This window comes from Protopterus annectens, chromosome 17.part0 (genome assembly GCF_019279795.1).
Source record: "Protopterus annectens isolate FY-2018-M chromosome 17.part0, PAN1.0, whole genome shotgun sequence".
NCBI lineage: Eukaryota > Metazoa > Chordata > Ceratodontiformes > Protopteridae > Protopterus > Protopterus annectens.
Genome location: NC_056751.1, coordinates 285,037,822 through 285,182,000, shown reverse-complemented (window position 1 = coordinate 285,182,000; position 144,179 = coordinate 285,037,822). Strand labels below are relative to the sequence as shown.

General features: G+C 44.4%; 1 protein-coding gene across 1 annotated transcript; it reads right to left on the bottom strand.

Moving 5' to 3' along the window:
* Positions 1-41,619: 41,619 nt before the first annotated feature.
* LOC122791427 (60S acidic ribosomal protein P1-like) lies at positions 41,620-106,608 on the bottom strand. The gene is made up of 2 exons (XM_044059168.1): positions 106,451-106,608; positions 41,620-41,902 (listed from the first exon to the last, which is right to left on the bottom strand). Exons 1-2 carry the CDS (start codon positions 106,606-106,608, stop codon positions 41,620-41,622), a joined length of 441 nt encoding a protein of 146 aa, XP_043915103.1.
* Between the last annotated feature and the right edge of the window lie 37,571 nt (positions 106,609-144,179).

The following is a 144,179-nucleotide window of genomic DNA, read 5'->3' as shown; positions in this document are numbered from 1 at the left end:
CCATAGTATAGACAAGCATAGCAATTCTTAACTACTTAATACAATGGCTACTTACTCAGTACTGGGGCATTAGGCATTGTACGGGATTCCTGGATCCACTGGTCCAGTTGATCCACCCCACGTCACTTCAGGTCAGAATAATGGTGCCTGACCTGCTCACCAGTCCAAGGAACACCAGTGGCACTGGTGAGATCACGGGCAAGACTGTTCCAGGCCTCCATTTTATATTGGGTACCCTGATACTGGCCCCGCAGGAGTCTTTCCTCATGATTGTGGACGAGGAGCCAAACCATAATTTTGGACTCCTGGATGCCCCAGCATTGCGCTCTAAATCGAGTGCCTTCACCAACACCAGCCATGCTGACTGCAGAAGGAAGCTACAACCAGTTATAGCAAGTATTCCCACCTGTGGAGCTTAAATATGCCTCATTTCCCGCACTTATTTGTGATTGGCCAGTTTTGGAAAAACTCAGTTGTAGGCATGCCTGCTTAGCTGATGTTGGCAATATTTAAAATTCCTTTGATAGATATGTGTCTTTTGAAAGTGCATGTTTGTGAAATGCTGTCATGGCTTAGCGGTTAAGTACTGTGACTATAGTGCACAGTATCCTGAGTTCGAGCCCTGTCGCTGCTTTTTATTTTCCTGCTGGGCAGGCCAGACTGGTTAAGGAACAGTAAAGCAGGTGTGAGCGTGTTTACCCGACTTTGCTCAACTTTGCCCGATGTTGCGCTAGTTAGCGTGGTGCGCAGCTACGTGCAAATACGTTGCGGTTGCGCTGGTTAGCGCGGTGTGCAGCTACTCGCAATTGTATTTAAATATGCTCAATAATGGTAAAATGTGCTTAGCAGTGCTTTATATTGCTTAAAATAGGGTACTCATATCTCAGAATGCATAACCATTTCACCTTCATATATATATATATATATATATATATATATATATATATATATATATATATATATATAAAAAATTCGTTCACTACTACATTTAACATTTCAATGCTTTTACAAAACTTATACATAAAAAATGTCAGGAAATATTTTTGTATACAGATTTCCCACAGAAAATGGAACGTGCAGTAGTGGGACTCGAACCGAGAATGCCTCCTCTTTGTGCGAAGGCTCTAACCACTACGTTATCGCTATGTTGCTTAATTTGCATATATTTTTCTTATTATCCACTTCTGGTGTCTAAGCTGCTAACTGTAGCTAAGCAATGGGCAAACCCGTGCAACTACGGGCAGCTATATCGGAAGAAAAAAAAATTATTTTTATTTTTAATTTTGTAAGTTGTTTAACATATGGGGAGTGTAGTGTTACACTGTACACATGTTAGCGAACTCGCTCATGTAACTGGAAATTGCGGCATTTCTCCATTGCAGGGGCGTGGATTTTTGGACTGCTCGGCAGTCCGACACACCCCCTACACTCATCTATGCTCCGTGTAAGCTTTAGAGTTGAGGCAGCGTGCCCTCATTAATATGCATGGTGCACTGCCATCGTACTCTTACACTTTCGTGTAAGACTTATCTAGTCTGACATGGAAGATTAGTAAATCCGGGGGCTTGTCTCTTCTTTGAAGTTTACTGACCTCAGAGTTAGTTATAAATAAGTGTGGTGTAAGGTCTCTCTCCCCCTAAGATGTATGTTGGGAATATCTCCACAGAATATATTAAAGTCTGAAAGCTCCATTCATTGAGGTGGTGGCTACTGAATCGGCATTGATTAAACAATTTTTGTCTGTATTATGTTCCAAAAACAGTGCCTTTGTTGATGTGACAGAAAGCTATCACTAAGAGAACATCATTTTTTTAATTGTATTTTTGAATTGCTGAGCTGCTAATTGCACTAAAACAGATTAACAGAGAGAAACATAAATGCTGCATACCACACTGTGGTTGAAAAAGAACTTGTAAATGAGCTTCTAGGACAATGCAGAAAGGCATATCTCCCATTGCTGTCAGAAACTATGCTTGTTGTGATTGTTTGTTGAAAAAAATTCCATCAGGGATAAAGCTTTTTTCTTGAGTAGAAAAAAGCAAAACAAAACTCAGAAGTACTGAAACTGTGACTGCTCCTAAACGTGTCATTGATGATGTCTTGTGCAAGGGAGCCTGCAGGTTTTTTTGCAGGGGGGTGCAAACCCAGACCCCTCCCACTTAGCCCCACCCATGCCCCACACACACAGCCATTCCAATCTCCCATTTCTTGGCCATTTCTTCCCAGTTGCCATAAACACTGTTCAAAACTCAGTGTGCATACCGTTGTATGCTTTACTTCTAAAAGTATTACAGATATTTTGATTTAATTTACAACTTTTATTGCAAATTTTATAGCACAAACACTGACAGACATTTGGTAAACAAAGTGATAGTCTTACAATGAAAACAGACTTGGCATTAAACCTTCTCTACCTTTGAAACATTCAAAGAAAATGCATCTGACCAGTGGCAGGTTACGTTTACTGTTGGGCTGTTTTCAAATCATAGGCCCCTTGCAAACATTTTTAGGACCATGCAAAAGTTCTTTGATTCACTTTCCTGACTGTATTAATTATAATATATAATAATCAAATTATATCCCTTGTATAACATCGCACCACTTGTTAGTTTTAAATTTATAGTTTTGAACATTTTTCCAATAAGCAATGAAACAAAACACACATGAACCAAAAATGACAAACTGCCCAATTCAGAACTTTTCAACCATAAAAGGCTACTCAAAATTCTGTCATTGCAATCCACCAATATCAGTCAATATGCACAATCCCCTGCAGAAGTAAGTAATCTGAATAATTCCACCTTAAAGAGATCTGAAACTAATGACAAGGTTGCTGCTAGAAAACAACTTTATATTTCAGTGTTTCATCTACAAATTCAGTGTCTGCTGCACTTGAAGAATAAATTGCCTATGTTAAATTAAAAAAAATGGTAAGCTGGTGTACTGCAATAGGGAATGGGTGCAAGTTGAAAAACAGGTACTTAGTTACTAGGCATCTCATCCAAAGGAGGACATGCTCAGGACTGCAGCATCACACCCCCTTCAAATACAAATCTACATGCTGTGGGAGTAGAACTTACAGCTCTCTGCATCAAGATGCAAGTTTTCTACCTGCTACTAACACTGCTTTAAAATTCTATATCACAATAGTGATTACATTTGCTAAACAAAACAGTTGCACATTTTAAGCAGACGTAGTATGAGCAGAAGTAAACTTCTCTTCCCTTGAAGCTCACACTTCCTTGAAAATGCACTTGAAAAAGAAGTTATGTACTCACCATAACATTCCATCTGAGTAGGTAAACTTCATTTGTCAGCAACCTGTGGGTTACGTATCCGACACGGATCCGAGCCGGCAGCATACCAAGCAAAAAGATCTGAGATCCAAGCTCCTCCCCCTTACCCATACTACACTGCAACCTCCTTCCAATCCTCAGATCGCGTTTGCCACCTGTACATAATAACAAAACAAACTAACAACCTGAGACACCTGACTCAAGGACAAAGTAAAGCTCATAAGTCCGAACCTCGAGCTCAGCTAAATAACCATCAAGGTCAGGGGGAAGGAGGGAGGGACAGTTGCTGACAAATGAAATTTACCTACTCAGATGGAACATTATGGTGAGTACATAACTTCTTTATCTGACGTAGTTAACTACATTTGATCAGCAACCTGTGGGACAGAGTCACCAGCTACCCAAAATCGTGGGAGGCCCTTAAGGAAGGATATTCCGGAGCACTGCAGAGCCAAAGGCAGCCCTTCCTCTAGACACCAAATCCAGTTTATAATGAGAAATAAAGGTGTGAGAGGACGCCCAGGTAGCCGCTGAACAAATGTCATCCAGGGAAACTCTAGACTAGAATGCAGCAGACGTTGCCATAGAACGCGTAGAATGAGCATGAACTCCCATTGGTTCTGGTAAGCCAGACTCTCTGTATGCTTGTAGGATACAACTCGAAATCCACCTGGTGAGAGTTACCTTTGAAAGTGGTTTCCCTAGAAAAGGCTTAGCAAAGGAGACAAAAAGTTGATCAGATTTACGAAAGACAGCCGTCCTGTGCAAATAAAAACGTAACTGTCTGTGAACATCCAGCAAATGAAGTTTATATTCTCCTTTGTTCTGGAATTTAGGGAAAAAGGCAGGCAAATGAATGGACTGATTAATGTTCATCTCGGAAGCAATTTTAGGAAGAAAAGAGGGATTAGTCCTGAGAGATACCCTATCCTTACGAAACACAAGGTATGGAGGTTTGATACAGAGAGCCTGAAGCCCCAACACTCTCCTGGCTGAAGTAATGGCTACCAAAAAAGCCATCTTCCATGACAAGAACTTCAGATCAATGGAAGCTGTGGGTTCAAACAGAGGCGCAACTAACGCCTGAAGAACTAAGGTCAGATCCCACAGTGGGGATGAATTTCTAACAGGGGGTCTCAAAAGAAAAGTGCCTTTTAGAAAGGTCTTACAAATTCTGGCAGCAGTGAGAGAACCAAAGTTGTCCCCAATATGAAAATGGGAAATGGCAGCCAGGTGAACCTTCACAGTAGATGAGTTGGCCCCTTGCTGAAAAATATGAGACAAGAATTCCAGTACCGCTGGAATAGGAGCGGTGAAAGGATCCATGTTCTTTTATGAAGCCCAAATTGAAAAACGTTTCCATTTGCTACTGTAAATCTTCCTGGTAGAGAGTTTATGTGCTGCCACCAGGATAGACTTGACTCGGGAAGAGATGCTGGGAGTCCTGGCAACTAGGGGAACTGGATCAACCAAGCTGAGAGTTTGAGACTGTCCAGGTTCGGAGGAGCCATTCCTGAGGGATGTGAAATCAGATCCGGAATGGGATCCAAGATCTAGAGTGGAGCTATGAGATGAGACCACAGGCAGGGGAACCAGACTTGACGAGGCCAGAATGGGGCTATGAGGATAATCTTGCTCCCCAACTGGTGAGCTTTCTGCAGAAATTTTGTCATAAGCAGAAGTGGAGGATACGCATAAAGAAGATCGGGCGGCCAAGCATGGACTAGAGCGTCTCTGGGGACTTCCCCCAAAAGAGAAATTAGAGCATCGCGTTGGAAGGCTATGCGAAGAGATCGCAGCAAGGCTGACCCCATTTGAGGAAGATCTGTTCCGCTACACAAGGATTTAAAGACCACTCGTAAGGAGAGAGGATAGTTCTGCTCAATTTGTCTGCCAGTATGTTGGACCGACCCGGAATGTGCGTTGCTAACAGGAAGCGGTTGGTGGAGATCGCCCATTCCCAAACTCTCATGGATTCTCAGCAAAGGGGGGTAAGATCTGGTTCCCCCTGTTTGTTGATATACCAGATCACTGACATATTGTCGAAATGGATAGCAATAGTCCCCGGAGGAAGAGAGGCATGAAGGGCCTGCAACGCTAAAAGGACTGCCGTCATCTCCAGGACATTTATATGCAGTATGGTCTTGGTCTGAGTTCACGTGCCTTGGACAGTCCTGCCCACACAATGCCCCCCCACCCTAGGCGGGAGGCATCCGTGGTCACTGTGGCCTGGGGTGATGACATAACAAAGGGTTGTCCTTCCCGAAGGGCTCGGGATTGAAGCCACCACATGAGGGAGTTCCTGCAAACCCTGCTGAGGGGAATTGGGAAGTCTAGAGGGTGGTGTAGAATAGACCACTGGGCTTGCAACGTCCACTGTAGAACCCTCATGTGCAGACGAGTGTAAGGAATCAGATTGATCGCTGCTGCCATGGACCCCAAAGCTCTCAGGACTAATTCTGCTGGGGGAGCAGGGGACTGAAAGAGGGATAGCACATGCAGAGTCATGCTGTGAAGTCTGTCTGACGGTAGGAAGGCCCTGGGCTGGAGGGTATCTATCCTGGCCCCTATGAAGTCTAACACTTGAACAGGATGGAGGAAAGACTTCTTGACATTTATGGTTATCCCCAACCAAGGTGACATCCAGAGGAAGAAATCCCTGGCTAGAGAAAGTAGATGCCTAGTGGGGGCGGTGAGGAGCCAGTCGTCTAGGTACGGGAAGACCTGTATGCCCTGGAGCCTCAGGTGGACCGCTACAACTGCCATGACCTTGGTGAACACCATGGGGGCTGTGGTGAGACCGAAGGGTAGGACCCTGAACTGGTAATGACTGGCCCCTAGCCAAAAGCAGAGAAACCTCCTGGACCATCTGTCCATGAGAATATGGTAGTATGCATCCTTGAGGTCTATGGAGCACATCCAGTCCTCTTCCTGCAAGAGGGGCAGGATGGATTGGAGTGTGACCATCCGGAATTTCTCCTTGGCAACGAAAAGGTTCATTGTTGACAGGTTGAGAATCAGCCTTAAGTCCTCTGTCTTTTTTGGCACCAGAAAGAACCTGGAGTAGATGCCTGATCCGGACTGGTCTGGGGGCACATGCTGGATAGCTCTTTTTTCTAACAGCTTTTTTATTTCCAAAGCCGCAGCCTCCCTTTGAGTGGATGGTACATCTGGGAGGTGCCTTGAGTAAGGGGGCTTGTTTATGAAGGGGATTGAATAGCCTCTGGATATTATCTGAAGCACCCGGCGATCTGTCGTGATGGACTCCCATTGAGCCAGGTGCCTCGAAAAATGCCCCCGAACTGCCTCCAGAGAGGAGCAGTCGGGCAACCCCTTAGGGCTGCTGTGCAGGTCAGTTAGAAAAGGGTTCCCATGACCCAAAGTTCTTCGGTCACCCTCTGCCTGTGGGCCGGCGCCCACCTTGTCCCCCTCTGCCTCTGGGGGAGAAGGAGTCCTGAGCATTCCGGGCCTGCTGAGATTTCCGGAACCACATCTTCTTCTGCCCTCGCTGGTTCCTGGAGAAGGACCTTTGAGGGGTAGAGAAGCGGATTCTGACGGCTGACAGCGTTTTCCTGTCATTCTCGCTCTAGACCAGCATCTCGTGGATGGTCTTCCTGAATAGGGTCGACCCGTCAAAAGGGTGCATTCACGAAGGATGCCTTGAAGGGCTCTGAGAAATCGCAAAGTCGAAGCCAGTCATGACACCTTAAGGTGATACCAGACCCGCTAGCTCTAGCGGCTCCCTCCGTGGCATGGGAAAGTAGCTGCATAGAAGTATTAGACACTGACTTGAGAGTGGCCATAAGAGCCGAGAAAGTCCGTTTATCCTCGGCCGACATGGACTCTGGGGGAGACTCAGTGTACTCTTTGACCAGGTCCCACTGCAGTCTGATTACATGGGCCAAGTAATTCAGCGCCGTTATAGAGAAGGTAGCTGAAGCAAAAGTCTGCTTTCCAATACGGTCCATTGCCCGAGACTCCTTGTCGGGGGTGGAGGGGGTGGACCAAAGAACTTTCCTGGGAGAGTTCCTTTTCGGTGGCTGCCACCACCACCATGGCATCAACCAGGGAACCCTTGCTCCACAAAGCTCTGTCTGCAGGGGGACTAAGAACCTTATTGGGTCTTCTGGGTATCGGCTCTGCAGTGTCTGGCTCCTTCCACGCCCTGGTGGTAATCAGGTCGACCAGGGGGTCGGTTGGTGGGGACACCCAAGAGGGAAATGGGCCTGTGTCGAACACCTCCAGGAATACCGACTCGTCCGAGGAGGGGTTTTGGGCAGAACCCCCCCCTTTGACGTGGTATTTCCATAATGTCTCCAAAGGAGATGTCATCGGGGGGGGGTGATTTGGGGGAACCTTCCACTTCCTCCAAATCAGTATCCTCGGTGAGGGACTCAGGGGAGTCCAAGTGCCTCCTTTTGCACAGGCATTTGTGATGGACCTCCTCGTGGGGGCTGTCAGAGGGGGGCTCACCAATGGCTTCATGTTCCTCCAGGGAAACTGGCTGGGGAGTCAATGACACAGGCTGTCCCTGGGGGGACTGGATGATGGAAGACAAACTCAGCTGTGAGGGAGTGGGGGCGGACTCTGAGAAAAGAGTGAGGGGTCTCGATCCTCCAGAGAGAACCCTCTCCACCACGTTGAACGCCGAAGGGGAACCGGCCTCTCTAGGACAGGTGGCCGGGACCCTCATATCCAACTAGGGGATCGGTGCCGGAGCCAAAGCAGTCGGACCCGAGAGGATGGTGTGCTCCGACTGCAAAGGAGCCGAAGACACACTCACCCCCCAGGATCCGATGCCCAGCGCTCAGGTCCGACAGCTCAGATCCAAAAGCGGATCCAATAAGCTCGAGGGCATGGCTGGCGTCAAGGTAGTAATAACCATCGGCGCTGACCCCCTAACTCTGGGGCTCCTTGGAACCGAAGACTCCGAAATCTGGTGGTGGGTCGAAGAAGGAGCTATCGGGGCGAACAGTGGAGCTGAACTCCCCTCCAGAGGGGGGAGGCAGCAACACTCCCATCTGCAGCTGAGTTTGCAAGAATTGACGCATCATCCGGGTCATATCTGCCTCCGAGATGCTGCGGGTAGACCTGGAGGAAGCCGCCGAAGCTGGCCGGGAGGGCCGACATGATGACGACCTCGAGGCTGGTTGAGTCTCCTCCTCTGGCTCTGGGGAGAAACATGGCAAATGGAGCCATGGGGAGGAAGGCTTGGAAACTCTCAAGGGAGAAGAGACCACTTTAGCGGGAGGGGCCAAGGGGTCCATTTCGGCCTGCCGCTTGCGGCTTCTTTCTCTCTCTCTCTTTTTCTCTCTCTCTCTCTCCCTTCTCTCTTTTTTATCCTTCTTGGCCTCTCATTATCCCTGAGACAAGGTGGGAGGGTGAGTCCCAGACAGGGGAAGAGGGCCGGCTAGCTGGGCAGCCGCAGCCACAGCTGTCGCTACAGAGAGGAATGGAGAAGAAGCTGATTCTGCGGGTAGAAGACCCACCAGAATCAGCTTGTTCCTCCTATCCCGTAAGGCTCGGGGTTGAAGGCTGCACATATCTAGCAGCCTGAAGAAAGGTGCGGAACCCCCAAGCAAATCACGCACTGAGTGTGACCATCCACTGGCGACAGCTTATGGCCACACTCAGAGCACTTGGAAAAAGTCACTTTATGACTTTCAGCCATACTAGAGACACACACACGCACCTGAAGAGGGAAAAGGGGCCTACTAAGGGATGGACAACTACCAAAGGTGAAGGGGGAAATAAAGGCTAGGGAGAATGGACACCCAAAGAAAGGTACTAAACTACACACACAAACAAAAAACTAGACTACAAGCGAAAGTTTGTAGTAAAAGATGCTACACTTGCCTGGAGCTCGATGAATCCCGTGCTTGCAAAGCCGTGGCAAACGAGATCTAGGGATTGGAAGGAGGTTGCAGTGTAGTATGGGTAAGGGGGAGGAGCTTGGAGCTCAGATCTTTTTGCTTGATATGCTGCCAGCTCGGATCCGTGTTGGATCCGTAACCCACAGGTTGCTGATCAAATGAAGTTAACTACTTCAGATCATAAATTTCATCTGCTAACTGAGCATTTCACGCTCTCTCTCTCTCTCTCTCACACACACACACACACACACACACACACACACACACACACACACACACACACACACACACACACACACACACACACATACACACACACCATAGGTGCTGGAAGTTGTTAAAGACTGGGGGGCGGTGGGTGACAGGGGAATTTAGTGAACTAAAAAAGTATTTGCTACCACAACATAGGTTTGGAGGACATTTTAAGCTTAGCAATTCCCTTTTGGTGCTTGAATTAACATTTTCTGATTGGTCTTAGCTATCCCCATGGTGTATATTAGCCCTAGTGAGAACAACTGTGATCATACCATAGATAATTTGAGGGGGTCATGTAAGGGATGCAGCATTTAGGAACTGCCTCTCTCCATTAGTGGCATGAGGGGAAATCCTGGAGTACATTTTCTATTACCCATCCTTAGATCAAAGTTGCATTTGAATATGGATGGATGAGCTTTGCTTTATTTTTATAGCTAGTGCATTCCGGAACAGTGGTAGCCTTTGTAATATATATCCATCTCTCCACAACATTCAGTTTAGATACCTGGACTGAGAATTTCTGATGCCATTTGACTTGCTGATGTTCACTAGGTCCATCTGTATTATGTCGGAGGATGCTTTGTATGCCAGACATGTCACCTCTAAGCACTCTGTAGGATACTGAGTATAGTAATAAATCTCTGAGGTAGTCCATGCAAGACCTGTTGTTTAAGACTTGTATCCTTTTAGTAAGGTATCTCTGAAGATATTCCAATTGTTGCATGGGGCTGGACAGATACATGCCAAAGTGGGCATTATACAAAATGGTTGACATAATGAGAGCTTTGTAAAGGGGGACAACAACATCTCTAGATCTAGTCACAATCAATTTGTTTATAAGCTGTGCAATATAGAAATGCTTTCTTATGATGCTGGGCACATGTTGGTCAAAAGTTAGGTCATTGTACACACAAGTTCCCAAATGCCAAACAATTGGATCAGTTCTCAGAGGGCATTGTCATGATTTTGACACCAGTTATTATTTGGGACAAACCTTCAAGCATGATGGTTAAGTCATTTGGGGATTCAATAACTTCTCCTAGCTTGCAGTCATCTCAATCTTAGCTGGCCAAAGCTCTTTGGTATTTCCTTTTACTTTTGAGATGTATATGCCAAACAGAAAAAGTCTCAGCACCGAACCCTAGGGGACTCCATTGGTGACTGGTCTCTTCCCCTGTTTTGATCTCCTGCATCCTGTGAGCCAAGTTGGCAATGCAGCTGGTGATCTAAGTGTTTGCTCTTACATTATTCATCAATGCAGCTGGTGATCTAAGTGTTTGCTCCTACATTATTCATCTTTTGTACTACACCTGAGTAGGGGATTGTGTCAAAAGGCTTGGCCAGGTCAAGGTAATGTGGTGTGAACTGTTTTACCTTCATCCATTACTTTGGTAACAAGAGTAAAGCTTAAAGTTTGCCCATGATTTTGAGCCTTTCAAACTTTCCTCTGGGCTGTTTTCAAACACATTTTTAGGGCCATGCATACATGTATGCGTTTCTTGATTCACCTTCTTGATTGTATTAAATTATATTCCTTGTATAATACAGCACACGCTAGACTTAAGTTAGAGCCCATTTTAAATTTGTTTAAACATTTTTCCAGTAGGCAATGAAACAAAAATGCATTAACCAATAATGACAAAACTGCCCTATTCAGAACATTTCTATCATAAAGGTCTACTTACACACAACTGCATTTTAAATTTATTGTTTGAACATTTTTCCAGTAGGCAATGAAGCAAAATGCATGCACCAGTATAATGACAAAACTGCCCTATTCAGAACATTTCCATGATAACAGTCTACTTTCACGCAAAATTGCATTTTAAATTTATTGTTTGAACATTTTTCCAGTAGGCAATGAAGCAAAATGCATGCACCAATAATGACAACACTGCCCTATTCAGAACATTTCCATGCTAACAGTTTACTTCTACACACAATATATAAATACAGTAGTGTAAGCCATAGGCATGTTGGCTACAGTAACCTTTGTGAGATACTCTGCAGGTGTGGGTATGTCTGTCTAATAGCTTACAGCTTACTGTGAAAAAATCAGTACTTAAAATGACAAGAGCTCTGTATCATATACAGCAAAGCAGCAGTCACTCCCCTGCACCCTGACATAAAATAAGCTCTTATTAATCAAAAATATTTCAGTAAATTCTCAGCTCCTACCTGCATTATACACACAATGAAAAATTTTGCCAGTCTGGAAAAAGGCGGGGTCTACAACTTTGAATCTTGGGGGTACTATAAGTAATTATAGTCTGTTTTAAAAGGAACAGTCAAAAAATGTTCACCTTTTTTATTGAAGAAATCTGGGCAAAGCCAAAAATAATGGACAGAGTCCCAAAAAGGAAAACATTTGAAACATTATTTTTTATTTGTTAACCAGGTAAGCCTACTGAGAAAGGTAAAGAAAAAATACCTGCCCCAAAAATGAAACAAGCAGCTGCAACTGTCCCAATGCACATTGCTTTAGTGTGCTGTTTTCATGAGTGGTGTGCATGTTAAAAGAAAAAGCACTTGTTTAAAGGGGAAAAAAAGTTAAAAAAAGAAAACAGTTTGTGGAGCAAACAGCAGCAGGTATCCAGCTACACATTTACCTGAGAAGTCAGTAGCCCCTGGCAGCCATCCACATAATTTCTATTATAATCAACCACTCCCTCTGTTTCTGTTTTTGTTAAACTCTTCTGAATGAAAACAGAGCTCAGTGACTTCACTTCAGCAAGCTGGTCTTCAGTATGCTGAAGAAAACACCTTGTGTCTATATGTTTTTATATAAATGCATTTGAAGTTCTGTAATGCATGAACCTTATCACTGTATGTTGAAGCAGTACCAGTTTTTTTCTATAATTAATTTAAACTGTTAATAAAAATAGTATGTTTTGGAAATAATTGCTACTTGCTACACTTCTTTTAACATCTGGGTAATGCATCTTTTTTTTTTTTTTGTGGGGAGGGTAATATTTTCTGCTTTTTGCTTTACAACAGTTGCTCATTAAATCAGGTGAAACAACACTGCTCCAGATAGTGCATGCCTTAAGTATATAAAAGCTTGAGTGAAGGCAGCATTTCATTATAAATGTACAGCTGTTCTTAACATCTATCAAATCCATAAAGACAGAAAATCAGATGTCAGCTACGACTGTGAGCTTTACAACAAGAGTAAAGTTTGCATACTAAAAACACCCATCAACATTGCCAGCAGCCAGTAGCTGAAGTGATATAATTAGCTTGGAGTAGTTAAAAAAATCATGGAGATGTAACTGGTGCTCAGAGATATGAATTAGAAGTTATGTACTCACCATAACGTTCCATCTGAGTAGGTGTATTCATTTGTCTGCAACCTGTGGGTTATGGATCCGATATCGGATCCGAACCGGCATGGTTTACCAGCTATGGATCCAAGCTCTCAGCTCCTCCCCTCACTCATAATGCCCTGCTCTACCCTCATGACCTCAGATCGAGTTTGCCAAAAGCAAGAACACCCTGAAAAGGGTAACACAATATATGCAGGAAACTGAAAGGCCAGGGGGATAGGAGGGCGGGATGGTTGCAGACAAATGAATACACCTACTCAGATGGAACGTTATGGTGAGTACATAACTTCTAAATCTGAAGTAGGAGATTCATTTGTCTGCAACCTGTGGGACAGAGTCCCCAGCTACCTGAATCTTGGGCGGCCATCATGGAAGGATATTCCGAGCACCTGGAGCCAAAGGATGCTCTACCCCTAGATGCAAGATCCAACTTGTAGTGGGAAATAAAAGTATGAGATGAAGCCCACGTGGCTGCTGCACAAATATCATCTAGAGGAATCCTAGCCTTAAAGGCTGCCGAGGTAGAGACTGACCGGGTTGAATGGGCATGTACACCCTCGTGCAAGGGCCTTCCTGAAGCTTGATAAGCCAATAAGATACATTGTGAAATCCAGCGAGATAGTGAGACTTTAGAAATTGGTTTGCCCAAATTAAATTTAGCAAAGGAAATGAACAACTGGTCGGATTGCCTATGACCAGCCGTCCTGTTTAGATAAAATCTAAGTTGCCTGTGAACATCTAAGGAGTGAAGCTTGTATTCACCTTTGTTTTCATATTTAGGAAAGAAAACAGGGAGGTTAATGGATTGGTTAATGTTTGCTTCAGAAGTTACTTTAGGAAGAAAGGACGGGTTGGTCCTGAGGTAAACACGGTCCGGATGAAAGACCAAGTAAGGAGGTTTAGCTGATAATGCTTGGAGCTCTGAAACTCTCTTGGCCGAAGTAATGGCTACTAAGAAGGCAGTCTTGAACGACAAGAATTTCAGATCCACCGTAGCCGCCGGCTCGAAGGGGGAGGCGGTCAAGGCCTGGAGAACTAAGGAAAGGTCCCAAGGAGGAACCGCTTGTTTTACAGGGGGCCTGAGAAGAAAAGTACCTTTAAGGAAAATTTTACACAACTTGGCCGACATCAGAGGATTGGAGTCATGACCAATGTGATAATGTGAAATTGCCGCAAGTTGTACTTTGACCGTGGAACTGCTGGCACCATCGTTAAAAAGAGTGGTTAAGAAATCAAGCACCAAAGGGAGAGGAACTGTGAAGGGGTTTAGGCCTTGCCGCTCCGCCCACAAAGAAAACCGTTTCCACTTGCTACGGTAGACTTTCCTAGTGGATGGTTTATGAGCTGCCACCAGGATCGCCTTAACAGGGGACGAAATACTGGGAGTCCTGATCAAGAGTGGAACTGGAGCAGCCAAGCGGTCAGCTTCAGGTTGTCCAGGTTCGGAGGAGACAAGCGGGATGGATGAGATATCAGATCCGGAATGGGATCTAGAATCCAAGGAGGATTCACAGAGTGAGACCTTAGGAAGGGGAACCAGATCTGTCGAGGCCAAACGGAGCAATGAGAATCATTCTGCACCCCAACCGAGAGGCTTTCTGAAGAACTTGGAGCATCAGAGGCAAGGGGGGATAAGCATAAAGAAGACCGGGTGGCCAAGCATGCACCAGAGCGTCTCTTGGAGAACCTCCTGGAGGAGGTATCAGAGCGAAAAAACTGTCGCACTTGGTGTTTGAGGGAGAGGCAAAAAGATCGCAAGAAGGAGTTCCCCACCGTGCGAATATGCGTTCCGCTACTTGAGTATTGAGAGACCACTCGTAAGGGGTGAGAATGATGCGACTGAGCTTGTCCGCCAGGATGTTGGACCGACCCGGAATGTGCGTTGCTATGAGAAAGCGGTTGGTGGAGATTGCCCATTCCCAAACTCTCATGGCTTCTCGACAAAGAGGGTAAGACCTGGTTCCTCCTTGCTTGTTGATATACCAGACAACCGACATGTTGTCCGATTGAATCACAATTGTTCCCAAGGGAAGAAAGGCCTGAAGTGCTAGCAACGCTAAGAGCACTGCTCTCATCTCTAGAACGTTGATATGCAGTAAGGTCTCTGAATCGCTCCATGTGCCTTGGACCGTCCGCCTGCAAGATGCCCCCTGGACCCGAGGCGGGAGGCGTCCGTGGTCACCGTGGCGAGAGGGGGAGAAGCACAAAATGGGCGGCCTCCGTGGAGATCTGGAGAGTGAAGCCACCACAGGAGGGACCGCTTGCAAGCCTTGCTGATCGCAATGGGATGATGCATAGGAAGAGCAAGGTACGACCACTGTACTAGGAGTGTCCACTGGAGGATGCATATTGAACCTGGCGAGAGGAAGAAGTGCTATAGCAGACGCCATGGACCCTAGAGCCCTCAGGACCAACTCCGCCAGAACTGAGCTTGAGTGGAGAATGGCCCGCACCTGGAGCTGCAGATTTTGAACTCTGTCCGCAGTGAGGAAGGCTTTTAAACTCCTTGTGTCTAACCTGGCACCTATAAAATCTATGAACTGCGTGGGTGCTAGGTTGGATTTTTTTGTATTTATAGTGATGCCCAGACTGGGAGCAAGATGGAGAAAGGAGTCTCACGCCAATAGTAGTAGATGCCTTGTTGGGGCGGTAAGGAGCCAGTCGTCCAGGTAGGGAAAGACCTGCACCCCCTGAAGCCTCAGGTGGGCCGCTACCACTGCTAGTACTTTGGTGAACACCCTGGGGCTGTGGTGAGACCAAAGGGAAGGACCCGAACTGGTAGTGACTGGCTCCCAGCCGGAAGCGGAGAAACCTCCTGGAGCGCCTGTCCATTAGTATATGGTAGTACGCATCCTTGAGGTCTATGGAGCACATCCAGTGATTTTCTCCCAGAAGGGGGAGAATAGATTGCAGAGTGACCATCCGGAACTTCTCCTTGGGAACTGCCAGGTTCAAGAGAGAAAGGTCTAAAATTGGTCTTAGATCCCCCGTCTTTTTTGGCACTAAAAAGAACCTGGAGTAGAACCCTGATCCGATCTGGTCTGGGGGGATGAGCTGGATGGCTCTTTTCTTTAGCAGATGGCCAATTTCTGCCAAAGCGGCCTCCCGTTGACCGGGTGGAACATTGGGGAGGGACTTCAATTTTGGCAAGTGACGAAATGGGATACGGTATCCTCTGGATATGATCTGGAGAACCCAGCGGTCTGATGTTATGGACTCCCATGCCGCTAGGTGCTCCGAAAAACGTCCCCCGACTGCCTCCAGAGTGGAGCAGCCGGGCAACCCCTCAGGGTTGCTGCACGGGCCGTTCAGAAAAGGGTTCTCTGGACCCGAAGTTCCTGGGAGCCCCTCTGCCTCTAGGGCGGCGTCCTCCCTGTCCTCCTCTGCCACGGAAGGACTGGTTGTCCGGAGCAGGCTGGGATTGCTGCGACTTCTGGAACCACATCTTCTTCTGACCCTTTTGGTTCCTAGAATAGGGCCTCTGGGGTGCAGAGAAGCGGATTCCGACGGCAGACAGCGTCTTCCCGTCCTTCTCGTTCTGGGTCAAAGTGTCGCGAACAGATTTGCCAAAGAGGGCAGAACCATCGAAGGTGGCGTTCGCAAATTACGCTTTGAAGGGCTCTGAGAAATCGCAATGACTGAGCCAGGCCTGACGTCTAGTAACTAGACCTGCCCCTGCGGCTCTAGCGGCGCCTTCCGTAGCATGGGAGAGTAGCCGCATAGAGGTATTGGTAACGGACCTGAGAGTGGCCATGCGGGTGGAGTGCAGCACTTTGTCCTCCTCCGACATGGACTCTGGGGGAGATGCAGCGTATTCTTTAATAAGATCTCGCTGCATCCTAATCACATGTGCCAGGTAGTTCAGCGCCCTTACCGAGAAGGTCGCTGAACTAAACATCCGCTTCCCCAAGCGGTCCATCATCCGAGACTCCTTGCTCGGGGGATGGACTGAGGGACTCTCCTGAGCAAGTTCCCTCTTGGTGGCCGCTGTCAACATGGCATCTACCGGAGGCCCCTTACTCCAATGGGCACGGTCAGCCGGGGGACTGAGGATCCGGTCGGGCCTTTTAGGGATTGGCTCCATGGTGTCCGGTTCCTTCCACGCCCTGGTGGTAATGAGGTCCATCAGGGGGTCGGCAGGAGGGGACACCCAAGAGGTAGACGGGCCCGCTTCAAATGCCTCCAAGAACACGGACTCGTCCGAGGAAGACTTGGGGGCAGACCCCCCCCTTATGCGGAGCATTTCCATGATGTCTCCAAATGAGACATCCTCGGGGGATGACTGTGGGGAGCCTTCCCCTTCCTCCAAATCTGTGTCTTCCATGAGAGACTCGGGGGAGTCAATGTGCCTCCTTTTGCACGTATGCTTGCGAGGAACATCCTCTGGGGGGCTGTCAGAGGACTCCTCGCAAACAATAACCTGTTCCAGGGGAACAGCTTGGGGCACAGGAGCGGGCTGTCCCAAGGGCCGGATGGTGGAAGCCTGACCCAGTGCAGAGGGAGCACGGGACGGAGCCGAAACAAGTGCCGGGGGTCCGGAGACCCTCAACAGGGCCCTCTCCACTACATCAAAAGCCGAAAGGGAGCCGACCTCGACCAAAGGATCCGACAATCGGCTCCCCTCGGATCCGAGTGGATCGAGCCGGCGCGGCGCCGGATCCGGGACAGTGCGCCCGACACAGATGGCGCCGAAGGAGCACTGATCCCCGGATCCGGCTCGGATCCAGGCTCCGAGGTCGGATCCGATGCACTCGAGGGCAGGGTCGGATCCGGTACCAAGTACTATCGGCGCCGACCCACCCCCGGCTCCGAAGCTGCTTGGCTCCAACTGCTCCGAACCCGGGTAGCGGGTCGGAGAAGGAGCAATTGGCTTGAAAAAGGGGGTCAAGCTGGGGAGGCAAGAGCACTCCCATCTGCATCTGGGCCTGGATGAACCTTCTCATCATCCGGTCCAGATCAGCGTCCGACAGGCTATAAGTTGATCTCGACGAGGCTACCGAGGTAGGCCTTGAGTGCCTCCTCGATAGCCTCGACGGAGATCGGGTCTCCTCCTCCTCAGGTCCCGGTGAAAAACACGCTGGAGACCGGAGCCGAGGAGGGGGAGAGCCAGCAGACAAGGAGGCCGGGGGAGAAGCCCGCTTGGCTGGCGGGGCCGAAACAGAGGTCTCGGCCCGCCGCTTATGGTGCTTCTCCCTCCGGTCCTTCTTCCTAGCTTCCCTCTCCCAACCACTAAAGGGAGGTTGAGTCCCAGGAGGAGGAGGGGAGCCGAGAGGGACAACCGTGGTAACGGTTACCCGAGGAGCGGAGGCGGAGCCGAGTCCGGCAAGAGACCCGCCAAGACAAGCTTGGACCTCCGCTCCTTCAATGCCCTGGGGTTGAACCCTGCACAAATGGAACATCCAGATGTGAGGTGTTCAACCCCCAGGCATCTAACACACGAGTGTGGCCATCAGCTGGGGAAAGCTTATGGCCACACTCGAGCACTAGAAAATACAGCTTTGGGCTGCTCAGACATCCCAAAAGCAAACAAACAATGTTACTAGAACTAATAAAAGTAAAGTAACAAAACCACTCACAGGCCCAAACACACACCGCTACCAGCGAGGGGAGGGATATTAAAATTAAGTTTTAAACACTAAAAAAGTAATAATATAAGAGGGAAACCTACACTTTCACACAACTTTAACAAAAATTATCAAATTTAAGCACTTTAGATACTAGAAATATCACTTAGCTGGAGAGCTGGAAAAACACAATCTGGTCACCATGCGCGGCAAACGAGATCTGAGGTCATGAGGGTAGAGCAGGGCATTATGGGTGAGGGGAGGAGCTGAGAGCTTGGATCCATAGCTGGTAAACCATGCCGGTTCGGATCCGATATCGGATCCATAACCCACAGGTTGCAGACAAATGAATCTCCTACTTCAGATCCATAGTTCTACATCAAGAACTTTGTAACTGAAGTATCAATATGTAAAACAAAGCTCTCAACATTTTTTGAGGCAAGAGAATCACTCTTTTTGAAATATGCATTTTCAGAAAGTCTTCATACCATCCTATACTGAGAATACTTAGCAATACTGATGATGCACAAAGACACTAAGATCAAACACGAGTAATACAAGGGTCTACTACAACCATGTGAGCCCCATGCACTTGAAACTCACTGCCTCGAATCCTTGGACTCAAGCATCTTGTAGATCACATAGGCTGCTACTTGCACTGAGAATCGAATGTGGGTTCAGGCATGCAGCTGTCACAGCTTACATGGTCACATTATTCCAGTCCAAGCAAAATAAGTTCAGCAGGTGTGGTGAAGGAATGGGTGGATGGGAGTGTCGTTTAAGGCATCTGTTGGGAAGAGAGTTTTATAGTTAGGGAGTGGGAGGGAGGTCTTAGGGTTAAGGAGTAAGAGGGAGATTTTTGGTTAGAGAGCAGTAAGGGAGATTTAGGGTTAGAGTTAGGGTCCCAGTAGGGATAAACAGGTTTATTGGGTAGTGTTGAGAACTAAGTAGTTACAAGAGATTGAATTAGTGGGAGAGGAGTTTGACTACTTGCCTGTTCAAGTAAGTGGCAACAAGTGCGTTGCTAGCATGCAAACATAATGCTCAACTAACATGAAGGGAAAGGCATATATTAAACTATTTCTGATATTTAAAGATGCAAAATGTTAGAATATTAGAAATCTTTGAATTAGAGGAAAAGTGAATTAAAAACAAAAAATAGCATTTCCTGACTGCCTAATGCACAAACTAGTAGAGTACCTGAGAAAGTTAAACATAAGTGCAGATATGATGAGCAGAAAAATATGACATAACAGTTGCATTTCCATATACAGTAGAGGGAAGGTTTCCAACCAGAATCACTGTCCTACCAAAGTCAGTGTCTGTGTTGTTAGAAATAATTTTCTAAATAATACATGAGTATCTCACTAAAGAAAGTGCAGAAACACACAGACACACACATACACACACGCCAGCTTACTCGCTCTGAAAAGCGAAAAGCGTCCAGATTCCGCAGCACAACTGTTTCCACTCCATCTTCTGTCAGTCCTTGCAGCTAAAGTAAACCCATCAGCAGAAACTGTCCATTTCTCCTCCCAGAACATAAGCAATTCTGCAGCACAACTGTTTCCACTCCACTCCATCTTCAGTCACTCCTCGCAAAAGAAAACCCATCAGACCATCAGCAGCAACTTTTAGTTATGTACTCACCATAACTTCAGATGTTTGGGATCCATCTCGCCTACATTCTGACTGATGGGTTCGGAGCCGATCCCTCGGCTCCGACTCGGCATGCTTATGCCAAAGAGCGAAGTCTCTTATTGGCTGAGCTTACTATATCCCAGGATGCACCACTACCAGTCCCCCAGATCTAGTTTGTCCGCATACATGCACACATGCACGCACTGCTTATATAACATCGTCAGATGAAACAAGATAAAACAGTAGAACTCAAAACCGTTCAATCTCTTCTGATCTCCAAGGCAGGGGAAGGAGGGTGGGTATTAGGAATGTGAGATGGATCCCAAACATCTGAAGTTATGTTGAGTACATAACTAAAAGATGTTATGTGATCCTATCTCGCCTACATTCTGACTGATGGGACAGCGTCCCTAGCACCTGAATCCTGGGTGGCTCACTGGAAAACACTCCTGAGTACCGTGGAACCAAATGATGCTCGCCCTTTAGATGCCACATCCAATTTATAGTGGGAAATGAAAGTGTGCGGGTTGGACCAAGTAGCCGCAGCACAAATCTCAGAGATAGCGAGCTTGGAATGAAATGCAATAGAGGTAGCCATAGCTCTAGTAGAATGAGCTTTGACAGATATTGTAAGTTGCTTATTTGAAGAGGAATAAGCCTGAGTTATGCAATCTCTAATCCATTTGGCAATAGTCGCTTTAGTGATGGTTTTACCCAGTTTATTATCTGAAAAGGACACAAACAATTGGTCTGTCTTTCGAATCTGTTGAGTCCTGTCTAGATAGAAGCGCAATTGCCTGTGAACATCCAACTTATGCAAGGTGTATTCCGCTTTGTTTGAAAATTTTGGAAAGAAAACTGGTAGTTCTAGAGATTGTTGGAGACAGAGATTAGAACAAACTTTTGGGACAAAGGATGGGTTAGGCCTAAGTGATACTCTATCCTTGTGAAAAATCAAGTACGGTGGTTTGATAGATAGGGCTTGAAGCTCTGAAACTCTTCTTGCAGAGGTAATTGCAATTAAGAAGGCAGTTTTCCAAGACAGATATTTCAACTCACATGTAGCAGCCGGTTCAAAGGGAGGAGATGTTAAGGCACTGAGTACCAAATCAAGATCCCACGGAGGCGCAGGATGAAAAACTGGGGGCCTTAAAAGCACAGCACCTTTCATGAAAGTCTTACATAATCTGCTACTCATCAACGGTGGGTCTATGGATTCGTGAAATTTGGAGATAGCTGCTAGTTGGACTTTAATAGTAGAGACTGAAGATCCTTGATTAAACAAGGATGTTAAAAATTTCAAGACCTCTGGTATCGGGGCAGTAATAGGGTCTAAGCCTCTGAGTTGAGCCCAAATAGCAAACCTCTTCCACTTACTGAGATACAATTTCTTAGTGGTGGGTTTGTGGGCTGAAGATAAAATGTGAATAACTTCCGGGTCCAAGGTGTGATTTCTGACTAAGGTCGGAAGTGGAGGAGCCAAGCTGTTAATTTCAAAGTGTGAAGGGACTGGTGCTGTCGTCCCGACTGATGAATCAGCAGGTCCGGAGTTAGATCCAAAAACCAAGGACCGTTCAGAGCATATTTCTTTAGGTAGGGGAACCATACCTGACGAGGCCAGTACGGAGCAATTAGAATCATTGTGGACCCCAATTGGGAAGCTTTCTGGATGACTTTGGGGAGGAGTGGAACCGGAGGAAAGGCATAAAGTAGTCCTGTTGGCCAAGGTTGGACTAGAGCATCCGTAGCTGCCTCCCCCTGACGCGGGGTCAAGGAAAAGAACCTTTTGCACTTTGTGTTTTGTGGTGTTGCAAAAAGGTCGCAGCACGGGGTCCCCCATCTTTTGAAAACCTGAGCTGCTACTGTTTCGTTCAGGGACCACTCGTGAGGAGAGAGAATCGTCCTGCTTAATCTGTCTGCCAATACATTGATTTTCCTGGAATGTGGGTCGCTACCAGGAAGCGGTTGGTAGCTACTGCCCATTCCCACACCCTCATGGCCTCTCTGCAAAGGGGGTAAGATCTGGTCCCTCCTTGTTTGTTTAGATACCAGACCACCGACATGTTGTCTGTGTGGATAGCGATAATGCCTTGAGGGAGAAACTTGTGGAGGGCTTGTAGGGACAGAAGTACAGCCCTCATTTCCAATACATTGATATGGAGAAAAGTTTTGTCTGGAAGCCAAGAACCCTGAACTAACCTGCCCAGACAATGCCCCCCCCCCCCTGGGAGGCATCCGTTGTCAAGGTGGCCACCGGAGAGGGTATAACAAAAGGTCTTCCCTGATTCAGATTGGATGGCTGAAGCCACCAGCGGAGATCCCGTTTGCACGTTTCTGTAATCAGTATGAGATGATTGAGGGGGAGATCCTGAAAAGACCATTGTGTCGATAACAGCCACTGAAGAATCCTCATGTGCAATCTTGCCAGCGGAACTAGGAGAACCGTGGCAGACATTGAACCTAAAAGTTGCAGGACCAACCTGGCTGGGGCTTTGGATCTTGGAAGCAGGGCTCGGACTTGACCTTGTAATGTTTGAATCCTTTCGGTAGGAAGGAAGATGCGATCAATTTTGAGTCTATCTCTGCTCCTATGAATCTTATGCGCTGAGAGGGCAGCAAGACAGACTTTGACCAATTGAATGTAATTCCCAGGGAAGCACCCAGGAGATGGTGGCTTGTAGGTTGTCTAGTAGTAGATGCCTGGTGGTGGCAGTCAGGAGCCAGTCGTCCAGATAGGGAAACACTTGGAATCCGAGACTCCTCAGGTGAGCAGTCACTACTGCCAAACACTTGGTGAACACCCTGGGGCTGTGGTGAGACCAAAGGGCAGTGCACAAAATTGGAAATGACTGTCTCCCAGGCTGAAGCGCAGATACCTCCTGGACGCCTGATGTATCGGTATGTGATAATAGGCGTCCTTGAGATCTATGGAGCACATCCAAACATCCTTCTCCAACAATGGGAGAATGGATTGTAAAGTGACCATTCGGAATTTGGACTTCATGACGGACTGGTTTAGTTTGCTGAGATCCAAAATGGGTCTCAGGTCCCCTGTCTTTTGGCACTAAAAGAACCTTGAGTAATTTCGGATCCGATCTGGTCTGCGGGGACCGGTTGGATGACTCCTTTTCTAGCAGCTTTGAAGCTTCTGCGGCTGCAATTTCCCTTTGACTGGGTGGTGGGTCCGGGATTTTTGGACGGTGGGGGTGAGTGTGTGAAGGGAATGGTATAACCTCCGGCAATGATCCGAAGCACCCATCTGTCCTGAGTAATGGACTCCCAGGCTTTTAGGTGCTTGGCAACGGCACCCGACTGGCTCCGGAGCAGCACAGCCGGGCAATCCCTCATGAAGTGTGGGAGGCTGAAGAGCCACGAAAGGACTCGCGGTCTCCAGTGTTGCGGGGCCCTCTGCCGCCTCTGGGACGGCGTCTCCCAGAAAAATTTCCCCGTCCTCTGCCTCTGGAAGGGGAATCTTCCTGCTGTTGAGGAAAGAACTTCTGTGATTTGTGGAACCACATCTTCCCTCCTCTTTAGCCTTGGGATAAGGCCGAAGGGAGTGGAATAACGTGCTACGGCAGATAAAGTTTTTCCCTCTTGCTTACAGCGGGTAAGAGTGTCTTTTACCTTGGGTCCAAACAAAGAGGACCCATCAAAGGGAGCGTCGGCGAAGGAAGACTTGAAGGCCTCCGCGAAATGACACAAACGGAGCCAGGCTTGTCTCCGTAGAGCCACGCCTGTGCCTGCCGCTCTGCCCGCCCCTTCGGCCGCATATGAAATGAGCCTCATGGACGAGTTAGAAATCGAGGTAAGGATAGCCAACTGAGAGCTAACCGACTGGGCTAGCTGCTCAGGTAGGTTATCTGAGAGGGAGTCTGACAGCTCCTTGACCAGATCCCTCTGTAGTCTGGTGAAATGTGCCAAATAATTCAGGGACCTTAGAGTAAAGGCCGCTGAAGTCAGGGTGCGCTTCCTGCATCGGGTCCATGCTCCTAGACTCCTTATTAGGAGGATGGACGGACGTTGAAGCCTCTGCCACGTCCTGCTGTGTAGCAGATGCCACCACCATGGCATCTACAGCCACGCCTTTTGTCAAGAACTCCTTCTCGGGTGGGGCAGACAAAAATTTGTTAGGCGAGAAGGCACTGGTTCCACAGTATCTGGATGTTCCCACGCCTTCGACAAACCAAATCCAGGAGCTCGTCGAAGGGCGGAGACACCCAGGAGGCGGAGGGCTGAGCCCCAAAGGCCTTGAGAAGCACTGACTCATCAGCGGAGGGGGGTTTGGAAATCCAGCCGCCTCGTTGCTTAAGGATCTCTAGAATGTCTGCAAATGAGACATCATCCGAGGACGACTTTGGGGACCCCTCCGCATCATCAAGATCAGTGTCCGATGTAAGAGACTCGGGGGGGTCCACGTGCTTCCTCTTGCACGATCTCTTCCTTGAGGGCTCCTCCAAGACAACTCGAAGAACCCGCAGGAGGAGGGGAACCCCCAGTGGGGGTAACCTCAGGCCCCGGGGCCCCGCTGCCTAGAGACAGGGGAACTGCCAAAGACCCAGTCTCCATGCCCAGGGAAGGTGCCGGTAAAGCCGTAGAGATGGCCGAAGAAGACTTGGCCAAGGCACTCCTCATAGCTCTGAAAGCCGGACCCCCAGAATCCTGGGAGTGTCCGGTCCCGAGCCATGATAGCAGACAGAAGTCCCGGGCAAGCACCGAGAGGAGGCTCGGAACCGACAGCATTGTTCCCAAACGTCACCCCCGGGTCCGGCCGAAGAAGTCCGTGTGCTAAACTCGGACCCGAAGGCCGGGGTTGGAGTAAGGGTCGGAGCCGACCCTAGGATCTCCACCGGTTCCACCAGCACCTGCTCCGATGGAACCGAAGCGGTCGGAGGAGGAATGGCAATGGAGTGGGCTATCGGCTCCGAAGCCAATTGGGTTGGAGCCGAAACAAATTTTTCAAAGACTGGGGATTGGAACAGTCTTTGGAGCACCCTGTCTATGTCTGAATCTGACATCCTCGAAGACCTGGAGGAGACCGAACGGGTCCGAGTAGGTCTCTCCAACGGCCCCAAGGGACTAGGGGACCGGCTCCGAGGCGATTCGATAACTATCGGCGCCGAAGGAATGCACAAGCCAATTTCCATCGGTGCCGAAGAGGACTTCGGCGCCGAGGAGGAAGTGTCTGAGCAGACAACCTTCATCGGCTCCGAGATCAGTGGAGCCGATGAAGGTGACCCGCCTCTCGATGCCCCAGCCGTCGGCTCCGAACCCAGAGGAGTCGAGACTGGAGGCATCGAGGCAGACCGTTCCGCCCTCGGCTCCGAAGTCCGTGGAGCCGAAGGAGAAGCCTGCCTATGTCTTTTGGCGGTCGGGTCCGACGGACTGGTCGGAGCCGACGCCCTTTTCTTTTTAGCAGGAGAAGGAGAGGACGCTAAAGCTTCTTCAAAAGAGGGTTTTATAAGGCCTTTCAAAATAAGTTTATTTTTCCTCTCTTGGAGGACCCTCGAGGAAAACACGTGACACACGCTGCAGGACTCCTGCAAATGTTTGGCGCCCAAACAATATACACAGAGAGAGTGGTCATCTGTGATTGACATTTTAAAGCTGCACTTAGTGCACTTCTTAAAGCCCGAAGGCCTAGGGGCCTGAGACATTATAGCAACAAAATCAGAAACTCTATACAGAAAAACATACTGTTCTGTTTTTTTTTTTTTTTTTTTTTAAAGACTGTCACTACAAAGAATTAACTTATGGTTGCCGATTAAGATTGACAACTACAGAAACAAAAACTAAAGGGGATCCTAAAAAAACCCCTAAGGATTTGACAAGAAATAGACTGACAGGGAAAAGCCCTTCAGTTCAAGGGGGCCTCTAGTCAGAACAAACACACAATCACACACAAATTTCTTCACAAAAATATCAGTCACACTCAAAAAGTACGGAGTAGCTGTTAAAACAGCTTTTTGTTAAAGAAATAGGAAATTCCTGACAGAAAAAGTTAGTGAAAAACACTACTTAGCTCAGCCAGCTCGAGACCACGTCTTTGCTAGTTAGCGGCAAACGAGATCTGGGGGACTGGTAGTGGTGCATCCTGGGATATAGTAAGCTCAGCCAATAAGAGACTTCGCTCTTTGGCATAAGCGTGCCGAGTCGGAGCCGAGGGATCGGCTCCGAACCCATCAGTCAGAATGTAGGCGAGATAGGATCACATAACATCTGTCCATTTCTCAAACCATCCGTTTCAGTTCCCACTCATGCCATGCGATGATGTCAGCATACTCTTCACCCATAGTCCATTCTGGAATTCAAATTTCTGATGCAGAAACAGGTCGCAAACATCTGTTGCGTCTGTGCGACAGGATGGGACAGGATGCAAAGGGCGCTCTTAAAGAGGAACGCCAGCCCTTTAAAAAAAAACTTTTTAATGAAAATAAAACTAATCCCAGCTAGCCAATTCAAGGGGGGGGGTGCAAGTGCACCCCCTTGCACCTGCCTGCGGGCGCCCTTGGTCTTGTGTTTGTTTATTATGCAGTGGGACTGCAGCAGGACAGCTAACTGATTTATTTGCAGCAACAATTCCCTTGTTTTGTATAGTTATTAAATGGTTTAAATAGTTGAAATGGTTATGCTTTGCTTTCTAAGCTATGCAAACACTGAATCTCAAAATTTGGCAATTACTTAGGAAATAGATATCCAAAATGGCACAGATTTAAACTGAAAGTGGTGTTGAGCTATCTAAAATCTGTGGTGCTTTTTGTGAGATTGTTTAATGCAGAACTGGATGTCTAGTGCTGTCCTGTTAGGTACTAAAAATATTCTAGAGTAGAAACTGTGACATTTTTGACAGGCAGATACTATTATGTATTACCTTTTTCAGTATAAAAATGATCCTGTTCTGCCGGTTATTAACCCTGTCTGACATCTGCATCATCACTCTCTACATTCACTACCACAATCAGAGTATATTGCCCCCAGCTTGCACTTTTTTCTTCTTTTCACTTTACAAGAGTTGTAAATGTTAATATTGTGAATATCATAAAGTCTTTGTAGTAATTTCTAAATACAATATTTTTGCCTCCATACACTCGTGACAGTTATACTTTGCCTCACACCTCTAAAACATCAGCTTATATTATAAATAATATTGTGTTTATGTTCTGCCAATATATTTGCATTGACTGTTGTTGTGTACTGATATGTTTATAATTAATGTGCCACTATTTTTTATACTATATCACAGGCTGAGCCTGAGAATTGTCCAGCTGGATCACTGTTCTACCCCTAGTTCACAAAATGAAAATTAAATAAATTAACTCCTGCTCTGAAGAGAGAGATGACTCTGAAATCTGCCTCCTATTGGTACTTGGGAACAGAAAGGGGAGGAATGGAACTCATAGTCATTTAGAAAAAACACTAGCCACAACTGAACTGTTCTGCTTTACTTTACGCTACGCTTGCTCTTTGGGATGTTGGGGAGGAAGTTCATTTCCTGTAACTTTTTTTTTTGGTGTAAAACTTTATTTTTTAACTGAGGGTTAGGTTTGATATTTATTTCTTTGTGATACACTTTATTATAGGGCAACATGCTGAGAGCTGCTTATTCAAGTTTCTTCTCATTGAGTATCTGACTCATGTACTGCAGAAATTGTTAAGTCCTGTTTTGCTGAGTGCTATCATGAATAATGGGGAGCAGTTACCTATACAGAGATCAAAGTTCTCTATAGAAAGAAGGACTGAATGGTTTCTCTTTCTCCATGAGAGTGTGATCATGAAGTTAGTATATGTAATGAGATGGAAATGTGGAGGACACAATTCCCCAAAAGGGAATGCAGGGACTTCCTTCCTTGCAGAAAAACTTATTATTGGTTATTTCACTTACTAGTTGACTACTGGATAAGTTGAGAAGTATCTAGACTAATTGTCTTGTTGATCTATTGGCCCATTAGACAGGTTCAACTCAGTTAGCTGGTGTTTGATGGGATAGCTGTTTCAATCATGGACCAGATCCACTCCTTTAAATGAGCTAATTCTAATTTCTTTTCTAGGCCTAAGTAATATCTTCAGTTTGTTCATAAGTTCACAGGTGTCTACTAAGCTAATGACCACTAGAGGCCATTTTAAGTCTAGCAATGCATCCCAAATCTCTGAGAAGTTATGGTACCCTTGGTATGTGTAAACAAGGGCTTGAAAGATGAAACATTTACAAAAAGAAGCCTCAGAGATGAACCATTTACAAACTGCCTGTGTCCATTAGAAACATAGGTGCCAAACCATAGATGAATTTCCTGCTCCCTATCCAATTGTCCAAGATACACTTAAATTGGGTTAGGGAGGAACTCTACTTCACATGGCTAGGGAGTCTGTTCCAGAGAATGAGTAGTCTCTGTGACACATACCATTCTCTCCAGCTGGTCCTATTTATAGTACAAGCAAGGTTTAAGTCTTTAGAAAAAGAAGTTATGTACTTACCATAACGTTCCATGTTTGTAGTCCATCTCGCCTATATTCTTGCTGGATGAGTTCGGAGCTGATATTCGGCTCCGACTCCACCTATACTAAAGCTCGAGAGCTTTTTACTGGCTTGAGGCTAGCCCCTAATCCATGGTGCCTCATGGCAATTCCCCAGATCTAGTTTGAAGAAAGTAATAAATACCTATCAGGTAATAATAATAAGAAAGAAGTTGTAAAATACAGGAAGGGATTAGAAACATAATCCATTCCAGGTGGACAATAAAGAGCAAAGTCAGGCAGCCCCCAAAAAAGGTCCGCTAGATCCCCCAGAAATGGGAAGGGGGTTGGAGGGAGGGACGCAAGAATATAGGCGAGATGGACTACAAACATGGAATGTTATGGTAAGTACATAACGTCTTTATGTTATGTAGTCCTATCTCACTGTAATTCTTGCTGGATGGGACAGCGTCCCTAGCACCTTTATCCTGGGTGGCTCAAGCAAAGAGACTCTTCAGCACAGTGGACCCAAAGGATGACTGGTCCCGGGAGGCCAAATCTAATTTGTAATGAGGGACAAACATATGTGGTCTTGCCCAAGTAGCTGCTGCACAAATTGTATCAATTGGGAGCCTAGATCTAAAGGCACATGAAGTAGCAACAGCCCTAGTAGAGTGACCTTTAGCTTTTAACGGTAATTGTCTACCAGCTTGTTGATAAGCAAAAGATATGCAATCCGGAAGCCATTTTGAAAGAGTAATTTTTGAAATAGGTAAGCCTTTTCTTTTGTCAGAAAAGGAAACAAAAAGTTGATCAGGTTTTCTGAATTATTTGGTCCTGTGTATACAGAATCTGAGTATCCTGTGGACATCTAGCTGGTGAAGTCTATACTCTGATTTATTAGAGTGGTTTGGAAAAAACACAGGTAGCTCAATGGTAGTATTCAGGTTGTGTTCTGAGCATACCTTAGGGAGAAAGGAAGGATTTGTCCTAAGAGAGACTCTATCCTTGTGAAAGATAATGTAAGGAGATCGAATAGTTAGGGCTTGAAGTTCCGAGACTCTCCTAGCCAATGTTATAGCTACCAAGAACAGGGTTTTCCATGATAACAATTTTAAGTCTGATGACAAGGATGGTTCAAAGGGTGCAGACATCAAAGATGAGAGGACTAAATTTAAGTCCCAGGGTTCTAAAGGTTGTTTTATTGGGGGCCTAAGAAGAAGAACTCCTTTTAAGAAGGTTTCACAGAGGAAGTGTTGCATGATTGGATTTCCCATGAAACCAAAATGGAAATTGGAAATGGCAGCTAATTGAACTCTAACTGTAGCGGCTGCCGCACCTTCATGAAAAATTGTTGTTAGGAAGGATAAAGTGGATTCTAAAGGAGCTGTACATGAATCTAAGCCCCGGTTTGTAGCCCAAAGGGAAAACCTTTTCCATTTGCTAGAATATAGTTTCTGAGTGGAAGTTTATGGGATGAAATTAGGATGTGTTTGACCATTGGAGATAAGGGAATGCACCTGGCTATATGTGGAATTGCAGCAGCCATGCTGTCAATTTGAGGGTGTGGATGGAGGGGTGGAACTGTCCTGATTTATGAATCCGGAGATCTGGAGATGGATCCAGAATCCATAGTTTCTCCTAAAGGTAGGGCAACAGGAAAGGAAACCAAACTTGTCGAGGCCAGTAAGGAGCAATGAGGATCAAGGAACTCCTCAACTGTCTTGCTTTCTGTATTACTTTGGGTATGAGTGGAAAGGGAGGAAAGGCATAGAGAGGTCCCGGGGGCCAATCGTGAACTACAGCATCCCTGGGTGACATCCCCAGATGGGGAATGAGGGCAAAGTAGCTGCTGCATTTGGTGTTCAGGTGAGTGGCAAATAGATTGCAGAAAGACTGGCCCCATTTGTGAAAGATCTCTTTCACAACCATTGGATTCAGGGACCACTCGTGAGGCATCAGAATTGCTTGACTGAGTTTGTCCGCTATTATGTTGGATTTCCCCGGGATATGCATTGCTATCAGGAAGCGTTGAGTATCCATCGCCCATTTCCAAACTCTTAAGGCCTCTCTGAAAAGCAGGTAAAACTTGGTTCCTCCTTGTTTGTTTATGTACCACACAACAGACATGTTGTCTGACTGAATCACAATCGTTCCAGTGGGAAGGAAGCTGTGAAGTGCTTGCAATGCATATAGCACCGCTCTCATCTCCAGAACATTGATATTAAGTGGTTCTCGTGGTTTTGCCAAGTACCTTGGACTGTCTTTCCCAGATAATGCCCCCCCACCCTATCTGGGAAGCGTCAGTGGTCAAAACTGCTTTCTCATGGGAAGGAACAAGTGGCCGACCTATGACAAGTTGTTTCGTGTGTAACCACATCAGATCCCTTTTGCATGCGTTTGTTATTAATATCTGGTGAGATAATGGAAGGTCTTGCATTGACCATTGTGCAAACAGCATCTATTGGAGAATCCTCATATGTAAATGAGCAAGAGGAGCTAATAAGATGGCAGAAGCCATAGTCCCTAGGACTTGAAATTCTACTCTGGCCTGGACTCTTTGTTTAATAAGGATCTGATCTGACTGCATAGAGATTCCACTCTTTCCTGTGTTAGCATTACTGACATGGTGGTTGTGTCTATTTCTGGGCCTAAATATGCAATATGCTGCGAGGGAGATAAGACTGACTTTTGCAAGTTGACAGTGATGCCTTAGCTGGCGCACAAGGATAGAGTCTTGTTCTTGGTTCTTATGAGTTGATGCTTGGTGGTAGCAGTGAGGAGCCAGTCTTCTAGGTACGGAAACACCTAGAATCCTTGACGTCTCAGGTGAGCCATTACCACTGCCATGCATTTGGTGAACACTCTGGGGGCTGTTGTGAGGCCAAAGGGCGGTGTTCTGAACTGAAAATGGCTGGCTCCCAGCCGGAAGCGTGTCTCCTGGAGTGCCTGTCCATTTTGATGTGGTAGTACGCATCGTGGAGAACGATTGAGCACATCCAGTTGTCTTTCCCAATAAAGGGAAATATCGACTGCAGAGTGACCATTCGGAACTCTGATTTTCTTACATGCTTGTTGAGTCTGCTGAGATCTAGAATTGATCTCCAGTCCCCTGTCTTTTTTGGAACTAAAAAGAATCAAGAGTTAAGTTCTGGATCCTACTTGCTCTGCGGGAATTTCTTGGATGACTTTTTTTTGTAGCAACGAGATGACCTCTGATGTTGCATGATCTAGTTGGATGGGTGATACGTCTGGAAGAGACCGGTTTGTTGGGGGTTCAGAAATAAAGGGAATCAGATAACCTCTGGATATTACTGTGTGTACCCAATGATCTTGAGTGATAGCTAGCCAGGAGCTTGGGTACAGCGATATATGACCCCCGACTGCCTCCAGAGATGGACAGTCGGGCAACCCCTCAGGGTCGATGGAAGAGACGATCAGAGAAAGCTTCTCTGTCTCCCTGATGTTGAGGACCTCCTCTGCCGCGAGGGTGGCATCTCCCATTATATCCTCCCCCTCTGCCCCTGGGGGAGGGTTGACCTTGTGCCTGAGGAAAACCTTTTTGGGATTTGCAGAACCACATTTTCCCTCCTGTATTACCCTTGGGATAAGGACTGGATGGGAGAGAGAAATGGACTCCAATGGCAGATAAGGTTTTTCCTTCCTGCTCACACCTAGTCAAAGTCTCTTTCACTTGGGGTCCAAAAAGAGATGAACCATCAAAGGGAACGTTAGTGAAGGAAGACTTGAAGGATTCTGTAAAATTACAAAGCCGCATCCACGAATGTCTCCTGAGGGCTATTCCTGCTGCAGCTGCCCTGCTCGCTCCATCTGCCTCATAGAGGAGTTAGCTATGGAAGTAAGGGTGGAGAGCTGCACGGAAACCTTGTCCATGGAACCCGGAGCTACTGAACCCTGGAGGGTATCTCCTAACTCTTTCAGGAGATCCCTCTGCAGACGAGTGAAATGAGTCAGGTAATTCAGCGATCTTAGTGTAAATGCCGCTGAAGAAAAAGTACGCTTCCCATACCTATCCATCATCCTGGACTCCTTGTTAGGAGGATGGATATTAAAAGACATCTCAGATAATTCCTTCTTGGTGGCTGCTGCTACCACCATAGCATCAACTAGAACTCCCTTGCTAAAGAAAGACTTGTCCTCAGGTGCTGTCATAAATTTGTTTGGCCTACTCGGGACGGCTTCCACTAAATCTGGAGAGGTCCATGCTTTCCGCGAAATGACCCCCAAAAGTTGGTCATAAGGTGGTGTCACCCAAGAGGTGGAAGGTCAGGAGCCAAAGGCCTCAAGATACACTGACTTATCCTCAGTAGGGTTAGAGGTCTTCCAATCACCCCTCTGTCTAAGGATTTCTAGGATGTCAGAGAAGGAGACATCCTCAGAGGGAGATCTAGGGGACCCTTTTGATTCCTCTAAATCAGTGTTTGATGTGACAAACTCAGGGGAGTTGACATATTTCCTCTTACATAACCTCTTCTGAGGGAGCTCTCCAGCGGGATAATCTGGGGAGGTCTCGGAAGAGGGGGCGCCTCAAATGGGGACTACTTTGGCCTCTGGTTCCCTACGCTGTGGGGGTGGCAGGGGGGAAGAGGTTGCTGCCTGCTGCTGGTGGGACACAGGTTCCAAAGGAATGGCTTTGGCAGAGGATAAAGCCTTCTCTATAGCTTCAAAAGCCTTTCCCCCCGCTCCGAAGAAGACCTCCACTCTGAGGGGGCGGATGGTTGACTCTTAGCAAGAGGGAACGGCTCCGAAGCAGAAGTGGGAGCCAAACTGAGTCGAACCAAGGCTCTGAGAGGGAGGGTCGGTTCTGAAGAGAACCCAGGGTGACTGGCCCCCTCAGAGTCGACACGAGAGTGTCGGCTCCCAGAACCCTCGGCTCCAGACTGAGCCATCGAGGACAGAGTAATTGGCTCGGAGGAAACAGGCTGAATCCCCGGAGCCGAAGGGTCAAAGACAGAGGAACTTGATGTAATAGGCTCCGAGAGTGAAGCAGTTGGAGGAGGAACAGTGATCAGTACGGGGGACTTCTCTGAGACCTTTGGATCTGGAGGGGTCAATTTTCTAGCCAGAGCTGGAGCTGAAAACAACCTCTTCACCACCCTCTCAATGTCCTCATCTGATAGGGTCCTGGAGGATCTGGTGGAGACTGAAGGAGACCTCCTTCTCTCCAAAATAGGAGATCTCAAAATAGGAGATACAGTCTCGATGTCAGGCAAAACCTTCGGTACCAAAGACTGTCTCGGAACCGATGGAATAGACTGCACTGAAGATGAAGCAGAGTCAGAACTGGAACTCCTTGGTTCCGACGCTTTAGACTTTTTGGTTGGCTCCAAAGTCGGGGCCGATGATTTTTTTCTTTGAAGATTTTGGAGCAGTCTTACCAAGTTCTAGCTGTTCCTGGAAGGAACTGGTCATGAGACCCCTGTCAATAAGCTTTCTCTTCCTTTCATTTAACACTCTTGTACTAAAAGCGTGACAGAAGGTGCAAGGTTCCTGTAAATGGGCTTCGCCAGACAATATATGCAACTGGTGTGGCTGTCTATAAGAGACATTTTCTGCGCTCACCTGTCGTATTTTTTGAAGCCCGAAGGGCGGTGATCCTTATGATCCTTATCTTTAGACATAGTTAAAGACTAAAAAATAAAAGTGAAAGAGAAAAGTTTTTTTTTTTTTTATAACAGTCACACATACACAGGGAGGAAAGACCCCCTAACTTAAACGGGCACTACGGCCCTCTAATTTAAACGGGCCGTACAGTCCTAAGAGGGGATTAGGGGTTGAAACTTTTCAAAAAACAGAAGCACAATACAGAAGAAAACTATTAATATGTATATATGACAGAAAAAGGTGGTAGAAAAGGACTAAATAAGTAAAAAATTGTTCTGCTTAGCCAACGAGCCAGTAAGACACAACCTCGAAGCTTTCGCGGCAAACAAGATCTGGGGAATTGCCGTGAGGCACCATGGGATAGGGGCTAGCCTCGAGCCAGTAAAAAGCTCTCGAGCTTTAGTATAGGCCAAGACGGAGCTGAATATTGGCTCCGAACACATCCAGCAAGAATTTATTTATTTATTTATTTATTTATTTTTATTTTATTTTAAATTTGTTGACCGGGCTAGTCCAGCTGGATACATGTCCATTTTCAGCAGTGGCCCGGGGAGAAAAGCTCCTCGAAAGTAAAGTATAATATTATATATAAAAACAAAACAAAATTTCACAGGTGCAAGTACAATACAAAATTAAGCTATTTGATACATGAAAGATCATATAGATGTGAGTAGAGTAGAATATAAGGAAATATGTTCACTTCAAAACACATTTGATTGCAGAATCTTATGATAAGTATCTTTTGTTAACATAGGAGGTAGTCTGAAAGACATTTTTGGATATAGATAGAGAATCTAATCAATTTTAAGGCCTGTTATATTTATGGTTTTCATTAGGCAGTTAGTATATATACAGTAATAAGACAGATAACCTGACAGGTAAGAATTACGGCGAGATAGGACTACATAACATTGGGTAATTCTGGTGTTGTTTGTTTTGTGGAGATGTGGGAGGTCTATCAGGGTGGGGTCTGACATTGCCTTGTATGCCAGGCATAGCTGTTCCCTTAGCAGCCTGTAGGAGACAGAATACAGGGACTGGGCTTAGAGGTGGTCCCCATATGGCATTTTACTTACACCCTGTATTCTTTTAGTGAGGAACCTCTGTGGACATTCCAGTTGTTAGATGTCCCTGGTTAGGTACATACCAAATGGGGCACTGTACTCAATAATAGGTCTGATGAATGCTGAATACAGTGGAACAATGACCTCCTTGGACCTAGATGCCATACCTTTGTTTATAAGTTGCACAACACAGAATAAAGTCCTCACTACTGTAGACACATAATGGTCAAAGGCTTCTTGTGTCCCCAAGTCCCTGGCTACTGGGTCAGCTCCTAGGGGTGTGTTCTCAGTATGATAATTACCAGGGGTGGATGACTTCCTGGATGATACTATTATGGATTTCTTGGCATTTAGTTTTAGTACATGGCTCTGACACAAGTTATTTGTCTGTAATAGCCTTTCCTGCAGATTTTAGTGTTGCTGAGGGATTCTATGACTGCTCCTAATTTGCAATCATCTGCAGATGTCGTCAGCCAGAGGGCCTTGACTTCAGAGAAGTAAATGCCAAAAAAGAGTGGTCCCAGAACCAATGCCTGATGGAATCTGCTTATAACTGGCTTCTTTGTAGAGGTGGATCCCTAGTTCTAACTTCCTCATTCCTGCCTGTGAGCCAGCTGACTATCCACCTGGTAAAAAAAGAAGTTATGTACTTACCATAATGTTCCATGTGTGTTGTCCATCTTGACCTTTATTCTCACTGATAGGTCGGATCGGATTCATTGGATCCATCTCGGCCATGTCAAAAGCTTGAGGCCTTCAGCAGAGCTTGTGGGCATTTTTCCTTACCCATAATGCAACTCCTTAACTTCCTCAGATCTTGTTTGCCCCAGGCAACTTGTATGGTAGTAACTGTTATTATATATAAAGTAAACAAAACATTATTTCTGAAGCTATAGAGTCCTGTAATATCCAATTAGTACTACTCGGTCTCCCAGGAGTGTAGGCAGGGAGTATGGAGGGTGGGTTGTGAGAATCATGGTTGAGATGAACAACACAAATGGAACGTTATGGTAAGTACATAAGTTCTTTATGTGATGTTGTTGATACTGTCTTTATTCTCACTGATGGGACTGCATTCCAAGCTACCTGATTCTTGGGTGGCTCATGGACAAATATTCCTCAGAACCACAGAACCAAAAGATGCTCTACTCCTGCAGGTCAAATCCACTTTGTAATGAGTAATAAAGGTGAGATGTTTTGCCCAGGTCACTGCAGCACAGATACTATCCAAAGGTAACCTAGCTTGAAAGGCTGCAGAAGTGGCTACCAACCTAGTGGAATGAGCTTCAACAGGGTTAGAAAGCATTTTGTTCTTAGAATTGTAAATGAAGGATATATATTGTAAAACCATTTGGATAAGGTAACTTTGGACACTGGTTAGCCTTTTCTAATATCAGAATAAGAAATGAAGATCTGATCTGACTTCCTGATTTCTGAAGTTCTGTGTAAGTAGAAATGTAATTGTCTACAAACGTCCAGAAAATGCAGTGAATATTCCCCTTTATTTTGGAAGTTTGGGAAGAAAACTGGTAGCTCGATAGATTGACTGAGGTTACTTTCTGACACAGCCTTGGGTAAAAATGAGGGGTTAGTGTGTAAAGACACTCTGTCCTTATGAAATATATGGTGGCTTGTCAGACAAAGCTTGTAATTCCTAAACTCTCCTTGCTGAAGTAATAGTCACTAAGAAGAGTGTTTTCCAGGAGAGATACTTTAATTCACAGGTAGCAGATGGTTGAAATGAAGGAGAAAAAATGTTTGACAAGATGAAATTCATATCTCAAGGCGGTGACAGGTTTTTGTATGGAAATCATTGCGGTTCCTTTCAGGAATGCTTTACAAAGCCTGTGTGACATGATTCCAGAAGCATTTTCTCCTATATGAAATTTTGAAATTGCTGTCAACTGAACTGTAATAGTGGCTGCAGCAGCACCTTCATTGAAAAGTTTTGCCAAAAATTCTAGAATAGAATGAATGGGTGCAGTAAAGGGATCTATCTGAGTATTGCTGGCCCATGCCAGAAATCTCTTCCATTTACCTCTGTACAATAAAATATGATTAATTGGAGAGAAAAGGAGAGGAAACCTGGTGATCAGGGGAACTGGAGCAGCCAAGCTGTTAGTTTGAGATTGTTCAGAGGGGGATGAACCATTCCTGACAGGTGAGTCAGAAGGTCCAGACCAGGGTCCAGAAAACATGGTTCTTCCCGTACATGAGGCTGAAGAAAGGGAAAACAGATTTACAAGGCCAATAGGGGCAGTTAGGATTATTGTCGTCACCAACAAACTTGCTTTCTGCAAAATTTGGGAATTAGAGGGATTGGTGGGAAAGCATAAAGAAGCCCTGGAGCCAATCGTGAACAAGTGCATCCTTTGGAGACTCCCCCACAGGAGGGATCACAGGAAAGTAGTTGCTACATTTGACATTGGTGGGCGATGCAAAGAGATCACAGCAAGGTTGTCCCTATCTTTGGAAGATCTATTCTGTAACTTTCTGACTGAGGGACCACTCATGCAGCCATAAGATGGCTCTGCTCAATTTGTCTCCAATTACATTGGATTTCCCTGGGATGTGCATTGCTATCAGAAAGCAGTTGGGAGCTGTTGCCCATTGCCAGACCCTCAGGGCTTCTCGACAAAGGGGTTAAGATCTGGTCCCTCCTGTTTGTTTATGCACCAGACTACAGACATGTTGTCCGACTGGATTGCTAGTGTTCCCAGAAAAAGGGAGTCTTAAAATGCTTGCAATACCAGAAACACCACTCTCATCTCCACAATGTTTTTGTGCAAATGAACCACGTGTTGTTTCCAGATGCCCTGAACTGAATTCCCTAGATAATGCCCTCCACCACTCGATCTGGGAAGCATCTGTGGTCACCATGGCTTGGGGTTGAAGGGGAATGAAGTGACGGCCTTGAGATACTAACAAAGAATAAATCCATCATTGGAGATCCTTTTTGCAGTAACTGGTTATCATGATCTTGTGCATCACTGGTAATTCTAGAATTGACCATTGTATTGAAAGTAACCACTGAAGAATCCTCATGTGGAGATAATCTAGTGGAATGAGAACAACTGAAGCAGTCATTTTGCCTAGTACTTGTAGAACTAGTTTGGCTGAAGCTCATTTCTTTCTGATCAATTGTCTTATGCATTGTCGAAGACTGTCGACTCTGTCTCATGGAAGTTTTGCTATTGTTGTTGTGTTTATCTCTGCTCCGATGAATACCAGGCTCTGACATGGCTCTAGAACAGATTTTAGTAATTTATGGTAATTCCTAGGGAGGAATAGAGTTGAAGAGTATAGTTCCTGGCTTGTAGCAGAAGATGCCTAGTCGAGGCAGTTATGAGCCAGTCATCCAGATACAGAAACACCCGGAATCCTTAGTGTCTCATGTGAGCCATCACTACTGCCATGCATTTGGTGAACACTCTGGGGGCTGTAGTGACACCAAAGGGCAGAGCTCGAAACTGGAAGTGGCTGGCTCCTAGCCAGAAGCACAAGTACCTTCTGGATTGCCTTTCCATTCGTATGTGGTAGTATGAGTCTATATTACCACATCAAAAACGCTGTTAATCGAACGGCTTTATAACCAAAAATGAGGTTAATAGAACTCACAGCCCCCACACCCCCGCTAATTATATATAATAACTCTGAGATAGCACTACAGTGAAGAAGGGGCAAATTTTCCAATCTTCATTGTACCGGAATCTCACAATACACAGTTCTTTTATCGGCATTTTTGGTTATAAAGCCGTTCACTTAATGTCTTTTTCGATGTGGCAATACAGACCCCATGGTAGTAAGCATCCTGAAGGTTTATAGAGCACATCCAATTGTCTTTTTCCAGGAATGTAAGTATTGACTGTAGTGTCACCATCTGGAACTTGTTTTTTTGACAGATTTATTCATATTGCTGAGATCCAAGATAGGTCTCCAATCCCTTGGTTTATTTTTGGAACTAAAATGAATCTTTAGTAAGTTCCAGATCCTCTCTGGTCTGTGGGGACTTCTTGGATGACTCTTTTTCTTAGCAACTTTTGAATTTCTAATGTTGCTTGTTCCTTCTGATTGGGTGAAATGTCTGGAAGTGACTTGTTTACAGGAGTGGGAAAGGAGAAGGGAATGACATATCCTCTGGATATTATGTCCTGCACCCATCTGTCATTTGTTATCTTTTGCCAGGTTTTGCAGTGCAGAGATAATCGACCATGACTGTCTCCAGAGGTGAGCAATTGGACACTCCTTCAGGAGGACTGAACAGTCCTACCAAAGAAAGATTCTCTAGAACCCTGGTTCTGCGAGGCTCCCCTGCCGCAAGGGCTGCTTCTTCCATTATTGTTCCCCCCTCTACCTCTAGGGGAACTTTCACCCTGTGTGTCCTGGAAAAACCTTTGTGATTTTCTGAACCACATCTTTCAACTACCTCTCTGACCTTTGGGAAAGGGTCTGGTAGGTGGGGAAAAACAAACTCCAATAGCAGACAAGGTCTTGCCCTCCTGTTCACACCTTGTAAGCATCTATTTTACTTTAGTCCCAAAAAGAGAAAAGCTATCAAAAAGGGCGTTAATGAAGGAAGACCTGAAGGGCTCCGTGAAATTGCAAAGGCACATCCAGGCTTGCCTCCTGAGAGAGATGCCTGAACCTGCTGCCCTACTCATTCCATCTGCTATATAAGACATGCGCCTCATGGAAGAGTTTACTACTGAACTGAGGGTGGTGAACTGAGCGTTGACTTTATCTGCTGCCGCGTCAGCTACAGCTGCTTGGAAGGAGTTTGAAAGTTTCTTCAACAGGTCCCTCTGAAATCTATTAAAGTGGATAAGGTAGTTCAGAGACCACAAAAGATGCGCTTCCTGTACCTATCCATGGTCCTGGAATCGGATAGAGGAACTGGTTTCAGATAGTTCCTTTTTAGTGTCCGCCTCCATGACCATGGCATCCACTGCTATACTTTTTGTTACAAATGACTTGTCATTTGAGGCAGTAATGTACTTGTTTTATCTCCTAGGAGTACATTCTATGGAATCTGGGGTCTCCCAAGCCTTCTGAGAAATTAATTCAATAAGCAGCCACAAGAGTTCTGCACAGACAGCAGGTGCAAAGGCTCAAAATAGTCAAAGTACACAACAGAAAACAGCCAGCACCATCTAGACGATTTCTTTGCAAGTCTGTCGGACTTAAAAAAAAAATTGAAGGTAGAGGATACACTGAGAAGGAAATTGACATAGCATATGAACAGGTCACGGCAGAAAGAAAAGGAAGAGGAAAGTCCTATTTTTCAGACCCTGTTGGTACTGAGGATAGACATGATGAAAGGGACACAAGGATACCTTTAGTAATTTCTTAAACACATGATATAGGTATTGTGAGGAGCATTACAAATAGGAATTAGCACATTTTATTGGTGAACAAACAAACTGAAAGGTATGTAGGGCAACGTCCTAAATTTATGCATAAAAATAAGAGAAATCTTAAACAACAACTGTGCTATCCGAGATTCAATACTTCACCTACTGAATTGGAAATGGGCACTAAAGGTTGTGGGAATTGTAACTATTGTGAACATATAGATCAGTGTAGATTTTTTAGACACCCTGAAACAGGTTATCTTTGGGAGATTAGTACTTGGGCCAACTGTAACACCAAGAACCTGATTTATTTAGCCTCTTGTGTTAAATGCTTCAAGTTCTATGTTGGCAAAATGAACCGTCAACTAAAAGAACGCATCAGAGATCATTTATACTACACTAGAAGGGGAGAAGAATATAGTGCATTAGCCAAACATACTTTATCTATGGGCACAGAACACACCTTTTTGTTTCAAGTGCTTCAAGTACAGACAGTTAATGAGAGGTTAGATTATACAGTGAACAACACAGAGTTAGCAGAATTAAGATGGATTTTTAGGCTTGGGGCCCACAGGGGGTATGGACTGAATGATTCAGTACCCCTTAAACCAGTTTTAAAGAATATGAATATTAAGGAATAGTTTATTTATGTGGACACTTTCACCTTTATATTTTTTTTACTTTTTATTTTCATGTTGCTTTTATGTTTGTTGAATATTTGATGCAACAGAATTTAATATATGTTGTAGAACTTGATTTATTAAGGGATTTAATAACATTTGTTATACTGTATAGATTTATTACTTGGTAATACAGCCTGTGTCTTTAAATGTCTTGGAGGGAAACTGACTTGACTACTTAACTCAAATGATATATAAATGGAGTGCTTTTTGTGTTTTTATTATGTGTCTGAAGAAGTAATTTAATTATGAATGCGCTTACACAATAAATTTACTTTTGGATTTTATTCCTGTGCCTGTTTCAGTGATTTGGGACTTGTTTTTGGATAAAACATACACTATAATTCTAAGTTATGAAGAGTTTAAATACAAATTCTGCCCTTTTCCTTAGGAGATGTGCAGATAGAGAGATGCTTTACAAACATAAGCTGCCGCATGTGGCTACGTAATTTGCAGCAGTCACTGTAAACACAATGGCAAATCTGGGGTTTATTGGTTACAGTTTACTAGCATTTTGGTCAAAGAGACCAAAGGCCATATTTTCATCAGATTCTTCTTTTTTCTCCTCCTCTTTCTTTTTCTCCTCAGCTGGAGCAGTACCACCACCAGCAGTGAGAGCTACACCTCCAGCCACAGGAGCACCACCTCCAGCGCCAACACTGGATATCAATGAACCAATGCTAATATTAGCAAGGGCCTTAGCAAGCAAGCTAGGCCAGAAACGTTCGATAGAAACATTAACTGTTTTTATGAGGGCATTGAGTTTGTCCTCCTCCAAGCTTCATAGTAAAAAAAATCTGGACAAAGCTACTTTAAATATTGCTCTTAGAAACTTAGAAAGTTGCTAGAATAACAAGATGTGTGTGTTAGCATGCATATTTGAAGGATAAATGAAAGGACAATAAGAAAGCTTCTGTCTTCCAGGCCGTTTGCATGGAATCCTGCAGAAAAAACTCTTAAACTGTCTTTTCTGACAGGAGGCAAATAGATCTACTTCAGGTGCTCCCCAAAGGCAGATCAATTCCAGGAAGACCCCAGCTGCATATTCCATTTCTGAGGGTCTGTTCTGGATCTGCTTAGCTTATCTGCTACAATGTTTTCATCTGACAGACTGTATAAGGTCTGGAGAGCCAGAATAAGCTGAGTAGCCACCTCCCAGGCTATCATAGCAAGTTTACAAAAAGGGTAACATATGGTACCTTCCTGTTTGTTTATGTACAGAATCATTGTGGTGTATTCCACAAAAGTTTGCAGAGGTGCTGGCCAGCAGAGATGATTTAAGACTTTCAAAACATTTATAGCTGCAAATATGTATTTGACATTTTTACGCTTATGTCTACCTTGTTTGTTCTAGAGACCTTGCACTTTTAACCCCTTTGGACACAAAAAATTTCAAAAATTGGATTTAAACACAATATGTTTCTTCATGCGTTTACAGTAATAAAATCACCTGGAACACAATGACAACTCAAATGAAATATGTTTCCTAGCATAAATAAAAAGAAGTTATGTACTCACCATAACGTTCCATGTGAGTTGTTTATCTCGCCTTTATTCTCACTGATGGGTTCGGAGCCGGTCCTCGGCTCCAACACGGCAGATAGCAAAGCTCAAGGTTTGCCAGTAGCTCAAGACCAAGCCCCTTAATCCCACAACGCACTGCTGGAATTACCTCAGATCTTGTTTGCTGCGAGTATATATACCTTTTTTTTTTTCTACAAGGAAGCACTTCCCAAAGGGGAAGAAGAAGTATTGAATAACCAGGATGGTACTAGCCTCTAAGTCAACTGCCAGCCAGAGAGGGAAGGAGGGAGGGACGTCAGAATAAAGGCGAGATAAACAACTCACATGGAACGTTACGGTGAGTACATAACTTCTTTTTGTGAAGTTGTTAAATCTCGCCGTTTATTCTCACTGATGGGTAGCATCCCTAACACCCTCAATCCTGGGTGGCTCATGGAAGTACGTTTTTCAGTACCGTGGAACCAAAGGAAGATCTGTCACTGGAAGCCTTGTCTACTTTGTAATGTGTGATAAAGGTATGAGGCTTAGACCAAGTGGCTGCAGCACAAATATTGTCAAGGGGCAATTTAGCTTGAAAGGCAGAAGATGTAGAAACAGCTCTGGTAGAATGAGCCTTAGGTTTGTGTGTCAATGGCATGTTTGCATTTGCATAAACAAAGGATACACAATCTGATAACCACTTAGATAGGGTTGTTTTAGCCACTGGATTACTTTTTCTGGCCTCCGAAAAGGATACGAAAAGTTGATCTGATTTTCTAATATCCTTAGTTCTATCAAGATAAAATCTGAGCTGTCTGTGTACATCAAGTTTGTGCAGCATGTATTCCAATTTGTTAAAGTGATTAGGAAAAAAGACTGGCAACTCAATGACCTGATTGATATAAGCAAAAAGAAGGGGTTTGTTCTGAGAGATACTCTATCAGCATGGAAAATCATGTAAGGAGGTTTGATAGATAATGCTTGAAGTTCTGGCACATTGTGGGCAGAAGTAATGGCTACTATAAATATAGTCTTCCAGGATAAATATTCGAGATTACAAGAGGATGCTGGTTCGAAGGGGGGAAGAATTATTTGAGACAGCATACAATTCAAATTCCATGGAGAATAAGGGATTTTGACAGGAGGTCATATGTGAAAAGCACCTTTAAGAAAAGCCTTAGATAACTTATGGCCCATAATGTTCAACCCATCGAATCCAAGGTGGAAATTTGATATGGCGGCTAACTGGACTCGAACTGTGGCAGATGCTGCTCCTTCCTTAAAAATCTTTGTCAAAAATTCTAAAATGGACGATAGAGGAGCTTGGAAAGGGTCGATTTTCTGTATATTGGCCCAGATTGAGAACCACTTACTGTGGTATAGTTTCCTGGTGGATGGCTTGTGAGAAGACAAAAGGATTTGTCTTGTATCATCTGAGAGTGAATGAAGCCTGGCAATTAGGGGAAGTGGATTAGCCAAGCAGTCAATTTTAGAGACTGCAGTGAAGGATGGAGGTCCCCTGACGGGTGTGTCAGAAGGTCCGGAACTGGGTCCAGGATCCATGGATCCTCCAGCAGATGGTGGTGAAGGAAGGGGAACCAAATCTGTTGAGGCCAGTAGGGGGCTATGAGGATAACTGTCCTTCCCAGCGATTTTGCTTTTTGTAAAACCTTGGGTATCAATGGAATAGATGGAAATGCATATAGGAGACCCGGACGCCAATCGTGTACGAGTGCATCTCTCGGGGAATGTCCTGGAGGTGGTATTAGGACAAAGTAGCTTCTGCATTTGGTATTGATGTGACTGGCAAAGAGGTCACAGCAAGGCTGGCCCCATTTGCGGAAAATCAAATCTGCAACTCGTTGGTTGAGAGACCACTCATGAGGCAAGAGTATTGCCCTGCTCAGCTTGTCTGCTATCATGTTGGATTTCCCCGGGATGTGCATTGCTATCAGAAAACGGTGGGACGACACAGCCCATTGCCATACCCTGAGGGCTTCTTGACAAAGGGGGTAAGACTTGGTTCTGCCTTGTTTGTTCAAGTACCAGACCACTGACATGTTGTCTGTCTGAATTGCAATTGTCCCTAGAGGAAGAGAGTCCTGAAAGTACTGCAACGCCAGAAGTACCGCTCTCAACTCCAGAACATTGATATGCAGATGTGACGCTTGATCCGTCCATGTGCCTTGGGCAGTCTTTCCCTGAAAATGCCCCCCCCAACCTATCAGGGAAGCTTCCATGGTCACAGTGGCTACTGGGGGGGGGGGGACAAAGGGTCTTCCGATTGTGACATGAAGAGATGTCAACCACCACCGAAGGTCTCTCTCGCACGAATCTGTGATGAGAATCATATGGTGCATCGGTAGCTTTTGGTAAGACCACTGAGCGAAAAGGAGCCATTGAAGCATTTGCATATTCATCCTTGCGAGTGGTACAGCTAGGATTGCTGCCACCATCAGACCTAGCACCTTCAAGACCTCTGCTGCTGTAGCTTTGTTCTTTGACACCAATGAGATGATGTGTTGGCAAAGAAGTGAGACTCTTTCGATTGGAAGATGTAGAGTGGTGGTTGAGGTATCTAACTCTGTTCCTATAAAAACGGTATGCTGCGATGGCGATAAGGCAGACTTTTTGAAGTTGATTGTAATGCCTAACTGATGGCAGAGTGTCAGAGTATATTGTCTTGCCTGAGTCAATTGATGCCTGGTGGTAGCAGTGAGGAGCCAATCGTCTAGGTATGGAAACACCTGGAATCCTAGATGCCTCAGGTGAGCCGTGACCACTGCCATGCATTTGGTGAACACTCTGGGGGCTGTAGTGAGACCAAAGGGCAGGGCTCAAAATTGGTAATGATTGGCTCCCAGCCGGAAATGCAGGTGATCCCTGGAGCGTCTGTTCATCTTTATGTGATAGTATGCGTCCTTGAGATCTACAGAGCACATCCAATCGCCTTTCCCTAGGAAGGGAAGAATGGACTGAAGCGTGACCATTCGGAACTTCTCTTTCTTTACGAATTGGTTGAGTCTGCTGAGGTCCAAGATAGGTCTCCAGTCCCCTGTTTTCTTTGGTACCAAAAAGAATCTTGAGTAAGTTCTGAATCCAAGTTGGACTGCTGGGACTGGTTGGATGACTCTTATTTCTAGCAATTTTTGGACCTCTACGATTACTTGTTCCCTGAGACTGGGTAGAACATCTGGGATTCTGTTTACAGGAGTGGGAGGGGAAGAGAACGGTATGAAATATCCTCTGGAAATGATGCTTTGTACCCATGTATCTGACGTTAGGTTTAGCCAGGCTTCTGCCTCCAAAGCCGGACAGCCGGGCCTCCTTTCAGGAGCGCTGGTAGGGTTGACCACAGAACTGGCCTCTGTCACCCTGTTGCTGTGGACCCCTTCTGCCGTGCGGGCAGCGTCTTCTGTTATAACCCCCTCCTCTGCCTCCTGAGGGGGTTTCTCCACGTGTGTCCTGAAAGGCTCCCTGTGCTTTTCGGAACCACATTTTCCCACCCTTTGGGCCCTTGGGATAGGGCCGAGTAGGGGTAGAAAAATGGACTCCAATGGCAGATAGGGTCTTGCCTTCCTGCTCACACCTGGTTAAAGTTTCATTTACTTTAGGCCCAAACAGTGATGAGCCATCAAATGGGGTGTTGATAAAGGAAGACTTAAAGGGCTCTGCAAAGGAACAGAGATGCATCCAGGCTTGTCTCCGCAGAGCAATGCCTGAACTAGCTGCATGAGACGCATGGACGAGTTCACAACCGAGTTTAGGGTAGTGAGCTGTGTGTTGACTTTGTCGGCAAACCCTGCAGCTACCGTACCCTGGAGAGTATCTTCTAGCTATTTCAGGAGATCTCTTTGCAGTCTCATGAAATGGGTTAAATAGTTAAGTGATCGCAGAGAAAAAGTCGCTGAACTAAACATGCGCTTCTCTATCTTATTCTATCCATGATCCTAGAATCTCTGTTCGGAGGATGGATAGATGCGGATGTTTCAGACACTTCCTTTTTGGTGGCTGCAGGTACCACCATGGCATCAACTGGCGCTCCTTTGGTCAAAAAGGCTTTGTCCACTGGGGCAGAGATGAACTTATTTGGCTTCCGAGGAACAGGTTCCATGGTGTCTGGTGACTCCCACGCCTTACGGGAGATCTTGAAGAAATGTTGGCACTTTCCTGGCTACCCAACGCCTCAGAGAAAGTATGCTGCAGCAACCCCCTATCAATGAGTTTTCTCCTTCTCTCTAAGAGTACCCTAGAGGAAAAAGAGTGGCAAATACTGCAAGAGTCTTGGAGGTGTTTAGCCCCCAGACAGTAAACACATTGGACATGCCCGTCAGTGACGGATATTTTCTGTCCACAATCTGGACATTTCTTAAACTCTGATTTGGGATGAGACTTTTCCCTCTCATCCGACATGTTTGAAACAGGCATACCACAAAATTAACCTGTAGAGGTTAAATACAGGGCTAACTAGGCCCACAAAAAAAAAAAAAAAAAATACTAAAAACAAGAAGAAAATGATAAATCTAAATAGGGCTAACAAAAGGCCCAACACTAAGAAACTAAGCCAACACAGGGCACTGTCTACTACAATCTAACCTACTTATGACTATAGTATTTTAACGAGAAACACACACACACACACACACACACACACACACACACACACACACACACACACACACACACACACTAAATAAAGAATAATCTATCAAAAAGAAGGAGAAAGAATTTTTTTAAACTTGCGATTTAGCAAAAAATGGTCCAAGCTGACTGGATCACCGAGATCTCTCTTGCCTCGGCAAACTAGATCTGAGGTAATTCCAGCAGTGCATTGTGGGATAAGGGGCTTGGTCTCGAGCTACTGGCAAATCTTGAGCTTTGCTATCGGCCATGTCGGAGCCAGGAAACGGCTCCGAACCCATCAGTGAGACTAAACGGTGAGATTTAACAACGTCACATTATTAGTTTCACAGAAAAAAAAAGAGGTTATGTACTTACCATAACGTTCCATGTGAGTTATTCATCTCGCCTTCATTCTTTACTGATGGGTTTGGAGCCGAACCCTGGTCTCCGATACAGCCAACTGCAAAGCTCGAGGTCTTCAAATAGCTTGAGGCCAAGTCCCTATCCCATGATGCACCTATGAATTACCTCAGATCTTGTTTGCTGCGTATACTAATACCATATGTCATTCTTACATTCCTAGAGAAAAAGAAGAGAAGGTTTGAGTAATCAGGATGGAACCAGGATCTCGGTCATCTATCAGCCCAGGAGGGAGTAGGAGGGAGAGACGTAAGCATGAAGGCGAGATGAACAACTTACATGGAATGTTATGGTAAGTACATAACTTCTTTATGTGAAGTTGTTCAATTTCACCGTTCATTCTTTACTGATGAGTAGCATCCCAAGCACCATCAATCTCGGGTGGCTCACAGGAGTATATTTCTCAGAACCATGGATCCAAAGGAGGCCCTGTCCCTGGAGGCCTTGTCAACTTTGTAATGAGTGATAAAGGTATGAGGTTTTGACCAAGTGGCTGCTGCACAAATGTTATCAATGAGAAGTCTGGCAGAAAAGGCAGATGATGTAGAAACTGCTCTGGTTGAGTGAGCTTTAATTTTGTGTTGCAAAGGCATACTGGCAGCTGAATAGGCAAAGGTGATACAATCAGATAACCATTTAGACAGAGTTGTTTTGGCCACTGGTCTCCCCTTCCTGGAGTCTGAAAATGAAACAAAAAGCTGGTCTGATTTTCTGAAATCTTTTGTTCTATCCAAATAGAATCTAAGCTGTCTGTGAACATCTAGTTTGTGCAGCATATACTCTAACATGTTAGAATGATTGGGGAAGAAAAATGGCAAATCAATAACTTGGTTGAGATTGGTTTCAGTGCAAACTTTGGGCAAGAATGAGGGATTTGTTCTAAGTAATACTCTGTCAGGGTGAAATATCAAATAGTGAGGCTTGATAGATAGCCTGAAGCCCTGACACTCTGCGGGCAGAAGTAATAGCTACCAGAAAGATGGTCTTCCAAGACAAAAATTTGAGCTCACAAGATGAAGCTGGCTCAAATGGCAGAAGGATTATATGTGAAAGCATAAGATTTAGATTCCATGGAGAACAGGTAGATTTCACAGGAGGCCTGATATGAAAAGTGCCTTTGAGAAATGATTTGGATAACTTGTGAGACATGATATTCAAACCTTCAAATCCAAGATGAAAATTAGAAAGAGCAGCCAATTGTACCCAAACAGTTGCTGCTGCAGCTCCTTTGTTGAAAATCATAGTCAAGAATTCTAAAATGGAAGCCATAGGGGCTTGGTAAGAACCAATAATATTTTTTGAGGCCCATATAGAGAATTTTTTCCATTTGCTAAGATATAGCTTTTTGGTAGAAGATTTTTGAGAGGACAAAAGGATCTGTTTTGTCTCATTGGAAAGGTTATGGAACCTGGCTATGATGGGAACTGAAGCAGCCAAGCCGTCAGCTTCAGTGACTGCAGAGAAGGATAAAGGTCCCCCGACGGGTGTATCAGAAGGTCTGGAACTGGGTCCAGGATCCAAGGATCTTCCAAAAGATGAAGTCAAAGGAAGGGGAACCAAATCTGATGAGGCCAATGAGAGGCTATAAAAATGATGGTCCTTCCCAAGGATTTTGCTTTCTGTAGAACCTTGGGTAACAACGGGATTGGTGGAAATGCGTAGAGGAGACCTGGAGGCCAATCGTGCACGAGTGCATCCCTTGGGGCTTCTCCCGGAGGGAGAATGAGGGCAAAGTAGCTTCTGCATTTTGTGTTTATGTGACTGATAAAAAGGTCGCAGCAAGGCTGGCCCCACCTGCAGAATATCCTGTCCGCAATTTCTTTCTTGAGGGACCACTCGTGGGGCAACAAGTTTGCCTTGCTCAGTTTGTCTGCTATCATGTTGGATCTCCCCGGGATGTGCATTGCCAACAGAAAGCGTTGGGTGGAAACAGCCTGCTGCCAAACTCTGAGAGCCTCTCAACAAATGGGGTAAGACCTGGTTCCTCCTTGTTTGTTCAAGTACCAGACCACCGACATGTTGTCTGTCTGAATCGCAATTGTACCCAGAGGGAGAGAGTTCTGAAAGTACTGCAACACCAAAAGTACTGCTCTGATCTCCACGACATTGATATGCAGATGTGTCTCTTGATCATTCCATTTGCCTTGGGCAGTCTTTCCCTGAAAAAGCCCCCCCCTCCCCAATCAGGGAAACATCCATGGTCACTGTGGCTGCTGCACAAATGAGCATCCTATCGTGACATGAAGTGAGGTCAACCACCACTGAAGGTCTGTCTTGCAAGAATTTGTGATCATTATGGGGTGATTCATGGGGAGCTCTTGGTAAGACCATTGAGTGAGCAATAGCCAGTGAAGTATTCTCATGTGCATATGAGCAAGTGGTATGGCTAGAATTGCTGCTGCCAACATGCCTAACACTTTCAGAACTTCCGATGCTGGTGCTTTGTCCTTTGATATCAGGATGCTGACATGTTGACGAAGAAGACAGACTCTTTCTATTTGAAGCCTTACAGTGGTGGTAGTGGTGTCCAATTCTACCCCTATAAAAACAATATGCTGCGATGGCGACAAGGCAGATTTTTCTGAGTTGATTTTAATGCCCAGATAATTGCAGAGTGACAAAGTGGACTCCCTGGCCTGGATGAGTTGATGCCTGGTGGTGGCAGTAAGGAGCCAATCGTCTAGGTACGTGACCACTGCCATGCATTTGGTGAACACTCTGGGGGCTGTAGTGAGACCAAAGGGCAGGGCTTGAAATTGATAATGATTGGCTCCCAGCCGGAAACGCAGGTATTCTCTGGATGGCCTGGCCATTTTTATGTAGTACGCATCCTTGAGCTCTACTGAGCACATCCAATTGTCTTTCCCTAAAAAGGGAAGTATAGGCTGTAGCGTGACCATCCTGAACTTCTCTTTCTTCCCAAATTGGTTGAGTCTACTGTGGTCCAAAATGGGTCTCCAGTCCCCTGTTTTCTTTGGAACCAAAAAGAACCTTGAGTAAGCTCCGAATCCTGTTTGGTCTGCTGGGACTGGCTGGATGACTCTGTTTTTCTAGCCACTTGTGAACCTCTATAGTTACTTGTTCCCTGTAACTGGGTCCAATGTCCGGGATTCTCCTTGTGGGCAGGGTGGTGTGGAGAAAGGTATGAAATACCCTCTGGAAATTATACTTTGTACCCAACTGTCTTTTATTATATCTTGCCAGGCATCTGGATACAAAGATAAGAGACCCCCAACTGTCGCCAGAGCAGGACAGTCAGGCCTCCTTTCAGGAGCGCTGGTAGGGCTGACCAGAGAAGTGATCTCTGTCACATTGATGTTGCGGACCCCCTCTACCGCGAGGATGGCATCTTCCATTATTACCCCCTCCTCTGCCCCTAGAGGGGGGTTCACCACGTGTGTCCTGAAAGGCTCCTTGGGCTTTCCGGAACCACATCTTTCCTCCCCTTTGGCCTTTGGGGTAAGGCCGAGTAGGGGTGGAAAAATGGACTCCGATGGCAGACAGAGTCTTTCCCTCCTGTTCACACCTGGTCAAAGTTTCCTTCACTTTTGGCCTAAAAAGAGATGAGCCATCAAAAGGGGTGTTCATAAATGAAGACTTAAAGGGCTCAGTGAAGGAACACAAGTGCATCCAGGAATGCCTTCAGCTGCATATGATATGAGAAGCATGGATGAGTTCACGATAGAATTTAGGGTAGCAAGCTGGGTGGCAACTTTGTCAGAGGCCCCTGCAGCTACAGTACCCTGAAGAGTATCTCCCAACTCCTTAAGGAGATCTCTTTGCAACCTAGTGAAATGGGACAAATAGTTCAGTGAACGAAGAGTAAAAGTCGCTGAACTAAACATGCATTTCCCATATCTATCCATGATCCTAGACTCTCTGTTAGGAAGATGAATAGATGAGGAAGTCTCAGACATTTCCTTTTTGGTAGCCGCTGCCACCACCATGGCATCAACAGGGACTCCTTTGGACAAAAAAGTTTTATCTGTTGGAGCGGAAATAAACTTATTAGGCCTCCAAGGAACAGGGTCCATGGACTCTGGTGACTCCCACGCCCTCCGAGAGACCAGCTGCACGAGCTCATTGAAGGGCGGAGATACCCAAGAGGTGAAGGGTTGAGACCCGAAAGCCTTCAGGAGAACTGATTCATCCTCAGCAGGGCATTTGGACTGTCAATCCCCCCTCTGCCTAAGGATCTCAAGTATCTCCGCAAAGGAGATATCCTCAGAAGGGGACCTTGGGGGCCCTTCTGACTCATCCAAGTCAGTATCAGATGTTAAAGACTCCTGTGGGGAGTCCAAGTGTCTCCTCTTGCACAGTCTCTTCCTGGGTACCTCCTCAGTGGGAGCATCTGGGGAGGTCTCAGAAGAGCAGGGGGTACCCTGTGGGGCTACCTGAGGCTCTGGGTCTCTACGCCTAGCCTGGACGATGAAAGAGAAGCAGACACAGGTGCTTTGTGGGATGAGGAAGCAAGACCTGGGATGTCTTGGGGGACAAGGCTCTCCTCATGGCTTCGAAGGCATCACAGCTCCGATGAGAAGGAGTTGATGGAGCCAAAGGAACCGCCAACCTCTCCCACACTGAGGTCGTGGGCTCTGAGCCGGAGGTAAGAGCCGAGCTCATCTGAGCCGAAGCCCTGAGAGGAAGAGTTGGCACTGACAAGTTGGTGCGACTATCCTCCCCAGACCTGACTGGAGAGTGTCAGCTCCTAGAGTCCCCAGTCAGCGCCGAGGACGTCAGAGTAGATGGAACCGAGGACTCTGGAGTAGGTCTCAGCTTCAAATGCTCCACGATCAACAGGTCGGCTCCCTCTGGCTCCGAAGGTCCGGTACGGCTCGGAGGAGGAGCAGTCAAGTCAGGGGTAGTGGTCTTTGGCACCGACACTAGGGTCGGAGCCAACAACAATTTAGCAAGGCCTGGTGCCTGTAAAAGCTTCTGCACCAGTCGATCCATATCCAAGTCTGACAGGCTGACAAAAGACCTAGAAGAATGCACCGACGGTGCTGACTGAAGTAGTGGAGATAGAGGCCTCTCGGATACTGGCTTCAGAACTGTGGGCCTGTTCCGAAAAGAAAGGACATTCGGCTCCGAGGCCTGTGGAGCTGATGTTGCAGGATCTTCCAACTTTTTGGATTTTTTTGACTATTTGGAGTCCTTAGAGTCCACTGAGGATTTAGAGGGCTTGGAGGATTTACTGGCCACATCATGCCAGGCTCTAAACTATAAAGAGAGAGACTAGTAATCTATGGCCCCCAAAACCAAAGGCCAATGCTAAGCTAAATATATATAATATCTATATAATATGCAGGAAAAAAAAACTGAACTAGGTCAAAGCACACAAGGCCAATAAAACTATGCTAAGTAATAACACATGGGAAAAGGGGAGTTTTTAAGAAGCTATACAAGATTATACTAACAACTATTAGGTACAGCAATAGAAATTTTTAGAAATAACTTGCAAAAATACAAGAAAATACTGGCCCGAGCAAGCACTGGAGCCTCTGATCAGAACGGCAAACTAGATCTGAAGTAATTCTCAGTGCATCATGGGATAAAGGGCTTGGCCTCGAGCTACTGGTAAACCTTGAACTTTGCAAAGGGCTGTACTGGAGCCGATGGATCGGCTCCGAACCCATCAGTAAAGAATGAACGGCGAGATTGAACAACTTCACATACATCTTTTAAGTCAAGAGTTACTAGAAAACTGAAAGGTGGGATGAGAGGTAACACAGCCTGCAGAGAGAGAATTTTGAACTTTGGGATTTATATGAGAAGATTTAGAAAAGAAAGGTCCAGTACAGGTCTCAAGGTTCCTTCTTTCTTTGGCACCAGAGAAATTCTTGACTAAAACACCCTCCCTTCCCTGATAGCATCTGATCTAGGATAGGAGGAAACAGGGAAGTATGACTGGATGGATGAAGAGGAATCCTTTGAAAAAGGAGGGGAATCCCACTGCCATTTGTAGCCTTTTTGAATGATTCTCAGAACCCAAGTGTCTGAAGTTATCTAGTGCCACAGAAGGATGTGAAGACTTACACTTTGGGAAAGATTTACTAGATTGCCAGGGTGGGAAGAGGGAAGCATATGATGTGGGATATAGTCATTCTGCTTTCTTAGATTGTCCTTGGCTATGGTTGGACCCTTCATTATTTTATTAGTCCTCTCTGCCTTTGTTTTCTGAAGTTGTGCTTGCTTGTGCCCTGTTGGGAGCATTTATTCTGTTTCCTGAAAAAGGAATTTGAACTGGAAGGAAAGTTTCTATTACATTTTGGCATAGAGGGTTGAAAAATCTGGGTAACCCTACAAATTAATTTTCCCTTTTCAACATACCTTTTGAGGGCTTCAGCAGAGGAAGGCCCAACTAATACTTCTTCCAGGAAGGTATTAGTGATCTCAGCTGTGACATCCTCTGGTAAATTCTGAGAATATAGCCAAGCAGATTTTCTCATGACTGCTCCAGTAGCAGCAGGCTCAAGGGAAGAAACATAGAAGATTTTGTCAGAAGAAGTTATCACAGAGATGGAAGAGATAATAAGAGAGAAGATAATTCAGAGAAAGGAGAAAAAGAGTCTCCTACCTAAGCTGCCTAATGAAGCCAGATGAAGCCAAATAGACATGACCTGATAGTTCTCTATTCTGAAGGCTGAAAACTTAAGGTTTTTTTTCTACCAATTTTTCAAAACTTTCCCAAGCTTGTCAGAAAGAATAAGATTTTTCTGCAGTAAACATCTTTATTAAATTATCACGTATGACATAGACAACCTTACATTTATATAATGAAAAATAAACAACATTGACATCACTTTAGTTGCAAAAATTATACATCAAAGTCACCAGTGATGCAACTGTAGTTGCAAACGTTATACATCACTTATAATCTATCCAGTCATTGTTAGTTAAGCATCATATAGCTCATTCAAATCCTCCCGCTTAAACCTCATTCCTTCTCTGCATATATTGTTCTCACAATTCCCATTTTTTCCTATGTAGTTTGTTCCTTCTGTTTTCTTAAGATCCCAATTCCAGTCGTTTTATCTCTTTTACTATAATCACTACTTCTAATAAAGTTGGTCTAGGCTTTAATTTCCATTTTCAAGTAATTGCTTTTTTTGGCAGCCACCATTATTAGACTCAGCAAGGCTTTACTATGCCTAGGTAATTCCAACTCTGTATCATAACTCAAAAAATCATCTCCCCAGCCAATCTAATCTCCTCATCCAGCATCTCCAACACAGTTGTCCGCAGAGAATCCCTAAAGTCTGCCAGCTCACTACACTCCCAAAAAATATGTTCCCAGCCACCTCTTTCTTGTCCGTCACACCTCCAACATTTGCTGTCCACCTGAGGAAAAATTCTTTGGTGTCTACTTGGGGTATAAAAGTTTCTATGTAAACACTTCCAGGCAAAGATCCTAAATCTTCTAGACTTTGTTGCATATTTTGGAGATACACATATATACCCCACTGTATCTTTGTGAATTGCCTATCTAATCTCTCTTCCCAATCCTTTCTAAGCTCCTCTGATTGATTCTTATAGTTATCATGCAATATTTTATACGCTCTACTAATTATTCCTTTTTTAACAGCTTCTGTTCTAGATTCTATTAAAAACTCTACCAGAGCTGGTCTTTCATTTAAGAGCCCCCTATTTCTTTTAGCCCCCCTTTTTTTTTTCTTTGCCTATACTCTGATATCAATCCTTGATAGGGAAGGCAATCTCTAACCTGCAGTCCAAATAAATTCTTGGCATCTTCCCATTCTGTTACCTTTCCCTTTCTAGTTATTTGCTCCCAATACCTTGGTTCCATTGCCAGTTTTCTCCAATAAATTCCAGCCCCCTCTTGCCTATTATCTGTATCCTTAACCACAGTCATCCATATCGACAGAATCTATTTTCTCCATTCTTGTGTTGGTGTAGTTCTTAGAATACTCCCCACTATTTTAAGAATATAATACTCTGTAAGATTTTTGTTCTCCTTAAGAGTCTGCATCCAAAATCCCAATCTCTCATTATTTTTTAAGCTTCCCCCGTATCATCATCATTCCTTTCCACTTTGAATTATAATCTTATGCTTGTGGTATGTATAACAGCCTTAACTGTATTGCTTTAAAATATCCCCTCAAATTGAGCAATCATGATCTGCCTTCTTCTTTTGGAAGAATCAGCTTATCCCACTTGACCCTTGCTGTCTTCCCTTTCCAGATAAAATCCTTCAACTCTTTTTTAATTGCTATCTACAGTTTCTCCTCTGGTTGTTAAAAATATGCCTGACCTGTGTATAAGACTAAAGGGACTAAAACATTTTAATTGCTGGTATCTTAATATCTATATCCATATAAAAAGAAGTTATGTACTCACCATAAAGTTCCATCTGAGTAGGTAACTTCATTTGTCTGCAACCTGTGGGTATCGGATCCAAGCCGGCAGCTTTCCAAGCTAAAAGATCTGAGCCCCAAGCTCCTCCCCCCCACCTATAATGCCCTGCCATCTCCCTCTAACCCTCAGGTCGAGTTTGCCAGAAAAAAAGGCAATAGAAATTCTATAACCTAGGAAAGGATTACAATACATTCCAGTGATGTCAAGTGAACAAGGACATATCCTGATCCTTTGATAACCAACTAAGGGTCCGAGGGATGGAGGGAAGGTCGGTTGCAGACAAATGAAGTTACCTACTCAGATGGAATGTTATGGTGAGTACATAACTTCTTTATCTGAAGTAGTTAACTTCATTTGCTCAGCAACCTATGGGACAGAGTCCCCAGCTACCAGCAACTTGGGAGGCCCTTATGGAAGGATATTCCAGAGCACTGTGGAGCCAAATGATGCACATCCTCTGGATATTAAATCCAGTTTATAGTGTGTAATAAAGGTATGAGAGGAAGCCCAAGTAGCTGCTGAACAAATGTCATCCAAAGAAACCCTTGACCAGAAAGCAGCAGAAGTAGCCATAGATCGGGTAGAATGGGCTCGCACTCTCAGGGGCTCAGGACGACCAGAACTTTTGTATGCTAGGAGAATGCACTGGGAAATCCATCTGGCTAAGGTTACTTTAGTGACTGGCTTCCCCAGACAGGATTTTGCAAAGGAAACAAAAATTTGATCAGATTTCCAAAGATCTGCTGTTCTGTTTAAGTAAAAACGTAACTGTCTGTGAACATCCAGACAATGAAGTCTGTATTCTCCTTTGTTTTGGAAATTTAGAAAGAAGACAGGTAGATTGATGGACTGGTTGATGTTGGCTTCTGAAGCCACTTTGGGCAGAAAAGAGGGATTAGTCCTGAGGGAGACCCTGTCTTTATGAAAGATGATGTATGGAGGCTTACTGCAAAGAGCGTGAAGCTCCGATATCCTTCTAGCAGAAGTAATGGCAATCAGAAAGGCCGTCTTCCAAGATATATATTTTAAGTCGACTGAAGCCGCGGGTTCAAAAGGAGGCCCAGTCAGAGCTTGAAGAACTAGGGTAAGATCCCATGGAGGCACTGCATCTTTAATAGGGGGTCTTAACAAAAAGGTTCCTTTCATGAATGTTTTGAATATCTTGGAGGATGCTAGGGGCCCTGAACTGTTTCCAACGTGGTAATGGGAAATAGCTGCCAACTGAACTTTAATAGTAGAAGCACTAACTCCTTGATCAAAGGTATGAGAAAGAAAGTCTAGAACTGCTGGAATAGGAGCCATGAAGGGGTCCAAGTTCCTATGCTCCGCCCAGACAGAGAAACGTTTCCATTTACTCTTGTAGATTTTCCTGGTAGACGGTTTATGGGCGGCCACCAGGATGGCCTTAACCGAGGAAGATATATCGGGAGTCCTAACCATTAGGGGAACTGGATCAACCAAGTTGAGAGCTTGAGGTAGTCCAGGTCGGGGATCTTCAATCCTAAAGGATGAGAGATCAGATCCGGATTGGGATCTAAGATCCAGGGAGGATGTACTAGATGAGACTGCAGGTAAGGGAATCAGGTTTGACGAGGCCAGAATGGGGCTATGAGGATAACTCTGCTCCCCAACCGACGTGCTTTCTGCAAGAATTTTGTCAGCAATGGAAGAGGAGGATAAGCATACAGAAGACCGGATGGCCAAGCATGAACTAGAGCATCTCTGGGGGCTTCCCCTGGTAGGGGAATCAGAGCAAAGAACTCGCTGCACTTTGTGTTCGAAGGCGAGGCGAAGAGATTGCAGCAAGGTTGACCCCATTGGAGGAAGATTTGTTTCGCTACTGCTAGATTCAGAGACCACTCGTAAGGTGAGAGGATCGTCCGACTCAACCTGTCCGCCAAGATGTTTGACCGACCCGGGATGTGCATTGCTATGAGAAAGCGGTTGGTGGATATCGCCCATTCCCATACTCTCATTGCCTCCCTGCAAAGTGGACAGGATCTGGTTCCCCCCTGTTTGTTTAGGTACCAGACTACCGACATGTTGTCTGTTTGAAGTACAATAGTTCCTGGAGGGAGAAGGGGATGGAGAGCCTACAATGCTAGAAGCACCACCCTCATCTCCAGGACATTGATATGCAGTGAGGTCTCTGTGAAAGTCCACATGCCTTGGACGGATCTGCCCATGCAATGGCCCCCCACCCGAGGAGAGATGCGTCCATGGTCACCGTGACTTGGGGAGGGGGTATAACAAAGGGGCGGCCTTCTCGAAGATCTTTGGAGCAGAGCCATCAAAGAAGCGACTCCCTGCAAATCCTGCTGAGGGGAATACGAGTAGACAGGGGGTGAAAAAGAATGGACCATTGAACTTGTAATGTCCACTGAAGGATTCTCATCTTCAGGCGAGCGAAGGGAGACAAATTGATGGCCGCTGCCATGGATCCCAGGGCCCTCAGGACTAGTTCCGCTGGGGGAGCTGACGATTGTAAAAGGTCTAGAATGTGAAGGCTTAGACTGCGAAGTCTGTCCACTGTTAGAAAGATTCTGGATTGAGTAGTGTCTATCCTGGCCCCTATGAATTCCAAAATGTGAGTAAGTTGAAGGGAGGATTTCTGGTGGTTTATTGTGATCCCAAGGTGACGGGCTAGGTGTAAAAAGTAGTCCCTGCCTGAGTAGAGTTGATGCCTGGTGGGGGCGGTTAGGAGCCAGTCGTCCAGGTACGGAAAGACCTGTATTCCCTGAAGCCTCAGGTGGGCCCCTACAATTGCCATGACCTTGGTGAACACCCTGGGGGCTGTGGTGAGACCGAAGGGTAGGACCCTGAACTGATAATGGCTGGCTCCCAGCCAAAAGAGGAGGAACCTTCTGGATCATCTGTCCATCAGAATGTGGTAGTACGCATCCTTGAGGTCTATCGAGCACATCCAGTCATTCTCCTGTAAAAGAGGGAGAATGGATTGAATAGTGACCATCCGGAATTTTTCTTTGGTGACTGACAGGTTCAGTGTTGACAGGTCGAGAATGGGTCGTAAGTCCCCCCTCTTTTTTGGCACTAAAAAGAACCTGGAGTAAAAGCCTGATCCAGATTGTTTTTTTGGGGGGGGGACGAGCTGGATAGCTCTTTTTCTTAGCCGCCCTCGAATTTCTGATGCTACTGCCTCCCTCTGATCGGGTGGAACATCAGGGAGTTTTGTTGATCGGGGAGGGTGAGATAGGAATGGAATTGAACAGCCTCTGGATATGATTTGGAGCACCCAGCAATCTGTCGTAATGGACTCCCATTTCACTAGGTATTCCGAGGAGTGCCCCCCCCTGACTGTCTCCAGAGAGGAGCAGTCGGGCAACCCCTCAGGGCTGCTGCGTGGGTCGATCTGAAAAAGGTTCTCTCGACCCAAAATTCTTCGGACCCCCTCTGCCCCTGGGCCGGCGTCCACCCTGTCCTCCTCTGCCTCTGAAGGATGAGGGATCCGGAGCGAAATGGGATTTTTGAGCTTTCCGGAACCACATTCTGTCCTCTTTGGTTCCTGGAGTAGGACCTCTGAGGAGCCGAGAAGCAGATCCCGGCGGCAGACAACATCTTCCCGTCTTTCTCGCTCTGGAGGAGCGTATTGCAGATGGTTTTGCCAAAGAGCGTAGAACCGTCAAAAGGGGCGTTCGCGAAGGACGCCTTGAAGGGTTCCGCAAAATCGCAGAGATGGAGCCAGGCCTGCCTACGTAAGACGACGCTCGTTCTGCTAGCTCTAGCCACTCCCTTCGTAGCATGGGAAAGAAGCCGCATAGACGTGTTGTTGATTGACTTGAGAGTGGCCATTCTAGCCGAGAAGGTCCGCTTGTCCTCGGCCGACATGGACTCTGGGGGTGACCCAGCGTACTCCTTAATCAGGTCCCGCTGGAGCCGAATCATGTGTGCCATATAATTCGGTGACCTTACAGAGAATGTCGCTGAAGAGAACATCCGCTTTCCCAAACGGTCCATCATCCGAGACTCCTTGTCTGGAGGATGCACCGAGGATTTCTCCTGTGCTAATTCCTTTTTAGTGGCAGCTGCCACCACCATGGCATCCACTGGGGCACCCTTGCTCCAAATTGTCTTGTCCGTGGGAGGGCTGTGGATCCTGTCCGGTCTCTTGGGTATTGGCTCGACAGTGTCCGGCTCCTTCCATGCCCTGGTAGTTATGAGGTCTACCAGGGGGTCGGCAGGAGAGCACACCCAACAGGTAGATGGGCCTGCATCAAACGCTTCCAGAAACACAGACTCATCCGAGGAAGGTTTTTGGGCAGACCACCCCCCTCTAATGCGTAACATTTCCATAATGTCTCCGAGGGTTGACCTTGGGGAACCTTCCCCTTCCTCTAAGTCTGTGTCCTCCGTGAGGGACTAGGGTGAGTCCAAGTGTCTCCTCTTGCACTTCTGTTTGTGAGGGACCTCTTCGGGGGGGGCTGTCCGAGGAGGCCTCACCAACAATGTCCTGTTCCTCCAGGGGAACTATCTGGGACGTAGGCGCAGGCTGTCCCTGGGGCCGGATGATGGAGGACAGGCCCGTCTGAGAGGGAATGGCGGGTGGATCCATAGCAAGAGCCTGGGGCCATGAATCACTCGAAAGAACCCTCTCCACGACGTCGAACGCCGAGGGAGAACTGCTTTCTCTTGGATCCAAAAGCAGTCTCCTCGGATCTGGCGAGTGGATCAGTGCCAGAGATGATCCGATCGGATCCGAAAGAGCAGTGTGCTCCGACCTCAACGGAGCTGAATACCCACTAACTCCTCCAGATCCGACGCTCAACCCACGGCCCTGAAAGCTCGGATCCGAAAAAGGATCCAACAGACTCGAGGTATAGTTGGCGCCGAAGTAGAAACCACTGTCGGTGCCGACATCACCCCGGCTCCGAAGCTAGATGGATCCGATGGCTCCGAAACCCGAAGGCGGGTTGGAGAAGGAGCAATGGGGGTGAAAAAAGGGGTCAAGCTCCCCCCCGGGGGGGAGGCAAGAACACTCCCATCTGCATCTCGGCCTGCAGAAATCAACGCATCATCCGGTCCATGTCAGCGTCAGATAAACTTCTTGTAGAGCTGGACGAAGCCGCCGAGGCCGGCCAGGAAGGCCACCTAGACGACCTCGAAGGTGACCGGGTTTCCTCCACCGGCTCCGGGGAGAAACGTGGAGAACGAAGCCGGGAGGGGGAAGACCTGGAGACCTTGAGGGGAGAGGCAAGCTGCTTGGATGGTGGGCCTGAAGGGACAGATTCGGACCGCCTCTTGTGGCTGCGGTGCCTATCCTTTTCCCTCTCTCTCTCCCTCTTGTCTCTCTTTCTACCGTCCCTTTCCTCCTGGGCCAAAGAGGGAGGTTGAGTCCCGGCCAGGCGATCGGAAGCGGTAAGTGGGGCAGCCGCAGCCGCGGCTGGCACCACAGAGGAGGAGGTCGAAGTGGAATCCGGGGGCAAAAGGCCCGCAAGGATTAACTTCGTCCTCCTATCCCTCAAAGCCCTGGGGTTGAAGGCTGCACAAATAGTGCAGCCCGAAGAGAGGTGATCAACCCCCAGGCAAATAACGCACCGAGTGTGGCCATCCACTGGGGACAGCTTATGGTCACACTCGGAGCATTTGGAAAACACAGCTTTGGGGCTTTCGGACATTCTAGAAAGGAAAAAAAAAAGGCCCACACTCACACACCTTCACACACAGGCAGGGGAGGGAAATAAGCTAAAAATAGAGAAGAGAGTTTTGTTAAAATTAGCTAAAATTACTAAAAGAGTTATAAGGGATTCAGTCACACAAAGGTGTAGAAAATTCTGACAGGAAATATATATAAAAAAAGCCTAAACTCATGATACCACTATTGGAGCTCATTCTAATAAGCTTACAGAAGCCACGGCAAACGAGATCTGAGGGTTAGAGGGAGATGGCAGGGCATTATGGGTAGGGGGAGAAGCTTGGAGCTCGGATCTTTTTGCTTGGAAAGCTGCCGTCTCGGATCCGATGCCTACAGGTTGCTGAGCAAATGAAGTTAACTACTTCAGATCAAAGCTTCCAGTTCCTCAATTTTTGTATTGTCTTTTGTTTAGTCTCTTCCCACATATCCTCAACTGCCACAACAGAGTCATTTCTAATCCATACTCCTAGATACTTAATTTTATCATGTCTCCATAAAATATGGATATTTTTGCACCAATTTGTGTGTGAATACATAATTTTCTGCTATTGCCTTTGTTTTAGCTTCATTAATTTTCTATCCTGAGAAGATCTGAAACTGCCTTAAAATAGTCCACAACACTGTAATGTCCCTTTCTGGTTTTGTCATGTATAAAATAATATCATCTGCAAACAGAGTCAGCCTTTCCTGACTACCATACCAATTTTATCCTTGAATTTCTGAATCCCTTATTTTCTTTGATAATGGTTCTAAATATAATGCAAACAACAAAGGGGAACCGGACAACCCTTCCTTGTTCCTCTACTCAAGCATAAGTTATCAGAGAGGACCCCACCCACTTTAATTTTCACTTCCGATCCCTCATATATACTCCTAATCAACTTTATAATTGTATCAGAGAAAGCAAATGCCTCCATTGCCCTGCTCATGAAGGCCCATACTACTCTGTCAAGTGCTTTCTCTGCATCAAGACCCACCAATAACAGTGGTATTTTCTTGCATTCTGCTTCCCTCTGGATCATTAATGTTCTGTTAATATTGTCAAATGTTTGCCTCCCCTCCACAAAACCACACTGATCCATATCTATCAATTTTGTTATCAGTTTTGCCATTCTTTTAGCCATTATAGACATAAAAACTTTATAATCATGGTTTAGTATTGAAATGGGCATATATGAAGCTGGATCCAATGAATCTTTACCCTCTTTAGGGATTACTGTTATGACCACTTTCTTCCAGGATGCTGGTACGTCTCCTCCTCTTAAGATATTGTTAAACAAAACTTTCCAGTTCTTTATCAGTGTTTTTCCTCCCAGCTTCCAAACATCCACAAGAATACCATCTATTCCTGGGGACTTTCCTGTAGATTGGTTATACATAGCAATTTTTATCTAATCTCTTCCTATCTTAACTGTTAGTAATTGAGCCTCATCTACCTCTAACCTTGGCATATTTAATTCTTCCATAAACATTTCAATTTGTACCTTTTCTTTAGTTCCATATTTCTCTGATTTATACAAACTTTCATAGAATTTCCAAAATATTTCTAATACATCCACAGGATCTCTTGTTATATTCCTTGTTGTAGGCTCCCTCAGCCTGGTGAAAGCCCTTTCCACTTTCTGCTGCCTGAGTCATTGTGCTAAAAGTTTTTGTGCTCTAAAATTATTATCAAAAAACAGTTACTTAACAGCAATCTTTCTAAACTTGCGTATATTATCAAGGTAATCCCTTATTTTCTGTTTAGCATTCTGCAGTTGCTCCTTTTCTTCTTCTGACAGATTCACCCAATTATGCAATACTTTAACATTTGTCAGTCCCTCTAAATAATTTGTTACTTCTTAACCATATCTCCCTTTCCTTTATTTCTACCCCAGTTTTAAACTCCACTTTAATTTTATCCCACTCCCTAGCTATATTTTCAGAAGACATTTCTATCTTCTCTAGTAGCTCCTGAGTTAATTCCAAAATCCATTCCTTAAATTCTCCTCTTTTCAACTGATAGGCGGGAAAGCTCCAGTGCCTTATTTTTATTTCATTACCTTGCATTTTTATTTTAGTTATTATTGGTGCATGATTTGAAATAGTTATTGGGTGTGTTTCAAGACCTTCAATTAAATGCACATGTTCATGGGAGATATAAATTCTATGTAGCCTAGCCCAGTTTTTGTATCTTGGAGAATAATATGTAAATTCACTCCGAACTGATTGCACTGACTGCACATCTTCCATGCCAAGCATTTTCATAAATGTCTTCAAAAATCTACCCTCCTTTGTTACACTTTCTCTTCTAGGCCCTCCAGACACATCTTCACTGTCACAAACCAAATTCCAGTCTCCACCTATAAGTAATACTCCTTGCTGAAAGCTAATTATTTCTCCCAGAATTTTATATATATATATATATATATATATATATATATATATATATATATATATATATATATATATATATATTCCATTACTATCTTTTGGCAAAAGCTGATTTTAACAGAGAAACTAATGCAAGGCCTTATCTGTAGTTCGAGAAAAGAAATTTGCAGGTCTAGACACCTTATATCATTTGTCAGACTACCTGAGATCAGGTGGCTGGCGGTCAGTCAAATTGCTGGCTGCAAAAAAATCAGCCTCTAAGTGTGTTAACACAAGAGGAACAGCTGCAGGCTGAGAAAAATCCAGCTATAATAAATAATATCTTTGCTAGGATTATGGCATGTCTTTCTATTCCCACTGAAACAACTCCTTCATTCTGGTAATAGCATCTGAAAAGACAACTCTTTAGGTGGGGAATCTGAAGAATAACTTTCTTTAAAGTCAACCTCCCAACTCTGAGTGGGAACTTAAGAAAGGCATCCAGGTTTAATTCCTGTCTCTCTGACTCAGAGAAACAGAGTCTGAAAAAAAGCAAAATCGTTTCCTTTTTAAACAAGAGGAGGACTCATAATTTAAGACTGAAAAGTTCTAAATAAACCTTTATCAAATTCCAGCCAATCCTGCTTATCTATCTTTGGAGAAAAAAGTTTAAGTTTATCTTGCCTTTTCCAGCCTCACCCCCAAGAAAATGAGCAGTCTGAAGGACAGTTCCTTCCTTCCTTAGGGATGAAGCTCCTCATAGTGGGTTAGTGAAGAAATGTCTTTCACTCCCTTCTCTGATGCCAAGTGTGATTTTCCCTTGTCCAAAAAGGCAGCCAAACAGCCATAGAGGATGTGCCTGCCATGTGGCCTCTAGTGGCTCCCTGATGAGCACTACCAGAGGGACCATGAGAAAATGATGAGCAGTTCAAGGAACCTGATATGGCCACAGTGGAGAGGAAGCCAGATTTAAGACCAAAGCCTTCTGAGAAGATTTTCTGTTCTTGCAGCCAGGGAAGGGAATGATTGAGCTGCTGGAACCCAGGTCCATATACTTACTATAAAAGGTGTCTGACAAGCAGATAGTAGAGCCCTGAAGAGTTGCCCTTACCTCCTGATTGAAAACATATAGTTTGAGGTAAATTTTTTTCATAACAAGAGACCAAACACACTAGCCCTAGCCCCTATAATTTTTGACAGAAAATGTACATTTTTTTCGGCACAAAAAGGGTAATTTGAAAGGGAATAGCCACAGGGAATCAGGACTGTCTGTCTACTGAAAAATGTGTCTGACAAGCAAGTAGTGGAGACTAGTACAGTCAGTAAAACAATCTGACTGGAAAAATAAGTTTTGAGGTCAAATTCTAGTCCCCTAGCTACCAATTTTCACTAAAAAGTTAAAGTTCTAAAAAATAGTAAATTTCGAACCCTGACTAAAATTGTAACAGCTGAGGTAATTTTGTTTAGTGACAACCACTAAAAACACCAATCCTCGTCTTTAGCATAAACATCTGACGGAAAAGTTAAACTTTTCTCCACAAAATGGATTAAAGTGGGAGACATTCCCCAATAGGGTACTAAACTTCCCAGGCCTAGAGAAAAGCTAGTTGACTAGCATTTACTCAAAGCCTGAAGGGAAGAGTGCACTTCAATGACAAGAAAGTCCTCAAGTTTTGACACCCTAGTCACTGATTTTTATATGGCTCTCCTTGAGTGGAGCAGTGACTAGGGCATTTGGAATGGGCCCTAAAAGTTTGGAAGCTGGACAGGTTATCCAGTCCTTAGCAGGATATGTCACATATAGCTTAAGCTTCTGCAACAGTGACCTAATGATGAACATCAGAACATACTCACCTGACTCATTTGCTGTCCTGACATGAACATCAGAACATATCTCCTGGTCTCCTTACTTATCCTGACTAGAAGGCAGGTGCTCTGGAGGTCCAAAAAGCATATATGATGTCTTTTGTCCAAGCATGGGAAGATGGGCTGCACTGCTACCATGTAAATGATTTCTGTGGGGATGAAATTGTTTAGGACACTTAAATCTAAGCTGGGCCAGAGGTCCTTGGCTTTTTTACTCTAATTCCTTCTGATTTCTTGGGACACACTAGATGGCTCTTCTGCTTAGCAGATTGATTACGTCTCTTTTTGTTGCAATTTATTTTGAAGAGGTGCAACGTCAGACAAAACTAAAATAGGTTAGGAAGACCTAGGCAGAAGAGTAAAAATAAAGAATACTCAGCCAGTGAAGAAGGACTCCTCTCGATCCACTAGGACGGGGGGACGGAGGGAGGGACGCAAGAAAGAAGGCGAGATGAAGACAACTAACATGGAACGTTATGGTAGGTATATAACTTCTTAATGTTAAGTTGTCTATCTCGCCTTCATTCTTGCTGTTTGAGACAGCGTCCCTAGCACCTAACATCCTGGGTGGCTCAGTGGAACAGACTCTTCAGAACAGTGGAACCAAAGTCAGCTCTGCACCGGGAGACCATATCCACCTTGTAATGAGAAATAAAGGTATGAGGGTTTGCCCACATGGCAGCTGCACAGATGGAATCCATGGGCAACCTAGACTGAAAAGCTACGGAGGTGGCTAATGCCCTAGTAGAATGACCTTTCGGTTTAGTTGGTAACTCTTTATTCCGTAACTGATAAATAAAAGTAATAGTGTGGGACAACCATCTGGATAAGGTCACCTTGGAAACTGGGAGACCTTGTTTGTTTAAGGCATAAGAAAGGAATAATTGGTCTGACTTTCTTATTTCTTTAGTTCTATGTAGGTAAAAACGCAATTGTCTATGAACGTCCAATTGGTAAAGCTTGTACTCTGCCTTGTTGCTATGATTTGGGAAGAACACAGGGAGATCTATAGATTGATTTAAATTATCTTCTGAGCAGACTTTAGGAAGAAACGAAGGATTAGTCCTCAGAGCAACTCTGTCCTTGTGAAACACCAGGTAGGGAGGACGAACACATAGTGCTTGAAGTTCTGAGACATGCCTAGCTGAAGTGATAGCAACGAGATAGAGTGTCTTCAAGACAGAAACTTGATGAAGCAGGATGCTGCTGGTTCAAAAGGATGCAGAATTAAGGAAGTTAGGACTAAATTAAGGTCCCAAGGAGGAGGGGGATCTCTCACTGGAGATCTAAGAAGAGATGTTCCTTTCAAAAAGGCTTTACAGAGCTTATGAGACATGATGTTAGAATTTGTCAAACCGATATGAAAATTAGAAATGGCCGCTAATTGTAGCGGAAGTGGCCCCGGAGTGAAAAAGTTGTGCTAGGAATTCCAGAATTTCGTGGACTGGGGCTGAGAAGGGATCCACATTCCTAGACTCTGCCCAACAAGAAAAACGTTTCCATTTGCTAGCATAAGTTTTTCTCATTGTAGACTTATGAGAGGAAACGATAATCTCGCAGACTGCTGGGGAAATGCTGGGAAGCCTGGCTAAGGTTGGAAGTGGAGCAACCAAACTGTGAGCTGGAGAGTTTGGAGGGATTGATGCAACCCGCCTGACTGATGAATCAGGAGATCTGGAATCGGGTCCAGAGTCCAGGGCTGATCGAGAAGGTAATGGTGCAGGAACGGGAACCATATCTGTCGAGGCCAGTAGGGGGCAATGAGGATCATTTTGCAATCCAACGATTCTGCTTTTTGTATGAGTTTCGGTATCATGGGGAAACGGAGGAAAGGCATGAAGAAGTCCCTGAGGCCAATCATGGACTAGAGTGTCTCTGGGTATGTGACCTGGAAGCGGAAGAAGGGAGAAGTAGTTGCTGCATTTGCTGTTGAAAGGGGTAGCAAAAAGATTGCAGCAAAGCTGTCCCCATTTGCGGAAGATAAGATCCTCAACTTCCTGATTCAGAGACCACTCGTGAGGCATGAGGATAGCTCTGCTGAGCCTGTCCGCTATGACGTTGGATCTCCCAGGGATGTGCGTCGCAATCAGAAAACGTTGGGAGGAAATCGCCCACTGCCAAAGTCTGAGTGCTTCTCGACACAGGGGGGTAGGATCTGGTTCTGCCCTGTTTGTTGATGTATCACACCACTGACATGTTGTCGGTTTGAATTGCAATGGTCCCGGAAGGAAGAGAGTCTTGAAGGGCTTGCAACGCTAGGAGTACGGCTCTCATTTCTAGGACATTTATGTGCAGATGGTACTCGTGAGGTTGCCAAGTGCCTTGGACTGTCCTGCCCAGATAATGCCCCCCCTCACCCTATCAGGGAGGCATCTGTAGTCACTGTGGCTACCAGAGGGGGCTGTATGATAGGTTTTCCCTGAGTCACTAGTGGGGAGACCATCCACCAAGAAAGGTGCCTTTTGCATGCCTCCGTGATCAGGATCGTGTGAGTCATGGGTAGCTCCTGGAAAGACCACTGCGTGAAAAGAAGCCACTGAAGAATTCTCATGTGGAAATGTGCTAATGGAAGTAGAAGAATGGCAGCTGCCATGGAGCCCAGAGTTTGAAGGACATACCTGACTTGGATCCTTTTGCTCTGCATTAGGATTTGCACTTGTTGATGAATTGTGGACACTCTTTCCAGTGGTATCCTTGCGAACATTTCCCTTGTGTTTAATTCTGCTCCTATGTAAGTGATAGATTGACAGGGCAACAAGGCAGATTTTTCAAAATTTATTGTAATACCTAGCTGGGTGCAAGATGTGATTGTATAATCCCGCGCTTGTAAGAGTTGATGCCTGGTGGTAGCAGTGAAGAGCCAGTCATCTAGATATGGAAACACCTGGAATCCTTGATGTCTCAGGTGAGCCGTGACCACTGCCATATATTTGGTGAACACCCTGGGGGCTGTGGTGAGACCAAAGGGCAGAGCTCTGAACTGGTAATGACTGGCCCCCACCTGAAAGCGAAGAAATCTCCTGGAGCATCTGTCCATCTTGATATGGTAGTACGCATCCTGAAGATCTATCGAGCACATCCAATTGTCCTGACCCAGGAAGGGTAGAATGGACTGTAGCGTGACCATCCGAAACTTTGTTCTTTGTACAGATTTGTTTAGTCTGCTGAGATCCAGAATCGGTCTCCACTCCCCTGTCTTTTTTAGTACCAAAAAGAACCTTGAGTAAGTTCCGGATCCGTGCTGGTCTGCGGGGACTTCCTGAATGGCTCTTTTTTCTAGCAGTTTTGAAACTTCTATTACTGCTTGCTCCTTCAGATTGGGCGGAACATCTGGAAGGGCCTTCTTTGACTGTAAGGGGTATTGATGGAAGGGAATTTTGTAACCTCCAGATATAATGGACAGTACCCATCTGTCGCTTGTTAAATTTTGCCAGGCTTTTGGGTACAGCGAAAGTCTTCCCCCGACTGCCTCCAGAGGTGAGCAGCTGGGCAACCCTTCAGGGATGCTGGAAGGGCTTGTCAGAGAAGGATTCTCTGTTGCCCTGGTTCTGCAGACCCCCTCTGCCACGAGGGCGGCATCTATTATTGTTGTTTCCCCTCTGCCTCTGGAGGAAAAATCACTACGTGTGTCAGGCAAGGCTCCCTGAGATTTGCGGAACCACATCTTCCCACTCTTCTGACCCTTGGGGTAAGGTCTAGAGGGAGTGGAAAAATGGACTCCCACAGCAGAGAGAGTCTTGCCTTCTTGCTCACACCTAGTCAACGTGTCTTTCACCTGTGGCCCAAAGAGAAAGGAGCCATCAAAGGGGGTATTGGTGAAGGACATTCAAAAGGGTTCCGCAAAGTGACACAGCCGCATCCAAGCATGCCTCCTGAGGGCCACACCCGTGCCCGCAGCTCTACTTGCTCCATCAGCTGCATAGGAAATGAGCCTCATGGAGGAGTTAACTACAGAATTAAGAGTCGCTAGCTGGGAAGCTACTTTGGCTTGTACTCCCTCAGCTGTAGGATCTTGAAGGGTATCTCCAAGCTCTTTAAGGAGATCCCTTTGAAGGTGAGTAAAATGACATAGATAGTTCAGGGACCTCATGGAGAAGGTCGCTAAAGCAAACATTCACTTTCTGTACCTCTCCATTGTCCTAGACTCCTTGTTAGGGGGATGAACAGATGAAGAGGACTCTGCTAACTCTTTTTTGGTGGTTGCTGCTACCACCATGGCATCAACGGGCACACCTTTAAAAATAAATTGCTTATCCTGGGGGGCTGTAATAAATTTACCAGGTCTCCTCGGAGTTGGTTCCACTGTGTCCAGAGCTGACCAAGCCTTTTGAGCCACTACAGACATAAGTGGGTCAAAAGGAGGAGAAACCCAGGAGGTGGAAGGTTGGGAACCGAAAGCATCCAGGTATACAGACTCATCCTCGGTAGGGGCTAGGGGATTCCAGTTCCCCCTCTGCCTAAGCATTTCCAGGATGTCCGAAAAGGAAACATCTTCAGAGGGGGATCTCAGGGACCCTTCCGATTCATCTAAGTCTGTATCAGAAGTGACAGACTCAGGAGAGTCAATGTGCTTCCTCTTGCACTTCTTCTTCTGAGGGCCCTTCTCTGAGTGATCAGGGGAGGCATTAGAAGAAGAGGAAACACCCAATGGGGTGTCCTGGGGCATCGGTTCCCTACGCTTGGGGTCTAGAGGAGGAGCAGACGTTGGCACAGACACTATGGGGGACGGAGCCAGTGGGGCTGGTAGTGGAGCTGTCTCGGGGCACAGCACACTCCACATGACCTCAAAGGCATCCCTGCCTCGAGGAAGAGAAAGCTCCGGTTCCGAAGAAATAGGAATCTTTCTCCGCGCCAAGGGGGATGGCTCCGAGGCTGAAGTTGGAGCCAAGCTCACCTGCGCCGATGCTCCGAGAGGGAGAATGGGGTCGGATGAGGGTCCAATGCCACTTGCCCCCTCAGAGCCGACGAGGGAGCCCTGGCATCCAGATTCCTCGATCGAAGGGACTATTGAGGTAATCGGAGCTGAAGTCAGAACTGAAGGAGAGATGGTGATCGGAGCCGATGGTTCCACTACTCGAACCCCAACAAACTCTGGCTCCGAACTCAATGGAGTCGGAGGAGGAACAGAAAAGGAGGTGGATGGAGCTCATACCTGTTGAGGAAAGCTAGACAATAATTTTGCTAGTGCCTGTGATTTAAGCAACCTACTTACTACTCTCTCCACATCATGATCCGACAGCCTACAGGATCGAGAGGAGTGTGATGAATGGTGACTACATTCACTTTGCAATAATAGAGACCAAGGAGCTGAATTAACTGACTCTAATGAAGGGGACCTCAGCCTCTTATGGCTCTGAGATGGCTCCAAAACATCCAATGGAGCCGACGGAGGGGTTGTCTTGTTGGTGCCAGCCGGAACCGACATACTCAGCAAATCCTGTACAGGAGTCGGCTCCGAAAGTGGAGCCGATGGTTAAGTGGATTTTGGGGATTTCACTGGCTGAGAACTCTTTGCTGGTGAATCCCTAGGCTTTAACAGACCCCTAATGATCAATTTGTTCTTATGCTCCTGCAGGACCCTTGGACTAAAGGCATGGCAAATACAACAAGAGTCCTGCAGGTGAACAGTGCCCAAACAATAAACGCAGCTAGTGTGCCCATCTGTCAGAGACATTTTCTGACAGCATGAGTCACACTTTTTAAAACCAGATAATTTGGCTTCCTTAGACATGACCCATCTACAAAAAACTAAGTATCACAAGGTAAACACAGACAGATAAATAAGTACTATTCTAAACAAGATACACCTATAAAAAAACAATCACTGCCTTTTTTTTTTTTTTTTTTTTTTAAAGATAGCAAAACAGGAAAGGAAAGCCTCTAAGTTAAACGGCTATCCTAGGGAGAGGGGGAGGGGGGAGAACTCTCTAACTTAAACGAGTTCTAAATAAAAGGGAAATTAAGAGGAACGAAATATTTCAACAACACGTACAGAATAAAACTAAGAACAGTAAAATATGTATTAGTTTAAAGGGTCTAAGAGAATATTTTACACAAAAAATTGAAATATACAAGCCTGAGCCAGAAAACGACACACCTCGCAGCGGAAGCGGCAAACGAGATCTGGGTAGCTGTCGCTAGGCATCATGGGATAAGGGGTAGCCTTGAGCCAGTAAACAGCTCTCGAGCTATTGAAGATGGCCGAGTCGGAGCCGAGGATCGGCTCCGATCCCAAATAGCAAGAATGAAGGCGAGATAGACAACTTAACATCTCTAATTATCTCCTGACATAATGGGTAGAAACAGGTTCCCCCCGTTTGTTGATGCACGAGACCACAGACATGTTGTCCATCTGAATAGCAATCATCCCTACAGAAAGAACATTTTGAAATGCCTGCAATGCCAATAGGACTTAACTCATTTCTAGGATACTGGTGTGAAGACTGGTCTCTCTCTGGCACCATGTGCCTTGGACTATCCTTCCCAAGTAATGCCCCCCCCCCCAATAGTTGGGAGGGAAGTTCAGCCACTGTGGCCGTGGGCACAGACATAGTAAAAGGGAGGTCCCTAAAATGCTTCTTAGTGAACCCACCTTGCTATATGATGCCTACAGACATTTTTGATGCAAATGGGTACCATCAGTACATGGTGTCTTACAGACCACTGTACCGCTACAGTCCATTGTAGTACTCTCATGTATAAGTAAGCCAAGGGTACCAGTACTATTGAAACTGCAATCAAACCCAGTAGTTGTAAGATTAATTTAGCTGGAGGTGAATGAAGAGATCGAATGTGTGAAGCTGGGTTTCGTAAAGTGCCCACTCTTGTCTGAGGTAGGGTTGATATTTGTGTTTGTGTGTCCAGATGGGCACCAATGAACTCCAGAGTTTGCATCAGGCAGAGCTGCGATTTGGTGTAGTTTATAGTAATGCCTAGCTGGAGAAATAACTGGAGCAAGTAGTCCTTGGCCTAAATCAGTAGGAGCTTGGGGGAAGCAGATAGGAGTCAGTGGTCTAGATAAGGAAACACCCATAATCAGTGCAGTCTCAACCCCATACCCCTGCTGTACACTTGGTGAACACCCTTGTGACTGTGGAGAGACCAAAGGACAGTGCTCTGAACTGGTAGTGACTGGCTCCCAGCCAGAAGTGTAGATATCTCCTGGAGCACCTGTGTATTTTGATGTGATAGTATGTGTCCTGGAGGTCTATGGGGCACATCAAATCATCCTTTCGTAATAGTGACATGATGGATTGAACTGTGCGCATCAGAAACTTTGAGACTTTTATGAATTGGTTTAGATTGCTGAGTTCCAGAATTGGTCTTAGGTCTCAGGTCTTTTTTGGCAGTAAAAAGAATCTCAAGTAGGTTCCAGATCCTTGTTGGTCTGGTGGGACTTGCTGGATGACTCTTTACTCCAGCAGCTTTTGTATTTCTATAGCTGCCACTTTCCTCTGACTGATGAAAAAAGACTTGAAGGGCTGCACAAAAATCACAGAGGTGCATCCAGGCATATCTTCTAATAGTTATTCCTGAACCTGCTGATCTAGCAGCTCCCTCTGAGGCATGAGAAATCACTCTCAAGGAAGCTTTGGATAAAGACTGGACAGTGTCCAGTTGCAAAGAAGCTGTCTTTTTGTTCTTCCCAGACATGGACCCCAAGAGGGTATCTGAAAATTGTTTTATAAAGTACCTCTGAAATCTCATCACATGTGCCAGGTAATTCAGAGACCTGACAGCAAGGGTCTATATTAGAACATTGAAGTTTCAAAACTTTGAATGTTCTAATATCGAACCCTATTCAGTGAAAGCTGAAAACATCGAACATACAGAACAGCGAATTTTTTCCTAGGGAAAAAATTTGCTGTTCCAAAACACATACACACAACACAAGCACACCAAACGAACAGCAATCCACACACATACATCTAAAATCTTACACCTAACCCTACACTAAACTATACACACACCACTAACTATCCACTTACCTTAACCCAAACCCTATCCCTATGGTCCGTCACTATCACACACTCACCTCACCCGCGCCATAAGCCTAACTCACCTACCCCGCCCTAACCCTCACATCCACACAATCGCACACTTACCTGACCCGTGCCCTAACCTTAACTCACCTAACCCGCCCTAACCATCACGTCCACACAATTGCACACATACCTAACCCGTGCCCTAAAACTAACTCACCTAACCCGCACTCAGTCGCACACTTACCTGAACCTGACCCGTAACTTTCCACCACAGCACTGAAAATACTGAAGCAACATAAACGGACAACCAAATTCTTTCCCTAGGAAAAAATTTGTTTTTCTGTTGCTTCGATATTTTCAGCTTTCGCTGAATAGGGTTCGAAGTTTTGAAACTCTGATGTTCTAATATAGACCTGACAGCAAAAGTCACTGATGTGTAGATATGCTTCACAAATCTGTCCAATGCCCTAGTTTCCCTATTAAGGGGATGGACAGTAGAGCTCTGGTCTTCGAGTTCCTTCTTGGTGGCTGCTGCAACCACCATAGCATCCAACAGAGGGACCCTTGCTCCTGTGAGTCTTACCCTTGGGTGCAACAAGATACTTGTCAGGGCATTTGGGGACTGGCTCTGTGATATTCAGATCTTTCCAAGCCCAGCAGGAGATAAGGTCTACCATCTCATTGCCAGAGGGACTACCCAAGACGTAGCTAAGCTGATTCCAAATGCCTCAAGGAATACTGACTCCTCTTGAGAAGGGGAATCGGAAGACCAACTACCTTTTTGTCTCAAAAGCTTAAGGATTTCTCCAAATGAAATGTCCTCAAAGGGTGACCTGGGGGACCCTTCCCCCTCATCAAAGTCAGTGTCTGAAGTTAATGACTCTTGTGGAGAGTTGAGTATCTCCTCTTAGACATCTGCTTCCAAGTGGGTTCCAGATAGGACTCAGAAGTGGCAGCAGAGTTCTGGAAGAGGACTGCTTTGAGACTTGTCCATATGGGCTGCCCTGATGGGACAGGATAAAAAGACCCAGCCTCCATAGAAGACAGATAAGCTATGGCTGGACCCGAGGGGGTCAAGGATGTCTTTTCCATAGAGGTGTATAAAGCTCTCTCCACTACTTTAAAAGCTGAAATCATGGTAGAACCAAGCCTTGACCTCACCAGATCCATAGAAGCCTGTGTAGGATGATACCTGGTCCCCCCTGGCTCCACCCTCAAAGCAGGGGTCAGAAATTAGCTGTCTAGTGCAGAGGCTCTGAGAGGGAGGGATGGCTCTAAGAACATCGGAATCAATCCCAGCCCCCCAGATTTGGTACTGATGCTACAGCTCTGAAATCCATCTGGATCTGACAAGGTCAGACCCATCTGGGTCACAGAAGGTGTCGGAGTGGAAGAAGACCAAGTCTTCGGATCTGACACAGACATACATAGATGTCTTGGGTCCTATATCTCTGAAACCACTAAATGGATCAGAGTAGGAGTCAAAGGTTGGGGCTGTGTATTAGAAAGGCTCACGGGTCCGATGGGAGCTGAAGCTAGAATGATATGCAACTGAATCTGGGTTCTGAGAAATTTTCTCATCATCCTGTCCACATCCACTTCCGTAAGCTCCTGAATGGCTGAAGGAAGATGATGTAGAAGGTGGACGGGATGCTCTTTGAGGTGTATCCTGAAGGAAGGGGAATGTAGCCTCAAAGGTACTGGTTCTGGCGTAAAGCTTACAGGAGCCTGAGGTCATCTGGACTTAGACCTAGTCAGATCCAATAGAGAGGCTGGATTAGATGGTTTAGTTTTTGTCAGCATCAAAGCAGTGGAGGTTGACAGGTCCGACATTATAGAAACTTTCCAAGCAAAGCCAAGCCCAAAGAAGTTAAAGGAGGAGAGTGGTTGGAGAAGCACTTCTTGTAGTCCTTGTTTTTGTCTTGTAACTTTACTGAGGATTTGTGGGAGAAGGATGGGGCACCAGATACAGATTAAGCTGAAGAAGGAAGAGACCCTTTAAAATTAACATATTCTTTCTCTCAACGAAGGACTGGTGATTAAAGCTGGTACAAATCTCACATTCTGTATTAAGGTGACTTGGACCAAGTCAGTAAATACATTCTGAATGGCTGTTGGAATTAGGAATTTTGTGGCTGTAAGGTGAGCACTATTTGAAACCTGTAGGCTTCACAGAAATTTTTAACCTGTAAAAGGAAAAGCTAAACAGAGAAAATACCAACGATGGTAACAACAGTATCCAAAGGTAGAAGAGGAAAGTGTAATACCAGCTATGGTAATAAGAAATACCATGGAGGTAACAAGAGAGACTGCAAGGGCTGAAAGCCCAACAAAAATAAATCTGAAAATAACCTATATAAAGTTATTTAAATCTATATGATCTTCTCTTTTTTTTTTTGAGAAGGATGAAGGAAAAGAATAAAGAAAGAAAGAAATATCCAACTGGATAGACATTATCAAAAAGAAATATCACTTATCTTCCACACTCCAACTGACAGAGAAAAAGAAGCTATGTCTTACCATAACATTCCATCTGAGTTGTTCCATCTTCGTTTATTCATTACTCTTGGAATTCGGTTCCGAGATCGGAACCGAGCTGGCCTTTTTTCAAGCTTGCGTCAGCCACAAACCTCTCGAGCTAAGATTTTACCCATCATGCCCTTCTCACTGTTACCTCAGATCTAGTTTGCAAGTTGGAAAAGTGAAGCTGAGGCGACCTCTGGTTAGACATGACCTAACAACTGGAAAGAAGGACAAATGAGATCCACCAGAAACCTTCAGAGGGGGAAGGCGGGTGGGCTGTAATGAATAAACGAAGATGAAGCAACTCAGATGGAACGTTATGGTAAGACATAACTTCTTTATTTGATGTTGTTAATTTTTGTTTATTCATTACTCTTGGGACAGAGTCCCCAGCTGTCTTGTTCCCTGGGCAGCCCTATAGAAGGACATTCTGAGAACCATAGAACCAAATGAAGCTCTGCCTCTGGAGGCCAAGTCCAATTTGTAATGAGCAATGAAGGTATGAGGCCTAGCCCAGGTTGCGACTGCACAAATGTCATTCAAAGATGTTCTAGCATGCAAGGCTGCAGAAGTTGACACTGATCTTGTAGAGTGGGCCTTTACTCTATCAGGTAAAGTGATACCATTCTTGCCATAAATGAAAGTAATACAATTTCTCAACCAAGTGGCTAAAGTAACTTTAGAAACTGGACAACCTAATCTGGATTCAGAAAAGGCCAAAAACAGCTGGATAGATCTTCTATTAAATTTAGTCCTGTCTAGGTAAAAACAAATTTCTCTATGTACATCCAAGGTATGCAGGCTATATTCCCCTCTGTTAGAATGATTAGGGAAGAACATTGGCAAATTAATAGTCTGATTGATAGATAACTCAGAAATAACCTTGGGCAAGAATGTCGGATTGGTCCTTAATGAAACTCTGTCCTTGTGAAAGATGAGGTAGGGGGGTTTGATAGACAAGGCCTGTAATTCAGAAATACATCTGGCAGAAGTAATAGCAACTAAGAGCAACGTTTTCCATGACAAATACTTTAGATCACAGGTAGATGCAGGCTCAAAAGGAGAAGTTGTCAACCCTTGAAGGAATAAGGCCAGGTCCCAAGGTTGAACAGGTTCTCCGAATGGAGGCTTTAGTTGGGTTACGCCCTTCAGAAAGGTCTTACAAAGTCTGTGTGACATTAAGGAAGAGCCCTGGAAGCCATTATGAAAATTAGAAATTGCAGCCAAATGAACACGAACTGTGGAGGCTACTACCCCCAATTTAAAAAAGTCTGAAAGATATTCTAGCACAATAGAAACAGGGGCTGTAAAAGGGTCCATTTGTTTATCTTGTAGCCAGAGAGAAAACGTCTTCCATTTGCTGTGGTAGAGTAGTCTGGTGGATGATCTATGAGAGGCAATCAGAATGTCATGCACAGGGGAAGATAGGTCATGCTGCCTGGCAATCATTGGAAGTGGATAAACCAAGCTGTCAGTTTTAGGCTGGATAGGTTTGGATGAACCAGATTCTGTGGGTGAGAGTTCAACTCTGGAGTTGGATTTTGAATCCATGGTCGATCTAGCAGATGAGGCCACAGGAAGGGAAACCAAACTTGTCGAGTCCAGTATGGAGCAATGAGGATCACTTTGCTGTATAACCGACGTGCTTTCTTGAGGAACAGGGAATGATGGGTATCGGAGGATAAGCATATAGTAGACCCGAGGTCCAATTGTGGACTAGAGCATCTCTCGGTGACTGCCCTCAGGGGGATCACGGCAAATTAGTTGCTGCACTTGTGATTGGACAGGGACACAAATAGGTCGCAGCAAGGCTGGCCCCAGCAGTCAAAAATCTTCACTGCCACTAGAGTATTGAGAGACCACTCATGAGGCTGTAGAATGCATCTGCTCAACTTGTCCGCTATCATGTTGGAGCTCCCAGGAATGTGCGTCGCTATCAGAAAACGGTTGGAGACTATCGCCCATTGCCATATTCTCATGGCCTCTCGACAGAGTGGGTATGATCTAGTTCCCCCTTGTTTGTTGATGTACTAGACTACTGCCATGTTGTCTGACTGAATTGCAATAGTCCCTGATGGAAGGATCAATTGGAATGCTTGCAACGCTAGTAGCACCGCCCTCAGTTCTAGGACATTGATATGCAAATGGGCCTCTGTCTGTGACCAAGTGCCTTGGACTGTCTTTCCCTGAAACAGCCCCCCCACCCCATCAGGGAGGTGTCCGTGGTGACTGTGGCATTGGGCTGATGAGGGTTGAAGGGGAGAGACCACTGGTGAGGGTTGTTTGACATCCACCAGAGCAAGTCCTGTTTGCAAATCTTGGTTATTCGAATCGTAAAAGATAAGGGGTGCTGGGATGGGTACCACTGAGTAAGAAGCAGCCATTGAAGAAGCCTCATGTGTAGCCTTGCTAGAGGGACTATGGTGATGGAGGCTGCCATCGATCCCAGCAGTAGAAGAATGGATCGAGCTGAGGCTAGATTTTGTGAAAATATTGCCTGAACCTGTTCTTTGATCCTCTGAATTATGTGATCTGGCAGAAAGGCTGTACAAGTCATTGTGTCCAGAATCACTCCAATGTACTCTAATGAGTGACTCTGAGTAAGATTTGACTTCTTCCAGTTTATCGATATTCCGAGCTGCTGTGCAGTGTTTAGGGTATAAGTAAAGGCCTGATCCAGTAGATGTCTTGTTGAGGCAGTAATGAGCCAGTCGTCTAGGTAGGGAAACACCTGGAATCCTTGAAGCTGCAGTTGAGCTGTGACTACTGCCATACACTTTGTGAACACTCTGGGGGCTGTAGAGAGTTATGGTTTGCCAGGCAGAAGGGTACAAGGAAAAACAACCCCTGAATGCTTCCAGAGGAAAGCAATTGGGCTGCTCCTCAGGAGCGCTGATAGGGCTGTTCAGAGAAAGATTCCCTGGAACCCCAGTTTCGCAGACCTCCCCTGCCCCAAAAGGGGCATCTTCTGTTAGAATCCCCCCCCTGCTTCTAGGGGAAAACTCGGCCTGAGAGTCATGGAAAGGACCCTGAGACTTTTTGTGCCACATTTTCCCACTCTTCTGATTCCTAGAATAGAACCGCTGAGGAGAAGATAAATGGACACTCATGGCAGATAGGGTCATACTGTCCTGTTCACATCTGGCCAATGTATCTTTTACCTTGGACATAAACAAAGTAGTGGTCTCAATAGGGGTGTTAAGGAAGGAAGCCTTGAAGGGATCCGCAAAGTCACAAAGGTGCATCCAGGCATGGCGTCTCATGACTATGCTTGCACTTGCAGCTCTTGCCGCTCCCTCAGTAGCATTTGATATCAAACGCATTGAGGAATTGGAAACCAATTCTAGGTTCGCTAACTGAGAGGCCACCTTGTCTCGGACCTCATCAGAAACTGCTCCTGCCAAGGTCTCAGAGAGTTCGGACACCAAGTCTCTCTGTAGGCTTGTGAAATGTGCCAGGTAGTTCAAAGACCTAACAGCAAAGGTCGATGACGTAAAGACTCACTTCCCTAATCTGTCCAGCATTTGGGATTCCTTATTGGGCAGGTGAACAGTCTAGCTCTCCTCTGCCAGTTCCTTCTTTGTAGTGGCAGCCATGACCATAGTGTATACTGGGAGACCTTTCGACCAATGGGGGCACTCTTCTGGGGGAGAAAGGATTTTGTCCGGCCTATGAGGCATGGCCTCCACAGAGTCCGGTGCCTTCCACGCACGCTGCACGATGAGCTTGATGAACTCATCGGCAGGTGGGGTAACCCAGGAGGTAGGGGGCAGGGCACAAAAAGCCTGCAGGAACATAGACTCCTCTGAGGAAGGGTTAGAGGACTTCCATTCACCTCTCTGCTTTAAAATTTCAAGGATTTCACCAAAGGAAACCTCATCAGAAGGTGAACATGAGGACCCCTCCCCATCATCGTAATCTGTGTTTTCGGTCAATGACTCTTCCATGGAGTCCATGTGCGTCCTCTTACACATAGTCTTGCAGTCGACTTCCTCAGTGGGAGACTCTGGGGAAGGCAGCAAGGATGGGGTCTCCAGGGGGAGAATGGCCCGAGACTTTTGTGCCCGGTATCCGGCTGTTGCGACTTCAGACAGCTGAGGCTCAGAGGAAGTAGTAGTCTCTGACAGAGGTGGCTGAGAAGCAGTGGCCAGTGTTCTGTCTAAGGCCTGGAAGGCCAGCCCGCCCGAGGAGGGATGTCTCGAAACCTCCACAGAGGTCAAAGGAGTATAGGCAGGAGTCTGTGGAGAAGGGTGATCAACTCCAGAGGGGAGAGGCACTTTTGAAGGGGCAGGAATTCCTCTGGCCAAAAGCAGCTGGTCTATAAGACGCACCAGATCATATTCAGAAGGGCTTCTGGTAGACCTCATTGAAAGCCCTGAAGGTGATTTGGGCCTATTCAAAAAAGGGCTAGCACACCACTGAAAAAAGGTGTCTGTATAGGTAATGTCTGCACTGAAATGGGCGGTGTTTGTATAGTCTGTGCCACTAAAGTCAGAGCAGATGCGGTATGTACCAAAATCAATGGTGTGGAAAATTACTGCACCGAGAATGGTGTCGTCAAAATTGGAGTTGTCTGCACCAAAACCATTGGTGCCAAAAGTGCCTGCACCAAAGAAACTGTCGGTGCCGAGGGGGTCTAGACCGAGAAAACTGTCGGCGCCGAAGATGTCTGCACTAAGAAACTGGACGGTGCCAAAGGAGTCTGCACCGAGACTTCAGTCGGTGCCAAAGATGACTGTGCTGATATACCAATTGGTGCCGAGGAAGTCTGCACCAAACTAGTCAGTGCTGTAGTAGTCTGCACCATGAAGGCTGATGTCTGCATCGAAAGCAATGGTGTGGAGGGACCAGCAGACATAATCGGAGACAGAGTCAAGTGAGTCGGTGCTGAAGCAGCCGCTGGCACCGACGACTCTGACAATTTTAGCCTTTTTATGTTTCAATTCCTTAGGGTCTCCAGAGGGAGACGATGGAAGAGACTTAGACCTTTCATGTTGTTTGAAAGGAGGAGAAGATTCCTGCGACCTAGAAATAGCCTCGCAGAAAGGGGTCTTAAGGAGACCCTTTAGTACTAGCTTATTTTTACGTTTGTTCAAAGTCCTGGCAGAAAAACCTTCACAAATCTGACAGGGCAGCTTCACTGTGAGATGAGACATGCCCAAACAGTAAATACACAAGTCATGCATGTCAGAGTGAGGCAGTTTGTGTCCGCACTCCAAACACCTCTTAAAGCCTGGACTCCCTTTCTTCTCAGACATTATAGCCACAAAATATTCAAAAAACTAGAGACACACACATACTGTAGCAAGGCTCAAGGGAGGGCGAGGAAAGACTACCAACAAAGGTAGTAGAAGATAAAAGAGGTACAAGTAATAAAGAATAAGAAGATACGACTTAATAAAGTCGAAAAACTAAGAATTCTGTGAGAAAAAAACTCAAAAGCTATGAAAAATATACACTTAGCTGGAGAGGAACGGCTCGACACGGCTGAACAGCAACACAGCAAACAAGATCTGAGGTAACAGGTAGAAGGGCATGATGGGTAAAATCTTAGCTCGAGAGGTTTGTGGCTGACGCAAGCTTGAAAAAAGGCTGGCTCGGTTCCGAGGTCGGAACCGAATCCCAAGAGTAAGGAATAAACGAAGATTATCAACATCAGATCATGTCTTTTCTTGGAAGCAGCAAACGAGATCTGGGGTAGCAAAGGAGAAGAGAGCGATTATGGGTAGGGGAGTAACTTGAGCTAAGGAGCTTAAAGTTTATCAGACCGGCCAAGGATGGATCCTATATTGGATCTAAGAACCATCATTTGAGGAATGGATGAAAGAGACATAATCACATTTATATACTACCCGTAATGAGAATAACTGGGATCATATCACTGATAATGTGAAGAGACACATGCATGGGATAAAGCATTTAGGAGCTGCCTCTGTCCATTAGTAGTATAGGGAGCAGTCCTGACAGTTCAAATATCTAAAAGTAAGGTAACAGAAGAATAAACTTTCTTTCCAAAACTATCAAAATCTTTCCCATCACTGTCAGAGGGAATAGGGATAGCATTAACAATCTGTTTATCAGTATAAGTTTTATTATGGAAATAACTTCATGGTTTGTTTTAGGATTAGAACGCAGATATTTATGAGTCTGAGGTACTTTTTATAACCAAGATTTTTAGGAACAGGAAGCTGACTGTCAGACAAACTGCAAGCTGTTGAGAGAAAGATAAATTAGATAACTGCAGGAACATTAGCTTTCTTTGGTTTCTGTCTGGACACTGGAACAGCAAGACCATTGTCTTTGGCACCTTCTAGTAACAGTAATGAAATGCTCACAAGCTCAAGCTCCTTCCTACACATAATCACTCTGTTACTGAATCCCCACAGAGTGAGTTTATCCCATTATAGTACCACTAGTTGTATGATAAATCAGAAAAGGTTTCCTGCTTGAAAAAGATCACTCAAAAGTCTATCAAGAAAGGACAATTTAGAGATGGGCAGTGGGTAGGTTGTCCCAGTGTCCAGATAGAGACCAGAGAGATCCAATGTTCATAATGTATATTACTTCTGCATTTCTCAGGTCTTTTTTTTAATTAATTAATTTTTTATGTATTTCTCAGGTCTTGTCTGGATACTAGAGCAGCAGGACAGATTCCCTAGGTAACACGGGTGGCCTACCCTAGTAAGCCTTTCAAAATGGTTGTTCCAAAGCAAGCCCTTACTCTGGAAGATTCAAGGTTGCAATGCTTAGCAAAAGTATTTAGAAAGACCAAGTAGCTGCTGCTAAAATAATATCCCAAAGTGGGAGGCTTCATAGAAAGACCATGGATGTAGCCTGAACCCTGACAGAGTGTGATTTTGGTGGGACAGTGAACTCTTTGTCCGCTTTGTCATAGCAAAAGGAGTTGCAGTCTGAAATCCACTTTGCCAATGTAACCTTGGAAATCATTTGACCAAGCTTAGCTGCTAAAAGGCTAACAAAAAGCTCTTGATTCTTCCTGAAGTCCCTTGTGCATCCAAATAAAGTTGCAGTTGTCTATGCACATACAGGCAATGCAGTAAGTACTTCCCTTTCTTCGTATACTTAGCAAAGATATGGGAAAATGAATATACTGGTTCAAACTAGTCTGCATAATGACTTACAGTAAGTGGGATGGTTTTGTTCTTAGAGAAACCTTCTATTGATGAAAAAGGATATAAGGATACTGAGAAGACAAGGCATGCAACACTGAAATCTGTGCTGCCAAAGTAATGGCTACAAGAAAAATTGTCTTTCAGATAGGAATTTTATATCTGATGAACTTTCCAGTTCAAGCGGAGGTCTCATCAGGGATTCCAGTATGAAGTTTATATCCCAAGCTAGAACCAGTTCTAAATGGGGGGGGGGGATTTAGAATGGAAGATACCATTAGAAAACATTTACAAGATTGGTGTGCAGCCACAGAGCAGCTTAAAAAGTCTTCATGATAAGAATGAAATAGATGTTAAATTAACTTTGGCTGAGGAGTAGCTAGTCCCTTTGTTGTATAACTCAATCAAGAAAATTAGGACATCTTCTCATGATGCTACATTGGGGAAACACTTCTGTCCTGGGGCCACAATGAAAAATGTTTCCATTTGCCTTTGTAGGAGGACATATTTAGGTCCATAACTTCTGGGGGAACTGACAGTTCCTGGCCATTATGACAACTGGAGAAACCAAGCAGTTAAATTGAAGGATTGAATATCGGGATGAGGCATTCTGAAAAGTGAAGTTAATAGAGTGGAGCTCTGTGGAAGAAACATGTGTCTCTTCTTTAGATGTGGCCAAAACAAGGGAAACCAAGTCTGGTGAAGCCAGAATAGTGCTATGAGAATAAGTCAGGCCTTGCATGCTTTCACTTTCTGTAATGATCTTGGAATTAAGGGAAGTGGTGGGTAGGCATAAAGGAGATTCAGGGGGCAGTCACTGGAGAATGCATCTCTTTTATGACTGTCTTTCTGCAGGAGCAATGCTGAAAGTCAGAGCACTTGGTGTTGAATGGTGAAGCATTTCTTGAATATACTTTGCACCAATCTGGTATTGAAAGACCATTCATGAAGAAACATTATTTGTCTGCTTAGTTCGTCCACAGTTACTTTGGACATTGCGGGTATGTGCATTGCTATTAGAAAGAGAAACAAGGCCAATGCTCATTCTGACATGCTCATTGCTTCTCTGCATAGTGGATAAGATTGGGATCCCACTTGTTTGTTGGCATATCATAAACCTTCCATGTAATCTGACTGTATAGTAACTACAACTTGAGGAAGCAAGTCCTGAAATATTTACAATGCTAGAGGACTGCTCTCATCTTGACTATGCTGATGTGCAACAGTGCCTCCTCTGTAGTGCACGAACCTTGTATGTCTTGTTCGAGAAGGATCCCCCACCCACCCAGACACACACACACACACACACGTATCCTTGTTTACCATGGCTTTGGGAATTGGTTTCATGAATGGAAACCCAGTTGTCAAATTTTGTGGATGGGGCCACCATTGTAGGCTTTTCCTGATGCCCTTTGATTATTTGACTGTGAGATGCATTCATTGACAGGACTGATCCCACTGGTTCAAATCATCCATTGCAATATTCTCATATTTAATCTGGCATGAGGAATTGCTTCAATTGAGGCAGTTATTAAGTACCTTTAGGATCATGGCTGCTGACAGTCTTTTCTAATGGAGTAGACTTGAGACCTTTTTTATTACGGCTGAAACCCTTTCTTGAAGTAAGCTTGTCAGTTGATTTCTAGTGTCAATCTGGCACTTATGAAAACTAGATACTGGGAAGGCTGCTCTTGGTTTAATTTCTCCAAGTCTTTTGGGTTTCTACTACCATGACATAAATGGACTCCATTCCTAAGAGTATGATTAAAGTTCATGAAATTAGTATTGTTTCAATCTTTGATGTTAGCCAAAAGTGCTCTTCGCAACACCCGCAATGTGCTCAGAACTGACTCTTTCTACAATTCATATGGAGTTACATGTATTGGTAGCAAATGTAAAATATAACTGTAAATTATTTTTAGGAGACTTATTGCTCCTACCGCTATTGGAACTGTATGGGTATCTTTCTTCCACATTGCTCCCATTTCTGCCTGAAAATCCTGATATTTTATGGCTTTGCGTCTCACTGTACATAAGACACTGTAATCACTGGTTGTACCAATTCAAATAATCAATGATACTTTTGTTTTCTTTTTGTGGGCTACCATATCTGGTTTACTCACGTTTTCTGAACTGTTGGTAATGGGTGATCCCATGTGATAAACTTCATCATTCTCTATAATGCTTTAAGGTTCATGTCTGCAATGCTTCACAGCAACTTCAATGTTGTAATGTTTGCACAACCCCCAATACAACACTCTTGCCACATTATTATGTCTTACAGTATACAGGCCCTCTGCCATTAGTCTATCACACCCAGCAACAAGATGTGCGACTGTTTCCAGTTCTGTTTTACAGAACCTGCATTTGTCTGTTTCTCCCACATGTTCAAAGGACTTTGTAAACCAACATGTACATAGTCCACTATCCTGGGCAGCCAATATTAACCTTTCATCTTTTGGTTTAAATTCTCCTCTCCTTAGTCATTCCTGCATCAAATCCTAATCAACACAAGGTTGCTCCAGGAATTTTCTGTACTTACCGCTATACTTATGCAATTTCCACATTTGTTACCTTGTCATATGATCCTTCTCCTTGTATTCTTTCTGTTTTTTTTTGTTTTTTTTTTTGGCACATTCAGTTGCTGCCTGATTTTTGTCTGCTTCTGGTTTGATTTATTTTCTCACCTGACACCAACATGCTTCTGCTAAACTACACAGGGAAGTCAACTTAGACATCTTCTCGTCATGTTTTCGAACTTTTTCTATGTTTGGATCTGGTGAGGTCAGCAGATATGTACACAGTCCCTTAACTGCAGATCTGTACGTGTAATCAGTTTTGAGGAGGGCCATACCTCCTTCAGAGTGAGGGATATATAATCTTGGTATACACCGATTTTTATATATCATTTGATAAGCATGAAGCATTTTTCTTGTTTTTCTGTCCAACTGATCCAACACCTTTTGGGGCCAGTCAATCACATCAAAGCTGTTAAGTTAAAACAGGAAGAGCAAATTGGTGTATAGCTTATGTGTGGATAAACATCCTGAACTTCTACAGAGTACATCCAATCCTCTGCCTGCAAACATGGGGTATTGACTGCATAGTGACATCTGAAAAGACTTCCTTTTTGCATAGATGTTGAGTTGACTGATGTCAAGAACTGTCCTGATGCCTTTGGTCTTTTTGGGCACTACAAAGAATCTGAAGTAAAATCTGGATTCTCTTTAGTCCATTGGGATCACCTGGATGGCTCTTTTGATGAGAACTTGTAACTCCTTTGAAGCTGCTTCCCTTTGTCTGGGTGGCACTGAAGGAAATTGGGAAGTCTGGATCGGCGGTGATGTAGACAAGGGAATGAAGCTGACTCCGGATTTGATTCTTCTTACCTATGAATCTGATGTGATGGTCACTCATGCTGGTATGTGCAAGAAAAGAAATCCCCTGACTGCTTCCAGACAGAAACAGTCAGGCAAGCCTTCAGGAGATGTAGGAATGCAATCCTTGAAAGGATTTCCTACCTCCCTGTTTGTTTGGACTACATCTGCACTGAGGGGGTCTCTAGATTGAAATTTTCCTCAGCATCAAGAACATCTGTTAGGTTGCTATCTGTGCTGGGGCTGTTGGGACATACAAACCAAAACGTTCCTTGTTCCTTTCTGGTTCTGCTGAAAGGTTCTTTGATGGGAGACAAACTTAATCTCAGTGTCAGTGAGTGCTCTACCATCTTGATCACAAGCAGACATTCTGTGCTTGAGTTGTTACCCAAATAGTGCAGAACCATCAAAAGTGGTGTTTGTGAAAGCTGCCTTGAAGTGATCCAGAAAACCCATCAGTTTCAACCAGCCCTGACTCTTCATAGCTAGGCTTGATTCTACTCCATCCATCACACTGCATGTAAGATGCATGGTCAGAGAAAATATCATACTCATAGTTGCCACCTGGGTTTCTAACTGTGAGTGTAGACCTCCTGTTTACAATTACTTCAAAGTATCTGCTGTTTTTTGTGCAATGTACCTTTCAAACCCAACCATATGTGCCATGTAGTTTAAAGCTGTAACTGAGAAAGCATAGTTGTGCAAGTAAGCTTGCCATAACAGTAGATGTTCAAATGTTCAAATGATGACTGCTGTAGTATACTAAGCTATATGTGTTATATCCTGCTAAGGATATAACAGCCAGCCAGCTTCCATAGCTTCAGGGCACCTTTCACACACCCACACTCTTAGACAGCTCAAGCTGAGTTAACTGAAACACAGGTTTGGGCACCAAGCCCTTCAGAGCTTTCATGCCAGTTGAGACAGATAGGCTAAGCCATGACAGGGCATTTCTAGAAACAACAAAAAATAAATGCCCATGCCCTGGCATAAAAAAACATCAAACAGCCAGGAAGATATAGTTTGGCAGCGGCTACCGCAGCTTGCAGTGTACTGTTATGGTAAATTTACTTACACTGCACTGTGCTGAACATATTAATCACTGCTGAAGTAGTCTAAGCTATACACGTAAATTACCATAGCATAGACATTTTGGAGGCGGAAGGAGAAGGGTACAGGATCCCCTGGAGAATGGTCCTAGCAAAGCCTGACCTAGATCTGAAGAAGGAATTAAGTTTGTAGTGCTTTGTAAATGTATGTCAGAGGGCAAAGTTGCTGATTCTAGAATACTTCTAGAATACAACCCTTTCCAAAATGCCATAGATGAAGCTAAGGCCTGGTAGAGTGTGCCTTGACCCTGCCTGGAACAGTTTTGTCGTGGGGGAATAACAAAAGGTAACACCTGGAGACAACCATTTGGAATAGTCTGCTTTGATGCAGGTTGTCCCTTCTTCTGACCCTCACAAAAAATGAGCAACTGTTCTGAAAGATTTTGTTCTGTTAAGATAATACCTGAATTATCTATGGACATCCAAGGTATGAAGCATTCTTTCTCCCTCATTTTTGGGTTCAGGGAAGAATACAAAGAGATAGACAGTTCAGCTTAAAGTAAATTCAGATACCACTTTAGGCATAGAAGAAGGATTAGTTCTCAAAGAAGCCCTGTCTCTGTGGAAAATTAGATAATGATGACCCACCATTACAGCTGCAACTCAGATACTCTTCTTGCAGAGGCCAGAGCAATCAGTAAAACTGTATTCATATTAAGAACTTCAAATCAGACTGATGAGCTGGTTCAAATGGAGCAAGTGTTAGCTTCTCTAATACAACATGAAGATCCCAAGGAGTACCCACAGATTTTCTTGGAGGTTTCTTATGAAATACCCATTTCAAAAACATTCTGACATGAGAATGCATTGAAAAAGGGGGATATGTCGGTAGACATAATGAAATGGTCAGCAAATTAACCATGATACTGGAGAAAAACAAACCATAGGAAAGTAATTCACACAAATAATTCAAAATCAGAAAACCACTAGCCCTGAATGGGTGGTGGTTATTTTGGTGGTACCTACTAAAAAAACTTTTGTCCATTTGCTTATATATCATCTTCTAGTAGGAGACTTTTTTGCATCCATTAATAACAGTTGCATGTCCTCAGAAAACAGGTGCCTAAAAGGTATTAAGACCCTATTATCCACACAGGTGAAGTTGTATGAGATCAGCATGTATCAAACCCTCCTGTTTTTGTGTGAGTAGATCCATTCTATGAGAAAGCTTGTGGTAACTGACCCTTTCTAATTCCAAAAGAAGGGAGAACCACTGTTGCCTGATCCAGAAGGGAGTCACCACACTAATCTCAGAAGTACTCTGGATATCAATGGAAAGTCATGCAGGAACATTTCTGTAGAAAGAAAGAAAAAAGGCATCTGTCTTCAGGACCTTCTTGCATGGAGTCTTGGAGGAGAATTTTGCCAGCTGATTGCTCAGAAAGGAGGCAAATAAGTGCACTTGAGGAACTCCCCAGAAATGGATGAAATCTTGGAAGACCTCCTAATCTAGTTTCCATTTGCGATGGTTTGCGTTTGTCCAGCTCAGCTTGTCTGCCACAATTTGTTTCTCTGAGGGAATGCAGGATGCCTGTAGAATAAGATTGTGCTGTAAAGCTATAGCCCAATATGATAACATGGCTAGTAGGTAAAGGGGGTAAGACTGGGGTCACCTTGCTTGTTTATGGACCACATCACTGTGGTACTATTTGTGACAACTTGAAGAGGTCCTGGGGACCAAAGGTGATTCAGAGTTGAGTGCCTTGATAAGGGCAAACATCTTTTTTATGTTTATGTGTTTATTTGTCTTTGTTGTCCCAGATACTTCACACTTTTATCCCCCTTAATACTTCTCGACAATTAAAGTCCAAGGAATCACTGCTGACTGACTGCTTTGGAGCAAGAGGGGAGAAGATGAAATCTGAATTCAGGAATATTTGATGTCTCCATCAAGTGATTTCTCTTTTCACAAATCCTAGAACTGGACTCTGAAAAGATAACGGATGTTGGTGCTGTGTCCAAAGAGACTGCAGATACCATTGTATCTTTCTCATGTGGAGTCTTGAAAGAGGTATCATAAAAATCATAGAAACAATGAGATGGAATCCTGAGGTATTCCCTCTCAGTGACCAAAGTCTGAGTGGAAAACCAATGGAATAGATCTAAATATAGATATATTTTTTCCTGTGGAAGAAAATCTCTTTGTACAGAGGTGTATAGCAGACAACCTAGGACCACAACCATATGTGACGGAGTCAAAAAACACTTTTTAAATTTTTTTTGGAATCCCAGGCTGTGTAGGAGATTTCTCACCCAAGTAACAGATCCCTAATACTTTGAAAAAGACGCTGCAAAGGTAAGCAAGTTGTCTAAACATGGAAAGAAACTGTGGATACCCTGATACCCTGTAGCCTGCAGTAGGGCATGACATAAACTAGACACTTTGTGAACACTATTGTATCAGTTAATAGCCCAAAAGGTAAGGCAGAAAACTGATCCTGTGATCCAGACATACAAAACCTTAAGAAATGCCTGTAATCTGGATGAATAAGAATGAGACAATAAGCATCTTTTAAATCCAAGATTACGAAGAAGTTCAAATGAGGAAGCAGGACTAATAGGTTATGTAGTGAAAGCATTCTGAACTTCGACACTGAAAAATCCAAAACTGGTCTCCAGGCATTTTCTTTCTTTCCAATAAAACTGAACACCACCAACCAATAAATTCGACCAGACTGTAGATCCGAAACGGAAAAAGCTTTAATGGAAATCCACAGAACCACAAACCACAAAATACAATAAGCGAACTGTTTGTAAAAACTAAGCGCTTTCACCCATACAATAAAACAGGCTTCATCAGAGTTAATTAATAACTGTTCTAAGACGGCTTTTAAAACCCATAGACGTCATGCACACACCTCTTTGTCAACCGATCGTAACCAACTACTTCATGTGTAGTGAGAACTAAATTGCTAACATTTTGAAAAGACTGTTATAAACTTAACAATATTCCTAAAACTAAACATAATCAACATTAAATAAAATAAACACCATTGTAAAACCAAAATGATAATATTTAACATACCTAAAATGTATCTAACATACGTTGAAATACATACAATATATTACTGTTCTAAACCCTGTATGTTTCCTGTATGTTTAGATACAATAAGACTTCAATTTCAACATACTCGAGATAGAAATATGATCAAGTCTAAGTTGCCATAGATTTTCCTTTACCTCCAAGAATGTCTTAACATCACCCCCTCTATCGCTATGTGGAACCCTATCTATCACAAAAAATATATACTGACAGTTTCAATACATGTCCATTTTTTTATGTTGATTTGTACAATTTGCATGAAGAAATTGACTGTAACGATTTTGTATCTGATAGTTATGACCATGCCTTAGGTAGAAATCTGGTTTCTAATGTGAATTGTGGTAATCAAGGATTAGACACAGGTTTGAATAGTTTTTGCATTAAGTATGATAACATGTGCATTTATAATTTTACTGATTTACAGTTGAAAAAAGAACATTTGACCCTTTTTAAAAAAGGTTTTAAATTCATCCCGACTTTTAAACACGAGGTGGCAAAAGTATTAATGAGTCTTAAACTATATATCAGACAGCTGAAACTTAGTATATTTTTTTCCAAAAATGTTGGTCCACGGGTCGATAGAACTATAACACTCAAGAGGTCTAGTATTTTTATTCCCCCAACAAATCCCAATATTCACTTATTTGAACAAATGTGTGAATCTCAACTTAGGAGGATATTTAAGAAAAAGGTTAATTTTGAAAACAACCTGACTACAGGTGAAAGATTTTGTCTGGCAGAATTGACATCTAACAAGAACTATAGAGTAATGAAACCCAACAAAGGGGGAGGGGTTGTTGTGATGTTAAATACTGATTATACCAACATTATGTTAGAACTGTTAAATGACAACTCCACGTATACTAGAGTATCTATGAATGAGGTTAACAGAGCCTATGCAAAAATTGACTGGCAACTATACGAGTGGTGGATGGAGGGAATTATTGACAAAAGGGAGTACAAATATTTGTGTGTGGACTTTCCAGTACTACCATCAATATTTGGTATTCCAAAAATACATAAAAATCCCAGACATCCACCATTTCGACCTATAGTGTCTGCCAGAGGCTCAAAAATGGAATATATTGCTTCCTTTGTGGATTTCCACAGCAAACAAATTTTGAATAAACTTCCTCATATATTGAGAGACTTGTGGCATTGTTTAGAACTAATCAACAAGGTAGACAAGGGTGAAAGATTTGTAATGTTAACCATTGATGTGATCAACTTGTTTTCTATCATACCGCATGATTAGGGGCTAGAAATGTTCAATAATAGTTTGAATAAGTTTAGTAACCTCAGTGAAAATAAATTAACGTGATAGTTGATCTTGTTGAAATGGTTTTAAAAAACAATTTTCTTTCATTTGAAGGTGAACTGTTTAAGCAAACAACAGGAGTAGTGATGGGAGCAAAATGTGCACCAGTATATGCCAACTTGGTTTTGGCAGACTGGGAAACACAGCATATTTTCACTTCAAAATTCATGATAAATGTGAAATTATATTTGCGCTTCCTAGATGATATACTACTTTTTTGGATTGGGTTAGAGGAAGAAATCAACAAATTTATTGAATATATCAACAACTCCACCACATTTTTAAAGTTCACCTACAAATTACATGGTGACACTTGTGATTATTTAGATCTTCTTTTGATATATGACAAAGAGAACAACTTGATGGAATCTAATTTGTTTAGAAAAAAACTTATTCAAACTCTTTTTTGCATTTCGAGAGTTGTCACCCTTTTCACCAAAAAAAGAATATTGTTAAGGGACAAATGATGAGACTCTCGAGATTGGTAAGTGATGATAATTTGTTTGAGGTGGAGCTTGCTAAGTTAGTCAGTATGTTTAGTGAGCGGGGATACCCGTGTGACATTTTGCAGAACATTCGTTCAGAAATTGTGGTTAAAAGGAAAGTAACTTTTAAACCTATGCTAAAAGGAGGGTTGCTTAATACAGGTAAAGGTATTACTTCCAAGATAGAATTTACAAATGATACCAACAAAAGGGCCATGATTCTTCCGTACAATCCCATGGCAGGTGAGATAAGGTCAATTATAACAGACACATGGGATAGCGTGCTTAATAACGACAACATCAGTATATTGGGAAACAAACCTATTATTATTTATAGCCGGGGTAAAAATTTAAAAGAAATAATGGAAATGGACAATAGTGTTGATGTGTACAAAAATTCCAAAATGAGCAAATGTGGGGCCTGTGCAGCCTGCAAGTTCATAAACAATGGACCGTATGTAGCAGTTCACAATTTTAACAGGACTATAAAATGTCCAGGTTATGTTAATTGTAACACAAAAATGGTGCTCTGTATTGCTACATGTTTAAGCTGTCTAACATTTTATATAGGGAAAACTATTAGAAAACTGAGATTGAGAATAAATGCGCATATAAGAGACATCAAAAATAAAAAAAAGTTCCAATGCCCTATATATGCACAGTCAGGTCTGCTCAAACTTTAACAAGTTTATATTTTTTGTGATAGATAGCATTCCACATAGCGATAGAAGGGGTGATGTTAAGACATTCCTGGAGGTAAAGGAAAGTTTATGGCAACTTAGACTTGATGCCTCAAAACCTCCCGGAATTAATGATCATATTTCTATCTCGAGTATGTTGAAATTGAAGTCTTATTGTATCTAAACATACAGGAAACATACAGGGTTTAGAACAGTAATATATTGTATGTATTTCAACGTATGTTAGATACATTTTAGGTATGTTAAATATTATCATTTTGGTTTTACAATGGTGTTTATTTTATTAAATGTTGATTATGTTTAGTTTTAGGAATACTGTTAAGTTTATAACAGTCTTTTCAAAATTTTAGCAATTTAGTTCTCACTACACATGAAGTAGTTGGTTACGATTGGTTGACAAAAAGGTGTGTGCATGACGTCTATGTGTTTTAAAAGCTGTCTTAGAACAGTTATTAATTAACTCTGATGAAGCCTGTTTTAATGTATGAGTGAAAGCACTTAGACTTTACGAACAGTTCGCTTATTGTATTTTGTGGTTTGTGGTTCTGTGGATTTCCATTAAAGCTTTTTCCGTTTCGGCTCTACAGTCTGGTGGAATTTATTGGTTGGTGGTGTTCATTTTCTTTCTTTCTTTGGCACTAAAAAACATTCTTGAATAAAATCCTTTTCCCAACTGATTTTATTACCCTCTGAGGTTGCATGTGCTAAAGGACAGGAGGAAACACGAGGGGTTTGGTCTGGAGGACGTGGAATAAGCGTCTATATCATATTATCGTCTGTTCAAAATATCGAATGGCTACAATGTCGAAAATGCCGTAAATCAAAACTGTTCTTGTGGGGGGCTGTGCCCCCCACACCCTCTGCTAATTATATATACCATCTCCAAGATCCCACTACAGTGAGGAAAGAGCAAATTTTCTGATCCTCACTGTACGGCGATCTCACAAAAACTTTTTGCTGAACAGCATTTTAGACATTGTAACCGTTCGATATTTTAAAAGACGATAATATGATATAGACCCTGGAATAATACCCTGGAATGAGGAATTTCTTCCCACTGCCAACTGTAACCTTGCTAAATCAGCCTCAGAACCCATTTGTCTGCAACAATCTGCTGTCAAAGAGATAAAAAAAACAAGTTATGTCTTACCATAACGTTCCATCTGTGTTGTTGATCTTCTTCCATTCATCACTGATGGGTATGGTTCCGAGCCCTTGTAACTGAGTCAGCCTAATACCAAGCTCGCGTACACCAAAAACTCTCGAGCTAAGCTGCTACCCACAGTGCCCTTTGCCCAGTTACCTTAGATCAAGTTTGCATGAAACATGTAGAAGTAAAAAGCAGAGGCCATTTCTGCGCAAAAACCCTGAAAACACCACACAGACCCATAAGATCCACCAGGAGCCTTTGGTGGGGTATGGAGGGTGAGATGTGATGAATGGAAGAAGATCAACAACACAGATGGAAAGTTATGGTAAGACATAACTTCTTTATCTGATGTTGTTAATCTTCTTCCTATTCATCACTGATGGGACAGAATCCCAAGCTACTTGAAAACCTGGGTGGCCCTTATGGAAGAACATTCCAGAGTATCATTGAGCCAAAGGCCGCTCTTCCCCTGGAGATCATGTCCACCTTGTAATGTTTGATGAATGTGTGAGGTTTGGCCCAAATGGTTGCTGTCCAAATGTCATCCATAGAAGCTCTGGAGTGAAAAGCAACAGAATTTGCTATGATTCTCGTTGAATGTGCTTTGATATTGACAGGTTTAGGCTCATTCGCATGTAAATATAAAAAGGCAATACAATCTCTGAGCCATTTTGATAAAATGACTTTTGATACAGCACATCCCATTTTTGGTCTAGAGAAGGAAATGAAAAGTTGATCTGACTTGCAGATAGATTTAGTCCTATCCAAGGAAAAATGTAATTGTCTATGTACATCCAATGAATGTAGACAGTAGTCTCCTTTATTGGAATAATTTGGGAAAAACACTGGGAGTTCAATGGACTGGTTCACAGAGAAATCAGAAATCACTTTGGGGAGAAAAGATGGATTAGTACAAAGGGGTCTATATTATATTATTGAAAGTTGTTTTCAGCGAACGCTCACATGACAGAAAACACTGGAAATCGAAAGGGTGTTTGTGGGGTTGTAGTACAGTGAGGAGTGGGATATTTGCCCTTTCCTCACTGTAGTGCGATCTCAGATTTGGAATATATAGCTAGCAGGGGGTGTGGAGGGTGCATCCCCCCACAATAAGAAGTTCATTTTCCAGCATTTTCGCTCATGTGAGCGTTCGCTGAAAACAACTTTCAATAATATAATATAGACCCGTACAAAGAGATACTCTGTCTTTATGAAAGATTAAATGCGGACTCTTGATGCATAAGGCTTGTAATTCTGATATCTATCTAGCTGATGTGACAGCCATCAAAAATAGAGATTTCCATGATAGAAATTTAAGGTCACAATTTGCAGCAGGCTCAAAAGTGGGTAAAGAATAAGACTGTAGTACCAGGGAGAGATTCCATGCCTCTAAAGGCTGCCTGATTGGGGGTCTGCTATGAAAAACTCCTTTGAGAAAGATCTTGCACATGCAGGTGGAGATAAGTGGAACATCATCTAGACCATTATGAAAATTGGAAATAGCTGCTAAGTGGACTTGAATGGTAGAAGAGAGTAATTTTATAGAGTGCCAGGCTCCTTTCTCAAAAAACTCAGAAAGTTATTGAAGAATAACAGATACAGGAGCTGAGAGGGGGTCTAACATCTATTCTTTAGACCAGAGAGCGAATCTTTTCCACTTATCTCTGTAGAGTTTTCTGGGGGATGGCTTATGGGCGGCCAGAATAATATTGCGAACAGGTGAGGAGAGGGTTTCCTGCCTGGCGACTAACGAAAGTGGAGAAACCAAGCTGTCAGCTTGAGAGTGGACAGATTTGGGAGAGTCAACCCTTGGGGGTGAGAAATTAAGTCCGGATGAGTGTCCAGGATCCATGGAGGTTGTACCAACTGAAGCCAGAGGAAGGGGAACCACACTTGTCAAGGCCAGAATGGGGCAATGAGGATCACTTTGCATCTCAACCGAATTGCTTTCTTCAAAAATAGGGGTATCAAAGGAATTGGTGGATAAGAATAGAGGAGACCCGTGGGCCAATCGTGAGTCAAAGCGTCTCTCGGGGACTCCCCTTCTGGGAGAAACAGGGCAAAGAAGCTAATGCATTTGTTACTCGAAGGGAAAGTGAAGAGATCGCAGCAAGGCTGGCCCCATCAGCTGAAAATTTCTGCCGTCAAGTTTGGATTGAGAGACCACTTGTGTGGAAGGAGAATGCATCTGCTCAGCCTGTCCAGAATCACGTTGGAGCTCCCCGAGATATGCATTGCTATAAGAAAGCGGTTGGAAGCTATTGCCCAGTGCCAAATTCTCATGGACTCTCGACACAGGGGGGTAGGATTTGGTCCCTCCTTGTTTGTTTATGTACCAGACTACTGACATATTGTCTGACTGAATCACAATCATTTCCGATGGAAGGAGCGTATGTAATGCCTGCAACACCAACAGCATTGCTCTCAACTCGAGAATATTGATATGCAGGTTGGCCTCTAAGCTGGACCACGTGCCTTGGACTGTCTTTCCCTGAAAATGACCCCCCCCCACCCTATCAGGGAAGCATCCGTAGTCACCGTGGCATTGGGTTGAGGAGTCTGAAAGGGGCGACACCAAAGTTATTCATCTGGCCTCATCCACCAGAGGAGCTCTTGCTTGCAAGAGTTGGTAATGAGGATCTGTGAGTTTAGGGGGAGAAGATTTGCCAACCATTGGGACAATTCGTACCACTGCAACAGACTCATGTGTAATCTTGCCAGAGGAATAATCAGAATGGCTGCAGCCATAGACCCCAGGGCCTGGAGAACTTCTCTTGCTGACACCTTTCTTTGACAAAGTATTGCTTCTACTTGCCATCTTACCCTCTGAAGCCTGTGAGCTGGTAGAGATACCAGGCATGTTCGAGTATTGAAAATTGCCCATATAAATTCCAGTTGTTGGGTAGATTGTAGATTGGATTTCTCCCAATGGACTGTGATGCCTAGAGACTCCGCCAGTGAGAGTGTGTAATGGAGGGCTATGGTCAGGAGACGCTTGGTGGGGGTGGAGAGGAGACAATCGTCTAAATATGGAAACACCTGGAATCTCTGAAGTCTCAGATGAGCTGCCACCACTGCTAGGCATTTCGTGAACACTCTGGGGGCCGTTGAGAGACTGAATGGCAGGGCTCTGTATTGGTAATGATTGGCTCCTAGCCAGAAGTGAAGGAGACTCCTGAAGTGTTTGTCCATTTTGATGTGGTAATAATCATCCTGGAGATCTATCGAGCACATCCAAACATCCTCCCGTAAAAAAGGGAGAATGGATTGAATAATGACCATGCAGAATTTGGTTTGAACCACTGACTTGTTTAGATGACTGAGATCCAAAATGGGTCTCCAGTCCCCGGTCTTTTTTGGTACCAAAAAGAATCTTGAGTAAAAAACGGATCCGCATTGGTCTGGGGGTACTGGTTGGATGACTCTTTTTTGGCACAGCTTTCTTATCTCTGAAGCTGCTTCTTCCCTTTGATTGGGTGGAACAGCGGGAATGTGCTTTGTAGGTTTTGGATGTGATGTTAGAGGAATGTGATAGCCTCTGGAGATTATTTTCTGCATCCAGCGATCTTTTGTAATAGAGTGCCAGGCAGTTTGGTGCAGAGAAAAATGAGCCCCGACTGCTTCCAGAGGAAAGCAATTGGGCAACGCTTCACGAGCATTGATAAGACAGTCTGGAGAAAGAATCCCTGGAGTCTTGATTTTGGGGACCCCTTCTGTCCCTGAAGGGGCGTCTTCCACCATTGGAACCCCCTCTGCCTCTAGAATCCTCACCACGTGCATTGCGGAAAGGACCTTGAGATTTCTTTGTGCCATATTTTCCCACTCCTCTGGTTCCTGGAAAAAGAACATTGGGGCTTGGAAAAACATAGGCCAACGGCAGACAAGATCTTTCAATCCTGCTCGCACCTGGCCAGTGTGTCCTTTACTTTAGAACCAAACAAAGAAGATGGTTTAATAGGGGTGTTTAAAAAGGAGGACTTGAAGGAGTCTGCGAGGTCACAGATGCACATCCAGGCATGACGCCTCATGACTATGCCTGCACCCACAGCTCTAGCTGCCCCGTTGTTGCATGGGAGAGCAACCTCATGGACGAGTTGGAGATAGACTCAAGAGTGGCAAGTTGAGAGGCAATCTTGTCTCGTGCCCTGTCAGACACCTGACCCGTGAGGACTCTAGAAAGTTCAGAAATTAGATCCCTTTGGAGCCTTGTGAAATGTGCCAAGTAGTTCAGGGACCTGACTGTAAAGGTCGCTGAAGCAAAAACGCACTTCCCTAGTCTGTCCACAGCCCGGGACTCTCTGCTGGGTGGGTAAACAGTAGGATTTTCTTCCGCAAATCCTTTTTAGTGGCCGCCGCCACCATCATAACATCTACTGGCAAGCCTCTAGACCAGTGGGGATGCTCCTCTGGTGGGGAAAGAATCAGGGTTCTTCCACGCACGCTGCAGAATGAGCTGGACTAACTCATCGGCAAGTGGGGTCACCCAAGAAGTAGAAGGCCCAAAGTGGAAAGCCTGCAGGAAGACAGATTCCTCCAAGGAAGGGTTAGAGGGCTTCCAGCCACCCCTCTGTTTCAATATTTCCAGGATGTCTCCAAAGGAGACATTGTCAGGGGGTGACTGTGGGCATCCCTCCCCATCATCGTAGTCCATATCCTCTGTGAGAGAGTCAAGGTGTTTCCTCTTACATGCCTTCATTCAAGGAGGTTCTTCAGTGGGGATGTCTGAGGAAGAGTACCCTGAACTGAGGTTTCCTGTAGTTCCTGCTCTCGGTGTCCTGGGGACATGGTCTGTGGTGACTGTATCTCTGAGTGAGCAAGGGGAAGATCCAATGTAGGAGGAGCACTTCCAGAAGCAAGCACCCTCTCCATCACCCGGAAGGCAGGCCCGCCCGAAGATGGAATGGGAGCCCAGAACCGAGTAGGACAATCTCAGAACCAGGGTCACACCCCGCTCTGCCAGACATGCTCCCAGGGATGGAGCCTCAAGCAAGATCGGGGCAAGCATTGCCCCGGATCCTAGGACAGAACCGATAAAAAACTTGGAACCGTGCTCAGAAACGAGGGTTCTGCCCCCAACCATTGAACTGAGGAAGGGACAGTTCTGATGGAAACGTAACCCAAAGGGGTGGCCTCAAAGCCTCAGTGAGGGTCACTGTTGGCACCGAGGAATGGGTTTCCACCAAGGACATTGGAGCAATGGGCCTCAGAACTGACGGATCTGAGGGAGGAGTATAAGTGGGAGTCCTAGCAGCAGTAGACCCTAACCCCGAAGTGAGATGAGTCTTAGGAACATTTGTTATCCCTCTGGCTGTCAACAGCTGTTCCAGCAGGTGCACCACATCCAATTCAGCAAGATTCCTGGTGGACCTTGTGGACACTCATGAAAGGGAGTCAGGCCGATCCAGAAAGGGGCTATACGTCTAACCTAAGAACGGGTCCAATGAAGGGGAGTACTGGGTACGTGGTGTTTGAGTTATCGGCACCGTAGTCTCTAACTTGGAGACAGGTAATAGAGGAATCAATGGCATCACAAAGAGAGTCTGTACTGAGGAGGCTCTTGGAGTCTAGGTTATTATCGGTTCCAAAAGGATTGTCGGAACCACCTTCGGTGCGGTAAAGGGTGAAGTCAGTGCCGAAACTATTGAAGACAGTAAGGTTGGAGCCATAGTTGTCACTGTAGATAAGACTGGTGCCACAGAGGTTGGTGCTGAAGGTGGCACCGACGTCAAAGTTTCTGTAATATCTATGATGCTGGATAAAGAAGCAACTGGAGCTGAGCTCGGGACAGAAGCAACAGTCGTAGTTGGAGCCGATGAAGCAATTTTATGTTCCGTTGAAGATTTGTTGGGCTTGTGTTTATTGGACTTGCCCTTATCACCAGCCAGTGAAGAGGGATCTGAATGGGGACGTTTTTTGTCCTTCACTAGAGGGGTTGAGACCTTTGACACAGAAAGGGCCTTTGGGAAAGGTGAGACTAACGGGCCTTTCAAAATCAGTTTATTTTTCCTCTCGTTCAGCGTCCGCTGACTAAAACTTAGGCAAATCTGGCAAGAAGATTTCACACAGAGGTGAGAAACCCCCAGACAATACACACAATTGTCGTGCGAGTCAGTGTTAGGGAGTTTGCCATTGCAGGAAGTGCAATGTTTAAACTCCAAAGTCCCTTTCTTTTCAGACATATCCATACACATGAAACAAACAAATTACTGCTAAAGGAAGTGAGAAAAAAAGAAGCAGAAGAAGAAGACACCAAAGATAGTATCAAATGATACCACAAGGGTAGGAGAGGGCATACTAATGATGGTATAAGAAATACCCAACGGGTAGAGCTAGATAGATAAAAGAGGGTAGAAAATGAGCTAGTTTAAAAAAGGGTTCAAAAATACGCAAATATTTTATAAAATATGACACTTCGCTGGAGAACTCGGTGAAACGCTGCTATATAGCTGCGTGGCAAACGAGATCTGAGGTAACTGGGAGAAGGGCATTGTGGGTAGCAACTTAGCACGAGAGTTTTTGGTGTACACAAGGTTGGTATTAGGCCAACTCGGTTCCGAGGGCTAGGAAACGGACCCATCAGTGATGAATGGGAAGAAAATTAACAACATCAGATCAGAGATTCAGACTTTCTGAAAGGGATTAGGACTGCCAGGATGGGAGGGGGGGGGATGCCTTATGTAGTCTTTCTTCCTTATTTGGCTGTTCTTTTTTTCTGTGGGTACCAAGTTTTACTTTTTGGAATCTCCCTGCCATTGTTTTTTAATGGCTGCTTACCAGCATTCCCATGAGACTGTATATTTTGTTTCTTGCCAACATTTGACAAGGAAGCAGAACATTCTTTGGAAAATTTAGAGAAGGAGGGCTGACAATGTTGAGAGATTCCTTTAATAAGCTTACCTCTCCCATCATGTCTTTTGATAACCTCTGCAGCAAAGGGTCCAAAAACGAAATTTCTATCCAAAGGAGAATTTAAAATCTCATTTTACACATCTTCTGGCAGTTTCTGAGAATCCAGCCTGTCAAACCTCCTCAACACAGGACCAGTGGCCACAGACATGGATGCAGTATCAAAAGAGTCATAAACACACTTTGTACAATGAGTAGTAACCTTAGTAATGGAAGAAACTAAAACACACAAAAAGCAAATTTTTTCCTTATAGGAGGGAACCATAGATGAAACATTCCTTCACAATTTGTTAGAATAAACTTTTACATATAACACTGACAATTCAAATTTCTACAAATTAAAATACTAATTTTCCCAAATGAATCAATTGTTGTACTGTCCTTGTCTGAAGGGGGGGGGGGTTGGAATTAACATAATATTTGGCAGCAGCAGGATTTAATAAATTTATAGCTGCTGGGTCAAGTCTGGGATGAATGCAGAAAAACGTGAAATACTGAAAAACTTTGCATATTATATCTGCTTTCTTAGGAGCAGCAGGCTGGCTGTGACAAACATCTTCCAATGCATAGAGCACTGGGGGATGGGTGAAGGTTCTGGGAATTCCAGTTGTAACAACTCATAGTATTTTCTGAATGACTATGAAAAATCAGTGTTTACACTGGCACATTCCAGAAATAGTCTCAGAAAAAGAGAATACCACACAGGGAGTTTCAGATACCATGATCTCCTCTGAGTCTGAATCAGAAATCTGAGGAGAAAAATCTTGAATTTCTTCTGGAAAAAAGGAATCATTATTTCTGCCACAAACCACCTTATAAAAAAGGGTCAATAGCCTGTACTAGACCCTGAGCTAGTCCCAGTAAACTACTCCAGTTCAGAGGAAATGGAGCAGGAAAAAATAAATGTTTAGGTTTCTGGTTTTTTTTTGGCAGGAAAGTTGGGGTAAATAGGTTTCTTAATGTTGGTACCAGCTTTCCAGCTGTCAGACACAATATTCTGGCTAAACAGGGGCACCTTCCCTGCCCCTTCTCCCAAGACCAACAAGTGTGATTCACCCTTAACCATAGAGGGGACCTCAACAACTGTAGAGGACGTGGCTAACCCCCAGTCTGCAGTGGTTGCTTGAGCAATACCAGAGGAATCTGGGGAAAAAGATGAGTGGTCTGAGAAACCAGCAGAGTTACCTGCCTCTAGCTAAGGCAAATTACTTGCCTGCTGTGGTGGCAAAGGCTGTTTAATTTTTTCTCTTTGTGCTTGGAAGAAGGACCTACCATGGGACCGGTTGTTTGTTTCATGGTCAAGCTGAAAATGGTGCTCCTATCCGGGGGATGTTAAACAGCACAAGCTGGTAAAAAATAGAAAGTATTTAAAAGTACATTTTTCCCACTGAAAACACAGTAAGACACTTAAATACAATTTGCCTGGCTCAAAATGTAAATTAAATACAGTTTATCCACAGAAAAAGTAATTTTACCCTGTTTTTAACAACAAATAAATGTCCACACCCATTTAAATGTAAAGTTAACATATGTGACAGTCAAAAACACATTTTATTTATTTAACACATACTTTCCTTAAGACGGCCACAGCGGTGCAGCGGTTAGCGTTGTTGCCTCACAGCAAGAGGTTCTCTGGTTCGATCCTCGGCTGGGGTGCCTTCTGTGCGGAGTCTGCATGTCCTCCCTGTGGTTGCGTGGGTTTCCTCCGGGTGCTCCAGATTTCTCCCACATCCCAAAGACATGCTGTAGGTAGATTGGACACTCTAAATTGGCCATAGGTATGAGTGTGTGTGTGTGCCTTCCGTGGAAGGGTGGGCACCAGGCTGGCAACTCGACACTGTAAAACACTGCTGCCAATCATAAGCAGACAGGTGATCTGCTGTGATAACCCCTAACCGGGAAAAGCAGGAAGAAGAAGAAGAACAAATACTTTCCTTAACAGGAAAGTAAGTTTAAACAATAAATATTAAATGTAGAGGGGTTTTCCCCAAAGGGAAATTATCTTCCAAGCAATGGAACAGGGCAAGCTAAGTGTCAATCCTTGAAAGCCAGCTTAGGTTTGCTCTCTTTTGCAGCAGGAAAGCTCTGAAAGGGTTGGCACCCAAAGCCATCTTTTAGTCAACTGAACTCAAGGTATCTAATGTTTTGGGTAAATGGAAGGTGTCCTGAAGCTTTGAAAGCTGGCTGGCTGTTATATCCGTAGCAGGGCATAACCCATAAAGCTTAGGCTACAGCAGTGATCAATATGATGAACATCATACTAGGTTTATATACACTCATCTCTAGCCTATCCATCATCCTACAATCTTTGTTAGGAAGATGTCTGGATGGGATCACTAGGAAATACCACAATCCCAAATTTCTGAATCCTGAGGACCAGAATTTCGAGATTGCGGAATCTCAAACGTAGTGAATGGGGATAACCGTACAGTGCGGAATGGGGACTTTGACATTCACTCCACTGTAGTGTGATCTCGGAGTTGGTATATTTATGTTGCAGGGGGGCCCCCCTGCATATACGTTAGAATAGTTTGTTGTATGTTTTACTTTTCTTTTTTTTTAAATTTCGAGATTCCGCAATCTTGAGATTCTGGTCCTCAGGATTCAGAGTCTCGGGATTGTGGAATTTCGGTATTCCATAGTGATTCTGTCTGGATTGGGTGTCCTCATGGGCATCCTTTGTAGTGGCTGCAGCTACAACTGTGGAGTCAACAAGAGGCCTTCACTCCAATGTGGCCTGTCTTTGGGGTGAGAAGAATCCTGTCCAGCTTCCTGTGAATGGGCTTAGCTACATCTGGCTCTTTCCAGACTTTGCAACAAACTATACTGACCAGCTTATCAGCGATGGGAGTGGGGGAGGGGGTCACTACCCATGCAGCTGGAGGAGAGGAATTATAGGCCTTCTGTAAGATTTGTTTTTTTGGGAAGTTGGGGTCTAGGCCATGATCTCCTCTGCCTCATCATCTCCAAAGTTTCACTGAAGTAAAGATCTTAGAGAGGGGGATTTGGTGGAGACCTCCCCTTTGTCCAAATCTGTATATGGGGTGGGGGACACTATAGGGGAGTTGATGTGCTTCCTCTTGCACTTCCTCTTCCTGGACAGGTCAGATGATGGTCCTCATTGAAAATTTCTTGGGAAGAGGAATCCTCAGATCACACCAGTGTTAGCTTATGCATACTCTGATCCTGTGAGACATCTATGATGTCATGCCCAAGCATCCAGATTTGTTGATGTCTCATGGTAGAATCAGTGCTGCTGAAATAATAGGTATAAAGGAATTAGGAGTAGTTCTTTTCTGTACCATGTAAGCCATCAAAATATCCATGGTCTTTGGAACTGGTACAGATGGTAACAAGGCCAGTGCTGAAGATGGCACCCCTAGCCCAGCCAACATCACTAAGATCTTCAGGGGTAAAGCCATGTCAGGGATCTTCAGTCCTAAGGTGTTGTATGCTGAGCTCTCTGACAATAAGAATAGCCACAAATGAACCAATGACAATCTTGGTGCCAAGGGCTCGGCACTGACCACCAATGACCTAGTAACACCTGGCACAAAGGGGACTGGCATCAAAGCTACTGGTGCTAAAGTAGTTGGCATCAGGGAAGTTAAACTGATCTGTGCTGAGGTAACTGGTGCTACAGTCAGTGCTGATACAGTCACTACCATTGCTGAAACTGGGCTCAGAGGAGGAAAGGCAACTTGTGGAACAAGGGTAAGATCCTGGGCCATGGTGGGCACTGTACTGAATCTGGGCCTTGACACAGGCTGGCAACATGTGTTCTCACTCGAGCTGAGTGGGACTACTGAGAGACCTGTATGATCTTACTGAAGCAGTGGAAGGAAGCCTAGAATAAATTAATCCGGATAGCTCCTTCTCCAAGGAAAAATTTTCTGCCCTATTTCTCGGTGGTGAGTCATCCTTGGTGCTGGAAGATTCCGGGCACTGAGGTGGTGATAACCTAAGTGATGATAGTCTTGGCAAGATGATGAGAATATAGGAAAAGATACTGTAGGTCCTGGAGGAGAGACTGAAGGGGAGGTACCTGTTGGATTAGGAGTGGATACCCCTGGAGTTTGGGTTACAGAGAATTTCTCTAGTATGGAAGATTCCTCCACCTTTCTCTTCTCCTTCTTTTTCTCAGTAGAGGAGTGCTTTGACAAGCCCATCAGCACTGACTCATCAGGAATAATCCCTTTGACCACTAATGTATTTCATCACTCTGCTAAATACAACCACTAAAACCTTTACAAATGGGAGAGTTGCTGTTAAGATACAGCACCCCAAACATGGTAAGTAGAGTTTGTGTGGGTCCTGTGGAGCTAATTAAAACCTACAAATGCTTACACTTCTTTAAGCCCTGTTTACTTTCCTTATCTATAGTAAAGTACTTCAGCTAAAAAATATACAGATAGCGAAGTCATTAAGGTGCTAGCATCTATAAAGCTGGATAGATGAAAAAAGGATGGCCTTAGACCCAATAAAATGACTAGGTAGGAAGGGGAAATAAAATGAGATACAGAGGGTCAAGTTTTGAAGAGAAATTAATTAGAAAAAAAGATTTAAAGATGAAAGTCTATCTTTCACTTAATTAAATGACAAAATTCACTTATCTGAATACAAAAAAAGCCTTCACAGATTATCTAAATTTTACCCTAGGCACTCCAGCTCAGAGGAAATGCTGTTGTCTTAATGGCAGAAATGGGATCTGGCGGACTCAACAATGAGGAAGGATTATGTGTAAGAAGGAGATCAAGCTTTTGAAGAATTCATTGCCATAATTACAGTGCACAAAAGGCACTAGTCCTACTGTTCCAGCATCCAGACATGACCTGAGAACTCATCCTCTAAAGCTGATATAACAGGACGGACAGCTGCAGGTTGTGGAATAACCATTTGCAACAAGTTATTATACTTTTGCTGGGAAACAGGGATTTCATTCTGTTCCCAATGAAACACCACTTTCATTTTAGCTAAGGTCTCAGAAAAGCACTTCTGTAGAGAAATCTGAAGCAACACTTTCCTCAGAATCGGTGATCTTCACCATGTGAAGAAATCATTGAAGAAAAACATTCCCCCTTCATTCCCCTTCTTTTGACTGAGAATTAGTGTCAAAATGATAGGGAACTCTTGTTCTTTTTTATTTGAAGTAAGTGAAGAAAGAATTTGAAACAGTCAAGGCAGAAAGTAATTACTTAGTAAATCCCAGTAAGTCTCCCTGTCCTTAGTAAATCCCAGTAAGTCTCCCTGTCCATAATAATAGAAAGAGAAGTAACATTCTTAATTTTTTTGTTTTCTTTTCCTTAGAGACTCCATGGGAAAAGACTGGCTTATGGCAGTGGCACTAATCCTGAGATCAGGCATCCTAGGTTGGCTATGCAGTAGACTGTCATCCATTTCTTCCCCCAAGGTCAACAAGAGTGACTCTCCCTTGCCTTGTGAGGACAACCCTACAGCTGCATAGGATGTGTCTAACTCTTGGTCTTTAGTGGCTTCATGAAGAGTTGCAATGGAGGAACTGAGAGACATCGATGAGCAGTTTGAGGAACCAAGTCTGGCCACAACAGAGTCACTCCTTGGCAGCTAAGGCAATGAAGGAGCCAGCTTGACACCTAAAGACTCCCTACCAATTTTTGTCTTCTTGCATACAGGGGAAAGAAGAACCATGGAGATTGGTAACACTTCCATGGTTGAGCCAAAAAAAAAAAAAAAAAACGAAAGATGGATAGCATCGTCTATGAGAACTGGTAAACCTCCAGACAGGAAAATGTAAAAAAGTAAATGACAGTTCCCAAAGGAACAATGACCTGCCCCAACACACAAATTCTACAAAAGTATGTCAAACACCAGTAGAAAAACAGATTTTTACATTGCTTTTTCGTTAACAAATCTACATAAGAAAACTCCTTTGAAAGTAATGACAGTATATAAAAAAATAAATATCCTAGCATAAAAATTATATATCCAGTGGGGAAAAAAAAAGAAGTTATGTACTCACAATAACATTCCATGTGTGTTGTTCATCTTCACCTTCATTCTTACTAGATTAGGTTCGGATCCGATCCTTGGATCCGTCTCGGCCTTTATACTCAAGCTTGAGGTCTTCTCCCAGCTCATGGCTAAACCCTATCCCAGCATGCACTAGAACCTTCCCCAGATATTATTTGCCTTTATAATAAGGGTATGAGTGTATGACAGAAAGAACCAGAGTCATGAAGACGGTCAGAGATTAAGGTAATTCAATTGTATAGACTTGGTCTTTCAGGAGTAAAGAAGGGTAGAGGGAAGGACGGTGGGATGTAAGAATGAAGGCGAAGATGGACAACAAACATGGAACTTTGTGGCAAGAACATAACTTCTTTATGTGATGTTTTCCTATCTCGTCTTCATTCTTACTAGGTTGGGACAGTGTCCCTAGCACCTAGCATCTTGGATGGTTCAAGGGAGACTATTCTTCAGAATCATGGAACCAAAAGAGGTCCTATTCCTGGAGGCCAAATCAACTTTGTAATGATTGATAAAGGTATGTGGTTTTGCCCATGTTGCTGCAGCACAAATGGTATCAAGTGGTAATTTAGCCAGAATTGCTGAAGAGGTTGCAATGGCTCTTGTAGAATGGGCTTTAACTCTTCTGGGAAGATCTTTATTCTGAGATTTGTAGCTAAACGTTATGCAGTCTGAAAGTCATTTTGAAGGCGTTACCTTAGAGACAGAGGTAACTTTCTTTGAGTCTGACAAGGAAATAAATAGCTAGTCAGATATTCGGAATTCTCTAGTTCTGTGTAAGTAAAGACGTAACTGTCTGTACAAATCTAGTTGATGTAACATGTAATCTGCCCTGTTCCCGTCACTTGGGAAAAAGACTGGTAGTTCTACAGTTTGGTTCAAATTTGTCTCTGAAGATACTTTGGGCAAAAAGGAAAGGTTTCTTCATATGGACACCTTGTCCCTATGGAAAAGCAAGTATGGGGACTTTATAGACAAGGCTTGCATATCTGACACTCTTCTAGCAGAGGTAATTGCTACCAAGAGAATGGTTTTCCAGGTCAAAAATTTCAGTTTGCAAGAAAATGCTGGTTCAAAAGGGGGAAAAATTAAATGAGACAGGATGAAATTTAAGTCCTATGGTATTGGAGGGTCTATGATAGGTGGTCTTAATAATAAGGTACCTTTAAGAAAGGCTTTGCACAGGCTATGAGACATAATGCTGGAGCCTGATTCACCTAGATGAAAACTGGAGATCACTGCTAGCTGGACTCTAATGGTAGCTGCAGCTGCACCTTCATTGAAAAGTTTTGCTAGAAATTCTAGAATGGAATTGACTGGAGCTGAAATGGGGCAATCTGGTTATGAGAAGCCCATAAGGAGAACCTTTTCCATTTGCTTCTATATATCTTTCTTGTTGAAGCTTTATGAGAAGAAATTAGAATATGTTTAACTGAAGAAGAGTGGTTTGGAAACCTGGCTACTGTTGGAATTGGAGCAGCCAAGCTGTCAGTTTGAGGGTCTGAAGGGATGGATGGAGCATTCCTGATGCATGAGTCAAAAGGTCTGAAACCGGGTCCAGAATCAAAGGCTCCTACCAAAGATGAGGCCACAGGAAGGAGAACCAGATTTGATGAGGACAGTATGGTGTCTTAAAGCTTGAATTCTTTCTGGAGGGAGTCTGGCCATTATGTTTGTTGAATTTAATTCTGCCCCTATGAAAACCACATGCTGAGAAGGCACAAAGGCAGATTTTTCATAGTTTATTGTAATCCCTAGGCGACAGCAGAGCTGCAAGGTTGTGTCTCTTGTTTTTATTAGTAGATGCTTGGTCATGGCGGTTAGGAGCCAGTCGCCTAATTATGGAAACACCCGGAATCCTAGACATCTCAAGTGAGCCACAACTACTGCATACATTTGGTGAACACTCTGGGGGCTGTAGTGAGGCCAAAGGGCAGAGCCTGAAACAGGTAGTGACTGGCTCCCAACCAAAAACACAGGTGTCTCCTGGATTGCCTGTCCATTTTTATGTGGTAGTACTCATGCTGGAGATCTATACAGCACATCCAATCGTCTTGTCCCAGAAATGGGAGTACTGACTGCAATGTTACCATTTGGAACTTGGTCTTTCTTACTGACTTGTTTAAGTTGCTGAGATTCAGAATTGGTCTCCAGTCCCCTGTTTTCTTTGAAACTAAAAGGAATCTTGAGTAAGTTCTGGATCCTATTTGGTCTGTGGGGACTGTTTGGATGATTCTTTTGTCTAGCAACTTTTGAATTTCTAAAGTTGCTTGTTCCTTTTGACTAGGTGGAAAGTCCAGAACCTTTTTTATCTTTGGAAAGAGAAGGTAAAAAGGTATGGTGTAACCTCTGGATATGATGCTTTATACCAATTTGTCTTTTGTTATTTGCCAAGCTTCTGGGTGCAAAAATAAGCAACCTCCGACTGCCTCCAGAGCTAGACAGATGGGCCTCCATTCAGGAGTGCTGAAAGGGCTTACCAAAGAAAGTATCTCTGTCACCCTGATTCTGTGGACCCCCTCTGCCATGTGGTTGGTGTTTTCCATTACTACTTCCCCCTCTGCCTCTGGAAGAAGCTTCATCACGTGTGTCTTGAAAAGATCTCTGAGATTTTCAGAACCACATTTTTCCACCTCCTTTCTGACCATTGGGATAAGGTCTAGTAGGCATGGAAAAATGGACTCCTACAGCAGACGGAGTCTTTCTTTTCTGCTCACATCTGGTGAATGTGTCCTTGACTTTAGGCTCAAACAAGGACGAGCCATCAAATGGGGCATTCACAAAGGAATATTTAAAGGGCTCCGCAAAGTCACACAAGCGCAGCCAAGAATGTCTCCTTTGGGAAATTCCAGAACCCACTGCTCTACTTGCTCTATCCGCTGCTTATGAGATGAATCTCATGGAGGCGTTGACAACTGAATTTAAGGTAGAGAGCTGACAGGATATTTTATCTGCAACCCCTTCAGCTACTGAACCTTGGAGAGTATCTCCTAGCTCTTTCAGGAGATCTCTCTGCAACCGTGTAAAATGAGTGAGGTAGTTCATCGATCTGAGTGGAAAAACCGCTGAAGGAAAAATGTGCTTTCCATATCTGTCGATTGTCCGAGACTCCTTGTTCTTAGGATGGACAGAAGAAGATGTATCTGAGAGTTCCTTCTTGGTGGCTGTTGCCACAACCATAGTATCTACTGGGAATCCCATGGTTAGAAAAGCCTTGTCTGAAGGAGATGTGATGAATTTGTTTGTCCTCCTAGGAACAGGTTCCACTGAAGCTGAGGACTCCCACACCTTCTGAGAAACGAGGTCTATAAGTTCATCGAAAGGTGGAGACACCCAAGAGGTGGAAGGGTGAGATCCGAAGGCCTTCAGGTATATGGACTCCTCTGTTGAAGGGTTGGTGGACTTCCAACTGCCTCTCTGCTTTAGCATTTCCAGGATGTCTCCAAAGGAGACATCATCAGGAGGCGACCGTGAGACCCTTCAGCTTCATTGAGGTCCATATCAGAAGTGATGGACACCTCTTGGGAGTCTAAATGCTTCCTCTTGCATAGACTCTTCTGAGGAACCTCCTCAGAGGGGTAGTCTGGGGAGGTTTCAGAAGAGTGGAGGGGTGCCCTGTGAGGCATCCTGAGGCCTAGGATCTCTGCGTCCCTGTGGATGCAGGGGTATAGAGGCAGACAAAGGGGCTTTTGGGAGTAGAACATCCAGAGATGACAGTCAAGCCATCTGTGGAGACAGCACTCTCCTCATTACCTCAAAAGCCCCCTGTCCCTGATCCGAGGAAATCCCTGGATCTGAAGAAGGTGTGGGACCTCCCTGGAACCAAAATCGATGGGCCCGAGGCCGATGTAGTAGGTGAACTTAGCTGAGCCAAGGCCCCAAGAGGCAAAGGGGGATCCGACAACTGTCTGATCCATCTCGTCTCCCCAGACCTGACTGGAAAGTGTCAGCTCCTAGACTCCTCCACCTCCGATGGAGCCGAGGATGTCAGAGCCATAGTCGGATCCATAGATCTCGTAGTAGGTCTTGGATCCAAGGATTCCACTATGATCAGCTCTGGATCTTTTGACTCCGAAGCCAGGGGTTGGATTGGAGGAGAAATTGGAGCAGAATAGGTGGATGTGGTAGGATCCGAAGCCCTGGGGGCTGGATCCAACAAGAACTTGGCCAGTGCTGGTGTGCTCAACAGCCTCTGTACCACCCAATCCACATCGTCATCGGAAAGACTCCTGGAAGACCGAGTCAAGGAGGTTGGAGACTTGGATCATTGCAGAATTGGTGATCTGAGCGTAGGGGTGAATGGCTTCAAAGCTGGAGACCGGCTCTGTATTTCAAACTCAACCAACACCGAGGCAGATGGTGTAGGAGCTGAGGATAATTTGTCAGATCTGATAAACTTTGGATCTGATGTGGAGATTTTTGGAACCTTTTTTTGCAGATTCCAATAAAGTGGAATTGGAAGACCTCTTCCTGGACTTGTCAGAGATGTCAGATTTTGAGGTGGGAGACTTGTCAGTTTTGGATAAACCCGGATCTTCTTCTAAAGCCTCTGAGAAGGGTTTTTTTAAAAGTGCTTTCAAAATTAATTTGTTCTTCCTCTCCAGAAGCGCTCTGTGATTAAAAGCATGACAAATACAGCACAACTCCTGGAGATGGATGGCTCCAAGGCAATAAACACAAAGAGTGTGTCTATCACTTAAGAGCATTTTCTTTCCACAGCCTTCGCATTTTTTGAAACCCATTGGTTTCAAATCCTTGTTAGACATTTTAACACAGAAAAGTAACTGGATAGAGTCAAAAATAACTTTTTTTTTTTAAACTAAAGTTAGAATCTCTAAACTAAAAAGGTTAAGTTATTGGAACGAAGGGGGGAAAATTACAAAGGGGAATAGAGGGAGGCACAGCCCTCTAACTTAAACGGGCTATGCCTGGAAGACCAAAAAAGATTAGATAGTACCCTCTAACTTAATCGGGCTAAGAAGAAAAAAGAAGTTATGTACTCACCATGACGTTCCATGTGTGTATTCCATCTCGCCTACATTCTGTACTGATTTTTTCGGAACCAATCCTCGGTTCCGACTCGGCGGTTTACAAAAGCTCGAGGTCTTCAACTAGCTCAGGGCTTACTCCCTATCCCATGATTCTCTAGGGAATTCCCCAGATCTTGTTTGCTGGTATACTAATATATGCATATAAAAATGTTTTTATTATTTTACAAGCCAAGAAGAGGGTCAGAGAATATCAGATGCCAAATAGCAACCTCTTGATCCTCCAGGAGCCAGAGGATAGGGGAAGGAGGGTGGGATGTAAGAATGAAGGCGAGATGGACAAAACACATGGAACGTTGTGGTGAGTACATAACTTCTTTATGTGATGTTGTCCTGTCTCGCCTTCATTCTGTACTAGTGGGACAGCGTCCCTAGCACCATCTTTCTCAGGTGGCTCACTGGAGAACATTCTTCAGAACAGTGGAACCAAAAGAGTCCCTGTCCCAGGAGACCAAATCCACTTTGTAATGAGTAAGAAAGGTATGAGGCCTTGTCCATGTTGCTGCAGTACAAATGGTATCAATTGGAAGTTTAGCGCAAAAGACAGAAGAGGTAGAAATAGCCCTGGTAGAATGAGCTCTTACTTTGTTGGGAAGTTGTTTGTTTATGGATTTGTAGGTGAATGTAATGCAATCTGAAAACCATATGGATAGAGTGGTTTTAGTAACTGGAGTGCCTTTTTTGCAGTCTGAGAAGGACACAAATAATTGCTCAGTCTTTCTGAAGTCCTTTGTTCTGTGCAATTAGAAACGTAATTGTCTATGTACATCTAGTTAGTGTAACATATATTCTGCCTTATTGCCATACTTGGGGAAAAACTGGTAAGTCTATGGATTGGTTTAAATTTGATTCTGAGCATACTTTTGGTGAAAAGGACGGGTTTGTACGAAGTGAGACTCTGTCCTTATGGAATAGCATATATGGAGGTTTGATGGATAGTGCTTGTAACTCCGAAAATCTCCTAGCTGAAGTGGTAGCTACTAAGAAAATAATCTTCCAGGTTAAGAACTTTAGGTCACAGGATGATGCAGACTCAAAGGGGGTAAGGATCATACAGGATAATACAAAATTTAGGTTCCATGGGAGTAGAGGTGGTTTAATGGGTGGTTTCAGCAGGTTAGTACATCTCAAGAAAGCTTTACAAACTCTGTGGGACATAATGTTTGGCCCAGCTTCTCCAAAATGAAAATTAGAGATTGCTGCTAAGTCAACTCGAATAGTAGCTGCAGCTGCCTCCTCCTGAAAAAGCTTTGCTAAGAATTCCAGTATGGAGGATATAGGTACAGAGAAAGAGTCAATATGATTTTCCAAGGCCCAGGAGGAAAATCTTTTCTATTTGCTGAGATATAATCTTCTCGTAGAAGCTTTATAAGAAGAAATCAGGATATGCTGCACTGAAGGTGAAAGGTCAGGTAGCCTGGCTATGTTTGGAATCGGAACAGCCAAGCTGTTAACTTGAGGGTTTGTAGAGATGGATGCAGCATTCTCGACAGGTGGGTCAGAAGATTTGTAACTGGGTCCAGAATCCAGGGTTCCTCCTGAAGATGAGGCCACAGGAAGGGGACCCAGATTTGATGAGGCCAGTACAGGGTGACAAGTATTAAGGTCCTTCCCAAGCTCTGGCTTTCTGAAGAACTTTGAGTATCAATGGGAAAGGAGGGAAGGCGTAGAGAAGACCCGAGAGCCAATTGTGTACAACTGCATCCCTTGGGGATTCTCGTGGAGAAAGGATTAGGGCAAGGTAGCTGCTGCATTTGACATTCATGGATGTGGAAAAAAGGTTGCAACAAGGCTGGCCCCATTTTCGGAAAATCACTTCCAGTATGTCTTGTTTTAGGGACCACTCATGATGCATCAGTTTTGCCCTGCTGAGTTTGTTTGCTATCATGTTGGACTTCCCCAGGATGTGTGTTGCTACCAGAAAGCATACTCTCAGGGGCTCCTGGCAAAGGGGGTACGATCTGGTTGCCCCTTGTTTGTTTATATACCACACGACCGACATATTGTTTGTTTGAATCACAATCGTTCCTAGCAAGAGAGAGTCTTCAAATGCCTGCAAAGCAAGAAGCACCGCTCTCATCTCCAGGACATTGATATGCAAGTGATCCTGCCAAATGGCTTGGATCGTCCTTCCCTGATAATGCCCCCCCCCCCTATCTGGGAAGCATCCGTGGTCACCGTGACTAACGGCTGTGGAAGAACAAAGGCTAGACCTAAAGTCACTTGATTGTAGTGAAGCCACCAATGAAGGACTTTCCTGCAAGATTCTGTTAATATGATTTGGTGTGACATTGGAGGTTCCTGCATGGACTACTGAGTGAAAAGCAGCCACTGCAGAATTCTCATGTGCATCCGCGCTAATGGAATTACATTTATCGCTGCTGCCATGGTGCCTAGCACTTTTAAAACTGTCCTTGCCTGAATCTTCCTTTTGAAAAGAAGGTCTACAACCTGATGTTAAAGGGCTTGTACTCTTTCTGGGGGAAGTGTTACCATCATTTTTGTATTGTCTAAATCTGTGCCTATAAAAATGATATGTGAGATGGCAATAAGGGAGATTTTTCATAATTTATTGTGATCCGTAAATGGGAACAGAGTTTGTGTGGTGTCTCTTGCCTTTATTAGTAGATGCTCGGTGGTGGTGGTTAGAAGCCAGTCATCTAGATACTGAAACACCTCGAATCCCAAACGTCTCACGTGAGCTGTAACTACTGCCATACACTCTGGGGGTTGTATTGAGATGAAAGGGCAGAGCTTGAAACTGGTAGTGACTGTCTCCCAGCCGAAAGTGCAGATGACTCCTGGATCGCTTGTCCGTTTTTATGTGGTAGTATGCATCCTAGAGGTCTATAAAGCACATCCAATCATCTTTTCCCAGAAAGGGAAGTACTGGCTGCAGTGTTACCATCTGGAACTTTGTCTTTCTTACAGATTTGTTCAATCTGCTGACATCCAGTATGGGTCTCCAGTCCCCTGTTTTTTTTGGAACTAGAAAGAACCTTGAGTAAGTCCCAGATCCTATTTGGTCTGCGGTGACCACTTGGATGACTCTTTTTTTCTAGCAACTTCTGTATTTCTAAGGTTGCCTGTTTCCTGTGACTGGGTGGAACATCCAGAATGTTTTTTATGTGTGGAGCAGGAAAGGAAAAGGGTATGGAGTAACCTCTGGATATGATCCTTTATACCCATTTGTCTTTTATTTTTAGACAAGCCTCTGGGTACAAAGATAACTGACCCCCGACGGCCTCCAGAGATGGACAGATGGGCCTCCTTTCAGGAGCGCTGAAAGGGCTTGCCAAAGAAGGATTCTCTGTTGCCCTGGTTTTGCGGCACCCCCTCTGTGCATGGCCAGTGTCTTCCATTATTGCTTCCCCCTCTGCTCCTGGAGGAAGACTCACCATGTGTGTCTTGAAAAACTTTCTGGAATTTTTGAAACCACATTTTCCTTCCCTTTTGATCTTTTGGTTAAGGCCTAGAAGGTAGGAAAAAACAGACTTCTACGGCAGAGAGAGTTTTCCCTTCCAGTTCACACCTGGTTAGTTTGTCTTTGACTTTAGGCCTGAATAAGGACATGTCATCGAAAGGGGTGTTAACAAAGGAAAACTTAAAAGGCTCTGCAAAGTTACACAAGCACATCTAGGAATGCCTCCTTAGGGAAATTCCTGAACCCGCTGCCCTACTCACTCCATCAGCTGCATAAGAAATGAGTCTCATGGAGGAGTTTACCACTGAATTCAAGGTGGAGTGCTGGGAGGAAACTTTATCTGACACCCCCGCAGCTACTGAATCTTGGAGAGTATTTACTAACTCCTTTAGGAGATCTCTCTGTAACCTGGTAAAATGTGTGAGATAATTCAGGGACCTGAGTGTAAAGGCTGCTGAAGAGAAAACGCGCTTTCCGTATCTGTCCATCGTACAAGACTCTGTTCGGAGGATGGACAGAAGAGGACGTCTCCAACAGTTCCTTCTTAGTGGCCACCGCCACCACTATAGCATCTAATGAGACATCTTTGGTAAGGAAAGTTTTATCCTAGGGAGATGTAATGAATTTATTTGGCCTCTGAGGGACAGGCTCCACTGAGTCTGCAGTCTCCCACATCTTTTGACAAAGTAAGTCCATGAGCTTGTTGAAAGGAGGAGACACCCAAGTAGTGGAAGGGTGAGACCCAAAAGCCTTCAGGTAGACAGACTCCTCCTCAGAAGAGTTGATGGGCTTCCAGTGACCTCTCTGCTTAAGAATTTCTAGGATGTCTGCAAAGGAGACACCCTCAGAGGGCGACAGTGGGGACCCTTCTGACTCATCGAGGTCTGTATCAGATGGGACGGACTCCTCTGGGGAGTCTAGATGCTTACTCATCCATAATCTCTTACGAGGGACTTCTTCAGAAGGGCATTCTGGAGAGGTTTTGGAAGAGAGGGGGTTCCTCCAATGGGGCGTCCTGAAGCCTTGGGTTTCCACATCTGTGTAGAATCGGTTGTGCCAAGATGGACACCGGTACTTTTGGGGGAGGAATGACTGGATCTGAGATTGAAGCTGCCCATGGGGATAGCGCTCTCCTCATCACCTCGAAGGCCCACCGCCCATGATCCGAGGAGACCTCCTGTTCCGAAGAACTAGAAGGCTTCCCTGGCACCAAGGGGGTTGGCTCCAAAGCCGGTGTAGGAGCCGAGCTCATCCATGGTGAGGCCTCGAGAGGCAAGTTCAGATCTGACAAATGTCCGATCAGACTGTCCTCCCTGGACCTGACTGGAGAGTGTTGGCTCCTACACTCTTTGAGCTCAGATGGTACCAAGGAAGTCAGAGTGGTAGTTGGGGCTGAAGATCCTGGAACAGGTCTCGGCTCTGATGATTCCACTGTGATCAGCTCCATGCATTCTGGCTCTGTGGCCCTGAGTCGGGTTGGAGGAGGAATCAGTGGTGATGGGGCAGGTCTATTCGGTTCTGAAACTCTGTGGGTTGGCTCCGACAATAGTTTGGCTAGCGCCGGTGTCCTCACAAGTCTCCGCACCACACGATCCACATCATCTTCTGACAGGCTCCTGGATGTTCGAGAAGAGGGGACGGGAGATACTGAACTTTGTAGGATTGGTAATCTTAACATCAGAGAAACCAGCTCCAGTACTGGGGACTGGCTCCGAGCTTGCAACACCAATGGTTCCAATATAGGAGCCGAGTTGGATGTTTTTTCAGGCCCGACACATTTTGAGTCCAATGAGGACATTTTTGGTATTTTACTAGTAGGTTCAGATTGATCTGATGAAGTAGATGAAGATCTTTTGCTCGATTTTCCAGATTTAGAAGAAGGAGAAGGGGTTTGTTTTGTAACACTCTGACCATCTCCTATGGCTTCTGAAAAAGAACAATCCCCTCAGTATCAACTTAATTTTTTTCTTTCAAGAAGAACCCTTGAACTAAATGAGTGACATACAGAACAAGATTCTTGTAAGTGTATTGCTCCAAGGCAGTACACACAGTCAGTATAACCATAAGTTAAAGACATTTTTTTTTTTAATAAGAAGAAATATAGTACAAACACACATAGGAAAAAAGCCCTCTAACTTAAACGGGCTGAGCCGCTCTCTAACTTAAATGAGCTGGCTTTGGTAAAGGTCAAAACTAGTTCACTCAACAGTAATTAACCAATACACACAGAAATGTATTTTACATGGAATGGGTTAGAAAAACCGTCTAAGCTAAATATCTAAGATTAATTCAATATCAGCTATTAACACACAAAACTTAACAACTCAAAAAAACAAAGAGCCAAGATATTCTACATGGAACGGGTTAGAAAAAACCCTCTAAGCTAAATATCTAAGATTAATTAAGTATCACCTATTAACACACAAAATTTAACATTTAAAAACACACACTGAGGAAGCCAGAATAGGGACAAAAAATTAGGCCTTGAGATAAACTACGGCCTCAGTAAAACAGTAAGGTAACGGACACAGTCTAAAACTGTAAACAAAGTCAAACAAACTAAGGTAAGCTACCAAGTATTCTAATCAAAAAGGAAAGGAATTATAAATTTTGAGGTAATATAAACAATTAAAGGTAACAGCCAGAGCCAGTTGTGAAGCACCCAATCTTGTTTAGCAGCAAACAAGATTTGGGGAATTCCCTAGAGCATCATGGGATAGGGAGTAAGCCACAAGCTAGTTGAAGACCTCGACCTTTTGTAAATGGCCGAGTTGGAACCGAGGATCAGTTCTGAACCCACCAGTACAGAATGAAGGTGAGACAGGACACCATCACATCACTTCTCTAACTGAAATGAACTGTATTTAAAAAAGTATCAAGGAAAGAAATACAATGAAGGGATAATAGCCCTCTGACTTAAACTGGCTGTTTAACTGTAAAAGGGAAGCCGGGAGAAGGACAAGAAGGCCTAAACGAAAGACAATGGCCAACAGCTAAAAACAGCCACAAAAGCGGAACAGACTTACTCACTAACTAATGACAATATAAGGCTAACACACAAAAAAGTCACTTTTTAAAGGGTGAACAAGAAATAAAGGTAATACTTAGCCAGAGCTAGCAGACGAGCACCTGATCTTGTTTATTGGCAAATGAGATCTGGGTAAGGTTCTAGTGCATGCTGGGATAAAGTTTAGCCATGAGCTGGCAGAAGACCTCGAACTGGAGTATAAAGGCCGAGACGGATCCAAGGATTGGATCCAAACCCAACCTGGGAAGAATGAAGGCGAGATAGGACATCACATCACATTACAAGTTTTCTTCAGAAAAATAAATTGTGGAAAGTTTTTCCCAGCTGGGTAACTGTCTGTCTATCCTTGAAGGATCACCGGCTGACCATTAGTTCCACAAAGCCTGCATAGGAAGCACACTTTGGACATATTTTTAATGACTAATGTGCTAGAAATTTTCAGATGGTTTCAGAGATGCATTTCTGTTATGCTAGGAATCACCAGTAGGGCCACACAAACATTTAGTTGCTATGTTTTCATCATTTGGTTCACAAAATCATATAAGTGTCACAATTTTTCTGGCTAACATACTCTCTCTCTCTACACACACACACACACACACAATATATATATATATATATATATATATATATATATATATATATATATATGTATACACACATACTATATTGCTAGAGTGTGGTTATGAAATCAGAGCTAAGATTATAATTCTTTAATTTAAAATGCTATAGACAAAATACATATTTTACCAGTAAAGTCAGTTATACACACATGAAATTGTATTTTCTCATCAACCTTGGTGCTGTTCATTCATAGCTGGTATCCATGAGTTTTATCTTGAAAATATAAGAAAATCTGGAAACAATTTAAATATATTGTTATTTGTAGGTAAGTTCAACTTAAACTCCATTAAAAATTAAAGAACTTCAACATTTGCAAAACATTCACTTTAAAATAAAAGTGAAATAAAACTTAAAAAGTTGATAGCCTAACAGGTTTTGCATTAGCACACATTTTTGAAGGCTATGAAGTCTGAAACTCCAAAGACTGTCACTGTTTAAAACTGCATTTAGCGGTCATTTTGTCAGAAAACCACAAATTTAATGAAGTTCAGACCAAAAATACGAGTTAAAAATTAGGACACTGAGAAATTATTGACAGTTAAGATGTATGCTTGGATTGTTTTAGCCATAGTCATGGTTTTATCCTTCTGTGTCATTGGAGCTGTCCTCTTTATTTTTAAATTATATGGTATAGAACTGAAAAAAAGTTTTTTCTTTACATTGTAGATGTATCTGCTCCTGTGTTTCTGAAGCTAGGAGTACAACCCAAAATATTTTCTAGGTAGTTGTCCCAGTATCATTTTTTGAAAATGTAATAAAAATGGTTTGAGATACAGTACTGCCCTTTATGTAACATTATCTGTTGGTAAATGTGTTGCAGTTCCCTGGAAAATGGTTTCAATGAAAATTCTTCACCTATTTTAAGCCTTTGCAATCTTGCAGTAAGGTCTATTCAAAAAAGGAAGGCACAGAGCAACTACTTCTGCATGTAGATGTCGGGATTTGCCCATCTCCTCACCCAGGATTTTAGATTTTGTGTATTTTTTCAGTTTACTGAAAATAATCTTTCCAGTAACAGCAGGGTGCTGAACTATACCATAACCTTATAATTCTGTGAACATAAATAGCCAAAAGTGATCAGCAGTGTGGGATATTCTTATTAAGGGTTTTCAGCAGTAAAGCTGCTAACAATGTGAAAAGGACAAATAACAGCTGCTATTTACCACTGTAGATATATCACTTTTCTCTACACAGTTGCAGCCTATTAACTTTTAAAGTTACAAACTTCATCAAGGTTTCTTATTAACATCATTTTCCACAGCAAAGAGGTGGGTTGATTGTGTGAGAGAAGATCTGTGACAGGCTTGAGTGTTGAAGAATGCAGGAGTGTGGCATTGAATCGAGAGAGGTGGCGAGAGTTAGCATGACAACCCAACCACATGCAGAAAATGGGAAAAAGGGGGGGGTTGATGATAATGATCTGAGTCTTTTTCTTCTTCAGTATATCAGATACTTGTCAATTTTTATATCTTTTTTATTCTCTTATCAAAATTAAATTTTGTTTTCATAACTGTTGTTCATTTTAAACACATGATTTTCCAGTCAGAGTCCTGTTTCTTCTAACCTTAAGTATGCCATTTTTTCTTCTAACACACCTAGTTTACTGGATTCTTTTAATTAATGCTGAGACTGACTTAGACTTTACTTTTTTCACTATGCAACTCACCTTCTGAATTCCATGCTTGATCCTGTGTCTTCCCCATTTGGTCACTCTTTTCTCCCTTGTTATTTAGATGTTGATCTGCCTCACTCAGCTTTACATGCTCTTCCTCAATACATTTGCTTATGTTTCTCTCTGCAAAGGCAAAGCATCCAAAGAAATGTAATTACGTCACAACACATAAGTTTCTAGTTGTCATATGTGTCTGTTATAAAGCATTGTTACACATATATAAAACACTTTTTGAGGGAGCACCTCCCTAAAAAATTCATCTTTCCTTCTTCTGCTAAAAGAAAAAAAAAATGTTTGTCATTTGTTGTAAACATGGCCATAATTCCAGAACCTCCCTGACACAGTTCACAAAGACTACAAATCTACAAGATCACAATGAAACAATGGTTCAGGTTTACTTATCATATTATGTTTTTTCAACCACAACAGCTGGGGTATTCATATAAGTGAGGTGTATTCTTATGCTATGCATAAGTGAGGGAATAACTTGAGATTCCAAGACAAAGAATATCTGAAATCCTGGAATCTACAATACAAGAGAGTACATTTGTGCAAGACAGATATTCAGAGAGAAGTCACTGGGAAAGTGGAGTGTAACATCTGTGTTTACACACCTTGCTTGTGGTAGACAAATATCTAGCATTAAGCTAATGATTAAAACTATAAAACAATTAACTCAAAACACCAAGACACCTTGTATAGTGTTAGAACTACATAAATCCAAGTAAATAGTGATTATATACAAATGTAAAGACACAAAAGAAGTTTTGCTATTACATTGCCCACTCCTCTGCATATAAGTAACTACATTATTTTTAATGGTTAGCTACCATAACATTATACCCAGTTTAAGCAGCAAATATTCCTCTTCATTTTGATAATTTGGCTGGTCAACTGGAAGTTAAGGGTGACAGATAGATAGATAGATAGATAGATAGATAGATAGATAGATAGATAGACAGACATACAGATAAACAATAGATAATAGAAAATACAGTTATTTAAGTAAACTTACTGTAACTGTAGATGTTTGAATGATCATGGCTGCAATAGCCGACCAAAGACATAACAGCTGACCAGCTTCTAAAGCCTCGGGGTCCCTAAAAAAGACAGGTTTGAGCACCAAGCCCCTCAAAGCTTTCAAGCCAACTGAAACAGGAAGGCTGAGCCCTGAGAAGACATAACTATGAGTAAAAATATATGCATATTATGTGTGTGTATTACACATATATACTCTGGCAAAATAACATACTCAAAAACCTAAGGGGGATGGAGGGAGGGAGGCAGGGAGTGACTACTGCAGCAACGATCATTCGAACATCTACTGTTATGGTAAGTTTACTTGTAAGTTACAGTAGCCTTAGCTATACAGGTAGATTACACTAGCTTACAACATTTGGGAGGTGGAAGAGGAAGGGACCAGGAGCCCCTGGAAAAGGTCCTAGCACGCCTGATTAAGACCAAGAAAAGAAATCAAGCTTGTAGTGTTTTGTAAAAATGTACAAGGACCAAGTTGCTGCTTCTAGAATACTTCTAAAATCCAGTAATTTCCAAAAAGTCATAGATGAAGCCAAGGCCCTGGTAGAGTGAGCCTTGATCTGGCCTAGAATAATTTTGCTGTGGTGAGAATAACAAAAGGTAATATCCTGAGACTACTATTTAGAAATGGTCTGTTTAGACACCTTCAGAAGAAATGAACAACTGATCTGAATATCTGAAAGATTTAGTTTTATCAAAATAGTATCTGAGTTGTCTGTGGACATCAAAATTAAAGAGTATCCTTTCTCCCTCATTTTTGGGTTCAGGAAAGAAAACAGAGAGATGGATAGTTTGGCTTAAAGTAAACTTGGATACCACTTTAGGAATAAAAGAAAGAAATGAGATAGGGTTGATTTAATATAAGAACTTGCAACTCAGATACTCTTCTTGCAGTGGACAGAGAAAGCATTTAAACAGTATAACATGTTAAGAACTTCAAGTCAACCTGATGAGGTGGTTCAAATGGAGCAAGTGTTAGCTACTCTAACAAAAAATTAAGATCCCATGGAGGAGCCACCAATTTTCTTGGAGGTTTCTTATGCACGACCCCTTTTAAAACATTTTCATAGGAGAATGCATTGAAAGAGGAGGGTCCATGGGCAGACATGCTGAAATGGCCAACAAATTAACCTTGATGAATATTGTAAATAGTTTTAGGAAATGTGTAGCTATATTCATCTACGTCTATTTTGTGTAACATAAAATCATCTTGTCTGATATCTGTCTTGGAGCTTTTCTCCCCGGGCCTCTACTGAAAATGGACATATATCCAGTTGGACTAGCCCGGTCAACAAATGTAAAATAAAATAAATAAAATAAAATAAATGAAAGGACATAGGACAGTAACCCACATGAATATATAAAACCAGACAAACACTAGCCCTGAAAGGGTGCTGGTTATGTTATTGACATTAACTAGAAAACCTTTTCCATTTGCTAATATATAATTTTCTAGTAGCAGGCTTTCTTGTATCCACTGACACCTGCTGCAGTTCCTCAGTAAACAGGTGCCTAAAAGGAATTACGATCCTATCATCCAGGCAGTCAACTGAAGTTGATTGGGGTGGGGATGTATCAAACACTCCTGTTCTTGTGTGAGTAACTCCATTCTGTGAGGAAGCTTATGGCAGTTACCCCTGGCCATTTTTAAAAGAAGGGAGAACCATTGTTGCCTGGGCCAGAAGGGAGTTACCACAATAATCTTCCTTCTGAATCTTCAGACACACCCTGGATGTCAGTGGAAAGGGTGGAAAAACATACAGGAACATTTCTGTCCAAGGAAAGGAAAATGTTTCTGCCTACCAGGCCTTCCTGCATGGAGTCTTGGAGCAGAATTTTGGCAGCTGATTGTTCAAAGAGGAGGCAGAAAGGTCTACTTGAGGAACTTCTCAGAGATGGATCAAATCTTGGAAGACCCCATGATCTAGTTTCAATTTGTGAGGGTCTGGCTTTGTCCTGCTCAGCTTGCCTGCCACACAGTTTTGCTTTTACAGAATGTAGGAGCCCTATAGAGTGAGACTGTGCTGTAAAGCTATATCCCAAGATAACATGGCTAGTCTGCCAATTGGGGTAAGTCTGGGTTCCCGTTGCTTGTTGATGTAACATATGGTACTGTCTGTAACAACTTGAAGAGGTCCAGGGGGAAAACAGATGATTTAGAGATTTGAATGGCTTGTTTAGAGCAAGCATCTCTTTTATATTTATATGTCTATATATGTCCTTGGCATCCCAAATGCCTTGCACTTTTATCCCTCCTGAAACTGCTCCCCAAGCAAAGACAGAAGCATCTCTTGTGACTGACTGCTTTGGAGCGGGGGGACCTGGATTTAAATATATTTGCTGTCTCCACCAAGTTATTTCCCTTTTCACAAATCCCAGTATGAAGGATATTAGTGCTGGGTCCAAAGGGACTTCATATACCACTGTATCTTTCTCATGTGATCACGAGAATCATAAGATCCAAACTCCTGAGGTATTCCCTCGCAGACACCAAAATCTAAGAGGAAAACCACTGACATAGATCTAAATATAGATTTTTTTTCCTTTGGAAGAAAAGCTTTTTGAACTGAGGTGTTTGGTAGACAGTACTGGAACACAATTCTGTGTTATAGAGTCAAAAAAAGACTTGTGAATGCTCTTTTTGAATCATGGTTTGTGTAAGAGATCTCTCACCCAACAGACAGACTCTTTGAAAAACCTCTGCAAAAGATAATCAAGTTGCCTAAGTATGGAAAAAAGTGGATACCTTGTATTCTGCAAAAAGCTATAACTAGAGCTAGACACTTTGTGAACACATAGGTAAGTCCTAGGCTAGCTGCCCTTGTGGGGCATTTTAAGTCTAGCCAAGTTCCCTTTTTGTGCTTGAAACAAACTATGCCATTTGGTTATAGGTAGGCCCTACCTATCCTATGGTCGACAATTATATATTACCCTAAAGAGAATAACTGGAATCATAACATAGAAAATCTAAGGGGCCCATGCATGGGATAAAGGATTTAGGAGATGCCTCTGTCCATTAGTAGTACAGACAAACAAAATCTTAAGAAACACATGAAAGCTGGATAAACAGGGATGTGATGATAAGCATGTTTTAAATCTAGTGTTACCAGAAAACATAAATGAGATAGAAGAGGTAACAGGATGTCCAGTGACAGCATTTTCAACTTGGGCACTATCACAAATCAGTTTAGGAAAGAAAGATCCAGAACTAGTTTCCATGCATTTTTTTTCTCTGGCACCAAAAACATCCTTGAATAAAACCTTTTCCAAACTAGGAAGCAGGAACTGTCTCTTTCACTCACTGAGACAACATATGTTCAAGTAAATGGAAAAATAGAAGAGTGTGGTCTGGTGAATGAAGAATTACTCCCCAGAAAGGAGGAATGTACTCCCACTGCTATATGTAACCTTGATGATTGATCTTCAGAACTCATTTATCGGAAACTATCTGTTGCCAAAGACAGAAATGAAGATTCAGACTTTTTGGAAGGGAAAAGGTACTGACAGGGTGGGAGGGGGGCATGGTTCCATAAATAGTCATTCTGACTTGTTAGACTGTTTTCTGTTTGGGGGATTCCCTGTCTTTTTTTGGAACCCCCCCTTGCCATTGCTTCTTAAAAAGAAGTTATGTACTCACCATAACGTTCCATGTTTGTAGTCCATCTCGCTCTTCATTCTTACATATGGGATCGGAGCCGATCCTCGGCTCCGACTCGACCTATTTACAAGCTGGAAGTCTTCTAGTTGGCTCGTGGCTAGGTAGGTATCGCATGGTGCACCACCAGTACAATCCCCAGATCTTGTTTGCTGCTAACTAGGAGAGATAATAACAAATATACAGAAGAAAGCCAATACTAAAAGGTCTCTATAAAAGCATGTAATAGTATTTTTCTGTCTCCAGGTATTTCCAGGATGGGGGTAGGAGGGTGGGTTCATAAGAATGAAGAGCAAGATGGACTACAAACATGGAACGTTATGGTCAGTACATAACTTCTTTATGTTCTGTAGTCCTATCTCGTCTTCATTCTCACATATGGGACAGCGTCCTAGCGCCTTAATTTTGGATGGCTCAAGGAAAAATACTCCTGAGTACCGTGGAACCAAATGATGCTCTACCCCTGGAGGTTAAATCCACTTTGTAATGAGTAATAAAAGTGTGAGGGGTAGCCCACGTTGCTGCTGCACAAATATTATCAAGTGGGACCCTTGCTTGAAAGGCTGCAGAGGTAGACTGAGATCTGGTAGAATGAGTCTTGATTTTAAAGGGTAAAGGTCTACCCTCAGAGTTGTAAACGTAAGCTATATAGCCAGAAATCCAATTTGAGAGTGTTACTTTGGAAACTGGTAAGCCTGACCTGGATTCAGAGAAGAAAATAAATAATTGATCTGATTTCCTTAGTCCGGTGCAAATAAAAACGTAATTGTCTATGGACATCCAACTGATTCTAATGCATTGGAATGATTTGGAAAGAACACCGGAAGTTCTATGGATTGATTCAAGGTGGCATGGGAACAGACCTTGGGGACAAAGGAAGGATTAGTACGAAGGGACACCCTGTCTTTGTGAAAAATCAGGTAAGAAGGTTTCACAGACAATGCTTGCAACTCTGACACCCATGTGGCCAACGTGATCGCCACCAGAAACAAAGTCTTCCAAGACAGGAATTTCAAAGGGGATGAATGAGAAGGCTCAAAGGCCGGAGAAGTTAATTTGGATAACACAAAATTTAAATCCCATGAGGCCACAGGTTCTTGCACGGGGGTCTTAACAAAGTGGCACCTTTAAGGAAAGTTTTGCACAGTCTATGTGACATCCAACTAGAATCTTGAAAGCCTAGATGAAAATTTGAAATCACTGCCAATTGAACTCTGATAGTAATAGCTGCAGATCCCTGGCGAAAAAGCTCAGACAGGAATTCCAAAATCACTGGAATGAAGGCAGTGTAAGGATCAACATTCATTTTCTCCGCCCAGATAGAAAATCTTTTCCATTTACTGGAATATAGTCTCCTAGTGGAAGGTTTATGAGAAGACGTAAGTATATGAGTTACGGAGGGTGAGAAGACTTGAAGCCTGACTAGGGATAGAACTGGAGCAGCCACGCTGTCAAATTGAGGGTGTGTAAGGAGGGGTGAAGTGAACCTGACATGTGAGTCAACAGGTCTGGAACTGGGTCCAGAATCCAAGGATCGTCTAGGAGAAGAGGCCCAAGAAAGGGGAACCAAACCTGATGAGGCCAGTAAGGAGCAATAACGATCAGTTTGCTTCCCAGACATTTCGCTTTCTGAGTAACCTTGGGAATGAGAGGGAAGGGAGGAAAAGCATAAAGGAGACCCAGGGGGCCAATCGTGAACAAGTGCGTCTCTCGGTGACTCCCCCTGAGGGGAGATGAGGGAGAAGTAGCTGCTGCATTTGGCATTGATTGGACTGGCAAAGAGATCGCAGAAAGGCTGTTCCCATCTGTGGAAAATCTGTTCTGCTATTTCTTGTTTCAGAGACCACTTGTGAGGCATCAGGATTGCCTGGCTGAGCTTGTCGGCTATTACGTTGGTTGTCCCTGGAATGTGCATTGCCACCAGAAAACGCTGGGAAGATATCACCCATTTCCAAACTCGAATGGCCTCACGACAGAGTGGGTAAGATCTGGTTCCACCTTGTTTGTTGATATACCATACTACCGACATGTCTGACTGTATTGCAATAGTCCCCAGAGGCAGAAGGTCGTGAAGTACTTGCAATGCCAGGAGCACTGCCCTCAGCTCTAGAACGTTGATATGCAGGTAAGCCTCGTGATCTTGCCATGTGCCTTGGACAGTCCTGCCTAGATAACCCCCCCCATCTGTGAGACATCCGTGGTCACAGTGGCAACGGGTTGGTGAGGAACAAATGGAGCGCCCGTGGTTAACTGATTGGGTAGAGTCCACCAAATGAGGTCCTTCTTGCAAAAGTCTGTCAGCAGAATGTGATGAGATAATAGAAGGTGCTGAAAGGATCATTGGGATGATAGGAACCATCAAAGAATCCTCATTTGTAGTCTGGCTAGTGGCACTAGCAATATGGTGGAGGCCATGGTTCCTAAAAGCTGTAGAATAGCCTTGGCTTTGACCTTTCATAAGGGGAGAAGACGTTGAATTTGAAGAACCAGATTTTGTGTCCTTTTTACAGGAAGACAAGCCAACATATCTACTGCGTCTATCTCTGCACCTATAAAAATCACAGACTGACAGGGCAATAAGGCAGATTTTTCCCAGTTTATAGAAATTCCAAGCTGGGCACACAGCCAAATGGTAGCATCCCTGGTCTGAAGAAGCAAATGCCTGGTGGGGCGGTCAAGAGCCAGTCATCCAGATATGGAAACACCTAGAATCTTCGACGTCTCAGGTGAGCAGTCACTACCACCATACACTTGGTGAACACCATGAGGGCTGTGGTGAGACCAAAGGGCAGAGCACGAAACTGGTAATGACTGGCTCCCAGACAGAAGTGTAGATGATTCCTCGATGCCCTGTCCATTTTTATGTGGTAGTAAGCGTCCTGGAGATCTATTGAGCACATCCAACTGTCTTTCCCTAATAACAGGAGTATAGACTGCAGTGTCACCATCCTTGAACTTCTTCACTGATTCGTTCAATCTGTTGAGGTCCAAGATGGACCTCCAGTCCCCTGTACGTTTTGGCACTAAAAAGAATCTGGAGTCAAGTTCTGAATCCTATTTGGTCTGCTGGGACGGTTTGGATGACTCTTTTTGACAGCAACTTTTTGACCTCCACAGTTGCCTGATCCCTGTCATTGGGTGGAACATCTGGGATCCTCTTGGAAACAAACAATGGAAGAGAAAAGGGTATGACATAACCTCTGATAATAATTCTTTGTACCCACTTGTCTTGAGTGATACCCAGCCAGGATTCTGGATACAAAGAATGCGACCCCCGACCGGCCCCAGAGAAGAACAATCGGGCCCCACATGAGAAGCGTTGGTAAGGCAGGCCCCAAAAGGAATCGCAACCTCCCTGGTTTTGTGGACTGCCCCTGCCTCTAGGGGGACATCTACCATTTCCTCCTCCTCCTCTGCCTCTGAAGGAGGAGTCACCCTGTGTATCCTGGAAAAACCTCTGGGACTTCTTGAACCACATTTTACCGCCCCTCTGACCCTTAGGATATGGTCTAGAAGGTACAGTAAATCCCACAGCAGAGAGTGTTTTTCCTTCTTGCTCGCATTGGGTGAGAGTGTCCTTTACCTTGGGTCCAAACAAAGAGGAACCGTCGAATGGGGAGTTGGTAAAGGTAGACTTGAATGGTTCCGCAAAGTTACACAAATGCATCCAGGAATGATGCCTTAGAGAAATTCCTGAACCCACTGCTCTACTCGCTCATCGGCTGCATACGAAATAAGTCACATGGACGAGTTGATGATAGAGTTCAGGGTGGACAAATGGGCAGACACCTTGTCAGGGACTCCCTCAGTACATGTACCTTGTAGAGAATCTCCTAACTCCTTAAGGAGATCTCTCTGAAGCCTCCTGAAGTGTGTAAGGTAGTTCAGTGATCTAAGTGTAAATGTCGCTGAGGAGAAGATACACTTCCCATATCTGTCCATCGTTCGAGACTCCTTATTCGGTGGATGAACAGAGGAAGAAGTCTCTGCTAGCTCCTTCTTAGTGGCCACCGCCACCACCATGGCATCTACGGGAACACCATTAAACAAAAAAAATCATTTTCTGGGGGTGCAGAAAGAAACTTATTTGGTCTCTTGGGGACTGGCTCCATGGCATCAGGAGTGTTCCACACCTTTCGACTAACTAGCTCCATCAGTTCGTCGAAGGGTGGAGACACCCAAGAGGCTGAAGGTTGAGACCAGAAAGCCTTCAGGTACACTGACTTCTCATCAGAAGGGGTGACAGTGGGCCAGCCGCACCTCTGTTTACGGATTTCCAAGATGACTACGAAGGAGACATCATCAGAGGATGACTTGGGGGAACCTTCTGACTTCTCGAGGTCAGTGTCAGAGGTCAGAGACTCATCCTGGTAGTCTACATGCTTCATCTTACATGTTCTGTTCCATGGGGGCTGCTCAGAAGAATATTCCGGGGAGGTCTCGGAAGAGTGGGGGCCACTGGCTGGTGGCTCCTGAGGCTGAGGATCTCTGCTGTCCACGGAGTGAGTAGGAGCTGAGACAGAAGTAGGTGCCTTAGGGGGGAGAGTGTCAGTACCCTTGGTAGGAGCTGAAGATCGGGACAGCACACTCCTCATCATCTCGATTGCCAACCTCTCTGGCTTGGAATACCTCCCCGGCTCCGAGGAGACCAAGGATGCCATCGGCTCCAGAGCCATCAGCTCAGAGACAGATGAAGGATCCAAACTCACCCTCGCTGATGTGCCGAGAGGGAGACTTGGAACTGAAGAGGTTCGGTTCCAGGCATCCCTGTCGGGGCCGACAGGGGAGCTTCAGCTCCTAGACACCACGGATGGCACCAAGATTGTCAGAGTGGAACTCGGCTCTGAAACCACCACAGGGGGAGCTGGAGCTGAGGGTTCTACCAGTGGTACCAAACACTCCAGCTCTGAAAGGCCAACATGGCTCGGAGGAGGAATGAATGAAGGGGGCTTAATGGACTCAAGTGGCTCCAGAACTGACTGGGTCAGAGCCAACAAAAATTTCGGTAAGGCAGATGACTTCAAAAGTCTCAACACTACCCTCTTCACATCTTCTTCCGATAAACTCCTGGAAGACCTGGAGGACAACAGAGTGGGAGAACGGGATCTCTGCAGTATCAGTTAATTCAATGTAGGGGAGACTGGTAGAGGATCCATAGATAGGCTCCATAAAATACTCTCAGAGGTCAGCTCCGAGCTATGTGGGGCTGACCCTATAATCACAGTGCTACTCTCAATCAGCACTGAACTCTGTGGAGCCGATGAGACAGCAGACTTATCAGACTTAGTAATTTTAAGAGGTGGCGCCGAGACACCAGCTGGTGCTGAGGAGGGCCTCTTAGAGGACTTAGACTTTTCCTTTTTAGATCCCTGAGATCTAGAAGAGGAGGAAGAGCTAGCCAGATCTTCCTCAAAGGAAGGTTTTAGAAGACCCTTTAGGATGAGCTTACTTTTTCCTTCTTGCAACACCCTAGCACTGAAAGAGTGGCAAAATAAGCAAGTTTCCTGTAAGTGGATGGCCCCCAAACAGTAAACACAGTTACTGTGGCCATCTGTTATGGACATTTTCTGTGAGCATTTAATGCATTTCTTAAAGCCAGATGGCTTATGGTCCTTGCTTTCTTTAGACATTCTCACAGAGATGAGCTCACACACACACAGAAAGAAAAAGGAGAGGACTAGGTCCTCTAATTTAAACGGGCCTAGCCCTGCAGGAAAGAGAAAGACACCATGAGGACTAGGTCCTCTAACTTAAACGGGCCTAGCCTGGGCAGGAGAGGAAACGGAAAACTAGGTCTTCTAACTAAAACAGACCTAGGGAAAGGTACAATAAGAAGAGTCGTCACACACTCAAACAGGAATAAAGTGTAAATTTACTCAACAAGGAAAACAGAACCTCATTCTGTTAACAACACTAACCAATTTAGCAAGCGGAAATCTGAAAAAAACTTAAACTTCTGACTATGGAAAAACAGAACATCGTTCTGTTAACAACACTAACAAATTTAGCAAGCGGAAATCCGCAAAAAACTTTAACTTAAGACTTATTAAACAACACACAGCCTAAATGAGCGCAAAAGGTGCCTACAATTACTAAACTCTAATCTTAAACATGAAAAACCAGCACACAGGATACCAGTACTATGATGCCAAAAGGCCAACTGTACTAAAGAATTTCACACAAAATGGTGCACTTATAACGCTAACTATTCTAACTTGCAAACTACAAGAACTATGACTAAACAATGATATAGTAACAGTTTTAAGTAGAAAAATCCAAAATTTTGTATAAAATTGAAAATCTTAGCCAGAGCCAAAGAGAAGCACAACCGAACTTGTCGACGTGGCAAATGAGATCTAGGGATTATACTGGTGCACCATGGGATACCTACCTAGCCATGAGCCAACTAGAAGACTTCCAGCTTGTAAACAGGCCGAGGATTGGCTCCGATCCCATATGTAAGAATGAAGGTGAGATAGGACTACAGAACATCATCTGTTTACCAGCATTTTGCTGAGACTGTTTATTTTGTTTCCTTGCCAAAATTGGATGGGGGGGGGGGGGGTAAAGAATCTCTTGGAAATTTGGAACAGGCTAAAAAAATTGAGATATTCTCTGCATCAGCTTAACCCTGGCATCAAATTTTTCATAACCACTACAACAGAGGGACCAAAAGCTATATCTCCAGCAAAAGTAGCATTTAAAAGTATCATTTTTTCTCATCTTCTAAGAGGTTCTGGGAATGCAGCCAGGCAAACCTCCTCAAAACAGTACCAGTGGCCATATCTCTGGAAGACATTTCAGCAGAGTCATACATATTCTATAAAATGAAGCTATGTGCTTACCATAATGTTCCATCTGTGTTGTCCATCTTTATTTATTCTTGACAAATGGGTTCGGTTCTAATATCAAAACAGACTCAGCCACTGCTACAGCCTGAGATAGCCAAAAACTCTCAAGCTTAAGTTCTATCCAGAATGCTCTTTCCAAATTACCTCAGATCGAGTTTGCAGATAGAACAGGGCAGAAAGCATAATCCTACTAACGCCTTTACAGAGACCATATCTGGTGTCGTATATGATAAAATGCATAACCAGGATCATAATTCATTCTACCAAGAGGCCTGAATGGAATGAGGATGGGGGGGTGGGGAATCAAGGATAAATGAAGATGAAAAACTCAGATGGAACATTTTGGTAAGTAAATAACTTCTTTATCTGATGTTGTCAATCTTCATTTAATCCTTGACAAATGGGACGGAGTTCCCAGCTACCATACATCTTGGGAGGACTCATGGAAGGATATTCCTGAACACCATAGAACTAAATGATGCTCTTCCCCTAGAGAACAAATCCAATTTGTAATGAGTGATAAAGGTATGTGGGGTAGCCCATGTCACTACTGCACAAATATTGTCCATGGAAGCTTTGGAATGAAAAACTGCAGAAGTAGCTATGGCTCTGTAGAATGTGCCCTAACAGGTCCAGGTAATTTGACGTTCTTCTTGTTGTGTATGAAGGATATACAATCTTTTAGCCATCTTGATAAGGTAACCTTGGAGACTAGCTTACCCATTCTGGTACTTGAAAAAGAAACAGCTGGTCAGATTTTCTTATGTCTTTTGTTCTATGAAGATAGAAGCTCAGTTGTCTATGAAGATCTAATAAATGCAAACAGTATTTACCTTTGTTTGAAAAATTTGGAAAGAATACTGGTAAGTTGATTGCCTGATTGATATTCATTTCTGACACCACTTTTGGTAAAAAGGAAGGGTTCATTCTCAAGGAAACCCTGTCTTTGTGAAATATCAAATATGGTGGTTCGCAAGATAAGGCTTGAATTTCTGAGATTTTTCTGGCAGAAGTAATCACTACCAGAAATAAAGTTTTCCAAGATTAGAATTTCAGGTTGCAGTTGGCAGCAGGCTCAAATGGGGAATGCACTATTGTTTGTAAAAAGAAGTTATGTACTCACCATAATGTTCCATGTTAGTAGTCCATCTCGCCTTTCATTCTTACATATGGGTTTGGAGCCGATTCTCGGCTCCGATTTGGCCAATTACAAAGCTCAAAGTCTAGTTGGTTCATGGCTAGGTAGGTATCCCATAATGCGACAGTACAATCCCCAAATCTTGTTTGCTGCTAAACTATAGAAAGACAGAACTAAAGCTATCCAGAAAAAACAACAATAATGAAAGGTCTCCACCCTATTATGGTAATATTATCCTGTCTCCAGATCCTTCCAGGATGGGGGTAGGTGGGTGGGTTCATAAGAATGAAGGGTGAGATGGACTACAAACATGGAATGTTATGGTGAGTACATAACTTTTTTAAGTTTTGTAGTCCTATCTCGCCTTCATTCTTACATATGGGACAGCGTCCCTAGCACCTTATTCCTGGGTGGCTCATGGAAATATACTCCTGAGTAACGTGGAACCAAAGGAGGCTCTACCCCTAGAGTTCAGGTCCAATTTGTAATGAGTAATAAAGGTATGAGGGGTAGCCCAGGTAGCAGCTGCACAAATATTGTCAACTGGAACTCTGGCTTGGAAGGCAGCAGATGTAGACTGGGAACGTGTATAATGAGTCTTAATCTTGAACGGTAGAGTCTTTCCATTAGAAGAATAAATGAAGGAAATACAGCCTGAAATCCAATTTGATAGGGTCACTTTGGAGACTGGGAGACCTAGTCTGGAATCGGAGAAAGATACGAACAATTGGTCTGACTTTCTAAGTTCCTTAGTCCTGTTAAGGTAGAACCGTAATTGTCTGTGAACATCCAGCTGATGAAATTTGTATTCTGCTGCATTGGAATGGTTAGGGAGAAACGCCGGCAACTCTATAGTATGGGTCAAGTTATTGTAAGAGCAAACTTTAGGGATAAAGGATGGATTTGTGCGAAGAAACACTCTGTCTTTGTGGAAAATCAAATAAGGGGGCTTGATAGACAGTGCTTGTAACTCTGATACTCGTCTAGCAGATGTAATGGCTACTAGAAACAAAGTCTTCCAAGACAGAAATTTCAGTGGACATGAATGAGCAGGTTCAAAGGGCAGAGAAGTTATTTTGAACAGGACAAAGTTTAGATCCCAGGAAGCTACCGGTTCCTGAAAAGGGGGTCGCAGCAAAGTAGCACCTTTAAGGAAGGTTTTACACAATCTGTGTGACATCAGGTTAGACTCATGTTGACCCAAATGAAAATTATATATCTCTGCCAACTGGACCCAAATTGTGGCAGCAGCCGATCCCTGATGGAAAAATTCGGACAAAAATTCTAAAACCACTTGGATGGATGCAGTGTAAGGCTCAACATTCCTTTCTTCAGCTCAGATAGAAAACCTTCTCCATTTGATATTATATAACTTTCTAGTGGAAGGTTTATGTGAAGGAGTGAAAATGTGGGTCACAGCAGGTGAAAAATCATGAAACCTGACTAGGGATGGAATTGGAGCAGCCACGCTGTCAAGTTGAGGGTGTGGAGGCTGGGGTGAAGAGAGCCTGACAAGTGTGTCAAGAGTTCTGGCACTGGGTCCAGAGTCCATGGATCATCTAGTAGATGAGGCCTGAGAAAGGGGAACCAAATCTTATGAAGCCAGTGAGGAGTGATAAGAATCATTTTGCTTCCCAACAGCTTCACTTTCTGAATCACCTTGGATATGAGAGGAAAGGGAGGGGAAGCATAAAGGAGACCCAGGGGCCAATCGTGAACAAGTGCATCTCTCGGTGACTCCTCCGGAGGGGGGATAAGGGAAAAATAGTTGTTGCATTTGGAGTTGATCAGACTGGTGAAAAGGTCACAGCAAGGCCATCCCCATTTGTGGAAAATCTGTTCCACTGTTTTCTGCTTCAGAGACCACTCGTGAGGCATCAAGATTGCCCGGCTGAGTTTGTTGGCTATCACGTTGGTTGTCCCTGGGATGTGCATTGCCACAAGAAAGCGATGGGAAGATATCACCCACTTCCAAACACGAATCACCTCCCGACAATGGGGATAAGATCTGGTTCCACCTTTTTTGTTGAGATACCATACCACAGACATGTTGTTTGATTGGATTGCTGTCATCCCAAGAGGAAGAAGGTCGTGAAGTGCTTGCAACACTAGGAGCACCACCCTCATCTCTAGGACATTAATATGCAGGTGAGCCTTGTGATCTTGCCATGTACCTAGGACAGTCCTGCCTAGATAATACCCCCCCACCCTATCTGTGAGGCATCCGTGGTCACAGTAGCAACAGGCTGGCGAGGAAGGAATAAAGTGCCTGTCATTAGTTGGTTAGGTTGGATCCACCAACGGAGATCCTTTTTGCAAGACTCTGTTAAGATGATGTGGTGAGATAGAAGCAGCTGTTGAAAGGACCACTGGGAACACAGAAGCCATTGAAGAATTTGCATATGTAATCTGGCAAGAGGGACTAGCATTATGGTGGAGGCCATGGTCCCTAAGAGTTTCAACACTGTCTTTGCCTTGACTTTTTGCAGAGGAAGTAGATGGAGAACTTGTTGTGTGAGGTTCTGTGCTCTTTCTGCAAGAAGACGAGCTAACATGGTGACTGTGTCTATTTCTGCACCTATAAAAGTCACAAATTGAGAGGGCGATAAAGCAGACTTTTCCCAATGTATAGTAATCCCCAACTGGGAACAAAGTTGGATAGTGGAATCTCTGGTTTGAAGGAGTAGATGCCTGGTGGAGGTGGTCAGGAGCCAGTCGTCCAGGTACGGAAACACTTGGAATTGTAGACGTCTCAGGTGAGCTGTCACTACTGCCATATATTTGGTGAACACCCTGGGGGCTGTGGTGAGACCAAAGGACAGAGCACGAAATTGGTAGTGACTGGCTCCCAGCCAGAAGTGTAGGTGGCTCTTCAATGCTCGGTCCATTTTTATATGGTAGTACGCATCTTGGAGGTCTATTGAGCACATCCAACTGTCTTTCCCTAACAGAGGGAGTATCGACTGCAGTGTCACCATCCGGAATTTGTCCTTCTTTACAGATTCGTTTAGTTTGCTGAGGTCCAAGATGGGTCTCCAGTTCCCTGTACATTTTGGCACTAAAAAGAATCTGGAGTAAGTTCTGAATACTACCTGGTCTGCGGGGATGGGTTGGATGACTCTGTTTGCTGCAACTTTTTCACTTGTACAGTTGCTTGATCCGTGTGATTGGGTGGAACATCCGGGATCTTCTTGGGAGCATGGGGTGGAAGAGGAAACCGTATGGAGTAACCTCTGGTGATACTTCTTTGTACCCATTTGTCTTGGGTGATGTTCAACCAGGCTTCTGGATACAAAGAAATGCGACCCCCGACTGGCTCCAGAGAAGCACAGCAGGGCTCCACATCAGGAGCACTGATAGCGACAGCCTCAAAACGAATCACGGACTCACTGGTTTTGTGGACCACCCCTGCCTCTAGGGTAATGTCTACCATTTGCTCCACCTCCTCTGCCTCTGAAGGAGGAGTCACCCTGTGCACTCGGGAAAAATCTCTGGGACTTCTTGAACCACATCTTACCACCCCTCTGACCCTTAGGATATGGTCTAGAGGGGACAGTAAAACGTACTCCCACGGCAGAGTGCGTTTTCCCTTCTTGCTCGAACCTGGTGAGTGTGTTTTATACCTTAGGTCCAAACCATCAAAGGTGGTGTTGGTAAAGGTAGACTTGAATGGCTCTGCAAAATTACACAAGCGTATCCAGGAGTGTCTCCTAAGGGAGACTCCTGAACCTGCTGCCCTGTTCGCTCCATCGGCTGCATAAGAGATCACCCTCATGGAGGAGTTAACAATAGAATTTAAGGTGGACAACGTAGCAGACACCTTCTCAGGGACTCCTTCAGTAGATGTACCTTGTAGAGTATCTCCCAACTCCTTAAGGAAATCTCTCTAAAGCCTCATAAAATGTGTTAGATAGTTCAGCGATCTGAGTGTGAATGCCGCTGATGAAAAGATACACCTCCCGTATCTGTCTATCATTCGAGACTCCTTATTCGGCAGATGTACACATGAAGATGTCTCTGCTAGCTCCTTCTTAGTGGCCGCCACCACCACAATGGCATCTACAGGCACACCCTTGGACAAGAATTCCTTCTCTTTGGGAGCAGACAGAAATTTATTGGGTCTCCTGGGAACTGGCTCCACGGCATCAGGAGTCTCCCACACCTTCCGACTAACAAGGTCTAAAAGTTCATCAAAAGGTGGAGACACCCAAGAGGCTGATGGTTGAGACCCGAAAGCCTTCAGGTACACTGACTCCTCATCAGAAGGGGTAACAGTGGGCCAGCTGCCCCTCTGCTTAAGGATCTCTAAGATGTCTACAACAGAGACATCATCAGAGGACGACTTGGGGGACCCGTCTGACTTCTCGAGGTCAGTGTCAGAGGTAATGGGCTCATCCTGGGAGTCTACATGCTTCCTCTTGCATGTCCTCTTCCGAGGGGACTCCTCAGAAGGATATTCCGGGGAGGTCTTGGAAGACTGAGGGCCACCAACCGGGGGTTCCTGAAGCTGCGGGGTCTCTGCTGTTGAGAGAGAGAGTAGGTGCTGAGACAGAAGTCGGTGCCTGAGGATGAAGAGTGTCTGTACCCTTGAGTGGAGCTGATGAGTGAGACAGCACACTCCTCATCATCTCGAAGGCAGATCTCTATGGCTCCGAAGGCTTCCTTGGCTCTGAGGAGACAGAGGAAGTCAACGGCTCCAGAGCCATCAGCTCCGAGATGGATGTAGGGTCTGAGCTCACCCTAGCAGACGCACCGAGAGGGAGACTGGGAACCGAGGAGGTTCAGGTCCAAGTGTCCCCATCGGGGACGACTGGTGAACTTCGGTTCCTAGACACCACGGATGGCACCGAAGGTGTCGGAACAGAACTCAGCTCCGAGACAGCCTTGAGGGGAGCTGGAACCAAGGGTTCCACTACAAGTGGTACCGAACACTCCGGCTCTGAAAGCCCAGCGCAGCTCAGAGGAGGAACCACAACAGGGGGGATGGATTCAGGTGACTCCGGAACTGACTGGGTCAGAGCCAACAACATTTTTGGCAAGGCAAACGACCTCAGGAGTCTAAGCACGACTCTCTTCACATCTTCCTCTGACAAGCTCCTGGAGGATCTGGAAGACAGTGTGGGTGATCTGGACCTCTGCAGAATTGGATATCTTAAGGTTGGGGAGACCGGCAAGGGATCTCTGGACTGGCTCCAATGTAGTCTCTCAGTAGTCTGCTCTGAGAAGCTTGGGGCTGAAAATGAAGTCCCAATATCAACAACCTCGATTGGCTCTGAGGATAGCGGAGCCGAGGAGGTAGAAGTGTTATCCAGCTTCGATAGATTTAGAGGAGGTTTCGAAACACCAGACAGCGCCTGGGAATGCCTCTTGATCGCCTTAACCTTCTTTTTTTTTTGAAGAATGTGATTTTGAGGAAGAAGAAGAACTGGCCAAGTCTTCCTCGAAGGAAGGCTTGAGGAGATCTTTCAAAATTAGCTTGTTCTTCCTCTCCTGGAGAATTCTGGAGCTAAAGGAATGGCAGAACAAACAAGTTTCCTGCAAATGAATGGCTCCGAGGCAATAAACTCAATTGCTATGGCCATCTGTAATTGACATCTTCTGGGAGCACTTTACACAGTTTTTGAAACCCGAAGGTTTGTGGTCTTTAGCCTGTTTAGACATGGTAACTAGGTAGGCAGGAACACACAAGCACAATGAGGACTAGGTCCTCTAACTTAAATGGGCCTAGCCTTTAACACACTAACACACACACACACGCACACACACACACACACACACACACACACACACACACACACACACACACACACACACACACACACACACACACACACACACACACACACACACACACACACACACACACACACACCTAGGTCCTCTAACACAAACAGGCCTAGCCCTGGGAAGGAGAAAACAGACAGAGAACTAGGTCCTCTAACTTAAACGGACCTAGATAGAAAGATTAAGACGTAGAAGATCAGAAACTATTAAACAACACTGCACACAAACTAAATTTTGAAATATCTAAATGTCTAACTTTCTCAATTAGAAATCTACGGCTCAAAACGCTAAGTAATAGAAAAAAGAGGCTCGAAGACTATCAAATGACTCTGCACACAAGCTAAATATCTAAATTCCTAACTCTCTAATAAAAAAGAAGTTATTCTATCTGAGTAGTTATACTTCATTTTTCTGCAACCTGTGGGTATACGGATCCGTATCAGATCCGAGCCGGCAACTTTTTTCTAGCATCTGCTCCAAGCTCCTCCCCTTATCCATAATGCCCTACCATCTCCTATCTTCCCTCAGACTAAGTTTGCTGCAACTAACAATATATATGCAACTCAACCCAATAACCAACCTGAAAACAGGATAAGGTCCGGGGGATGGAGGGAGGGAATGCTGCAGAAAAATGAAGTATAACTACTCAGATGGAATGTTATGGTGAGTACATAACTTCTTTATCTGAAGTAGTTACCTTCATTTTATCTGCAACCTGTGGGACAGAGTCCCCAGCTACTCCGATCCTGGGAGGCCCTTATGGAAGGATATTCCTGAGCACCACAGAGCCAAAGGATGCTCTACCCCCCGAAATCAGATCCAATTTGTAATGGGAAATGAAGGTATGTGAATTGGCCCATGTTGCTGCTGCGCAAATATCGTCCAAAGGTACCCTGGACCAAAAAGCAGCAGAAGTCGCCATGGACCTGGTAGAGTGAGCCTTAACTATACAAGGAGGAGATAAACCTTTTGCTTTGTAAGCATGTGAAATGCAAAGAGTGATCCATCTGGCTAAAGAAACTTTAGAAATAGCTTTCCCCATAAATGCTTTGGAAAAGGAAACAAACAATTGGTCAGTCTTGTGGAAAGACTTCGTTCTATGAAGATAAAAACAAAGTTGTCTATCAACATCCAACAAATGGAGTTTGTATTCACCTTTATTTTGAAAGTTGGGAAAGAAAACGGGCAGATTAATGGACTTGTTTATGTTTGCTTCAGATGCCACTTTAGGTAAGAAGGAAGGGTTAGTACGGAGGGAAACCCTATCCTTATGGAAGACCAAATACGGAGGCATGGCAGACAGAGCTTGAAGCTCACAAACTCTCCTAGCCGATGTGATGGCGACTAGGAAAGCTGTCTTCCAGGACAAAAATTTTAAGTCCACCGAAGCTGCGTGTTCAAAAGGAGGGGCTACCAATGCCTGTAAAACAAAAGTAAGGTCCCAAGGAGGTACAGAATCCTTGACAGGGGGCCGTAGCAGAAACATACCTTTAAGAAAAGCCTTACACAGCCTAGAGGAGGCTAAGGCCATGTTGTCTTCACCAACGTGAAAACTGGAAATGGCTGCCAATTGTACTTTTACTGTGGAGGAACTAGCTCCTTGCTGAAAGATACCAGACAGGCATTCCAACACCGCTGGAACAAGAGCTGTAAAGGGATCTATTTCTCTCTGTGAAGCCCAAATGGAAAAGCGCTTCCATTTACTGCAATATAGTTTCCTAGTGGAGTATTTAAGAGAGGCCACTAGACTAGATTTTACTTGGAATGAAAGACCGGGAGTCCTGGCGATTAACGGAACTGGAGCAACCAAGCTGTTAGCTTGAGGCTGCCCAGATACGGTGGACGTGTCCCCGACGAATGGGAAATTAGATCCGGGCAGGGATCCAGAACCCACGGGGGAGCTAATAGATGAGACCAAAGGAATGGGAGCCAAACCTGATGAGGCCAAAATGGGACAATGAGGATCACTTTGCACCATAGTCGGCAAGCTTTCTGAAGAAACTTTGGAATGAGAGGTAAAGGTGGATAAGCATACAGAAGCCCGGGGGGGCCAAACATGGACTAGAGCATCTCTGGGGACTTCCCCTAGTGAGGGAATCAGAGCAAAGAACTCGCTGCACTTTGCGTTGGAAGGAGATGCAAAGAGATCGCAGCAAGGTTGACGTCATGCCAGGAAAATCTCCTCCGCTACTGACTGTTTCAGAGAACACTCGTAAGGCATCAGAATGGCCCGGCTCAGTCTGTCCACTAAAATGTTGGAGTGCCCCGGGATGTGCGTTGCTATCAGACACCGACCGGTGGAAATCGCCCATTCCCACACTCTTATGGCCTCGCAACATAGAGGGTAGGATCTGGTTCCCCCCTGCTTGTTGATATACCAGACGACCGACATGTTGTCTGACTGAATTGCAATCACTCCGAGAGGGAGGACTATGTGAAAGGCTTCCAATGCTAAAAGCACTGCCCTCATCTCTAGAACATTTATGTGCAAATTGGTCTCTGGCTGGGACCACATGCCTTGGACTGTCCTTCCCAAACAGTGTCCCCCCCCACCCGAGTTGGGAGGCATCCGTGGTCACTGCGGTTTGGACTGAGGGTGATGCAAATGGGTGTCCTTTTGATATCTCTGGTGAAGTTAACCACCAAAGAAGAGATGTCCTGCAGACGTGACTGATCTTGATCAGAAATTCCATGGGTAGGTCTAGCCAAGACCACTGGACAGCCAGAGTCCATTGAAGAACCCGCATGTGAAGGCATACATATGGGAGAATAGATATGGTGGCAGCCATAGAGTCCAGAGCCCGGAGAACCTTGCTCGCCTTTGAAGACTGGGAGTTCACTATCTGAGCTATGTGGCCCCTGAGATGTAGAATCCTGTCTGGAGTTAGGAATACCTTCATCTGCAAAGTGTCTAACTGTGCCCCAATGAAGTCTAGAATTTGTACTGGTTGCAAATGGGATTTGTGAACATTGACTGTAATTCCCAGTAGGTCTGCTAACTGAATGAAATAATCTCGGGCCAGACTCAAGTGATGCTTGTTGTGCACAGCGAAGAGCCAGTTGTCCAGGTAAGGAAACACCTGAATACCCTGAAGCCTCAGGTGGGCCGCTACAACTGCCATTACCTTGGTGAACACCCTGGGGGTTGTGGGGAGACCAAAGGGTAGGTCCTTGAACTGAAAGTGACTGGCTCCCAGCCAGAAACGCAGAAACCTCCTGGAGCTTCTATGTATTTTGATGTAGTAGTAAGCATCCTGAAGGTCTAACGAGCACATCCAGTCGCACTCTCGGAGATAAGGTAGAATGGACTGTAGGGTGACCATCCGGAATTTCTGTTTTGCTACCGACAGGTTTAATGTTGATAGGTCTAGAATGGGCCTGAGGTCCCCCGTCTTTTTTGGCACCAAAAAGAACCTTGAGTAGACGCCTAATCCAAACTGATCGGGGGGGACCTTTTCGATGGCTCGTTTGAGAAGCAGCTTTGAAACCTCTAGAGCTGCAGCCTCCCTGTGAGCGGGTGGAACATCCGGGAGGTGTTTTGTAATGTTTGGAGGGGCAATGAAAGGAATAGAGTAACCTCTGGATATTGTCTGAAGAACCCAGCGATCTGTCGTAATGGACTCCCATGCCGCTGGGTGTAAGGACAATCGTCCCCCAATTGCATCCAGAGTAGGACAGTCGGGCAACCCCTCAGGGCTGCTGACAGGGTCTATCAGAAAAGGGTTCCCTAGACCCGAAATTCCTGGGACCCCCTCTACCTCTGGGTCGGCGGCGATCCTGTCTCCCTCTGCCTCTGGGGGAATAGCTGTCCTGAGAATCCCGGGAAAACTGAGATTTTCGGAACCACATCTTCTTCTGCCCTCTTTGATTCCTGGAGAAGGACCGCTGAGGGTTAGAGAAGTGGACTCCGACGGCAGACAAAGTCTTCTTGTCCGCTTCACTCTGGACAAGTGTGTCACGTACTGTCTTCCCAAAGAGGGAAGATCCATCGTGGGGAGCATTGATAAATGACGCCTTGAAAGGGTCCGCGAACTGACACAATCTGAGCCAGGCATGATGCCTCATTGCTATGCCTGTCCCAGCCGCTCTAGCTGCTCCTTCCATGGCTTGGGAAAGTAGCCGCATAGATGTATTTGAGACTGACTTCAGAGTAGACATTTTCGCCGAGAACAGCTGTCTGTCCTGTGGCGATAAAGACTCTGGGGGCGACTCAGCGAATTCCGAAGCAAGGTCTCACTGAGGTCGAATCACATGTGCCAAATAATTCAGCG

Excerpts from the sequence above, each read along its gene's own strand:
- LOC122791427 (XM_044059168.1), bottom strand. The coding sequence starts at position 106,608 with ATGAAAGTGGTGTTTCATTGGGAACAGAATGAAATCCCTGTTTCCCAG. Across the intron at positions 41,903-106,450 it reads CATGTCTGGATGCTGGAACA|CTTGGAGGAGGACAAACTCA; the intron begins GTAGGACTAGTG and ends TTTACTATGAAG.